The sequence below is a fragment of the Phlebotomus papatasi genome, chromosome 3, assembly GCF_024763615.1.
Source record: "Phlebotomus papatasi isolate M1 chromosome 3, Ppap_2.1, whole genome shotgun sequence".
In the NCBI taxonomy this organism is placed as follows: domain Eukaryota; kingdom Metazoa; phylum Arthropoda; class Insecta; order Diptera; family Psychodidae; genus Phlebotomus; species Phlebotomus papatasi.
In genome coordinates, this window is record NC_077224.1 from 76,554,528 (window position 1) to 76,698,706 (window position 144,179).

Sequence of the window (144,179 nt, forward strand, 5' to 3'; positions counted from 1 at the left end):
ATACACCTCAGGAGTAATTTAATTGAATTTCGTATAAAAATTATTTATCGGTTATGAACAGGTTCATTACCGATTCAAAACCGATTGGAACCGGTTCAGTTTTGTCGAAAATTCCAAGACCTTTCCAACGAGCCCAAACAGGACCCAATTCGCTGGATAAATGCGCTCTCTGGTGTCTTTTTAACCTTTGACCTTGAAAACCCGTTATTAGGAATGATTCAACGGTATTAGGTGAGATTCTTAACAATCTCACCTACTTGGCCAAAATGTGTTTCGCCACTTCCTGATCACGAATATACGGATGGCTAAAAACCGTTCCCGTCCGTCCGTCCGGCCGCTCTTTGGAGCTTAATAGCTCCTAAACTAAAAGAGATATCAACTTGCGGTTTTCGCCAAAGGTTATATATCGGGTGACAATTGCAACTTGGTGCATTGACCCCCCACCCCCCACCCCTCCTTCCGCCACTTTGAAGACCCCCCTTTTTTTGTTTTCTCAATAGCTCCGCCCCTATGGCATCGATCGGGCTGAAATTTTAGTATGTTATAGCTAGATCTTAGGGCTTTCGATCAATACCAAACTTAAGGTCCCCCGACCCCCTTGCCCCGAGCTATAAGTTGCCAAAAAAAATTTCTTAAAATGGCCATAACTCCGGTTCTAATTGTCAGAATTTAAAAAGTGAAGGCTTTTTGGAAAGCTCTCGTGCAATTACACTTCCCCTTCTAACATCGAAAGTTTGTAAAACTACCGCTAGGGGCGCTATTTTTAAAAAGATTTTTCAATTTTCCAAGTTAAATAATTTAAAATTCCTTTATGCAATCGGGCTGAAATGTTAGTATGTTGTAGCCGCTGATTATACCTATCAAACAAAAAAAATACTTAAGTCGATTAATGAAATTTTAGAGTGTTGTAGTCCAGTCTAGGACGTTTCCAAAATGGTGCGTAAGTGCGCTGTGGTTATAATAGAACCGGAGATATGAGGGGTCAAAGTTCACGAAATTCAAAAAATCATATCTCCGGTTCTATTTGACCGATTTTGATTAGTGAGGGCGCAAATGAAAGATCTAGCAAAATTCTACAACTTTCTAGAACACTTGAACTTCGTGGGACCAACACCAGGGGCGTCACAGTCGAAAAACCAATTTTAATATGACATAACCTCAATTATCTCGACACGTGCTTAACCGATTTTGATGATTACTTCGACATAATTGTAGAGGACATTTGTCTCTACATTTCGTTAATACATCATTTTCCACTCAGACTACGCTATCACTCAGATTTTGCCGTTTAAGTGTGAAAAAATTGATTTTTCCCATAATAACGCTTTGAAATCACTCAGATGCCAATTTGACTGCCTCTACTCCACCAAGACACTTAAAATAGGGTTTTAAATGGAAAGTACCACAAAATACAACAATTCTTTGATATAGTTGAAGTTCATCAAATGAACACTTGGGGCGCTCTGGTCGAAAAAACGAGTTCAGAAACAAACAACCTCGCTTATCTCGGCTTCTGATTAATCAATAAGATCAAGTTCTACGGCAAAATTATAGAGAACATTATAGTCTACATGTCAGCCATATATCACTTTTCTGTCAGTCCATCCAAATCCTTGATATTTTGGTTTTAATACAAAATTTGTATAATTTCACGAATTTGATTCAAAATAACTGAATGGCGTACCCCAACTTCAGCTCTAAATCGAATTTGCACGCATTCCGAGTTAGCTCACATTAAGAATCTCACCTACATAAGCCGGTTAGGATTATCTGTCCCTTTTCTTTTCCTGAATATCTGGAGTCTTGAGAAAATTAGCCAAGAATCTTACATCCTTCTATTATGATGTCGTGCACAAACCAATAGATTTCAATTAATGTAAATAGTCAAAAAAAAATTTGTTTTTTCCCCGGGTCATATATGACCCTAATGACGCGAAAGAGATAATCCCGAAGTACATAATGCTGGGACTGAGTGCATTTTGGTTTATGCAACAAGTGATAGAGCTTTTCCAGCGATTTGGTTCTTGAGATTGGTCACCAACGCTAACTGTGTTATCACACTTGCACATTAAAATTTTAATATGATATTCACATTAATTGTCGCTGGTGAGAGTCCAAATGTGTAATTTGTGGGTTTGAATCATTTTATATTCAAAATTTGATCTATTTGTTGATAAAAAGGTAGACTTGGCCCACAAAATTTGATATAAATTGATTTATAGCATTAATGCGAAAAATTAATACGATTTTCTCATTAATTTTTTAAAAATGAAAAATATTTATGCTTTAGGTCAATTTAAACTTATTTTTGCAGGCCAAGTCTACTTCTTTATAAATAGATAGAAAAACCCCTATTAAGTGACCCAAAGACACAAATAACATATTTGGACGCTCACAAGCGACAATTAATGTGAATCACATTAAAATTTTAATGTGCAAGTGTGATAACGCCGTAAGACGGCGATGGCTGCAGGAGATTGGAAGTGTCACAATCAAGAAAAAATAAATACAAAACAATTTATTAAAAAGGGGAAACCCTGAAAATTTATTAAGTTCACAATCAAATTTTTTCAATCACAATAATAAAACAAAAGTGGTGAGATCGAGAGCAAAAATCCAAACAAAGAGTGATGAGAAAAGATTTCACTTGGACGGCGTGAATCGTGGCTGGATGCGATTGTTCTCGGTGAGATGCTTGGGGCCACAGGAGAGTCTCTTGTGAGATGCTTTGTCGGGAAACTTGACGAGTGGCGTGGAGGTCCCCAAGGGCTTAGTAGAGTCAACTTTTGGAGTGCTTGTTGTCACCAGAGAACGCCTCTTGCGGATCGGTCCCCGCTCAGGTGGAGTAACATTCTCATCCACCTGGATCTTGGGCGTTGGACGGAGGGCACGCATAGGCCCCACACTGCCCCGGACCTTCGGTTCGGCTGCACGGATCTTCAGCTGCTGCCCACGGAACTGTGGAGATGGCAAAACTTTGCCCACTGGACACTTCCATTCACGCGGTGTTAGGAGATCGGTCTTTGGGGGCGCTACGGTCACTGAACGACGCCTACGAGCTGTTGGGGAGTCAGTAGGCCGTGGAATTTCACTGCAGAAAGAATTGCGACGCTTGAGCGGGGTGCCAGGTTTGGAAGAGTCCTGATTCACTAACACCACAATCCTTGACTGACTGTCGTTCATCTTGGAGGCATCCTGCACCACACTGACATTGTGCTCACCACACATCATCTTCAGTTTCTCCATGAAAGTGTCTTCTGACGAATCTTCAGCAGCTTTCTTCTGATTTTCCATGGCATCCTTGGGTTTCTTGTCAATTTCGAATGTCTCCTGACGAATCAGACCCTTGACATTTAGGGATTTATCTGTAGTGTTCAGGTCTTCGGAATGGATCCTTTTGTTAAGGACATCCTTCATTCGTCGACGAAGATCCTCAACAATTGCCGAAGTCTCGAAGACGCTACTGGTTACCGAAGGAATTTCAGGAGATGATGATGTATCTTCCTTCTGGCCCGATTGCTTCTCGGCCATGCTTAATTGCTCGAGAATTGGAATCTTGAGATTCTCCAAGCTGTCCTCGTCAGTTTCAGAGAACATTGGAGGTGGCACTTCGGTCGTAAGATCCTCCTTTACATCATCCACAATTGACTGCCACAGAACAATGTCTGGGCTTTGTAATGCCTTTTCCGGAATCATCTCCCCATGCACAGTTTTATTCGGTTTTTCTTTCCCTTCGGACTCTCGGACCACAGGCTCTGACCCAAAACGCTTTCTCGGAATAATTTCATCACTGTTGCTGGCTGTCTTTCCGGACACTACTGAAGACGTTTGAACGAAAGCATTGTTCAGGGCAGATTGATCGCTATTTGAGGAATTGACAATGGGAGAGATGTCACAGAAAACAAAGGCACTATTGGAGTTTGGAGTGATGAGTATCGGAGAGCCCTGGAAAAAATCCTCCAGGTCCCCTATATTGTTGGTCAGGGAAGATACTGACGAGAGTTTACTCCGAGATAAACACTCAAAGGGATCATTGTGAAGCCTTGCCTGGGACAGCATCTTTTCAAATGGATCCCCACCAATGCTTAGGCGACCTTTAGCCAAATTAAAAGCAATTTATCAATCCTTAAAAGTCTATTTTTTCCCCGGAATTCCCAAAAACCGTTACCTTCGAAATTTTCCACAGGCGCCAGAAGCGGAACCGGCATACTCGTTGTGGCTCTCAAAGAGGCTTCCTCGTTAGTCGGGGATAAGTCGATAAAATCCATAGTGGTAAAACATTAACAAACAACTTATTTAACTGAGTAGAAGAAAATTATTAAATCACAAAAGCAGGAAATAGGAATTTTTTCGCAAGAATGGACAGAAGCTGCAAGTGCACCGTTTTTTCGAAACTGACAAAAAATTGACATTTTCAATGAGTACTAAAAATTTTCGAAATTCTTTCGTTCAGTTTTGTTTTGTTTACATTTGGTTTTTGAGGTTATGGAGAATCAGGAAGATTATCGCAGGAAATTCTTGATATCCTTCTAGATTCTCCTTATTGTAATACAGGAACAACCACTACTAATAGAGTGGAGTTTATTCTTGCAGATTTTACTTTAAATTGGGAAAAAAATTTCGAAATTCTTTCGTTCAGTTTTGTTATTACTTACATTTGGTTTTTGAGGTTATGGAGAATCAGGAAGAATCTCTAATATCGCAGGAAATTCTTGATATCCTTCTAGATCCTCTTTATTGTGATACAGGAACAACCACTACTAATAGAGTGGAGTTTATTCTAGCAGATTTTACTTTAAATTGGGAAAAAATAGCGCAACTTAGTGAGCCAAAAGGTAAGCTAATTACTTTCCATTCTGAACAGGTTTCAAGAAGTAATCCTTCTATTCCCATCCAGAATTTTCCTATGAAAACTGCAAGGATGTAATTTCATCTCATAGGAAAGTATGGATAGAAGCCTCATGTGTGTTTTCTCAGAATTTTTCCAATAATATCCAAAAGAAAATCCCAAAAAATCTCTACTATTGGACTCATCGAAATGATTTCCTCGAAAGGATTCTCCATGAGGACTTTGTAAATCCGTCCAGAAGTGTAGAAATCACTCTTATCCTCTCCTCCGTCCTTGAGTATGCTCTGGGCAATGTGTTTTTCACATTGTCTGGAAAATCTCCGCCCCATCTTTTAAGAGATATTCTCGTAACTGAGGAATTGCAGGGAATTTTCAGGAGGAATTCTCTATTCTTCCTACAAATTATCCTAGGGACACCCAATGGGATAAATCTGAGAAATCTCGTCTGGCATGGATTTCCCATTGCTCAAGAAATCCCTTCCTATTATCCATGCATTTTGATTTCTGTGATTTTATCCTTCGGGAAGATGCTCAATCGAGTGAAAATTATTCCCAGGAAACTTTCCTACAATCCCATTGAAATGATAAATAAAAAAATAAACCTCGATACTTCCTGGTGCGATCTGGAAACTGAGGAAATCCTCAATTTTATCAGAAAATCTGAATTTATTTCATCTAAACATTTTATTTTCTGGGAAGAAATCCTTCAGAACTATTCCACAGCGAATTATGCTTCAGGAATTATCGTGCTTCTGCCTCAATTTGAGCTTGTTCTCAGGAAGATTTACGGGAAGCTCAATAATGTTGATATTCGTGCTAAAATTGGTTCATATTACGTGATTCTGGACACATTTATGGACACAGTAATCCCCGGGACAGAAGAAAGCAATAAAATCCACCAAATTCTCAATCCAGGAATACTACATCTCATCCATGATTTATTTGTGGCACCAAAAGGTCCCAGAATTCGAGATAAAATTAGCCATGGGGAATTGTCTTTGGGAGAAATTCACGATAAAAGTCTGTTAAACAAATTAATTGCTTTAACTCTTGAAGTTCTTTCGGAATTTTCAGAAAGACCTTTTGAAAAAATTTCCGGCAATCTAAGAGGCTACAAAAGTCAATTCCATCCCAATGGTTCACTTTTACTGGGTCTCAAAGAAATCCGGAAGAAGCAGATTGAGATTTATTCAATTAAAGTTCCGGAAAACTTTCAAATCGACGTAAATCCCAAAAATTCCCTTCCGGAAATAGAATTTCCTCTATTAAAAATATTCTTTAGGCGTCCAGAAGAGGCTGAAATTGTTGGGATTCTCGATAAAATTCTCCAAAATGCTCTAATCTCTTCCGAAAATGTCCTAAAAGGTCTTCAGGAGCGACTTTTCATGTTCCATGCAAAAACCCTGCGTTCAAAGAGACGAGAAACTCTTCAGAAAACCCTCCAACTTCTCCCTCAAATCCATTCATGGCTCATAAGCCTTTCTGAAGTTGTAGAAAAAATCTTCAATCTCATGCAGAATTCACAAGAATTCTGGGATTGTGTTCCGAAAGACAAATTAAAAAAGTAAGACTAAGTACAGGATAATTTATTACTCAAATTTATACATACTCATAATCCACCCATGTTCTCAGACTCTTACGTAAAATACAGAAATATTCTGAAAATCTCACACAATCCACGCAAATATCATCAAACGATTGGATCAAATCATCCAGCGTCATGGACAAATCCGTGGAGATGTTTGCAAAAGTAATGCAACTTGTCAACTTTTAAACTTTAAAATTGCTGAGGAAATTCAAAAGATGCCCCTGCCTATGATCGTCATTCGGCTTTGAGACGTTTATGAGTCGGCGTGGGATTCTCTTCACTTCCTTGTGAATTGGAATCCTCAGAAAATGGCATGCTGGACACAAACTCCTGCGAATCACTGACCATCGAGAAGCCTAAAACAAACAATTTATGAAGTGTTTCCGTCGCTAAAATAAATGAATAATTTGGAATTTAAGATGGTTATATAAAAATTGAGGTTATGTATCTAACCTCGAAATTAAAATTTATCTTTTATAACCAAAAATTATTAAGTTGAATGTAACAAGTGGTTTTCTCTTTTGATAAACATATTTTGTGATTACGAAAGAGAATTAAACTATATCTAACCTAACCTAAAATATGTTACGTTTATTTCAGGTTATAGGCTTTACATAACCTAATTTTTTCGCATCAATCTATTCAATCCCCCAAGAGAATCCATTGTGTATTAAATTTTAAGGTTACACCTAAGACTGGCAGATATTACTGTGATAAAATCTAACATAATTTGACTCTTTTATTAAAAAAAAAGACTACAACAACCGTTTTTTAAATATGTTTTGAGAAAATATGAGAGGTTATGTCAATAAATGTATGATCCTAAACTAACATTTTTCTAATGAAACAGAATGTTGCCGTTTTTAGATATGATTGTTACATAATCACACCTATTGTAATCAGCAATTTGGTCGACTTCCTCTGATCTGTCTCAAATTCACAGGGTAGATGTTTGGAGCATCCCTGATGACGAAAACGAGGGGTGCTTGTTTGAAATATTTGTAAAAACGTGGATTTTTAGATTATCTCGAAGTCCTACTAAGCTTTCATGACATTTTTTATAATTTTTTGTATATAGTCATTCGAGGAGAGATGGAACACCTTTTTTATATTCAATATTGCGGATACGTTTTGAATGCGAGACAAAGACGAATCTCACTGGTATATCATTTGAAGACTCTAAATTTGAGATATAAATATTAGAAAAACCTAGATGAAAATAGTCACTTCGAAAAATAGGATTTAAAAAAAAGTTGCATTTTGATGCACTCAAAAAAGTGTGGGTGAGATGAAACACCCCTAATTTTAGCAAAATATTTATAGTATATTTTATTAATTTAGAATAGGAGGGAAGTGATTTTAGACATGAACACTATTTCATTGATTTTATTGGAGTTTATTTTATTTTATTTTTTTTTCAGTATAAATAATTTATTTTGTGGAATATGTGGCTCATATACTTCGATGGCAATTTCGCTGAGTGTATCAAGTCAGTCTTACCAGAAATTTAGGGAAAATAATTTCTAAGATTTACTTGAAAAGATTTTGAAGAACATTGACCAAAATTCACATCGGAAGTGTTGTCAAAACTATTGTGTTCCATCTCTCCTCAACCTTCAAACACACGTATTCTTATGGCGAAATAAAAATTTTTGGCCACTTTTCAGACATCCAAAAACTTCAATTTCAATTTTCTCGTACAATTTTAAGGGTAGAAAGCTGTAACTTGAGGGTTTTCATTAGAATGTTGAAGGGTACAAATAGACCAAATGAGGTGAGGATCGTGCATAGGGTGTACGCAGGAGGCGAAGTGGTCCATCTCTCCCACTGTTCCAACTCTCCTCGAATGACTATACATCTCTTTGCGTAGATAAATTTAAAACATAAAAATTCCATAAAGGTGCCTTATTTCTCGAGATATTTTAAGTTGAAGGTGAAAAAATTCACAGGTGTTAATATTACCATAATAAAATAAACCTATATATATCGCATACTCGCGTTTCTTCGTAGAGATCGCGGAATTTTTCGCGGATTCTCTCGAACCGCGGAATTGTACCGTCCTAAATGCCCTAAATGTTAATTATGTAACCTGGACATTAATCAATAAAATCAATTCAATTAAATTCACTGCAAATTTATGCATTTTTTGTGCATTTCTCATCTAATTTTTCTCATTTTTAAGTGAAATTTCGCACATTTCAAACCTAAAAGAGGCTCTAAATGGATGTAAAGTTTGAGACCTCTATTTGGAATTTTGTTATAACAAAATTTCAAACGGGAGCGACATTTTTGCCAATATGGCCGATAATTTTGACATTTGACAGCGCGGGAGATTGCTTTCAGGAAAGTTTTTCCTATTCTTCCTGATTTTGGTGAATTCTGATTGTCCAGGAAGTGTCTTTTATGCTTTTGAGAAAGCTTAATGTGTCTGCAATAACATCGTGTTGAGAGAAATGTATTTTAAAGTGTTTTTGTGTGAAATATTTTGGGGTATCTGTTGGAAAACACGAATTTGGTGTCTTCCTGACCACTTCCTGGACATCCCACAAGATATTGGTCAATAATTCTTCTTGTTTCAGTGATCAACATTGTAAAGGAGTCATTTGACATGCAAAAATAATTCACAAAATTAATATTATTGGCTTTTGGAAAATTGAAGTTTGTATCGTTTGCTTTCTTTAGGGGACGAGAGTACCCATGAGTTTTCCAATTTCCCAGAGGCGGAAAAAATTCTTTCTCTACAAAAGTATCATATTTGACCACTAAGACTTACAATAAAGTGAGTTTTACTGAAATTAGTTCGCTGGATATGTTGTGGTCCGGAAAGAGTTAAAATATGATTATAATTTAGGTGGTGAAAAAGTACTGACTCTACCCTAAATTATTTAGTGTTTTGATCTTGTTCTTGACATTACTGCAGTGGGTCTTGTAGGTGAGAATTCGATCGAAAGTGACTCCAAGGTATTTAGGCGTGAAATTGTCTTTCAGAAAATTCCCCTCCGATCTTACATTTAAGCGAGTCTTGGTTCACCTGTGACACAGATGGACTTCTGTTTCAGAGGGATTTGGCTTTTGATTTTCCTTGTAGAATTTGGAATCTTCCAAAAGGTAGGCCTTAGGCTGGAATTGCACGTAATGAATCGTGTTTGCCTTAACAGCTAGAGCCAAATCATCTGAGTTGTACGGGAAAGTCTTGGATGGAGACGACAGTAGCTGATTATTTGTGTAGATATAAAAAAAAATGGGAGCCAAAACACTAGAGAACCGCTTATTGAGAAAAGGATTCTCTGGTTTACTGTGTCAAAGACTGTCGAGAGATCGACGAGGGCAACACCCTGTGATTTTGCCTTCTTCGGAACTACAGTAGAGTCTCGCTATAGGCCATCGCTCTATAGTCCACAATTTATCGACCGTTGAGTTCAAAACACTGATTTTATGTTAGCCCGGGTGACACATCGTCATGACTAAGGAAACTCATCCTTTTTTCAGGCTGAAAACTCAGCCTTTTCTCAGCTATATTGATATTAAGCCTGAATTCTGATCGTTTTCAACTTTACTCCTAAGAGACATTAGCGCTCCGCGGTGACTAGATGTGTAAATTCTACTAGAAGGAATTTCACAATTCTGCTGTCACTTGAGGAGGAAAGTGCAATTGTAAACATCTTGACTTGTTTTAGTGTTTCACCTGGAAAGTGTAAATGTAATCTTGGTTCAAAAGTGTGTTGTGCATGATCCGGCAGTGAAAGATCACCAAGAAGAAAGAAAAAAATAGTGTTTTGGTAAGTATGCAAAAAATTTTCTTGGTTAGGGTTTTATGCTAACAAAATGGGGCGCTATGCTTCCGAAAATCACTATTAGCTTGTTAAAACAGTGAACAACAACTGGCTAATATGTGGTACAGGTATTTGTGTTGCCAAAAAAGGCGGTTTTTGCTCCCCAGTTTGCCAAAGAAAATTCCAGCAATTTCTTTTGTCAGGAAGGTTGTTTTTTGGCAAAATACTGCCCGGAAATGTATTACACTCTGTGAAAAGTGTTATTGAATGCTAAAATTTATATTTATGTGCTTTTATTTGTTTAATTATCCTCTCGACATTCCTTAAAACCACCTTAGTATTAAGGTTAAATTAAGTCTGAATTCATCTTAAGATTCAGGCTGAAAAAAGTCTGAAACCTAAAGTATCATTCAGGGAAACTTGGTCTGAATCTGAGTATTCAGGCTTATGAAAGCAAAAATAATAAACCTAAATTCAGCCTGATTTCTAAGGTTTTGAAGTTCTGCTATCCGTCACGAAAGTAAGAGCGCAAAACTGTCTCATTTCCATACACCACCTCAAGGTTTTTTACAAGGGCCTCAGGAGATTTTCAGCCTTAGGACCTGAAAGCTCAGGCTGAATTCAGCCTTTTTAAAGGATTTTGTGTCACCCGAGTTATGTTTTTTGTACGCAACAAGCATAATTATTTTAATATTTTTGACAAACTTTATTGAGTAATTGTGATAATTGTGATCCATAATGAAGAGAGCAAGGACAAGTACCACAATCGCAAAGAAAGTGGAAGCCGTCGAGCAATTTCAATACTAAAAGTCGTTGATAATTTTAAAAAATTACATGGACTATAGTGCGAAACAAAAGTGTCAAATCTGAAACCAAATATGGACTATAACGAGACTCTAGTGTATCCTCAATGTATTGAGTGAGGTTCAAAATTTGACCAGAGCTAGATTTTCCAAAAGGTACCCACCTTGCTCTACGATCAGTTTGCCCTATACACCAGGCGCAATTTTAGCTATTTTACAAATAATCTTTGATATCTTGGCCTTGAACACAAAATTAACCGATTTTTATTAAATAATATAAAGAAAATTAAGGCTTTCATTGCTCTTTTCTCTTTTACTTTAACTCTTTTAGCTCATTTGTCGGTTTTTTCCGTTTTTGCGTTTTAAGATAATTAAAAGTCAATTCTTGTTTTATAAATTTTCAAATTAATGTAAAAATCGTTCTGAATTACCAAAGTTCGCATTAAGAATCTGACCTACCACAAGCTAAAACAGGTTTATTTTTGTTCTGAAAATTCTCATTTTATGAATGGAAGCTCGAATTTTTCGGTTATATTGCAAGAAAGTTTTTAGTTTGCGTCCCTACAACCCTAAAGTAAGTAATCATCTAGCCAGTTTTCAGAATATCTGAGAAATCTTAAGAAAATTTCTTCCTTAAATCTAAGGAAGGCAAAATAAAACCCTCTCCCTTCCATACTCACAAGTGTTGGAGTCCTCGCCAAAAGTGCCCCGATCTCGATGTTCTATTGCCTTGAGGTTCTCCTTGTTTTCCCCCTTGGAGATCTTCTTTTTCTGCTCACTGCTGGAAATGGGCACCCATTTGAAGATCTTCATGGTGGTTTCACCAATTGTGACCCATTTTTTCTCCCTGCAAAAAACAGCAGAAAAAAAGGGGATGAAAAATTCGCCATTGCTTTGGTCCAGGTAAAAAAAAATCAAATTTACCAGTGTCTGACTTTATCCACGGCGTGCATTACACGTTTAACATCATCTTTGGCTCTACTTCTCGTCTCTGCACGCACCGATCGAGACATTTTCGCGGTGGATATTAATAAATTGGCAATTTTGTTTATAGTGGATATAAATGCACTTCACAATCCAATTCGGTAATTTTGTACTAAAAAAAAAATGAATATCAGTTCGAAAAGAAACGCCATGTTGTTTTCGAAGATGAAATGTTGGTAGCCCTGTGTCCATTTGACAACTCATATCTTCCAGTATGGCGGATTCTGTGTAAAAATGTGTGTTTCACGGAAAGTGTGAGGAAAAAAGTGAAAAATCATAGTGAATTTCACTCTATTGTGCAGATAATTTAGTCTATTTGCGGTGTTTTACAATATCCTAGTGAGCGGTGGTGCAAGTGAAAACAAATTGGAGCACAATGCCGAAATGCGATCTCAAGACAAAATACATCCCGGCCGTGCTAGCTTGGCTTGTTTTATTGAGCACTACTTTCGTGTTTTTCTACTATCCGTAAGTTTCCCAATCACTCAATTTCCCTTCATTTCAATAATTTCATTCACAATCTTCGCGATTATCCACTCTGCGGACGCACTAAGCGTAACATTGATTCTCTTGTGTGCAAGAAAATATCTAATTGGTGCAATCTTGTTCAGCAAACGTTACCTCTTGTTCAGCCTCTTTCTCCAAAAGTCGCACACTTTTCACTCCATCTCTGCCTCTGGGAAATTTACTTGGTGGAAAAGTGCCTTTCCCCTCCCGAACACTATCCAGAGAGTCACATGGTATGAACATTTCCCACGAAAAATACCCAAGAAATGGGGTCAAAAAGCAAACATTTTTTGCACTTTGACAACTCTCTCTCTTCGGCTGGATGGCACTTGACGGATTCCCAATGACCTTGTGACACCCCAAAAAAGGGGCTACTCATGCACGAAAGCATTCCAGACAACCACCTAAATCAATAGCCATAAAAAATTCTCATTAGAGAGATAAAAAAAAGCTTCATCAGTTTCCCACGACAAAAAATTGCATGTTTTCGGAGAATTTTCCCAGGAAAATCTCTAAATGAATTCAACTGGTCAGATGGGATGATTGTCTTCCTTCTCGGGAGCTTTGAATCCAATTTATTCAGATTTTTTCTCATGAAGCAGAGATTGATTTATGCTTTTTTCGCAATGACCACACAACCCACTCGTCTCATTGAAATTCCAGGAATTGGGGTGTGTGACACAGGGAGGGAGTCTTGTTAAATCCATGAATTTGTGATAAGATTCTAGGAAAAACTCGTCTAAAACAACTACAAAAATTTTCTTTTATCCTCTCTCTAGTGAGATAATCTTTAGAATGTACCCAGAGATTTATGCCCTAGACACACTTACGACTTAAGCCGAGAGACGACTTATTGGAAAATGATGGAAATGTAGTTTAACCATTATTTCTAATATAATTACGCTAAGCTGTCTCTCGGCTAATCCTCAGGTCTGTCAAGGCCCTGGCCTCTACACATTGGGAGCAATTTTTGTCAAAAATTGCTTTTTTGAAGGAAATTCTCTGCAGCGTTGTAGGGAGAAACGTCTAATTTCTGTCAAAAACGCAATTTTTGACGAAAATTGCTCCCAATGTGTAGACGCCTTTAGATTTTTTGATAGGGTTTAGTAGAATCTGTATACTTGTGTTTAAGGCCTCTACACACTAAGATCAATTTCTTTAAAAAATGCCTTTTTAAAGAAAATTTCCCCTATCCTTGTAGGCAGGAACATCAGAATTAAAAAAAAAACATTTTTTGACGAAAATTGCTTCTAGTGTGTAGACACCATTAAAGAAAACAAAGAAAGAGAATATAACGATAGTAACAAGAAGATAATGTCCGACAATTTAAGTTTTGCCGTAAAATTGTTTTATATCACACCCCCTCAGATATAACAGATCCTTTAATACACATCAAGAAGTGAATCACTTCCATTATTGAAATCGTGGGTGGAGCCAAAACAAATTTATCGTAATATAATATTTGCTATTATATTTTGCAATGCTTTAATCATAAGTTTTGAAAATAATTTTCCTTTGTGAATTAGATGTAGTGGATGTAGTATTTTGCATAAGCTCATCGCAGCTTTAATATTAAGGACCTATTGGGAGCAATTTTCGTCATGCTTCTTTTTCGAGAGGAATTGCCAGCAGTGCTGTAGCTTGAAACGTCAAAATTTTGTCAAAAATGCGATTTTTGACGAAAATTGTTTCCAATTGTGTATAGGGGTCTTTACGTCAAACAATCTTAAAGCGGTCTTCAGAGCTTCAGACCGGAGGTTTAGTCCAGTTTCCAAAAGTCGCAGAATCCTAAATCACAACCGATTTTATTGCTCGTTCAGAATCTAAAATAGGTCTTTTGCCCTTAATAATCCAATTCAATGTTAGATTTTCCAAAATATCTTGACTGATAAAAAATTATAACAGTTAAGCCATATGGCTAAGTCTTAGGTCTAAAGCCGGTATAACATTTACAGCCAATTGAAAATTAGATTTTCGATGTCGAAAAAATCTGCAAAATGGACACATATCCCTTCCAAGGCTTCCAAGTATTTGAGTAATGAGTAGAATCCGAAGACTTCTTGGTTGAAAACCATAGAAAATATAAAATTTAAGATTTAAGAAAATCAATGCACAGCCAAATAGAACCTAATGAATAGGGGAAACTGGGGTACCACCAAACACTGTGATTTTTTAGGTATTACATCTCAGAGGACAAGACCTATATGAAATCATAGATACTATAGGGATGCTTGTCCAGCAAAAAAATTTTCAACATAGTTCACGTACTTTAAAAATAAAAATAATTTTTCGTAAAATTGTGAGATTTTCATAATTTTAGTCATTTAGGGTAGAGTCAGTACTTTTTCGCCACCTAAATTAAAATTACATTTTAAGACAATTATTGAGTTCATGGAACTACGAAATGAGTGTTATTTCGTGACCTCTAGCCTAACGAATAAGAAAACCATATCTGGTGCTTCCCCGACTAGATTATTTGCAAGTTAATTAAAGAAATTATCGAGAAGGTAAACAGTCACTAAAAAAAATACACTCGACTCTTCGTTATCCGGCTGACACTGGGGGACAAAATAACATTTAGGTTTTTTGAATGATCAACGGTTTTTCTATTTTGTGTAGTGTGAATTTATTTTCTGTCTGACAAAGAACAAGAGAATTTTCTTCATGGTATGCTTATGCTTCATTTTTTATCACAATTATGTATTAAAAACTTCGATACAATGATAATAATACTTTAATTCACTCTGGAGAAACTTCATGTTTAGTAAAAATAATTTTGAATACATCAACTGCCAGTGTTTGGCAGCTGTCACCCGGATAACGAAGTGCCGGATAACGAAGAGCCGTGTGTATGGAGTTCTTGAGAAACTTGTAAACGCTCAGAGAAATTGTCTCGCATAATTTTATGTTTTTGCTGTGCAGCATTTGCTATTTTTTCACTGAAAGTCAATCTGTTATTAACTAAACTTTGTTCTAATATCATTTTTCCTAATGTTTTCCAAAAACAAAAAAAAATAAAGAAATTCGGATGTAGTGAAATAGGGCTTACTTTTTTCGGCTGTGTAAGTACTTTTCGCCACTCATTTTTCCAAGCATTTTACAAGTGGCGCACCTTGCGGAATTTAGTTGAAAACAAGCATAATTTTCAATTGATTTTTATCGCAAATAAAAATGTACAAAAAATCATTCAAAATACTTTTATAATTGTCTGGTATCGGTGTTAAATAAGAAAAGTACTGAGCCGTGTACTTTTGGGAGTTTTCGAAATCTGCTTTTTCTTAAAATTCAATTAAAAACAAGTGGCGGAAAAGTGCTTACAGAATGGCGAAAAAGTATTTACAAGGTGGCGAAAAGTACTAAAACATGCATTGTTGCAGGAAATGTATTTTTTCAAATAGATGCTCAAAAATTCCCGTAAAGTCTCCTGGTTCAATCACTGAGAGAAATCCGAAAAAGTTAAAATAACATTCCGGAAATGTTTATTTTACCCTGCAATATTGATCCGAAATCGGTGTAAATATTATGCTTTTTAGGTGTATTAGGGGTTAAAGTTACCCTTTTTCATGTTAAATCTACCCTAGAAAAGGTGTAAGATTAACAATAAAAAATGTTGATATATTTTTACACCTAAAAATGTTAAGGTTATGAGGGAAAAAGTTAATCGCACCCTCTTTTTTTTTCTCAGTGATAGAGAGACAATGTTTCAAAGCACCTGCACACAAAATTTCATTTTATTTTGACAAAAAGTATAAGAATTATAAAGGTGTCAACCCTTAAGGTCGCGAAAAGTACTTACTCTACCCTATATATCTACCTGGAAAATGAAAATAAAACAAGTTAAGTAAAATTTCACTACACCAGTAGTTTTCTACATGTTTTGGGATAATATTTATGTATTTACTAAAGAAATTAATGTTCACATTTTTTTAAAAAAATATATAATCCATCACAAAACAGAGTTTGGGGCACCAACAAACAGGCAAATTTCTCACAATTGCAGATGTCGCGAGCGTAGCTTGAATGGCAAAATTTTTCCTTTTATCTTTCCTACTCTTCATCTCCCTCTTTATTCGATTTCTGAAATGTATATCCATTCATGGGATTTTCCAAGGGGGTATGATTTTCATTCAACACTCAAGAGAAATATAGTTTCAAGGACCCAATTTTGCATTAAATGATTCATAATGATTCTTAAATGATTTTAATCGAGGACTAACGAATGATTTTTCGATTTTATCACAAATAATCAGAAGAGCGCACAAAATTTGAACTTTAGGAAAACTGTTTGCCACGATTGTAGTGGCGCTGCTTTCCAGTCAGAAGTCGAATTAAGTGAGTCCCGTTTTAAGATACTGGTCCCTTTGGAGGAATAAATATACTAAATTTCTGTCGAAATACTTTTTGCCTACAAACTGTGATCTGGGACTGGGATCATGAGAGCCGTCCGAGTAATCTCCCGCCTTATAGCAAGAAACTCTGTTGAGGCAACGCTTTATTTAAAGCGCGATGTCTCCTTTCTTAAGGCTTCCTATACATTGTCTATTTTGGAAATTTCAGATTTTCTCAATGTTTCAGATGGTCAAAGAGAAAAAAAGAACCACGAAGGAGTACAGAACTATAAATGCGAGAGTACTTCTTCGTTGTTTATTTTTCTTTTGCCATCTAAAAGTGTTAGGAAATCTCAAAGTTCCAAATTAGATATGATTCTAAATTACACCATTTTACCCTAGATGGAAACTTCACAATTCTGTCAAAAATTCAATTTTTGATGAAAATTGCTCCCAATGTGTAGAGGCCTTAAACAGCGCCTCTGCTGATGGCCGGAACGACTGTATCAGTTTAGTCGATCGTACGATCTCAGTAATTACGGATACGAGAATTCGTCAAAATTTGTCCAAGTGGTAGGACGTAGTATGGAGAACGGTATTGTACCTCGAATACATATCACACTATCTAAACACACCATTACGATTAATTTGGAGGGTAAAATGTCATACTTTTTATTCTATTGTCTTTTTTAAATACTCTATTACAAAAATCTTCCTCATTTATCGAAAACCATAAATTTGACGTTATGAAATTTTGAAATCTTAGAAATATTGAAATCAACGCGGTTTGTGTCTTGGATTTCAAGATTGTAAGATATTTGATATTGGAATTTTCTTGATCTTGATCGCAGAATTAAGGCCAATAATTAAATATTCGTTCTATGGAATAAATTTTCATAAAATTAATTTTTAGTAGGTATGCTTCCAAAGTAGGGGAAAGCTTTGATCGTTCGCACATACGCTGCCTTCGAACACTTCGTATTTCTTCCGTATTCATTTATGAATCTTACCTATGGCTATATATTTCAATAGCTAGTCTTAAATCATACCTTTTCTGAAAAAATTGGGAGTCTAGTTTTCCTAGTTTCAGGAAGCATAAATTAAAAACAGGTTCAAAATTGTAATTTTGATGTGTAATACTTCATACGATTTTGCACAAATTATATCACTTTTCTGAAAAACGACTCTCACAGGAGGTAGAGGGGTTATTAGGGTTTATATTTATGTAAAAACCTTTTGGGCTGAAGAAGGTCGCTTTTGTGAGTGGAAGAAATTTCACAAACTTGACTCACATTGATCGTTCGCACATAGAAGACGTTGCTTCTTCGCACATTTTCCCACATCTTAAAGTTGATAAACAAGAAGTAATTTTAATCAAATAGGCCGCAGTTTAATAATTTTTAAGCAATTTTTCATTTCTTTGATGTAAAAATATTTTTCAAGCTTGCACAAACTGAATGTACAATGAAAGAATCACATCTACAATAAGCTCACACAGTTTACAATTGGTTTTTGAAAATCTTTGACATAACCTCACTTTTGTGTTGTTTTACACATCAAAGAAAAAAAAATTGTCCGTGAGAGACTGTTTTGTGAAAATTTTGGCCTGTTCACCCTCTGAAGTTTAATCTCTGTGCTAAATCCCGATTCCTAGTTATAGGGACATAGAAATCTTCAATGAAGCGCATTCAAACGTTTTGATTATGTCCGGCTCCGAAGAGAAATGGTGGAATCTTCTGCGGTCTTCTCGCCTGCAAAGAGTTCTAGACAATACTTAGCTTAAAAAACTTATTGATTAGTGTAAATTTCGTGATATTTGGACTTTTCATGAAAGCATTTACCAGATTTAGCGTTTCCAGAGTAAAATTCCCATGGAATCAAGCAAAAGAGTGGTTTTTAGTGTCATGAAAACATCTCTTAGAAAAGTTCCAAAAAAGTGATATTAAAGCGTTTTATTCCATATAAAAACGGTTTAATCAAGTAGATTAGAGTTCCCTTCAAACAATGATGTGCAACTTTTAGTGTCCGGTGCAAAATTTAACTTGAAACTTGATTGAACTTTCGCACAAATCGCCGTTAAATTTTCATTTTCCTTTTGAAGAAAATCTGAGGATTTCCTGGAATTTTCTGAGGCGGGATTATGAACCCTATAATTAAGAGATTTTTTTTTTGGTATAGTTGGAGAATCGATACGGTTTGCATGGTAGTCAGAACAAATCACTGAACTTGAACATCATTTTTGTGTGCGAAAGTTCAAAGCCTCCCCCTAAACCCACTTTAAGATAGGCTCAATACAGTGTGTCTCACGATTAGCAAGACAACGAGATTGACTAAGACTTTCCTACTACTCGGGGGAACCAATTTACCAATTTTTAAAGTCGTTCTTAAATAAGCCTCAGTGGATCCCATTTTTGACGCAGTAAATTTGAAAACTCCTCACATACCTTTATTATAAAAAATTTAGGCATTTCTAAAAACTGTGTAGGTTTAAAGAGATCCATGAAGGTTACTCTTGTTAAAAAATTCTGATCTTGGTCCCTTTTCCCTGAAAATATCAAATTTTGATATTTTCACCTTGTCACATTTTGCCCCTGGTTTCCCTATGATTTATAATAATAATCTAATCGTAATAATCTAAGGGCAAAATATTCAATTCAATTTGTTCAATTCTTTACTTACCCCTGTCATTTCGTAATTGTATTATAGGGATAATTAAAATGACAAATTTTCATCTAAAATCTTTAAAAAAAATTGAAACAATATATTTTTAAAATGTTATTTTAAATTACTTATGAAAGAATTATTGGAAAACTTAATTTTTTAAATCTAACTGGAAAAATTTGTTGAACAATTAGGACTGGGTTGTGCAAGAACCGTTTGAAACCGAATAAAAGTCAAAATAAATTTGTTCAGGTACCGTCTTGATGATAGACGTACAAGTTTTAATTAAAAAGAATAGTTTTAGTTTAAAAAATTAATATATCAATTATAATGTGAGAAATTGCATGTACTTCTGATAAATCTAAAGCTATTATGTTTTGTAAATTAAATACAAGAAATTCTGCTTTTTTTAAAGTAAGTACACTCCATAAAATTCATGAAAGTTTAGTGACTTTGACATGGGGCTTGCAAAAAGTGAAACCGCAAATTCACGAAAAAGAGACATGACTACACAACTTGAGTTTTTCTGCTTCTGCAATCCCTAATTTTTATGTATTAATATTATCATAATAATACTTTTGTCAGCGGTATTTTTCAAACATCATCTTCAACCAGTCATTGACATTTTATTTTTATATTAAATATTTTTCTCGCACAATTTATGATTGAGAAATATCGCGTAATTTGAGCATTAAAACAGAATCACAATTTTGTAACATTCTCTTTGAATTTTTTCTTCCTCTCTTAAATACTTTCGCTGATGTTTCTATTGTTGTCTCAAATTCACAGGTGTTGTGAAAGATTTTTTTTAACTGCATCTTTTATTGCACAAAAGTAATAATAAATGCATGAATGTAAAGGGAAATAGTATCAGAGCTCAATATCACAATGTGAGACACATTTGATATGAAATATCAATTGACAAGTAGTGCTCAAAGGGATCGGAAGTTGGAGTGTTGCATGTAACACGAAAAAAAAAGTCCAGAATGAAGAGATAGAGGAATAGCAAACACTTTCTCGCAATTTCACCATGATTTTTCATTAAATTGTTAAATTCTCATATTGTGCTTATAGCTTAAGGCTTTCGTTTTTTTTTAAACAATTTTTAATTGAACAGGTGGGTTAAGTTCAATTTTTTACAGATACCTTATGCTCTAGATCTACTTCGACTTTTCTGGAAATTCTAATAGTTTTCTCAAAAGAGAATATCACAAATTATTTATAGTGTCATGTTTAATGAACGATAGAACGCTGAAATCATAATAAAAAAATCCATGTGATAAAACCATATAAAGGTTCTTTTCTTTTATGACTGTTGAGAAGATACTTATCCATGATCATTGTGTATTTTTATTTTTGGGCTATTTCTTTCACTTCAACTTTTAGTTTTGTCTAAATATAGACAAAAAAAAATCACCAAAAACACTTTGGAAGAAGACATTCTTTTATTTCACCAAGAAAGTTTAGTTGTTACAACTTGTAGGGAAAACAACACAAGAGAGAGTTCATGATATTTTTCATGAGTAGTGAAAACAATAAGGATAAGTTTTCTGCCATGGTCTAAAGAAATGGAGATATAGATGTTTTGTTTATTGTTGCTGTAAAAGTGAAGGTTCTACAAATCAATTATTTACACTCAAACATTTTTCAGTTGCAATAGATATTGATGAAACTTGTTTCAGATTGTAAAAAAAAATATTGTACAGAATTTTGTACGATTTATTATTTTAACATAATATAAATAGGGAATAGAGGGTTCATAGTTGAAGTTTTAAGGGAACCTCACCACAACAAAGTTTATCGGTGAAAATACCAATAATCGTTGGGTAGTAATATGGAGCATACATAAACCACAATAAGCTTATAGTCTCAAACTATTTGTGGCTAGTTGTACGGTTTACAAAGACGTTTACTGTTTTAGTATATTTAGGAGTGAGTAAGGCACTAGGGCAGCGTGGGGTACTTTAACGCAGCTAAACTTTTTTCAGGACTGATTTGTTAAATAAATATGTACAAAGCATATTGAAACAATTCTAACAACACAAACACAATTCATAGATAATTATTTATTGTCCCAAAAATCTGTATTTTTGGAAGTAATGCGTTCGTGAAACTACCCCACCCTCTCCTACTATTGTTGGAGGCTGTTCTTGTAAAATATTTTCGAAGGTTATTATTATAAGTTTTATAGCCTGTCCCCTTTTCGCGAACACAAGATTTAATTTTTATTGTTGATTTTCGGTCCGTAAAAAGTGTCTTGTCTTTAAAGGGATAATGGTGCTATTCCAAAACTGAGAGCAATGCGAAAAAGTTAAAATAACATTCCGGAAATGTTAATTTAACCCTGCAGTATTGATCCAAAAACGGTGTAAATATTACCCTTTTTAGGTGTATTATGTGTTAAAGTTACCCTTCTTTCATGTTGATTTCACCCTTAAAAGGTGTAAAATTAACATTAAAAAATGTTGATATATTTTTACATACAAAAAATGTTAAAGTTATGACAAAAAAAAGTTAATGGCAGCCTCTTTTTTTCTCAGTGTACTATTGTTGGAGGCTCTTCTTGTACAATATTTTTGAAAGTTATTATTTAAAAGTTTTATTGCCTGTCCCCTTTTCGCGAGCACAAGATTTAATTTTTATTGTTGATTTTCGGTCCGTAAAAAGTGTCTTGTCTTTAAAGGGATAATGGTGTTATTCCAATGAAAAATGAACTTGATGTTTTAGTACTTTACTATTCTCAGATGCTTCTGCATTATCGACTTTTCTTTTGTGTTGGTTCTTGTCACGACTATTTTTCCCAGTATTCTATAACCATCAAACAGTTGTGACAGGAACCAACGCAAAGAAAAATTGATTTTGTAAAAGCCCTTAAGAACAGTAAAGTGCCTAAAAACATGTTCATTGTCCATAGCAATATAGCACCATAATTAGTTATCCCAGGACCAGGACTACACTATTATCTACACTGAGAAAAAAAAGAGGGTGCGATTAACTTTTTTTCCTCATAACTTTAACACTTTTTAGGTGTAAAAATATATCAACATTTTTTAATATTAATTTTACACCTTTTGAGGGTAAAATCAACATGAAAAAAGGGTAACTTTAACCCCCAATACACCTAAAAAGGGTAATATTTACACCGATTTTGGATCAATACTGCAGGGTAAAATTAACATTTCCGGAATGTTATTTTAACTTTTTCGGATTTCTCTCAGTGTAACTCTGTTACTCTATTTCTATTTGACCCCTTTTAATTTCCACTTACATCCGGCAATTCATATTTTTGCATTTCTTCAAGAATTTTATGATTATTGAGAAATGATGTTACACTGTTTGTAAATCTAGCAGTGAGTTAACGTTTACTGCATTTATTCACATTTATTTTTAAAAGAAATATTAATAATACTATTGGGCTCTAATCACTAGAGGAGTTTATGTCCATAATCAACAACATTACCTATGCATGTGTAGGGAAAACTTTTCAATATATATATACAGTAAAAAATGTATAAAATTTGACTACTAATAGTGCAAAATCGACCTTTTTAGTTGTTTAATTTAAAAATGTTTAAGAAATGCACAATATTTTGGTAATTTATTGTTACGTGATTAAAAATTACCACTATTATAGTTGAAAAAAATTCAACAACGTTGTTTAATTTGAAAATTTGTAAAATTTTAGCACTACAGGGTGGCTGAAAAAAATGCAACAAACTAAAGCACTATATTATCTTCATTTTTTTTCAACTTTTTTGAAATAGAGAAAAAATGGTAGTAAATACTTCAACATTTTAGAATATTATCGGTTTTGTTCAAAAAGATTTTATTTTGACTTAACTATGGCCTTAAGTCTGTCGGAAGTGCATCCCAGTTTGCACGAATGTCAGCCTTCTGAATGTCCTAGTATTCACGAGGAAGGGCTGCCTTCAGCTCATCGACACTTTGCTACTTTTTAGTCCTAACTTTGGCCAACGAAATGCCTCTTTTAGAGAAGTCAAACGATTTTGCATCCAAGAATTGTGGAGGTCGTTGTTTTCCAAAAATAAAATGCGAAACATTTTTTTAGCCAAATCTTGTTCGAATCGTGATTTCTGCGACGTTGTCGAGTCTTGATAGAACTTCCATTACTTCTTACTAAATTTTTTGTTTGTCCACGACTTCAACACTCCTTCCAGGACAATTTCCAGAAACACATTGGCATTTCATTTTGACGGTACAGCCTAAAAACCCCCGCGGATAGCGATAATTTGTCTTCAAGGAAGTCCAGACCTTCAAATAAGGTGGTCCTTGACTCCCGGTGATCATTCGAACGTCTAAATTATCGTATGATCTTTCCTTCAGATAGACACAATCATTTTGTTTGCACATCAATTGCTCAATTAAAAATTTTTCTTATCAGAAAAATGACATTCTGGAACTGACCATGAACGTGCAAGCGAATTTACTTCTTTGTCGATCGAGCATAACTTTTTTTGAGGATCGATGAATTCTCGTCTTTTTCAGGACTTTTAAGGCTTCATATAGAGGTCCTTTAACAATATTTATTTCATGGTTATTTGCGATCTGTGCGTCTCAGAGATCGTTTGTTTGCAGATGTGACGCAGATTTTGTTCAATTTGCTCCTTCACTTTAAGAACGATGACCAGCGATAAAGCAATTTTTTTAGACCTCCACCAAAGCATTTTAAAATGCTACTAGTATCCCTGTACCAAGTTATGTTTTGAAAATCAAAAAGTTTAATTACATTCAGGGTTTTGAAGAGCCCTAACGATAGCTGCTTCCGCATTTCCTGCAAAATATAGCGACATTAAATTGTCACGTTTGTGTTCCATTACGATTTAAAAAAGTTTTACAAAATATCGAAAATGCTTTTGTACACAGTAAAAAAATTTACAACCACTATCGTTGGTAATTTTTGTACGAGCGCTATGGTTGTGAAGTTTGTGTATTGGCAAAGTTTTGTATTGTCAATTTTATAAAATGGCTTCCTGGTCTATAATTTTGATTGTAGAGCAATTTTTTTCGGTTTATGTGTATTATCTGTGAAAAGTCTCTGTATTAAACAAAGAAAAAAAGAGAAAAAAGCAACAAAAAAAAAAGAAAAATATGAAGAGAGGGGTCTGAGACTTGAACCCATAACATTTGCGTTGATGGTCTCGCGTTTTCCGGCTGCGCCACGAACTTGCTTATTTCTCTTAAGCAAATGGCCAAGAGTTGCATCGTCAATTTTTCTAATTACATGATGCTTCCTCTGATTTCTGTTACTACATAATTATTCCTCATTTTTTACAACTGAGGCATATTTTACGAATCCAATGAATGATTCTAGAAGACAATTAGACAGTTAGAAATGCGAAAAATGACTAAAATCTTAGAAAAATTGCAATAGTGAACAATGAAATTTTGACAGTTCTCACACAAATTTTCTCATACACAAATTTCATTACACAAACTTAAATTTACTAGCATTATGTTAGTATCGTACTATAAATATGATAGTAATTTTACAATTTACAACCAAAATGCTTGTGACATTACACAACTTTTCTCATACACAACCTTATTTCTCACACAATTTTTTACTGTGTAGGCTTTTAACCAATAAAATGAACTAACACTATGCAAAATATGAAACCTCTGTCACCAGCGGTTTGACAGTTATGCGCTCTGAAAGTTGTTGCATTTTTTTTCAGCCACCCTTGTATAATAGTGTGAAATCGGATAAATTAATTATTTGATGCAATCCTAGTTGCATCCGCGACTTCCCTATCAAGCGGCTTTATGGCGCAGCTACCGGCCATGTCCAAGCGCTCTCGACAGGGTTTCGCCAGAGACTGACTTAACCCTCCCCTTACGAACTCGAGGCAACCATAGGCGCACACCCATAGCCTCCCCTTATGACCCGGTAGCTCGCTCCTAATCCGCTATATAGACGTAGGAGGAGAGAGATGATGCAACATTCGGCCATACTGATGCAGTGACGTCCCTGGCACTGGCAGAGAGTTCGAACGCGCCACGATCAGTACACCTACTTGTTCAACATCCCTTTGCACACGAACCCATTTCGACAATTCCTAGTTGGCCAAACAAGGAAAATAAAGGTTAAGTTAGTACTCAAGCCTTTAAGGGTTCCACACCATAACCTTACTACTCCAACTTTCCCATTTTCTGGCAGTGTGCGTGAAACACCCCTTCCGGTCAAGGATAAGTCAAGATAGTACGTTATGCCAAGTCGTACCATGACTCCATCAACCTGCGTGACACTCAAGGCCGCACATGCCATGGATCATCACTCGGGTACCAAGTTCATTCGCAGAATCACTACCATTTTCATGCATGGCGCGGAACACCAAGCTTGTCAAGTCGTGATCTCGAATCTGTATTAGGGATTAAGACACAACTTAGTCCTAATACCTAATCATCCAGTGGTTTCCATACAACAGACCCTTCACTATATTTTGGGGACCAACCAAAGGAGAAACCACCAAACCATCTGTCAGACCAAGTTGTCAATTCAGAGTACTTCAAATATATTGAATACTAACAAGGGAATAATTCATATTTCATTTCGAATTCAAACTTGTGACAGATCAGCAGACTATTTCAATCTTCGGACGAAGAATCCACATCGAAGTCAACGAGTTCCAGGTCTGCTCGATTAGCCCATAGCTTCATCTTGTCGGCCGCATAAACCGACTTAAACGGCTTGTTTGTCAGCTGTGTGGCTGCGGTATCCACAACCAGATACCGATCATTTCCCATGACCTTTTCAACAGAATAAGGTCCTCGGTATCTCTGATGCATCTTCCTGCTAGACCCACTGGCAGGAGCATCCCATCGCAGCAACACTAAGTCACCCTCTTCATAACGATGAGGTTTCGGGTGATTCTCGTTGTGTTTTTGAGCTTTGTGCTTCTCTGCTTCAAAAACCTTTTTTGCTGTCAATTCCCTCAGCTCCGACAAATTCATCACTGAGTCACTCCCGACATCTTCCATGACAGCGTTTGCCACAACATTGCCCAAAATGTTCCGTGGTCGGTACCCAAACAGAAGTTCTTGGGGAGAATGCCCCGTGATCCGGTTACGAGCTGAGTTCATGTTCCATTGCACAGATGGTAGATGTTTGTACCAATCCGTACCACTTTCATTTTCATTCATAGCCTTCAGAGACTCTCCCAATATACGGAAACGTCTTTCCACAAGACCATTGGCTCGTGGGGTCTCCGCAGCGACCAATGCGATCTTAATGTCTCTCTCACGGCAATACTCTTCGAAAGTATTAGAGGTGAAGGCAGTCCCTCTGTCACAGACTATCACAGCAGGATAACCAAAGAATTGACAAACCTCTTCCAAGACTCGAATAACTCCAGCCGTATTGGTTGTCTTTACTGGACGGAGGACAATATACTTGGTGAATGAGTCAATTACAGCCAACACATGTTCACATCCACCTTTTGCTCGAGGGTAGGGACCACAATGGTCCAAGTGGATGACTCGGAACGGCACGGGGGGTTTCTTGAATGCATGCAATTCAATGTGTGACTCATCCGCACCTCTCTTAGCTTGCATGCAATTGATGCATGAGTCTACATATTTCTTCACGGTCTTCCTCATCCTAGGCCAGTAGAAATCCTTAGAAATGTGCTCAGCTGTTCCGTTGAACGCCGGATGACCATTCCGATCATGAGCCAAATGCAGGAGGTGTAGGCGCATGCCCAAAGGAACGTAGAACTTAAGACCATTTGGAGACTTAAAATACACGCGTTTCCCCTTCAACTCATAAGACTGCAAAATCTGTGCTGCATTTTCATGACCTTTATATTCTCCGTTGAGAACCTTTTTGATTTGTACAAGGTCACCATCACGGGTCTGAGCAGCAGCGAGCCAATCCATTTCACTTATAATCTTCAAAACTTGAGCGTTCTTCGGTGGATTGCGACTAAAGAAATCAGCATGTCTCATGTGACATCCATTCCTGAATCTCAACTCAAAATCAAACTCCTGGATATCACACCACCACCTGGCCAATTTTGCAGACAAATCTCTCTTTTCATGGGCCTGTCTAAGGGAATTGCAGTCAGTGTATATAACAAACGACCTACCCAAGAGATAATATCGGAAACGCCGAAGACTTTCGAGAACTGCCAGAGTCTCAAGCTCAAAACTCGAATACTTCGCTTCCACAGTCGTTGTCACTCGACTAAAATAAGCCACGGGTCGTGACGTTCCCTCATCATCTATCTGCATGAGGACACCTCCGAGACCAAAGCTCGAGCCATCACAATGAAGCTCATGCTTCATCTTTGGGTCAAATAACGTCAAGATGGGTTTCTCAGCTAATGCCTTCTTCAGAATTTGAAACGCTTCTTCATGATGCTCCAACCAAACAAACTTTGTGGCATCCTTTTTCAGAAGATCATAGAGAGGTTTGGCAATCTTGGAATATGCAGGGACAAATCGGCGGAAATATCCCGTGAGTCCCAAGAACTCACGAACACTCTTGAAAGTTTCAGGTTTCTCAAACTTCTCAATAGTTTCCGTTTTGTGATCCCCTGGTGTGATGCCATCTTGACTCACGTTATATCCAAGATACTTCACCTTTGTTTGTAGAAACTGACACTTCTCAACATTGAGAGTGAGTCCTGCCTTCCTTAGTTCTTTCAATACGCGTTGCAATAATTCCAAGTTTTCATCAATAGTAGTTGTTGGAAGCATTATGTCATCGACATAATATGAAATTCCAGCATCCTTCACAGGCTGCAATACTCGGTTTATTACACGAACGAAAACCGAAGGCGAATTTGTGAGGCCATATGGCACTCTTTTGAACTGATATTGTCCATCGGGAACAACAAACGCTGTGTACTGACGTGATTCCGGTTCCACCTCAATTTGATGATAACCAGCTCGGAGATCTAGGGAAGTGAACCATGTTTTACCAGCCAACTTATCGAGCTCTTCTTCAATCCGTGGGAGTGGAAAGTTTTCATGCTGACAAATCTTATTCAACTTCCTATAGTCCACGCACATACGTGGGCTTCCAGAGGCTTTAGTTACGAGGACAACAGGACTCGAGAATTCGCTATGACTTTCTTCAATGATGTCGTTTTCCAAGAGTTCACTGATTATTCCTCGCAAAATCTCTCTTTGCGCATTAGACACGCTGTACGGGCGATATCGGATAACCTCTGTTGACTTCATGATGAGCTTCATTGGCCCCAAAGTGGTATGACCAAGTTCCTTTTGATTCATTGCAAAGCAATCACGATAATCATTTATGAGCCTCATCAAACGCGCCCTATCAGCCTCTGACACATCTTCTCCAATTGTCACGTCAGACAATTCAATGGCCCTCTTCTCCTTTGACAACGTGACTGTAAAGACAGGATTAGTTGGAACCCAATGACCATCTTCCTTAGACACCTTGATTATCAAATCGTTGTGTGTCTTGACTAATGTAACTCCTGGTGTCGAGAAAAGATCAATTCCGCAAAGTAGAGGAACTTCTAACAAACCATCGGAGACCACGAAGACCTCCAATTTATGCTTAAACTTCTCAATCTGAATGTCCACCTTGAAACTTCCCAAAGACTCAACTGTGCCACCGCCAAAACCAACAAACACCTTTCTTTCACCTAGGCCAGACCATCCAATTTTCTCAGCTAGTGACTTGGCAATTAGGGTTGCCACGCTTCCCAGGTCAATTAACGCTTCACATGTCTCTCGATTGACCTGGCACTTCTTGATAAGACCTTTATTTGTTAGGGTGGTGGGCCTTGTCACCACCCCGACGGGAAAATCCGACCCTTTCTTTGGACAGTCCCTGACAAGATGTTCTTCGGACCCACAAGCGTAGCACCTTCTTTTCTTTACTTTATCAGGTGCCTTAGAGTTTGATTGCGGCTTCCCCTTTAGAACACTCTCGTCTTTATTCTCTCTTTCGGTCTCATCCTTTGACTTGGAAGCCTGGTCTTTTGTACGGGAATAGAATTTGCGACCAAACTTCTTCGAAGATCCACTGGAAGTGGCCTTATCATTAGAACTGGTACTCGTGCCTGGTTGGTTCTCTGGCTGTCCTTCTTGATTGGACTCACGTTTTGGATTCTTGGTGGTTTGCTCGACCTTTTTCATGTACGACAAAAAGTCGGTGAGAGATCCACGTGGAGCAGCTGACAAGAGACCACGCATCATAAGATTCGGAACACCATCAATCAAATACTGCCGGATGGAGTCGTCATCTAGGTTAATCCTCCTGGCCTGCTTCACCACTGAATGGAAATATGACTCAATTGGCTCATCGCTCTTCCTCTTCCTACCGGCAAGAACCTTGTGGACATCAGCTGATGACAACTGTTCAGGGAAATTCTTCAAAATCTCTTGCTTGAAGTGAGCATAATCCACTATCATTGTCTGCATCCCCTCAAACCATTCACGTGCTGGACCCTTGAGACGGATGACAGCTGTTAGCATGGCACGCTGAGGGTTCATGTCGTACAAAGCCACGACATTGTCCACTTTCTGAAGCCATTCACTAGCCATAGGACTCTTCTCATTTCCCGGTTCAAATGCAGGAATCAAGGCTTCAATCTCTCGAAGGGTTAAGACTGTGGACTGAGAAGCCGACAAATCTTGTGAGGAAAGGCTAACTTGAGAGCGATTTCGACTTGGGCGAGGCATTTCGGACTGTTTGGGAAAAACAACACCAATACCCAAGATTAGTACCAGAAACCCAAAAGATTCACAACCGCTTTCTTAGGGACAAGAAAAATCATCAGGAAATACTTGTTTTATTTTTCAAAGGTACCTGGAATAAACATTACCCCCAGATCATGGTAATTTAGGGACAAAATACCCAATTTGGTATCAGGATGGAATAAGAAAATTGCAATGGGCAATAATTCTTCAATAAAAATGCCATATCAAGGGCAAATGTAGAGTAAAATATAGCAATTTCACTTGAAAAATCAATAATTGTTACTGTAAATGATATCGTTGCCATTACTTTCTATTTTTGTGAACAAGAAATCACAAAGAACTGTAATTTATCTGATAAAAATTACCACAATTATTCAGTGTAGCTTAATTTTTTGGAAATTCACTTGCTTTGTCTTTTAAAATGACGAGATTCTTCACAATTTAAAGAAATAAATTGTACTTACAACCTCCCAGCACCTGCAAGACTTATCAATAATTTTCCTCCCTCCTCGATGATAATAATCTCTAAGAAAGGATGAAAATATTATCAGTAAAATAAACATTTCAAATTGCTGCACCAAAACTTTTGCCATGTACTGTAAAATGTACCTCAAAGAAGCGTTAAAATTTAGCACAAATAAATTTGGTGGAACACAGCAAATTTGCAAATCACTTCCTGCCAAATAATAAGAATTATTAATTTTCACTTTCAACTGCACACAGCTTCACGTCTGGATTCTTAAAAATACCTGCCAAAATTATCAAAAAACAATTTAAACGAATTAATTCTGCAGCGCAATAAATCACCAGACACTTGGAATGCGAATGAGGCTAAAATAACTGAAAGGCAATTGTCTCCCAAAATTAACAAAGAACAATGCATAAAATATCATTAGATAGAAGGGGATGAGAGATCTCTCCATGCCACGCACACAAACATTCTCACACAAGAGGGGTAAAAACTCTCTCTCGAGCGATCACGCCACCGCTCGCTTATACTTATCCTTCTCCCTCGCTGGGTGGAATTCTCGCACTCTCTCCACTCGAAGCTCTCCGCGTGCATTTTTTCCCTCTCTAGAGGATCGCTTGTGCTCCCTCTCTGCGCTTTACTCTTGGTGATGGGGTTCTGGAATTTTCCACTGTCTGAACATGTCACAGACAAGTTTTTGCTCCAGAAATGGTCAGGGAAAAGCACTGTGCAGCTTTCCCATCCCCAATGAAACATCCACAGGTGCTTCTTTCACCATTTTATGCACCTGAGAGGGCCTCCAAAGCGATTTTTGTCGCCCCAAGAGACACGATCAACCATCACGGTGATCTTGTGCCATTTCCTTGGGATTTTCGGGAGCTGATGCACTTTTCACACACTTCACTACTTTCACTTCACTTGGGGCTTCTTGAGCCCTTATCCCACTTCTGAAATGATGCAATCCTAGTTGCATCCGCGACTTCCCTATCAAGCGGCTTTATGGCGCAGCTACCGGCCATGTCCAAGCGCTCTCGACAGGGTTTCGCCAGAGACTGACTTAACCCTCCCCTTACGAACTCGAGGCAACCATAGGCGCACACCCATAGCCTCCCCTTATGACCCGGTAGCTCGCTCCTAATCCGCTATATAGACGTAGGAGGAGAGAGATGATGCAACATATTTAATTGCGATCTGTGTAAAATTTCGCAATATTATAGTCATAAAAATTTTTCAACAATGTTTTGTGATTTAAAACTGTTGAAAAATTCAAAAAATTGTCACTATTATAGTATGATTATAGTTTTTCACATACTACAGTGTGAAAAAATACACAACTTTATAGTATTTTGTTTTGTTACATGATCAAAAATTAACACTATAATTTGATCATAATTTTTCACACTATTATAGTGTGAATCCTTGTGCATTTCAACCAAAGTTGTTGAATTTTTGAGCAAAAGTCGTTGAATTTAAAGACAAAAGTTGTGTAAAAATTGTGGAATTTCCATTTAAAACATATACTTCAGTCGAGATGCTTTTTTCATTGTGCAAAAGTCATATAGAACATCAAATATTTATATGCATAATAAGTATATCGTGAAAATCTGTGCATCAGATGTAATCATCTCGCATTAGGGGGGATCCCCAAGTACAGGAAAAAATATTACAAATGTGTAAAAAGGCAAAAAAAAATTAAAATCTTCAAAATGAAATGAAAATTCAACAATTTTTAAATTCAACAACTTTAAACAATTTTAAATTAAAGACTTTTTTCAAATTTAACACTACAATAGTGATATGAAAGATTACACACTAAATAGTGTTATTTTTTATTGTGCAAATAAATTTAAGACGCTCAGAGCAAGAGTCTAAAATATCTATTTTGCTGCTTATCAAATAAAATTAATCTTCAAATTCTAATAAGTTTTATGAATGAATTTAATTATTTTATTGTGTTTAAACTCATATTGTTCATCGGAATTTTATTTTTTTAAACTGACAATGACATCTTATCTGTAGTTTTCTATCTAAAAACGAAACCTGAAGATATTTGCATGAAAATCTACTTTAAAAATTCATGCAGAAAGTTTCAATTGTCTGTGTAAGTGTCTCATAAATTTAAACTTGACCTTACTTGGTTCTTCTTAGTCAACAACACAACTTTTCTGTGTTTTTTTTTTTAAATTATTTATTGTACATTTTTCCACAAAAAAAAAATGGTCTCGGGGGAGAGTTGTTGAAAATGAAAGCACAACGAAAAGATGAAAAATGATGGCTATATACAGTAAAAATATAAGTAAATGTATCGAGAAGAGTAATCTCCCAATTAATTCCACTTCAACTCCAAATCTGAGAATTTCTTCATCACTTTCTCAAGCAAATACTACTGCTGTTTTTGTTTTCTTTTTTTACCTTCTGTCGATGCTCTGAAGAAAGACATGCTCTTAATATTTTGTTGTCTATTTTTGGATATCTTTCTTCACATGCACAACACAAAAATCGTAATGTTGAATCAAATAGTTGCCAGTACTATGTGTCCCGTTTTCCGTGGGTGCCAGCTTATCAGGGAGTCATCACATTCTTCGTGATCGCCAACTTCACTCTGGCATCATTTATGGATCCGGGTGTGATACCAAAAGGTGAGTGACCTGTCTTGGTTTAAAGCATAAGAACGATAAAATTGTAAATAACAGCAAAAAAAAAAAAAAACAAGACAAAGTAAAAAGAAAAGAAATTGCATCTTCATCATTAGGTATATAATAGGAAGTTTAAATTCTAAATTTAAAATGACTCTCTCGGGTTCAGAACTTAATTTGGATGTTTGTGTCTCCTATAAAATTCAATCTCTGACTTTTCCAGCTCTACCCGATGAAGACAGAGAAGATGAATTTCGGGCTCCGCTGTACAAGAATGCCGATATCAATGGAATCACCGTCCGGATGAAATGGTGTGTCACCTGCAAATTCTACCGACCACCCAGATGTTCTCATTGTTCTGTGTGCAATCAGTGTATAGAGGTGAGAATATTTTCTGTATTTACCTTTACAGATTTTCTATTAATATCATTCTCATTAGGTTAATCATTAAATGTTCTCGAATCACGCCAGAAAATCTTTTCCTATTTCACGATCTCTAGGTTTCTTACTAAAACATGTATTTATGATGACAATCAATTTTATCATTATGACACAATGAAAAATTTATGGCATGTAAATGTCATAATTGGGAATAATATTAAAGTTATATTGGGACTCAATTGGAAATTGTCGTTTCAATTAGTCGGGGTTCAGTATTGGTACAAGAGTCAATTTTGATTGGATTTGCTACTGAATTATATAGAATTATTCTCATAAATGATTTTATCAATTGACTTGTCATTTTGAGAGATAGTCCTGAAAATGACTTGAAATGCTATTGGATTGTTGAATATGTTTATTTATTAATTTGTGCAACATTTATTATTGATATATTTTTAAATTAGTTGATGAAACTTTTAAATGAATAAATTATGTACAAATATTTGCAGAATATCTTCTCTGAACATTTTGATGGTTTGGTATTAAAATTAGATTAGTAAAGAATAAAATATTAATCACCTTTGGGTTCCAGAAAAGCTACGATTTCTATGTTGATAGTAGTAGGGGAAGGTTTTGAAGGTTCGTATTAAAAAAAGGAGTCGAAGATTTAAGATTTTTTACTGAATGCCACACACGCCGAATCAATTATATCACTATATCAAAGAAATCTCTTAAGGTGCCCTAATCTCGAAGGTGCCCTGGTTAACTCAGCTTCGTATCACTTTTTTCCACCTCTGTAGGCCTCATTTTCCCCGAAAACATTACACTGGACACAAAAATTTGGGCATCACTACTTAGATGGAACTTTCATCTACTTGTTTTCACCATTTGTAGGAGGTATCACGCAATAAAAATCAGTTATAAGCTATTTTTCTAACACATGTTTTTTAACACTCGGAAAACCATTTTTTCCCTGCATTCTGACAGTCAGTTAAGAGCTTGGTTAGGTGTGATTCTCTCATAATCACACCTGATGTAATCCTCAGATTTTCTCTAACACCTCCAATGGGTCTTACAGAACATATTTTGGACGTAACTGATTTCAAAAATGACGAGCTACCAATTTAAAGTGAAATGTGGGAAGTTCCACTTTAAAACAAAGAAAATTGAATGAGAAATACTCAAAATACATGGAAGTGGCAATTAAAGAATCACATCTACCATAAGCAGTCTAGTAGTTTCATCACTGTACAAATCAGAAAGAAGTTATCACACCTATTGTAATCCTTGTTTTTTCTCTAACGTCTCAAATCTGCCTTACAGAAATTTTTTTGAACATCAGTGATTATTAGAATTATTGTGATTAATTTAAAGTAAAATGTGAAAAATTCCGCTTGAAAACAAAGCAAATTAGATGAAAAATTCTCAAAACGCACCGCATGGGCAATGAAAGAATCACACCTACCATAAGCAGATTCAGGCTTAATGTATCATTTGACAGTAGTGAAATAAAATCATCTGATGAAGTCTCATTTTGACGGAGAAGTGCGTGTTTTCCTTCGAGATTTTAGTGAAAATTGTTTAATATCCCAATTTTCTTGTGAACTTATTCAGCGGAATCTCTGATGAGTCAAATATCCCGAGCGGCGTGCACAGTGTGACCCAAAACAGTGAGATATTCTCAAATTCGGTGGGCGGTAATTTTGACAGATGTTTTTACGAAGCTGCAAAATTAAATTTTCTTGAGCTGCAGGGGTGGTAATTTTTATGAATTTTCCTCCACCCACAAAAACGACCTCCTTCAAGCAAAAGATTTTTACAGTAAATATTAACCCTAATAAACCCTCCATAACTTGGAATAGTTGCTTTTTCAAAAAGACACTTGCAGTGTGCAAAAATGCATAAAATATTACATATAAGAATTACGATTTTAGGCCCATTTTTTATTTTTGCCTTTTGGACCCAGGAAAAAAGGCCTAGGCTTTCAAGTTTGTCAGGAAATGTGAGATGTAGGACTAGCTTTTAGATTATATGTCAATGGATGAAATTCATTTAGTAACTTGGAAAAAAATCAACTTTTACGAAGCTGCAAGCTGCAACATTACAAAGGTACAAAACCTTCCCCTACCTGTGGCATTTGTAAGATTTTTTTATAATGGCGAAATTAAGGGATTACTACTCGGGAAGATTTTAACATTTTCGTTTTGAAACTCTGCGTACTTAAAAAGAGAGCATTTTTTTTGAACTTTCTACACTTATTAGTACTTGTAAATAACTACAAAGCAGAATGATGTTCAAATCTTTAGACTAATTTTTCAACATTCAGCAAAGCATAGACTGAGAGAAATCCCAAAAAGTTAAAATAACATTCCGGAAATGTTAATTTTATCCTGCAGTATTGATCCGAAATCGGTGTAAATATTATGCTTTTTATGTGTATTAGGGGTTGAAGTTATCCTTTTTCATGTTAATTTTACCCTTAAAAAGGTGTAAAATTAACATTAAAAAATGTTGATATATTTTTACACCTAAAAAGTGTTGAAGTTATCAGGAAAAAAAGTTATTCGCACCCTCTTTTTTTCTCAGTGTAACGATACTCTTTAAAGGACCAGTGATAAGCTCAGATAAGCTTATAGTAGTTGAGATTCTCTACAGACGACGTCGAAGTGCATGCAATTTGGAGTGTTTGCAACTCGAAATACTTGATAATTCGATTGTAAGGTAAATTTTGGAGGTGAAGAATCGCTTCTCGGAGGCAGATACGGATAAAATTGCCTCGACGCGATTCTTTACCCGTAAAATTCAACTCACAGCCGAAATTTCACACATTCTGAGTTGCAAGAATCTCGTGTATTATGCATTTCCAGGTCGCCTATAAAGAATCTCAGACCATAAGCTTATTTGGGGTCATTTTCTATTTCCAATTAGTTTTATTTTCTAATAGTTTGAGTATAAAGTCCATAAAAGAAAAAAAGTTCATTAACATCGGTTAAGCTTCACAGTGCTACTTACAAGAGCCATTTGTAGATGCTCACTGGGTTTTAACTCTTTAAGGACGATTGGAACACCGGTGTCCCATAAAGAAAATTATTTTTCCTGACTACCTAAAGTTATTTTTTTCTTGTACACAATTGTAAAGTAGAAGGTTAAAGGAATCTAGAATATTTTTTGCAAGTCTGTATCTATTTGTATAGTAAATATTTAAGCTCAAAAATGGCGAATTTTTAAATTCTTATATTTATAATTGATTTTATTTATTTTTTATACGTCCATTTTTTTTTAAGCAAAACCCTTTTGGCAATAAAAACTACAATAGGGTAGATGGTCGAAAGCGAGACACTTAAGAAAAAATTCAATTTCAAATCCATTTTTAAACTGAATGAATAATTATTTTTTACCATTTTTTTGTATCATGGGATTCTTTGACAAATATTTTAACAGAATCTTAACAGTTGTTATTAAATATTGCAACCGAATAATCGAAAAATTCACGGAAATTAAAAAAATAACAAATTTTGAAAAGATGGACAAAATTTTGGAAAGTTGGACAAAAACTTTTGGAAAGTTGGACATAGTGATATTAATGACAAAATATCATACAAAATATGTAGATAATCAAATGTTGAGGGTTTTCTCTGTAGGGGGAGGCTTTGAACTTTCGCATACAAAAATGATGTTCAAGTTCAGTGATTTTTTCTAACTACCATGCAAACTGTATGGATTCTCCAACTATGCCAAAAAAATGTCTTACTTATAAGGTTTATAATCCCACCAAACAAAATTCCAGGAAATCCTTAGATTTTCCTCCAGAGGAAAATGAAAATTTAATGGCGATTTATCCGATAGATGAATCAAGTTTCTATTATCGCACACGATTCACGCCATCATTGAACACCCCATTTTCACCGTAAATTTTGCACCGGACACTAAAAGTTGCACATCATTGTTTAAAGGGAACTCTAATCTACTTGATTAAACCATTTTTATATAGAATAAAACATTTTAATATCACTTTTCTGGAACTTTTCTGAGAGATGTTTTATTGACATTAAAAACCATTTTTTTGATTGGTTCTACGAGAATTTCACTCCCGAAACGGTTAAATCTGATGAATACTTTCTTAAAAAGTCCAAATATCACCAAATTTACACGAATCAATAAGTTTTTAAAGCTAAAAATTGACTAAAACTCTGCAAGCGAGAAGACCACACAAGATTCCACCATTCCTCCACGGAGCCGGATATGCACAAAAACGTTTGAATGCGCATCATTGAAGATTTCTCTGTTCCTGCAGCTGCAGGAATCGGGATTTAGCACAGATATTGAGCTTCAGCAGGTGAACAAGCTAAAATTTTCACAAAACAGCTTCTCACGGACAATTTCTTTTCTTTGTCATGCAAAACAACACAATAGTGAGGTTATGTCAAAGATTGTCAAAAAACCAGTTGTAAACTGAATGAGCTTATTGCAGATGTGATTCTTTCATTGCACATTCAGTTTGTGCAAGCTTGAAAAATATTTTTATATCAAAGAAATGCAAAATTGCTTAATAATTACTCAACTGCAGCCTATTTGAGTCAAATTACTTCTTGTTTATCAACTTTACGATTTTTAAGTTTTCCTTTTTAGTGGTGGATCAAATCGGTAGATTACAATAGATGTGAATATGAGGGATCGTATCTAAAATGAAGTTTCCTGGAAAATATCTGAAAGAAGCAGTCTTCTATGTGCGATCGATGAATCTGAGTCAAGTTTGTGAATTTTGTTCCACCCACAAAAAGTGCCTGTTCAGCCTAAAAGATTTTTACATAAATCTGATTCCTAATAACCCTTCTACCCTTTGTGATAGTAGTTTTTCAGAAAAGTGATATTAATTCTGCACAATCGTATGAAATATTGCACAGCAAAATTACAGTTTTGGACCTGTTTTTATTTTTTGTTTCCTGAAACTAGGAAAAAAGGATTAGACTCTCAATTTTTTCAGGAAAGATGGGATTTAAGGTTAGCTATTACAATATATAGCCATATGTGAGATTCATAAAGGAATATGGGAGAAATATGAAGTGTCTGAAGGTAGCGTATGTGCGAACGATCAAAGCCTCCCCCTATACTTGCACATTTGATGGTTATGCTAATCCCTCCTTTATGTCCGGGTAACAGTTGAGGAACGCTAATTACCAAGAACTTCTTGGACGCCCAACCAACAAGAGGTTCTGTAAATTTCACAGACGTCTCGCGTTGTCCAGAAGTTATAACTTTAAAGCGGATGCAATTTTTAACACTTTTCAATTCCCCATCCGTCCAAATCCTTTTCCACTTGCTTTGGGAGTTCTGTAGAGGCTCCTATTTGTCTTTCTCCAGGAGTTTTTGCGACTTTTACTATACATTCTGTCAGAAAAAGTGGTCTTCGGAATCTGGAAATCTTTGCAGCCTTTTCCAGGAGATTTTCTCCTTATCAGCTGCTAACTGCTGTTGCAACTATTTCTCCGGATCCGGATACTTTAGGATCTTTGTCGTTCTTGTTAACATGATTTCACTGCAAAAAAAAACCACCAAATTCATTCACAAAATCAACTTGTCCAAGATTTCATAAAACTTGTTTTGAAAGCAACGCGAAATTAAATCACTTTTCTATCTTTTTTAAATGTAATATTTCACAAATATTTTTTATTCACCTTTTAAATGGATGTATGTCCTTCGATTTTCACTGCGGACTTAACAATATTTCACAAAATATGACGAAAAATCAAACAAAACACTTTGATATTTTCCTAGCAACTTTCCTAAGAAACAGAGAAAATGACAACTACAGTGTCAAGGTTAAGAATATCACGCATGCAATACATTTTTTAAATTCTTCTTGCAAGTCACCCTTTGATTGTTTTATAACGATTTTTGCATTTTTAACTTCTCGAATAATCATAAAATTAGGTTTCATAATCTTTTTATCGAAAATTGAAATATTTAATTGATTTATTATCAAGTTTTTAAGGAGGTGTCTCACATTCCACACTGCTTTGTCCAACTTTCCAAACTGTCTCGCTTTAGGCCAATTACCCTACTCATACGTCATATTTTTCATTAAAGCGAAAAATATTATTAATTGGTATTGTCAGAAAAATTACTTAAATTTTTTGGCTATTTTTGTCCCTATCGTTCATAGAAGCACAAAATACACCGAATCAGACTCAGTTGAACTTTCCAAGGTTAGATGTAAGCCTTATCATTGATTATGTTTCACAGTTTAATTTTTATTGTTGATTTTCAGTCCATAAAAAGAGTCTCGTCGTTAAAGGGTTAATGTTGTCCTACATTAGAATTATTTTTTATGGAAATTTGTCATATGACATTATCATACAGTTACAGAATTCCCCTACAGGAAATGAGTTTTAGTTTTTTTTTCTTAAATTTTCAAGGTTCATAAATTAAATTCATATTGAAAAACAAATAAAAAAGAAATTTTTAGAATTATCAAAGTTAATTAAATATTTACAGATAAATCCTCTAAGATATTAAACTCCAGAGCAAGACAAATTAGGGCTTTAGGGTTGCAAAACTCATATCATTAATACATAGAATTGAATATCTAGAATTATACTTGCCGAATTTCATTCAATATATCTCTCTAGACTGATATCCTCGTGTTGAAAGGGCTCTCTTCAAAGATTCTGTATTTTCTTTCAGAAAATGGATCATCACTGTCCATGGGTCAATTCATGCATAGGTAAGTTCAATCAATAAAACTATATTATTAGGGAGAATGAGAAGGTTTCAAAATCAATTGGAGAAATGGAATGATTGTGAGTCAAGGTTGATGGTTGGGGTCGATGAATATTCTATATGGAAATATGAATATGACAGAGAGAGATATTGACGAGATGAATTGATAAGAGAGAGGGACCCTGTTCGACATTATTTGAATCTATTTGATCTCTGACCAGTGGATGTTCTTTCTTTTGATTGGGGTTTTATTTTTTGTGAAATAGGTCGTAGGAACTATCGGTTCTTCTTCTTCTTCCTGATATCCCTCTCCATTCACATGTTGAGCATCTTTACGCTGTGTCTCATATTTGTGCTGCACAACAAGGAGAAATTGGCACAGGTGGATGTGATTGTGGCTCTTGTGCTTATTGCCATCATTATTGTACTGGCAATTCCTGTATTTGGTCTCACGGGATTTCACATGGTGCTCGTGTCACGAGGGCGAACGACAAATGAGCAGGTGACGGGAAAGTTTAAGGGTGGCTACAATCCCTTCTCACAGGGATGCTGGCACAATTGCTGCTATACTCTCTGCGGACCTCAATATCCCAGGTAAAACTATATTAATTTTTACCTTAGTTTTTTTTCCCTTTGTGCTTCAAATTCACTTGAGAAATTCTCAAGAAAAATTTATTAAAAGAAAATGAATCCGGATGAACTGTTCATATTTTTGAAGTTGCTGAAAGGAATAATATCTCAAAGGAATATGATACTGTGATTTTTTTAACGAGTGTCCTCTACAAAAATTATCTTTTGTGATAATCTTAATTTAAAAAAAAAATGTTGAAATGTAAGTGAAAAGTTTAGTACATGATTGTAGTACTAGAATTGACAGAAACCAACGAAGACCTAAAGTTCATATCTTTAACTGTTTGGCCACTAGGAAAATATTTAGTAGGTAGGGTAAATGTCCTAATTAAAAAACCATTTCCAGACGCTTTAACTTTGATAGAAGATTCAACACATTAAGTTCATATTTTTTTCTGAAGAGAATTAAATAAATTTGCTCCTTGAGTCTTCTAGAATGTTACTGTTTAGTGAAAATTCTTTAAATCTAATTTGAAAACTTGTTAAATACAAGAAAAATACGCGAGTGTAAAATGCTTATATTGGAAACAAATTAATCCAAATGGAGACAGGGAAAATGTTCTAATTGGAGACAAACAGTGTAAGTGAAACCTCGGCGAAAGGCTTCCAAAACCTTGCTGAGTTGCTCTTGAGTGCAGGATTTGTTCTAATTATTGCTGGTCTTTTCTCCTTTTCCATCTAAAACAATAAGAAAAATCATATTTCCGGGGTTTCCTATTGAAGCATTTAGATTAACACTTAATTTCACATAATTCTGTCAAAAATATTACACAAATGTAAGAAAAAACGAATGAAGAACAATGAGCCTAATTGTGTTTTTCATTAGAAAGCATGGTTGATAGATGCAAAATTCGAGAAGTTTTTTCTGAGAAATTAACAAATTAAAATTTGTGAATTTAAATGGATTTTCGCTTTATTTGAAGCAAAATTAACTAAATAATGAAACTGTGGTATAGAAAATATATAAATATAATAATTTAGTACTGTATTTATCATGAAAACAATGACGTTTCCATTTGGAATAGAGAAAAATTTCCATTTGGAACAGGTTTTAAATTAGCTTAATTTACCCTTGATGAATAAATAGATGATAAACGTTAAAGTTCTCTGACACTTAAATTTACAGAAGATCGTTTAAAATTATGTGATGCGAATTTGTCCTAAATATAAAAGTGTCTACACAGAAAAAGAATATTTCGTAAAATTATTTGTAAATGTTTGTGAATTCCTACTGGGGACTTACGAAATGCTCCTAGATTGTATAATGCACTAAAAAGTTTGTAAAAGTTTGTGCTTTTTTCACAAATATTGTTTATAACATGAACACTTAACGAACATTTCTTGTTCTTTTACAAACATTTGTTAGTAAATGTTCGCAAACCCACAGAAAATGTTCGTAAAATTTTGTCATTTGTTTGTATATTATTGTCTGGCAAGCAAAAATGTACGAACAAATGTTCTTAAAAGGGGAAAAAATGTTTGTCAAATGATTATGTTGCGAACAATGTTTGTGAAAAGAATACAAACTTTTACGAACTTTTTAGTGGATTTATACAAAATTTAGGAGCATTTCGTAAGTCACCAGTAAAAAATCAACAAATATTTACAATTTTACGAAATATTTTTTCCTGTGTAAGTAATTACGGAAATTGGGTCTTGCACGAACTAAATAGGTGGTTGTCCATGGTTAAATTACAAGATATAGCTCGACAATATTAAATGCAAATTTAATTATTAATTCAATTCTTCATAAAATATCTTTCATTTATTCTCTTTCACATTTTCTTCCTATTTTCCATTTCTTCTGTTCATATAGAAATTTTATGACAAATATACATATAAATCTCTCAATTCGCACTATTCATATTTCTATTTCCTTGTGGAAATGGAATTTTATCAATGAAATGTATTTAATATTGGATGCATTTCGAGAAATAAAATACGAATAAATTTCCTTTTGACTGATTGTAGAGTATTTTCCAAATGAATCACTGTAGTTTTCCTGAGAAATTTCACACGTGGATGATGAGGGAGGAAATAGCACGACAGAAAATACGTTTTTTTTGTGTGACACTGTCTACACGACAATATGATGCTCTTCTTCCTTCTGTTTTGAATGCTGCGAACTGTAAAAATTTGAAAGCAAATATGAAAATTGATTTGTGGATGTTCTTCACTCAACATTTGAGTATGGTTGAATTTCCATGGAATTGCTGATGTTGAAGGAGGAAAACAGCGAAATGGATAATGAATTTTTTAATATCCTCGTATTTGTTTTTCTTTTCAATGCGATTTTCATTTGAAACGTGCCTTTTATTTCATTCTGCCGGTTAATGATTATTTAGTTTACATTCTTTGTGAATTAGGATACAGTACGGGATAAAAAAAAATAATTAACAGAGATTTTTCTGCTTTATTATTTTTTAAAGACAAATAAAATGAAAACTTAATTTAGAACTTTTTAAAATTAATTACAAGTGTTAGACTTATTGAAAAACAACTCACTGTTTTTCTATATTTTAATATTTGAATAGATTATGGTTATTTGCCGCTAAATGTAAAAAAGCGTGATAACAACAATTGATTTTTGGGTTTTTTAATATTGATTTTTATCTCTGGAACAAATTGACTGAAAGGGCCCTTCGTGAACATTTATCTGTATTTCTTTTTTTTCAAAATTTCAAGTATTCAATTCCAATTTCCATTTTTTTTAAAAATTAAATAAAAATAAAAAGCCCAATTCTAATAAGTTGAAAAAGTAATGTAGCTATAAGCACAACTCCGGTAACAAAAAAAAAACCAAAAATTTCAAATTTCACTTTAAAAGAATTATAAAAATTGTAAAGTAAATGCTGAATTTTAAAATTAGGGTAAATTAAGCTAATTCAAAACCTGCTCCAAATGGAAATTTTTCGCTACTCCAAATGGAAACGTCATTCTTTTCATGATAAATACAGTACTAAATTTTTATATTTATATATTTTCTATACCACAGTTTCATTGTTTAGTTAATTTTGCTCCAAATAAAGCGAAAATCCATTCATATTTACAAATTTCAATTTGTTAATTTCTCAGAAAAATTAAAAGTGTACCTTTTCACCATAAAATTTTTCATCGATCGACCATGTTTTCCAATAAAAAACACAATGAGGTAACTGTTGTTTATTCGTTTTGTTTAACATTTATGTCATATTTCTGGCTAATTTTAGTTAAATTAAGGGCTAATCTTTATTGTTAACGGTACGTGAAGTTTTCAAACGAAATAATGACCTATTTCGTAAACAAAAAGGGTTTTTCTGAAGTGTCTGCAAATGCTTCAATAGGAAACCGCGGAAATATGATTTTTTTGGAAAGATTTTCTTATTGTTTTAGATGAGAAAGAAGAAAAGACCAGGAATAAGAACAAATCCTGCACTCAAGAGCAACTCAGCAAGGTTTTGGAAGCCTTTCGTCGCGGTTTCACTTATACTGTTTGTCTCCAATTAGAAAATTTTTCCGTGTCTCCATTTCGATTAATATGTTTCCAATAGCAGCATTTTACGCTGGCGTATTTTTTTTTTGTATTTAAAATGTTTTCAAATTATATAAAAAGAATTTTCACTAAACAGTAACATTCTTGAAGAGTCAATGAGCGAATTTATGTAATTCCCTTCAGAAAAAAAAAAAATGAACTTAATGCGTTAAATCCTCTGTCAAAGTTAAAGCGTGTGGAAATGGTTTCGAATTAGGACATTTACCCTATATAATTTTTTTGCATTTTTAACGGAAAAATAGTCATAATTAATAAATTTAAAGGGGATTTTAAGGATAAAAAATATTAAATGTCTTCTTCGGGTTACTTTTTCAAGAAATACAGCAATTAAGCCATTTCGCTAAGATTAAAAATGTTACTTTAACTCGATAAACCTTATACGCTGTTCCAAGGCCTTTTAATGTAACGCAATCTTGAAAAAATCTATCCGGAAATACTTTCTCTAGAGTCTTCTTCATTTTTGACTTTGAAAAGTCAGTTAAAAGACTTATTCAAGGTTTCTGTTATGGACGAAAAATCGGTTTAGAAGCTTTAAAACAGATCTGAAAAAGCAAAACATTGCACAGCGTTTTTGAAGTAGGTGGAGTTGAGGCTACATTGAGCTGAAGCGGCATTGAAAACACTATTTTTTCGCATATTTCTAAAAGAAACTGGGATTTAGAAACTTAAAAAAAATGTTGATGTGAATTAAATTATGGCTAGGTCAGGTTTCCTTTAGAAATACGTGAAAAAATAGGGTTTTCAATGTAGCTCTACACTGACAAAAAAAGGAGGTGCGATTAACTTTTTTTCCTCGTAACTTTAACACTTTTTAGATGTAAAAATACACAGTAAAAAAATGTGTAAAATTTTACTACTATAATAGTGCAAAATCGACCATTTTAGTTGTTTAATATAAAAATGTTTAAAAAATGCACAATAATTTGGTAATTTATTGTCACGTGATTGAAAATTACCACTATTATAGTTGAAAAATTTTCAAGAACGTTGTTTAATTTGAGAATGTGTAAAATTTTAACACTATAATAGTGTGAAATCGGATAAATTAATTATTTAATTGCGATCTATATAAAATTTCTCACTATTATAGTCATAAAAGATTTTCAACAATATTTTGTAATTTAAAACTGTTGAAAAATTCTAAAAAATGATCACTATTATTGTATAGTTTTTTCACATTATTATAGTGTGAAAAAATACACCACTTTATGGTATTTTTGTCACATAATCAAAAATTAACAATATTATAGTTTGATCATAATCACAGCGAACAGACTAGGCTTTTCTACATGATCACTGCTTTTTTACGCCTTCATTGCTTTTTTACACGTGGAAAATACATTCAAAAAAATTGCGGCACCAAACCAATTTTTGCACCAATTTGATGTTTTTTCCATTCTCTGAGACAATATTCTTTAAAAAGAAAATGATTTATTAGTAAAATTTGCCAAATCTAAAAACCTCGAATTAAGAACAAAAAGCAATTGACCGGTCAATTGCTGTTTGCTCTTTTCTCAAGGTACTTATAAACGGACAATTTTACTAATACATCACTTTCTTTTTAAAGAATATTGTCTCATGAGGCGTAAAAAATATCAAATTAGTGCAAAAATTTGTTTGGTGCCGCAATTTTTTGATTATTTTTTCCACGTGTAAAAAAGCAATGAAGGCGTAAAAAAGCAATGACCATGTAGAAAGGCCCAGTCTGTTAGGTGTGAATATTTCACAGTATTATAGTGTGAAGCCTTGTGTATTTCAACCAAAGTTGTTGAATTTTTAAACAAAAGTTGTGTAAAAATTGTTGAATTTCCATTTAAGACTTATACTTCAGTAGAGATGCTTTTCATTGGGCAAAAGTCATATTGAACATCAAATATTTATATGCATAATAAGTATATCGTGAAGATCTGAGCATCAGATGTAATTATCTCGCATTAGGGAGGATCCCAAGTACAGGAAAAAATATTACAAATGTCCAAAAAGGCAAAAAAAATCTGAAATAAACGAAATTTAAAAAAAAATTCACCAATTTTTGAGTTTACACACAAAAATTCAACAATTTTTAAATTCAACAACTCCAAATTCAATAACTTTAAATTAAATAATTTTAAATTAAACATTTTTTCAAAATTTTACACTATAATAGTGGTGTGAAAGATTACACACTATAATAGTGTTAATTTTTTTTACTGTGATATCAACATTTTTTAGCGTTAATTTTACACTTTTTAAGTGTATAAGTACACACTTTTTACAAATGTTAATGTGTTAATTTTATACTTTTTAAGTGTAAAATTAACATAAAAAGGGTAACTTTAACCCATAATACACCTAAAAAGGGTAATATTTACACTGGTTTTGGATCAATAATGCAGGGTAAAATTAAAATTTCCGGAATGTTATTTTAACTTTTTCGGATTTCTCTCACTCAGTGTACCTCCCCCTAGCCTAAAAAAAAATTATAAGGGAAAAGTGAAGCTCATGGCTACACTGAGAGAAATCCAAAAAAGTCAAAATAACATTCCGGAAATATTAATTTTACCCTGCAGTATTGATCCGAAATTATTGTAAATATTACCCTTTTTAGGTGTATTATGGGTTAAAGTTACCCTTTTTCATGTTGATTTTACCCTCAAAAGACTCAAAAGGTTTAAAATTAACATTAAAAAATGTTGATATATTTTTACACCCGAAAAGTGTTAAAGTTATGACGGAAAAAAGTTAATCGTAGCCTCTTTTTTTCTCAATGATGATGTAAACATCAATTTGTTTATACTTCTCTTGATTCATTTCTACGAACCAGTAGTGTTGGGGGATGAATCATTAGATGGAGATAAACAAAAGGAGCCTCATCCACTTGTGTTTTAGATGTAAACAGTAGAAATTCTTGACTATATTGAGTGTGATGAATTGAATAAAAATTACAAGTCAATCAATATCTTCACCTTTGTCTTGTGACCTGATAACTTGAAAAATATATTTGTTGATATTCTATTGTCAGCATCTGTATGGATACAAAGAAGAGAAAAAAATGGTAGATTAAAGTTTGTGGAGGACAAACTCGTGCATGGATTAATGTTTTTGTCACTTGTCGCGTCCCAATAATTCAATTAACATGACATTTTTTCTTGTGTACGATGAACAACAAGTGATGGGAAACTCACGTGTTTCTGTTTTTTTTTTCTTTTTCTTCTCCCCAACATTTTTCATGGACACTTTCTGGGGCGGGATGATGTTGGATTCTATGAAATTCAAAAAAAAAAAAATAGTTTGCTGAAGCCACACAAATATGCGGCAAGACGATCGAATAAGGAGAATCAGATGATCAGCACAATAACGAGCGATGGTCAGGCGAGGGGAGGCGGAGGAGGTGGTGGTGGTGGTCAAGGAGGCGCAGGATCGCTTCAGCAACAGCAGCAGCATCTCTATGAGAGGGACAATCGACATACACAGGTAAAAACCTATACGGACCATGGAAATGGGCATGGGATGCGTTCTGGTGGAACTACACAGTACAGCAAGGTGCGTAATTAGCTAGACTTTTCTCGCTTTTGCGCGAATTTTCTCTCTTTCACTCTTTTATTTGTGTTTGGTTCTGTTTTCTTCCCTCTTTCTCTCTCACTTCAATTGTGCTTCATTCATTTTTTTCTCTATTTTTTTTTTTTGTGATTTCCTTTGGTCGCTTTTGATGCCCTATGTTGCGTGATAGTGTTTCATTATATTGTGACTAATGCAGATTAATATTTGATAGCTTAGGCTTTGATTAGCTTCCCTGTTTTTCCCATGTTGGCTTCCCTTGCAGTTCTATCCAGTTTTTCCTGCAGAATATTAGACTGCAGTTAATTGTATTCTTAAAGGGCTGATTCTTCAAAATTGATTACTTTTTGCGATTATAGGGAAATCCAGAAACTTGCATTTAGAATTCCATATTTTTCGAATTCTGTATCTTGCAAATAGTGTTCAACGTAAAAAAAAGTTTAAATGATTTTGGTAAAACCCCTTTAACTCTTTCGCGTCTTTAGGGTCATATATGACCCGGGGAAAAAAAGTTTCTTTTTGGCTATTTACATTAATTGAAATCTAACTGGAGTCTTGAGAAAATGAGCCAAGAATCTTACATCATTCTATTATGATGTCGTGCACGAACAGATAGATTTCAATTAATGTAAATACCCAAAAAAAACTTTTTTCCCCGAGTCATGACATTACCCTAAAGACGCGAAAGAGTTAAAAGATTATTTACTCTTTTAATAGGGCAAACTTGCAAAATAAGATAATTTATTTAGAGATATTTCACTTTAAAACAAATGATTTTTTTACTTGAACTAAGGTACAATGCAATGGGGTAATTTTGGACAGAATATAATTTTGAATTTTGAGATTTCCTCATTGTTTCAGATGACCAAGGAGAAAAAGAAAAACACTTGTTTATGGTGTTTTTCTTTTACACTTTTGAAACAGTGAGGAAATTTCACAATTCAAAAATGGATTGTGTTTAGAATTACCCCATTGTAGGGTTAAATGGGGTAATTTGGAACCATTTCCATTTTGGAACATTTGAAATTTCCTCACTGTTTCAGATGAGCAAAGAGAAAAAGAATACCACGAAGTAGAAGAAAAGTTACAACTCTTTCCTTCGTGTTTTTTTTTTTTGCTTTGCACATCTAAAACTGTGAGGAAATCTCAAAGTTCTAAATTCCAAATTGTTCCAAATTACCCCATTTTCCCCTACTCTAGTTTATTGTAAAATTTAATCCATCTGTTTGTTTTTTTCTACAACATAATCGTCAATGTTGCTATTGTTGTTGTTTGTAGCAACAAAGAATCCTGTTATAAAATCCTTACTTTGCAAAATATATTGAAAATAGAGAATTTTATGGATTTACCTAAGGTAAAGTGCCCTCGCTCGACCGGTTAAGATTTTCAAAACATTCTTTTGTTTAGAATTTATGAAAATTTCGCCAGTTTAGATTAAAAAATCATTTTTTTTTAAATGGGGTTTTAATCTAAAACAAAAATAATCTGGAGAAAAAACTTGGAAAAAATGGAACACCTATTGGCAAAAATAATCAACATAATTGGGAGGAGCTTCATTAACAAAGTGTGAAGGAAACTGGTAGTGCTGTTCTTTTTTAATTTGCTCACTACTTTTAATAATTTTGAGCAAAATCTATCGAATTAAAAATAGCTTATTTTAAACAGGACACTGTATACAAACTTCTGTGTAGGGCGTGGCTTAGAAGTGGGCGTATCTTATTTAATTTATCTCTTAAAAACCATGAGTTTGAGAAACTAATGCCCTAGACACACTTACGACTTAAGCCGAGAAGCGTCTTAGTGGTAAATGATGGAAATGTAGTTTAACCAGTATTTCTAATATAATTACGCTAAACCGTCTCTCGGCTAATCCTCATGTCTGTCAAGGCCCTAACCCTTTCCAAAACGCTTTACAATGATCGTCTCTGATCATTTTTTGTTGCTTATTTTACTAGTCCCACTCATCACCATGGTCGGGTGTCAATAATTTCTTTCCATTTGACTTCTAGACCTGTAACAAAAAGTTAAAATTATAAATTGTAAAATATTGGAGGGTAAAATCGAAACTATTTAAACTTTGAACTTATTTATATTAACTATGAACTTAAAACTACTTTTGATGAGTTTATTGGATAATTACAATAAATCCAGACGTGGAAATTTTAAGAAAAGTGCTCAGAAAAAAATCTCTCGTAAAAATCTAGTAAAATCTTGTTGCTCCACATAGAAAAATAGCAAAATGCTTGACAACCCCTATCGACGTAGGGATTCTTGTAAAATCTTGTTTTTGTATGAGAACACCTCCGGTGATCACCAGTGAAAATTTTGTTTCACCTCAAGAAGAAAAACAAATTTTCTGTCTCGTCCTGAGCTTTCGGTTCGAATGTAAACATAAAAGGACGGACCAAATTTCAAACTTTGAATAAACATTTATCACGATGGAACATGTTTTATTGTAAATTTATTACTCACAACATATTTCTCTCATCTGAACGATTACCAAAGATATTTTTTCTTCTCGAATGATCCACGGTGATCCATTTATTTTTACCCAGTGAGTTGCCGAAAGCTCTGGGCAAGACAGGAAATTTGTTTTTCTACTGAAGGAGAAACATAATTTTCACTGGCGATTGCTAGATATGTCCTAATACGCGTCATACAATATCCATTACGCCAGTTCAATATCCAACAATTTTGGTTTTACTCAGAGGTAGTCAATGGGTTAAATATGGTAGAGCCCTCGCTCTGTGATGCAAGAGTCCCAACTTTGAATCCCCTTTAGGTCACCAGAAATTTTTCTAGCATTAAAAGCGTTTGGATGGCATCCAGTAAGCTTCATTGCAGTTGATTCCACAGGGCATGGGACTAACAATCCCATTCCTTTATAAGACAAAAAATAGTAATTGATGTCCTGAAAATCTTTTTAACGAGAAGGCCTAGTTCTTCTTCTTATTATTATTATTGCTAGAATTCACCAAGAAATGCTGATTTATAGACAGAGAATTGACTAAGTTTCTGACGAGAGTTTTACAATAATGTTTTGTAATAATCTAAGTGGATTCGTTTCTAACAAGATATCTTGTTAAAAATAACAAGATTTCACAAGAATTGCTATGTCAGCACGGGTTTCTACGCATCTTGTTATTTTTCACTATGAATCAAGATATATTCTTCAGATTAAATGTTGAACGCGTTTACACCATTCTTGTTTAACTATGATTCAATAAAATCACATTCATTTAGCTATTGGGGTGTGACCTAAAATTATTTTAAGGGGTTACATGGGCGTCTCAGGTCAAAAAATAGGCCTTTTTTCTGATAATAATTTATTGTGTCGAAAATATTTTAGAAATTCCAACTTTTAGGATATGAAAGAGTAACTTTAGAACAAAATTAAGAATAAAAAGAAATTTAGAAAAAAATTGAAAATTCGACCGTTGGTAGCCGATTTTCGGAACCATTCCTCAAAAAACAGACCTTGCGGTAGGCAGGATTTCTCACAATAGGTTCATCTGAAATCAAAAAACTAAATATACTCTGTTAGGGGATTAGTTGGACACCTGGATGAACAAAATTTGGATATTTGGCAAAAGTTTTTGTAAAAAAGTATCTATTTTTCAACATATTTTTTTTTAATTGAAAAAATGGTTCTGATTAAAGGACGTGCAAATCCTTTGTTCAAACCAGGGGCTTATCGACATTTCATTTTTTCATACGTTTTTGCATAGAGGCACTGAAGACTGTTGGCAAGTTTCTTCCTAAAGAGAATTGACTTATCAGTCTGATATATTTCGAAATCATGCATTAAAAGCTATTTAAAAATAAATATTTCATAATGTTCGCCGAAATAATACAAGAACTACGAGCAAATTTGTTTAAGTCGCGGTGCAATAGCTGCAAAATTTTTACAAGGGAAAAGTGAAAAATAGCTTCACTTTTTATAAGGCTTGATGGGCCCCTGGTTCAAACAGTAGATATTACTTCTCAAAACAAGTATGCAAAATTTCAGAAAAATCGGTTCAGTAGACTCTGAGTAATCTTGACTACAGCATTGTAAAACGGTGTTTTGAGAAAAACGCATTTAAAGTTTTACAATAATATGAGCGCGCGAGCGGAATGCATAACTAAAACTGCTCTACCTTCGAGAGTTTTACTTCGATTGACTTGAAATTTTCAGAAAATATTTTTCAAATGTTATACTATAAAATAAAAAATTAAGAAATGATTTTTTTGATTTGAGAGACCCATATAACCCCTTAATCTAAAACCAACAAATTATGAATTTGGTATCATAACAAGACATATTTATTTTTTCCGGTTTAAAAAAAAGCTAAAAAAATAAATTTTTAAAAAAAAACAGGAAGTATAGTAAGATAAAAAGCTTTGACTTTAGGAACTTGTAGGAACGAGTAAACTTGTTTAAAAGAAATGATTTTATTGACCTGAGAGACCCATGTAACCCCTTAAGGCGGAGCTTATTCAGAAAGTTTTTTTTGAAAATAGGATAAAATATATATATTTTTTTAAGTTATTGCTTTCCTTAGAAATTCAAATATATTATTGCTATAGTGTCTGCCTGCAAGATACAGAATGAGAAATGTTACGAAACTGTTAAGAAATCCCCCATAAACCAACATAAATTTCATTTGCTCTCATCCAAATTTAGAGACTTTTCGCACATTAAATTGGTTTTCCATGGCAAGTGGTTGATTTATTTAGTAAATACCTGGTTGATTAACAGCTTCTTTCGTGTTTCTTGGCTGTTTAAAAGTTTTTACGCAGAGCTTTCCATTGAGAGGTTTTTTTTGCACTCTCAAATGCTTGACACTATTTTTAATTGCGGATGAAAGTGTGAATGAGAGGAAAAACTACTCACAGGAACTTATTATGCTTTCCTTGCCTGTCTTCGACACATTTTTTTTTGAAACTTTTTTTTTTTGCTTTGAGGCGCTATAAATGAGTTCACACTTACAAAATCAAAATAATAAAACTCAGTTAAAAGAGAGAAATGCTGTATAGAGCTATAATAATTATTGTTAACTATCTCACACTATAAAAATCTCACCAGTGTAAGGTAATTTTCACAAAATTTTATTGTTTAAAATAGCTTATTTTAATCTTATATAAAGGTAGATTTTTATATATAAAAAAAGGGATTAGATGACAAATCTCCTGTACAGACAAAAAATGATCAATAACTACAATTTCTTTTTGTTTTATAAATACTTTTTAGTTATCTTTCTGTCTTTAGTTTATTTTTCTGATATGTGTGTTTCTTTTCTGGAGGAGGTTTTCATTTTGTACCTTTATTTCTCTAAATTTTGTTTAGTGTATAATTTCTTGTAAATAAGTTTTTTTTTTATTATTTAATTCATTTTATGTTGCACTGTGATTGAAAAAAAAGTTTGTTTAGAGGTAAAAATGGTGATACTTTGCAATTAAGTGAATAATTCTCTCGAATGCAGTTGTCCCCTGGAAGGGAATGTTCAGATACTGATATGGAACCACAGGCATCTCAGAGTCAAGACTGTGAGCCGACACCACCATTGCAGAGACATGGTTCTAAAAGCAATTTCTTCCTGCCACCCATGGATGGTGGTGAATCACCCAGACACATCAGGATGTATCATCCACGGCACAGTCCTCATCCCAGACAAAGGCAAGTACTTCAGTGATTTTTTTTCTATTTTTTTTTACTACCCTCAACTTTCCCTCAAAAAGGTTTTCAGTGAGGTTTATTTTGCGTGGAGTGCAGTGATTTCTGGGTGGATTTTTTATGTTGAGGTTTCCCAATGGTTTTTTGTTCTATTTTTAGTGCGAATTGTGAGACAGTTTTTTTGTGTGTGTCATCTGACTTCATGGTGGGAAAAATCTGTGTGAACTCTTTTTTTTTTATTTGTTGTTCGCTTAAATTTCTGGTAACCTGAACATGGAGTTGAATTACCATATAGATTAGAGAATATTTAGATACTTTATTAGCTTTCTAAGCTGAGTATATAAAATGTTTGGTAAATCTACATGCGACTTAGACGCATTTAAAAATTAGATAAACTAATATAGATTTAACCCTTTAAGGACGAGAAGCTTTCCGCTCAGCGAAATAAGAGATTTATGGTTAAAAAGAAATTTTCCCATCCCTAGGAGTCCTGGAAAACTATGGGTCATATATGACCCAATCGTCCATAAATTTAAAAAAGCACAAACTTTTTCAGACGACTAGTTCACTCGTTTACTCTGTTATTTTTGAAGGATAAATAACTTAAATATATTTTTAATAATAAAAAAAATTTAGAGTACGAGTAATAATTAAAACGATAAAAAATTAATTTTAAAAAATCTCATTCAATTTTTGGCCTCAAAGACTCTTGAAGACTGGTACACAAAAACAATAATTTTTATGGAAAAATGTATTATTGTTTACTTCATTTTTAATTTGTATGATATTCATCGAAACAAATTTCGCATTATTGGTAAGGTAACACAGAAATAAATGTCGCATGCCTCACAAATACAATCGGTCTTATAATCCTTTTTTCTGATAGCACCATGTGCACCTCAGTTTTCTTCGAAACATGTTTGATGATAATGGGTAGATGCAATGTTGCTTGTCTCTGGGAATTTCAAACGTACAGTTGCAAATTTCTGTGTATCCGGGAGTTCTTCCGGAGTTGATGCGTTTTCGATGAAGACTTCAAAGTCCACTTCATCCACGTCTTGTTCCAAATATATTATGTCGCTTTCGTTCAGGACAAGATTGTCGGCATCATCGCTATCTTCCGGGCATAATATGTGGATGATTTCGGGTTCATTGATCATGATTTTTTTTTTCCATTTTTGAAGTCATCTACAAGAGTAAAAAGTTATGAATTTAAAACATATACGCTGAAGTATCTTATAAATTATCAAAATATTAATTTTTTCAGTCAGTATTGCACTGGGAAATCTCAGATAATTGATATATCACACAATATTACACGAATAATTAACTATTTTGCGCACACATAAACAAAAACATGAAACAGTCTAACCTCAAATCTTCGAAAATCCACTAGAGACAAATTCGGGTTTTTTTACCTTTATGGACGATTGGGTCATATATGACCCATGAAAATTATGAAGCTTTCCTGAAAATACCAATAAAATATAATTTTTACTTTGTTGAGAAATATTATGTATAGTTATTATAGTTTCTATTCCCAAGAGGTTTTTGCTTAAAAAAAATTAGAAATATTAAAATTCAAGCACCATCGTGAAAATTTGAAAATTCGTTATTTTTGAGCTCATATATTTTTTATATAGCAAATAGCTGGAGATTTTCAAAAAATATCCTAGATTCCCACATCTTTCTACTTTGTGATTTGGTAAAAACATTAGAAAGAAATAACTTCAGGTAGTCAGGAAAAATTATTTTCTCTATGAATCACGGGTGACCCAATCGTCCTTAAAGGGTTAAAATATCTATTCGGCATTGTTTGAAATTGCTGACTTATTCACATCTAAAATCCTCAATGACTTGCTCTATTTTTTTTTGTTGAGAGAAATACGCAAAGTCCTTGAACTCTGCATAGGGTGGAGTGGAAGCTTATGTCGACAGTGTTTGAATGTATACCTCTATCTACTAAATTCAATTTAGTTAGATAGAGACGATTAAATTTAGAAGTTAATTTTAAAATTGAACTTCCACAAGAATTTAACATTGAAAAAATTAAAAAATAAACAAATCTATTAGCATAACTCCTAAAAGAGGCGTGGCTTAAAATATTTATGGGTGGATCTAACTCGGAAGATCAAATACTAATACTCCTGATAAAAATTTTTTTTTTTTTTTAATTCTAAAAGTGAAAAAGGTTAAAGTAAAATATTTTCCAAATTTCCAATGATATAAAATTTTAACTGCAGTGGGAGTTCGGTCAATATAATGCTTTCACGTATTTTAAAAACAGATTGTAAAGAATCTCATTTCTAATACCTCCGACATATTTTTTAGATCAGGAAAATTTCATCAAATCAAAATTCGTATCTCTTCACCAAATATTTTACATAATTTAATAATGATCTAATTTACGTTTTGTCTAAATCTTTTTTTTTTCTTGGAGAAATCTATTATAAAGATACAAATTGTGACTTATTAGGATTTTTAGGAAAAGGACTAATATTTTTGTAGAGCCTTTTAAGGAAAGGATACATTGGTACAATTTTGTCACTTGCCCCAAACGCTACTTTTTGTTCTAAAATTTTATTTTATTAACTAGGGGAAGAGATCATAATTTTGGACAGTTTCTAAATTTGGACACTGAGGATAAAATTGGACACTAAAAACAAATTGATTAAAATTATGGATTGTTATTCAAATATTTGATGAATAATGAATTTTGTTTAAATATTTGTTCTTTTTGGAAGATTTTAACACTAAATACGTTAAATTTTGAATATGATCTGAGTTAAAATTGCTTTGTTGAAAATTCAGTGTGAGCAATTGCTTACGAGGAATATTACAGGACTTCCTGTTTACTTCAGTCTTATTTAGCTGTGGTGAAGTAGTAACAATTTTTCCTTGATATTTTTAAGTGATATTATTACATATTCATTGAATTTTGTGTTGATTCACGGATGTGAATTAGATTTTTCGTGTGAAAAATAGGAAATTTTCTAAGAGATTCACCAGTGAGGTGATACTTCTTATTTTGGACAGATATTTTTTACAACCAAAGTGTCCAAAATTTGAGTCAAATTCACCTCTTCATATCAATTCATTTTTAAACGTATTAAGACTAATTTTAGTAAAAACAAAGACGATAAACAGCTTACCAAACTTCTAAACAAACCTTTTGAAAAGAGAATAATAAAAAATCAATTAGTATTAAAAATATCGCACAAACTTGGAACATTGATATTTAAAGCACCCTGTCCATAATTATGGGCCTTTCTCCTATTTACGTAAATAGGAACTCAATATAATGACTTCATGAGCATGTCACATAAGATTAATATTAAGATTAATACTTTCTGAACTGCAAGAATGCCAAAAAAGCTAGCAAGTATTTTATCATGCCTCTTCTCTCGCATTTCCCCACTATGTACAAAGTTTGCAGCCATACAATCGCCCAAAACCGACCGAATAACAGTTGGCACGCATGGAAAATTGCTCGAATTGCCTGTAATACGATTCAGAAAACAATTAATACGAACAGTAATATCTTACTCATTGTATTACTCCACTAGAGTGCACTCTTTCTTACACACGTGATTTTCCATTTGAAATTTTGCATACTATACATATCTCTTTCCGTTATTTCTTACTCTTATTAGTATTACGGCGTTATCACACGTGCACATTAAAATTTTAATGTGATTCACATTAATTGTCGCTTGTGAGCGTCCAAATATGTTATTTGTGTCTTTGAGTCACTCAATATTTCGGGGTTTTCTATTTATTGATAAAGAAGTGGACTTGGCCTGCAAAAATAAGTTTAAATTTACCTAAAGCATAAATATTTTTCACATTAAAAAATTAAAGAGAAAATCGCATTAATTTTTCGCATTAATGCTATAAATCAATTTATATCAAATTTTGCGGGCCAAGTCTACCTTTTTATCAACAAATAGATCAAATTTTGAATATAAAATGATTCAAACACACAAATTACACATTTGGACTCTCACCAGCGACAATTAATGTGAATATCATATTAAAATTTTAATTTACAAGTGTGATAACACAGTTAATCTTACATGTGACACCACGATCAGGCTGTTATTAATGTATTTTACATGATCACTTGCGGGATTTGTTCACTTACAACCTAAGTAATGGTATATTTGAGTAAAATACGCTCTCATGTGTAAAAGTGTAACAACGGATTTTGGTCCAACAAAATGGATGCAAAACATGACGTAGGCCATATCACAGAGATCAGACTACGTATCTAGGCGTGATACAGCGGTAAGATTATCAAATCCGAACTCCAATCAAAGTTTATTACCATTTATTGTAGTATTTCGGCGAAAAAATCGTTTTCAGCGAGATCTAAACTATTGGATAGTCTTTTAATAAACTAATCAAAATCGATATTCTTGGCAATATCAGCTTTAGAACATGATAACTACTGACCTATTTTGAGGGATCTTTTTAGGTGATTTTTAAATTGGTTCAAATTGGTTGTGAATAGGTAAACGGTGTAAATAATACGACAGTAATGAGACGCATGAGACATTTTACCGTGCCTTTTAGAAATGGTTTCAGGTTTTCTTTTACAATGAAAATATTTTCTTGTAAATTGGGGTATCGCAATTCGGTGAAAAAATATGAATCATCAATCATCTTTTAAGTAATATTGGAAAATCAGCTAATTAAACTGGTAGGGGAATTCATTAACACTCTGGCAATGCCATATGACAAATCGCGTTCGAGAATCTCAGGAGAACTTTTTCGAAAATGTGATTCTATATCCGTGACTTTGCCATTTAAGCTCACGTGGCATTGTCAGAAGTCACATATTTGAGATTTCTGGCAATTCAAATAACAGTGAATTTTATTAAATCAACCAAGACGAACCGTATCTGCATAATATCATTAAAAAAAAATCAATGAATCGCATTTTCGAACTCATGCAATATGAGAGAAAAATCTCGTTTGGCATTGTTAGATTTCGAACACACGTGTGAGTATGCCACAAAAAATTACAGAATTCTCCTCAGGACATTCTAATTGAAATATCTCAGCAATATTTCATTCTTTTGATTTTATTCAGTGATACTCATATTAGCAAAAAAAATAAGGGTGAGTATTTGTTTACTCCATTCACTATTTTCAGTATTTTCTGCTTTCGAGGGATTCGAATAGTTTCATTTTCCTGGAAATATAAGTCCACTACCAAATGCAATCAAACAATTTACCAGGAAACTCAACATCAAAAACAATTTTAGTATCAAAACTGCTTTTTGCAGTTTCAGTTTAAAGTGCAAACTTTGAGCTCATATTTTATTGGTTTTACTTTCTGACTGTATTGCGCTTCATTTTAAATACCCCAAGTTGACAATATTTCATTGGAAGTGTCAGGTAGTAAATTTGCTGTAGTTTTCCTCCCACAAATATGGTAAAAACTTTCAATGTCCTTCAAGCGAAAGTTCTCAATTTATCGGAAATGGTCTTTCGTTGAGTCTCCCAACTCGATGACTGATGTAAAGTTTCCCTGGGAAAGCCACAAGAGATTTTCATTATAGCAATATTTCTAAGTTAAATATTTCACTTCTTGTTAATTATCTCAAGACTGAATTGACACCTGCCATCACTTTTGAAATTTGATTTCCTTCTCAATTAATTTCGCACACACAATTCAATCGATTTTGAAAACAAGGTGGGGGTTGAAGTTGAGTAGGATAATGTTCAAAATTGCTTCAAATGGTCAATAAATTATACTCCTATCATTTTAAATGCTTAATTTAGATATAACACGAAGTCCCTCAGAAAGTTCTTTGTGTACTTTTGTGTGGAGAATATTTTTTTCATTACTTTGAAGTGGTCTCATGAGGCGTGTGACTTTTCCAAAGGACTCATCTGCGAAATTTTATTAATTTTGGAACGAAAAACTTTTCATGCCAAGAAACTTTTGCTAATGCTTTTAAGCTTTTACACATTTCTTTTTTAACACAATATCAGTGTGACTGAACACACAAAGTTTCAATGTGTGAATAAAGCATGAAGAGATCAAATTATTCTTGTTTCCTCTCCATTTGACTTTGTCCTTTGAATTTCAATTCAATGGTACTCTTTCTCATGCCACTAAAATTCGCATGTTGAAAATGATTGATTTCCTTCCTGAAATTGGTGTCTTTCCTACCCTTTTTAACATTGAAGTAAGATTTGGAATTTTCAGTTTTCCATTTCAAAAGAATTTTATTGACGCCAAAGATGTAATTCTGATTGCAATTTTTTTTCACATTTTATTGTACATTGGAAAGGTTAAAATTAAAATGTGCATAGGTATATAAGGGAAGGCTTTCAGGCTTCGTACACACTTTGGCTTCGAATACTTCAGAATTGTGTGATTTAAGACTAGCTAATTAAAGATATTGCCATTATATCAGATTAATTAAAGTAATATGGGAAAATACGAGTGTTCGAAGCCTGAAAGCCTTCCCCTATGTAAATTTACTATGCTTTATTTTTAAATAAATAAATTCTGCAAATTTGTTTAATGTGAAAGTTTTTATGAAATACACTCACTCAGTGACGCAAAATCAATTAAAGCAAAATCTGCAAAGTTTAATTACACTTGTTTTATTTTTTGAATGGGTAGGGGAGACTGGGGCAAAAAGTTACAAATCGAAAATTTTAAAATACAATATCTTCCAAGATAAATAACATAGGGGCTTAAATTTTTCCATTCTTCTTCAATGCCGTAAGTTTGTTAGAATTTGAATAAGGAATTTAGAAAATAAAAAATACCGAAATTTTTAGCCTTATTTTAAAAATTTTTTTCCGTGCAGAAGATATCAATTATTAGCTATTTATATTAAATTCTATGCACTGGTGAATATTTCCCAAATTATCTGGATATTCTTTGAATACGAATCCGCTATCTATTAGGTGAGATTCTTAACAATCTCACCTACTATAATCCTAACAAAATTTCATGTCGTCCGATCGACCTCAAATTTGGCCAAAATGCGTTTCAGCACTTCCTGATCACGAATATATATGTGGCTAATTTACGTTCCCGGCCGGCCGGCCGGCCGGCCGGCCGCTCTTTGGAGCTTAATAGCTCCTAAACTAAAAAAGATATCGACTTGCGGTTTTCGGCAAAGGTTATATATCGGGTGAAAATTGCAACTTGGTGCATAGACCCCCCACCCCCCACCCCTCCTTCCGCCATTTTGAAGACCCCCCTTTTTTTGTTTTCTCAATAGCTCCGCCCCTATGGCATTCAGCGAACTCAAATTTTAGTATGTTATAGCTGGGCCTTAGAGCTTTCCATCAATACCAAACTTAAGGTCCCCCGACCCCCCTGACCCGAGCTATAAGGGTCCAAAAAAAAATTCTTAAAATGGCCATAACTCCGGTTCTAATTGTCAGAATTTAAAAAGTGAGGGCTTTTTGGAAAGCTCTCGTGAAATGCCACTTCCCCTTCTAACATCGCAAGTTCATAAAACCACCGCTAGGGGCGCTTTTTTTAAAAAGGAAATTTTTAAATCTTAAAAGTTAAATAACTCAAAAATTCCATTGTGCATCGGGCTGAAAATTTAGTATGTTGTAGCCGTTGATTATACCTATCAAACAAAAAAAACCTTAAGTCGATCCATAACCCCTGACCCGAGCTATAAGGGGTCAAAGTTCGAACATTGACCGGCCTCTATCTCCGGTTCTAATTAACATAGCGACCTAAATTTTACCTTTTTGGTTTCGTCTCGATGAGCACTTTCAGATGGAAGTTCAAAAAGTCACCACAGGTGGCGCTGTGATAGCGTCAAAATTCATCGAAATTCAAAGTCACTTTTCTCAAAAACGGCATTGTGCAAGTTAATGAAATTTTAGTATGTTGTAGTCCAGTCTAGGACGTTTCCAAAATGGTGCGTATGCGCGCTGTGGTTTCAATAGAACCGGAGATATGAGGGGTCAAAGTTCACGAAATTCAAAAAATCATATCTCCGGTTCTATTTGACCGATTTTGATGAATGAGGGCTTAAACGAAAGATCTCACCAAATGCTACAACTTTCTAGAATATTTGAACTTCGTGGGACCAACACCAGGGGCGCCACAGTCGAAAAACCAATTTCAATATCACATAACCTCAATTATCTCGACTGTCGCTGAACCGATTTTGATGATTACTTCAACATAATTGTAGAGCACATTTGTCTCTACATTTCGTCCATACATCATTTTCCGCTCAGACTACGCTATCACTCCGATTTTGCCGTTTAAGTGTGAAAAAATTGATTTTTCCCATAATAACGCTTTGAAATCACTCAGATGCCAATTTGACTGCCTCTACTCCACCAAGACACTTAAAATAGGGTTTTAAATGGAAAGTCCCACAAAAGACAACAATTCTTTGATATAGTTGAAGTTCAACAAATGACTACTTGGGGCACTCTGGATGAAAAAACGAGTTAAGAAACAAAAAACCTCGCTTATCTTGGCTTCTGAGTAATCGATGAGATCATGTTCTATGGGAAAATTATAGAGAACATTCTGGTCTACATTTCACCCATATAACACTTTTCTGTCAGTTCATCCAAATCCTTGACATTTTGGTTCAAATACAAAACTTGTATAATTTCACGAATTTGGTTCAAGATAACTGAATGGCGTCTCCCTACTTCAGCATCAAATCGAATTTGCATGCACTCCGAGTTAGCTCACGTTAAGAATCTCACCTACATAAGCCGGTTAGGATTATCTGTCCCTTTTAGAATTTAACAAAGATTCTTTTCTCTAGAAATCCTTTTATTAAAAACGACCACTTGGGGTAAAAAGTAACAAAGGCTATGGAGCAAAAAGTGTCAAAAATCGAAACAATTTCTGATGTCCCACGGTGAAAAGAAACGTCAATGCTATGTGTCGCCGCTTATTCTTTGCATTGGTCAAACGATTTGCAGTCTTTTGTGTGTTTTTTGTAAAATAGCTTAAAATGCGATTTTCTCGCTCAGATATGGCGTCTATACACTATTAGATATTTCTTTAAAAAATGCCTTTTTAAAGAAAATTTCCCCTATCCTTTGTAGGCAGAAACGTCAGAATTTTTTAAAAAATGCAATTTTTGGCGAAAATTGCTTCTGGTGTGTAGACACCAATAGAGAAAACGGTATTTTACAAAGATGTAGAACAATAAATTTCCTAGAAAATATCTAATTAAGGTATTTTACTTAATTTTACGGAATCCCGTACTAAAGCGAATCAAAATGTGATAGTATCTTATGCCTGATACTATTTGCCCCAGCATTTTTGAGAATGATCACAAAATTACCTTTTGGAAAATGGCTCGATAAATATATTTCCTTAAAAAATAGAGGAAATGGCTTTCACAGAATTATAGAGCGGTAAATTACCTATAAAACTGTGCTAATTAGAAATTTTGGAGGTGCTCGGGTAGCTTATAAAAAAAATAAAATATCCGTTTTGTGACTTTTTGCCCCAGTCTCCCCTATAAATTTTATCAGTGTGTCTATTCAACTTTAACAATAATGTGCTTTTAATATTGAATATTTTTTTATTCGTAAAATTTTATTAAAATATTTTGAATAAAAAAATCATTAAATTTGCCACGTTTTCTTTTGTATTTAGATCGATATTAATGAGTATTCAATTTTATCTCTTTCTTTGTATTATAATATACCATTCATTTTTTTTTTGTTATCATTCAGAATGCTAGTTGCAAAGTTTTCTTTTGCATTGTTTTTTTTATAGATCAGATTGTTAATACAATATAAAACTCGATTTTTTTTTCATTTTTCGAATTTTTATACGGAATGCATTCATTTTTGGGAGAATTACATTACTTTTTCGTAATTAGAGATGTGAGGCACTTTTGAAATAGGAGAAGGCTTTCAGGCTTCACACAAACGCCAGATTCGTAAACTTAAGATTTTTAAAATATTCTTTTAATAAATCTGACCTTGCGGCAATATGTTTTTTGGATATATGCGTTTTGACATTCATAGATCACGAATATCATATACGGCAAAAATCGATTTCCGTCATATAAGCACTTCTGGAGAGAGAACGGCGAGAGATATCGACAAGTGGTGTTCGGCAAAGGTTAAATGTCGAAGAATGTCTAGAAAATTTGCCAATATCAAATCCACTTCCCTACCCCCGTCCTCCCTTCCGCCATTTTGGAATACTCCCCCAAATTTTAATTGCTCAATAACTCAGTCGTTATGGCATTGATCGATCTTAAATTATACTATGTTATAGCTGGGCCTAAGAGTTTACGATTAAACAAAAAGTTTGGCCCCAGTCTCATATCTCCCGAATCTAATTGTCAGAATTCGAAAAGATTGGTATTTTGGAAAGCTCTCGTTAAACCCTTATGATGTCCTAATCTTACCTGATCGAAGGTTCGATTAATCGAAATATCGATTTTCGTAATTTCGATCTCGAATATTTCGAAAACTATACTCTGAAAAAATGTTTTGTCAAATTATCAAGACAAGTTTGTAAAAAGAATGTTCTTTTATACAGAATATTGAAAAGTTTTGTCAAATCGTCAGACAACTGAATCTTTTTAAAAAATTGTCAAAAGGGTGTATTTCCATATAAAGGCCTCTACACATTGGGAGCAATTTTCGTCAAAAATTGCTTTTTTGACAGAATTTTGACGTTTCCGGCTACAGCACTGTATGCAATTTCCTTCAAAAAAGCAATTTTTGATAAAAATTGTTCCCAATGTGTAGAGGCCTTAAAATGCAAGAAAAAGTTTTGTCAAATTGGTAAATATCAATAAAATCCATTTATTCATTTAACAAGACATTTTTTTCAGAGTAGGAATGCTTTTTCTCTAAATTTTAGTATATCTTAACTGAGGTCGAGACCTTTCCAACGGTGAGTCCTACTACTCCCTCGATGTGCCTCTCTCGATGAGCTATAATCAAAAATGTCTTTACCGGGCTGCATTTTTGGTGTTTACGAAACGATAAGCTGAAGTTAAAGTGTGAAATGCGGTCTGATCTTTTGTTCTTTAATTTGACTTTATTTTGCCAACGTTTCGATCCTAGATGGGATCTTCCAGATCTATTACATACAAATTCAATTTTACTGTAATACTTTTTAAACAATTTTTAACAACTTCTTTGGGACTTTACCTCACATCAAAGTACTTGAGAGAACTAGCTTTAGGGAAAAGACACAAAATGCACTAATTTTTACTCTCACAGGAAGCTGCGACAAATCTCTCATCACCAGATGGACCTTTCTATGAGAGTAAAAAGTATTGCATTTTGTGTCTTTTCCCTGAAGTTAGTTCTCTCAAGGACTTTGATGTGAGTTAAAGTCCCAAAGAAATTGTTAAAAATTGTTTTAAAAGTATTTTAGTAAAATTGAATTTGTATGTAATAGGCCCTGAAGAAGATACGATGAAGGATCGAAACGTTGGCAAAATAAAGTCAAATTGAAGAACAAAAGATCAGTCCGAATTTCCCACTTTAACTTCAGCTATACGGTCGAAATACAGCACTGAATTTACGAAAAGATTTCGATGAAATTTTAGTATGTTGGAACTGAGATCGATACCTTTCCCATACGTCCCAACTGCACCTCGGTGTACACCGCCCATTATACGGGCTTCAGACCTGACACTTAGCCATATGGCTTAACTGCTCTAATTTTTAAATAATCAAGATTTTTTGAAAAAAATACATTAGGATTGCATTATTAAGGACAAAGGGCCTATTAAATTCAGAAAAAGCAATAAAATTGAATGCTGTTTGGGATTTTGAGGTCTTCGGGAACTGGGCTAAACCTCTAGTCTGAAGACCACTTTACTATATCGAAATTAACCGGACTCTATCTCTTATGTTTATTAATCGATATTAATAAACATATAATCGATATTGTTTATTAATCGATCAATTTATTTAAAATAGTAAATGAACAGCCCAGATAAGCTTAAGGTAGCTGAGATTCTTTACAGGCGACCTCGGAGTGCGTACAACTCGGAATGCATGAAAATTCGTTTTTGAGTTGAATTTTAGGGGTAAAGAATCGCGTGCAGCTAATGTTAACCGTTTCTGCCTTTGAGAACAGTTCACTCAACGCGATTCTGTACCCCTAAAATTTAACTCAAAATCACATTTTTCGCATTCCAAGTTGTACGCACTCCGTGATCGTCTGTATTGCATCTCAGCTACCATATGCTTATCTCGGCTTATCACTGGTTTGAGTTAAATTCAGAATTTTACGTACATATTTATCAAGGAGTAATTTTAATGATAGGGAACCGGTGCGCGTCCGGGGATGGGGTAGCTTAGAAAAAGACATTTTTTTTCCAAAGCTTTCGGCTCGGATTCCAAGCTTTCTTCCTCAATGAACAAATCCAGAATCTTCTTGCTTTGATTGGAATGGGAATTCACACGACTTTGTAAGTCTCACAAAGAAATTTAAACCAAAAGAAAGCAAGAAAAATCATTAAGAAAACTAAAATTAAGAAAAATACTAGTAATTTAATGTGCAAAGCCCCAAATCCTATGCCTTGGGAAGCCCTAGACCAATTGAAAAAGCAAGAAGAGAAGACTTGGTGTCCTAGCCGAAAGCTTTGGGAAAAATCGTCCTTTTTAAGCAATCCCATCTTCCAACTGAATTACTGTTCCATCTGTGAATAACTTAATAATTAGCTTATAACTTCTGTTAATGAAGGATACCTATATTCACTCAAATTTAAACATGTCAAATGAGTCATCATGCTAATAGATTTTTACAAAAACTCCACAAAATTCACTTACAATATTAGTAAAAGTTTGGTACTTCAGTAAAATTTGTATTTTCAAAAGATACATCAACTTTTCGATATATATCATAAAAAAATAACAGTTTATTTGCATAATAGATGTCTTTCCAAGGAGATAGTAATAAAAGTGAAGCATACAGTGAATCTTCTAACAAAATGATCACTTTGAGAGATGTTTTGTGTGAGAAATTCTCTCATATAGGGGAAATGCTTCTAATTTTGTCCAGTTTCTTATTTTGGACACTTTGAGGATAACATTGGACACTAAAAATAAATTGATTAAAATGATGGATTTTTATTCCAATATTTGATGAATAATGAATTCTATCTAAATATTTGTTCTTTTTGGAATATTTTAACACTAAATACGTTAAAATTTGAATATGATTTGAGTTGAAATTGCTTTGTTGAAAATTCAGTGTGAGCAATTGCTTACGAGAAATATGACAGAACTTCGTGGCTTACTTCAGTCTTATTTAGTTTTGGTGAAGTACTAACAAAGTTTGTTCGCTGTTATTGAGTGATATTATTGAATATTCATTGAATATTGTGTTGATTCACGTTACTGATGATTTGTACATTTGACCTGAAGTGAGATTTGCCTTGTGAATTATATTTTTCGTGTGAAAAATGGGAAATTTTTTAAGACATTCACCAGTGAGGTGATGATTCTTATTTTGGACAGGTGTTTTTCTCACGAAATTTCGTGAAGTTTTAGCTTTTGTGATGACTAGGTTGGACAAATGCCTGGAGAAATGAAGGAGCATCATCTCTACGAAAGAGATGCAGTGAGAAATGCCTTGAAAGGCTCCCGGAAAGGGCAGGGAATGAGCGAATCCGCACGTACTTGGAGTACCGAAGTCAACTCACTTTAATGAATGATATGGAAAGTTTCTGGGCTTCTTGTGACATTCCACGTTTCCCTTACATGAACAGGAAGAGGACTTGGTAAGATTGGTTCATGAAATGAAGAACAATGGGCATCCTATTGAGGCGGATTATCTGTCCAAATTTACAGACAAGTTGTAAAAATTAATAACCAAGTTGTCCAAAATAAGAGTCAAATTCACCTCTACATATCAATTCATTTTTAAACGTATTAAAACTAATTTTAGTAAAAATGAGATGATAAATAGCTTGCCAAGTTTCTAAACAATCCTTCTGAAAAGAGAGTAACAAGAAAAGTCAATTAGTATTGAAAATATGGCACTTCAAACTTAGGATATCGATGCTTATATGCAGACTGTCCAAAATTATAAGCACTTCCCCTAGGGGAAAAAATAAAAGAATGAGTTTGGGAAGGTGAATGAAAAGAAATGAGATGAAAGTGAAAGGAAGTCTGGAAAGATGATGAAGTCTAATGAATTATGCATAAGTTCTCTGCTCTTTTTTTTCTTTTCTTTCTTCCAAGTTACGTAAAAGCTATATTGGAATTTGGTTGGTTTTTGTGTATTTTTTTGTTGCAGAGGACTTGATCCCTCACGAGGATATACGCCGGATTCTCTGTCGCCGGAACAGCAGCCGGGACAGATGATGGCTGGTATGCAGATGCAGCCAGTCAGTCAGCAACAACAACAAATGGGGCCACGAGGCACTTCGGCAACCCCAACGATGCAACAACGAATCAAGGCACTCGGAGTTGCCACTCCGCTAGCCATGTCCAGTCCAGTGAGAAGGTCAGTCCTTTAATAATATGATCTTAAAATTACATTCAATGCCAAACAAAATATTAATAATGTTTAAAAGACAAATTTTGCCTTTCACCTGAATCTAAAATTCTCAAAGGTGGACGTAAACTTATGCCTCGGGACTTATATTTCAAAAATAGTTTCCTGAACTTTTAATTTCTTGGTAATTAAATATTTGATTAAATCATTCTTTTGGGATTTCTATCCACCCGGGATATTTTCACAATATTGCTAATTGTTGTAGGTGTTGGGATATTTTGCCTCCTTGCTAATTTTCATTCTATACTCAGAATTATTCCCTGTAGAATTTTATTCTCTCAAGAGAGAACTAAAATTGTGCTTTCCCAGGAGATTGTTTCAAGCATTCCTTGGTTCATTGTGGAAAATTGGATGAGCGTGAGAATTAAAATGGTTTGTTGAATGCTACAACAATGAGAGAAATTAATTTTATATTTGGGATAATTGAAGTGCTTGAGTTTAATTTGCTAAAGTTGCCTATAATTTGAAAATGATATTCACGTGATGTCAGAAAATGATTGTAATTGAGTAGAAATTTTCTGATAAATGTACATATCGTGAGAATTTTATAAATTGATTTCTGCAATCGGATTTTTTTTTTATAAAAATTAAAATAAGGCTTTAGAAATTACCAATGAGAATGACTGAGACAAATATACATCTATTTCTGTTACTCAACACGAAATTTATTAAAATGTTTTGCCAAACATTTTATAAATTCATAAAACGGTTCGGATTTTGTTGGGAAAAAATAAATAAACATTGAAGTAATAGAATTTTGCAGTAATGGCTCCGGTATGCCATTTTTATCAAGAAAATTTCATGAAATCAGAATTCACATTTCTTTCTTTATGGCTCGGGTACATCATTTAGATCGGTAAAATTTCATGTGATTAAAATTCACATCCCTTCCTTTCTTAAATAATTTGCATATAGATGTTTCATTCTTTCGAACTCAAAATTCGATTGAACTAAATTTAATTTGGTGTGAATTTCAAAAGAAGAAGAAGAGTGCAAAAGAGTAGGATAGACATATGCTAAACTTTTAAAAAAGAAAGGGATGTGAATTTTGATTGTATGAAATTTTCCTGATCTAAAAGGTGTGCCGGAGCCATTATTATATGATTTGCATTTGGTTCACTATTTCCCACTCTTCCTTTTCTTTTGAACGTCACCATATTCATTTTAGCTCAATCTAATTTTGAGTTCTAGCTCTGGCACACTTCTTAGATCAGGAAAATGTCATAAAATCAAAATTCAGACCCCTTTCATTCCCAAACTTTTTGCATAAGTCCATCCCACTTTTTCGCACTCTTCTTCTTTTAGGCATCAAACCAAATTGAATTTAGTTCAATCTAATTTGGAGAACGAGTGAGAAAAACATTCAAAACGTTTGAGAATGAAAGGGATGGTGAATTTTGATTTCATGAATTTATCTTTATCTAAATGTTGTGCAGGAGCCATAAAGGATAATATGCAAAATGTTTAGAAAAGAAAACGCTGTGAATTTTTATTTCGTGAAATTTTCCTGATTTAAAATATGTATTGGAAGCATCTAAGTAAGACAATTCCAAGTAAAAATAAAATATTTTTTCTTTCCAAAAAACGTCCATAAAATAATTTCACTACTTTATTAATTTTGTTCATTAGCTCTGGGACACCTTTTAGATAAAAAAAAATACATTAATCGAAATTCACATCCCTTTCTTTCTCAAACGATTTCATTTGTCTGTCTCAATCTTTAGTTTTCTTCTTCTTCTTCTTCTTTTGAACATCACACCAAATTCAATTTAGTTCAATCAAATTTTAAGTGCGAAGGAATAAGTTAGCCATAATGCAAAACATTTGAGAAAGAAGACGATGCTAATTTTGATTTCATGAAATTTTCCCGATCTGAAAAGTGTGCCGGAGACTTCACTGAACAAATTTAACTTTCTACTGCTCATTTGAACAGTGATATTTAATATTCTAAAATTAATAATAATAATAAAGTACCATTAATCTATTTACCAGTTATCTGGTGATTATCCAAATAATAAATACAGTGTTAATAATATTGCTCTAACTATATTAAATAATACTGTGGAATGCAATAAATCATTTTATCCATAAAAATAATTCCACATTTTATTTATTTTATTACATCTTTTTGCTTATTTTCATGAATATTAAAGACTAATATAACCGCTGTATTCACTACGTTGAATCATTCATTTTTATTAGTTGTACATACAACATTTATTATAAGTATAACATCTGTAAAGCTTCTTTATTTGCTTTTATTTAATATGAAAAGTATCAATTTAAAAGTAATTTTTCATCTTCTAATGTTCATTTTTATGATTCCAATCTAATTGGACATTGGACACGTAAGAAGAGTCCTCCAACTCGAAATCGAATTACTTAATGAAATAAACAAATAAACTTAGATCAGAGTATTGTAGATGAGATACTTAGCGTTAACAAACTTGAATTGCATGTAAATTCGATTTGAAGATAAAGTTGGGAGTTGGGAGATGTTATTCAGCAAGTTTCATTTTCTTTTGTCAAAAATATTATACAGAATGATGATCTAGGGTTGAAATGTAAATCATAATGTCCTCTGTAATCTTTCTGAAAAACTTGATCGTATCGTTTACTCTGTAGCCGAGATAATTCTATTTAATTGTTTTTGAAATCGGACAATTGACATAATCTGAGCAAAAAAAATGATATATTGACGAAATATTACATATAAATGTCCTCTACAATTATTCCGAAGTAGGGGAGACTGGGGCAAAATTGGTCAAAACGAAAATTTCAATATGCACTATTTTCTAAAATAAAAGAGAGAAAAAGACAGGGGCTTGAACTTCTAATTATATTTAGATAGCCTTAATGAACCTTCTTAAACCTACAAAGTTTCAAGGGATTCGAGGAAGGATTATGTAACATAAAAAATAATGAAATTTTAAGCCCTATTTTTGGAATATTTGGCTTACAGAAAATATCAATACTGATTAGCTCAATTTAAGCATATTTCTCGTTAAGATAGAGAAAAATTATCTTCGGCAAAGTTGTAAAGGAATAAATTTCCTATAAAAATATGTGTATTTGATATTTTTAACGTTTGCAAGAGTAAAACGTCACAAATTATCCGAAGACTGACAAAATTTGTCCCAGCAATTTTGAGAATCTCTACAAAATCGACTTTTAGAAAATGATTCGAAAATCACATTTCTTTCGAGATAGAGGAAAATAGTCATCTGCAATGTTGTAGAGCAGTAAATTTCCTATAAGAATATGCTCATTATAAAACGTTTAAGTTTTCTCAGAGCTCGTGAAAGAATTAAATATGCGTTTTGACAAGTTTTGCCCCGCAGTCTCCCCTAATCATCAAAATCGGTTAAAAGAGAGTCGAGATAATTAAGGTTATGTATTATGGAAATTGAGTTTTCGACTCATCATATTCGGCCTAATAGAACCGTAGATATGGCGTTTTGGATTTCGTAAATTTTGGCACCCCATATTTCCGGTTCTATTGTAACCATACGGAACTTTCGCTGGCCGGACTGCAACTGCAATACGCTAAGATTTGATCAAAATTTATAATGGTGTTTTTGGGATAATTGAGTTTGAATTTTTACGCTATCGCAGCGCCACCATTGGTGGACTTTTGAACTATCATCTGCAAGTCCTCATCGAGACGGACAAAGAAAAATTCAGGTCAAAATATTAATTAAAAATTAAAAATTAAATTAAAAATTATTTAATGATTCACTTAAGTTTTTTTTTAATTATAGTAAGGTGGGGTAACTGGATCGTTTTCCGAAGAGTGCTACTTAAACACTTCTTTTTGGACTGATGAAATTCTTTTTTAATTCTTCCAAATCCATAGAATTATTCACTGTTTCATTCAGAAACATAATATAAAAAAAAATTATCAAAAATATTAAAGAAAATTTATAAAATAATGATAATGCTGAATTAAGTCAGCATGCACTAACTGGGTCGCCTTTTCGCTAATTCACTTTTAATTAAACCTTTGGATTTAAAATACTTTTTTCACAAGGAAACAAACAATAAATGTTTGAACAAAAAACAATAAATGAAGAACCCAGCTGGCACAAGATTGAAATAAGTCGATTAAACTCACTTATTTAATGGATAAAAATATTATTTTTGCTTTTTCTCAAACTTGAATAGTTATATTATGCTATTGTAGTGACTACATTACGGAAATAAAAATAAAAATATTATTTTAAGTGGATTAGTCATAAACGATCCAGATAGCGAAGCGCCCGGATTAACACACTTGACTATATAGATAAGAATTGCAGCTATAAGATACTAAAATTTTAATCCGATGCATTCCATAGGGCCGGAATTATTTAACTTTATTAGAAAATTTTCTTTTTGATAAATGCGCTCCTAGCAGTGGTTTTACGAACTTCCGATCCGATGTTACAAAGATAAATGGCATTTTGAAATTTTCTAGCAAAATTTTGATCCATTCTAACTCGAATCAGAGGGTTGACTTGAGTTTTCCTTTTAATTGAAAGCTTTAATCTAAAGTCCAACAATAACATACGAAGGTTTGAGCCCGATCGGTGCCATAGGGATTGATCTATCGAGAAAACAAAAATGGGGGGTTTTCAAAATGGTGGAAGGAATGTTGGGGGCTGGAAGATCAATGCACCAATTTTTATTCGAAATTTTTACTTTTGCCGAAAACCGCAAATAGATTTTTTTTTTTTTTGATTGGGAGTTATTAAACTCGAAAAAGTCACTGCACGGACAGGAAAGATTTCTAACCACCCATAATTCGTGTTCAGGAAGTGATGAAACACATTTTGACAAACTTTGGAGCCGATCTGAGGACAATGAGACTTTGTGATTTATGTGTAATTTTAATGAATTAGAGTCGACTTATGGAAGTGGGGTTCCCTAACCGTTTGGGCTCTAAGTCCGCTTACTAACGGACAGACAGACAGACACACGTATTACTCAAAAATATCAAAAATATGGTCGATATGTAATCAAATTTTATCTCAAAAGCAATAATGAAAAAAAAACAACATTTTTTGGGATTGCTCGAAAACGCGTCGTGCGATTTTTTGCATTTTTGGATATGTTTTAGAGATTACCTAGGCGAACATTGACATCATTCCTAATAACGGTTTTTCAAGGTGAAAGGTTAAAAAGACACTAGAGAGCGCATTTATCAAGCGAATGGGGTCATGTTTAGGCTCGTTGGAAAGGTCTTGGAATTTCCTATAAAACTGAACCGGTTGCAAACGGTTCTGAACCGGTAATGAATAAGTTCATAACCGATAAATAATTTTTATCCGAAAATGAATTCTATTACTTTTAAAACAATTTTGGAGGATCTTTTGAATGATTTATGAATCGGTTCAAATCGGTTGAGAACCCGTAAATGGTAAATGATGCAAAAGTTCAAGCATTTCGCAAAGCCTGGGACGCTTTGCCACTCCTTTTAGTCCTTTATTCTAAAAAATGAGAAACCTTGCTCCTCAATCTCCCCCCTAAAAGAGTGAAACTTATGGCAACTTCATGGAAATTGAACTCAAAGTAACTGAAAGAAATTTTTTTTAGTGCAAAAATACACTCAGTCCCGGGATTATGCACATTTTCGGGACCGAAAAAATCGCGCGAAATGGCATTATGCATCGAGAAAATTTGCATAACCGCAGGGGCTTTCTTTTGAATAAATCGTCCGTTAGAACGAATTTCGTGCGGAGTAAAAGTAGTTCAAACAAAAAGATTGAACTGTTTAAAAGAAATTCATCAACAAACAGTACTTTTTGGGCAGAGTTCTTCAATAAATGGTTAGAATATTTAAAAAATTTACCTTAATAAAAGAAATTAAAGTTTTATTCTGAAAAAGTAGCAAAATGTTTTCAAATGTCCCGCGTCGCAACATAGTATACATTCAGGCGTATTTCAAAAATAAGTTCATAAATTGACTCCTAAGGGTAGGCAAACTTGCATAATTGTGTGTGCATAATTCCGTCAGGTGCATAATCCCGAACGACTTAATGCCGGGACTGAGTGTATAGGAAAAAAATTCTATAACATTCATTAAATTTTGATTCATTTTATTTTATCCTGTAAAAGTGTAAATTTTGTATATTAAAAAAAAAATGTTTCAGGATTCCAAGTAAAGGTACATATTTTTTTTGCTCTCGTTATCAAATCCAACTCACAGATCGAATCCCGGTACTCCAACTCAACCACGTCGTCCGGACTTTATCAGTGTGAATCCCTCGATGTCCAATCAGGTGGGTGCCACGTACTATGACTTCCCGATGCAGCAGCAACCGCCGCACCATCAGAGTCTTCCACCGCCACCGACGCAACAGCAACAATCCTATCAGATGACCCAGCAGCATCACAATGGTGCTGTTCGTGCCCAGCCTGTCTACGGAAGCCCTCAGAGACGCTTCCTGTCTGAGGGTGAGTTGGTGCGTCAGGGAGCTGAGTTGTCCTATGCACGGACAAATAATACCGTGGATAATATCAGAGAATTGGCTGGAAGTCCACAGAGGGGGGTTTATATGTGGAAGGACACGAGTCCTGGGTATGGGAATTCAGGGAATCCACCGGGATTTCCTGGTGTTCAAGCTACACAGATGAATATGCTGCGACAGCAGCAGAATAATCAGCAAATGATGCAAATGGAGCATCATCGATCGAATCCCACGAGTCCAACGCAGCAGCAGCAGCAGCAGCAGCAGCAGCAGCAGCAGATGCAATATGCTGGAGCTCAGCAGAGGTATCCACAAACTATGCCAAATAACATCCAACCCACCTCAGGTGGCTACCATCCGGCTCTGAGGGGTGGTGTACCTGTATTTCCGCCCCAGCCGTCACCACAGGTGAAACGAAAAGCCACCCCAACGCGTCCCATGTCTTTTGTGCGAGCCCTAGAGATGACGGATGCCATGGAGATGGCCCAGAATGCGAGTGATATTCAGCAGCAGCAACAGCAACAGCAGCAACCAAATCAAAATTCAAGTAGGAACAACGGACCCATGCCGCACAATCAGCAGAGATCCACAACACCAACGCCGGATAGAGCAAGTGTCTATGATATGAATTATGAGATTTCTGTATAACACAACGCGCCAGGGCGATCTTATCACGGCACCACCACTTCCGCCAATATGCCAACCTGTGAATTCACCACCTTTGGCTATACCAAGAAGAAGTACTAGGAAAATGGGGAAGAGGGAAGGGACATTCTGAATGTTTTCTTCTCAAAAATATCAAACATCAAAGCACTTTAGGTCCTGCATGGTGAGTCATTTTTGTTACTATTTTTTTTGTTTTTAAATAAATTTACGAGAACGTTTTTTTTTTGTCAAGATATATTTGTTGCTTATAAATTGATGGTGGGTGTTCTCAAAAAAAAAAATGCAGAAGTAAAAATATGTTTTAAAGAATTGATTGTTCAAAGTAATTTTCTACTGTGATTCTAAACAAAATAACGGTGAAAATTAGTTTGAACTTGTTTAAAATTTCAAAGTTATGTCAAAAACATTTTCGAAGTCGAAAAAAAATTCGCGGACTCACTTCAGTGACAGAAAAACTGAGTACTTGCAAGAGATATCTTTGGAGTAAGTTACATAAATGCCGTTATCTTACCATCAGGGTTTGAAAAATTGATTTGAAAAAAAAAGCCAAAAAAATGTATTTCTCTTTTTATATAATTATTATCCCGCAAGGTGGCTGAAGTGCATCTTGTTCGAATTTCGAAAAGTCTCAAAAGTGTCAAAATGGGTCAGTTTTCATTTTGTTGTAAGAAAAAAATCAACAACGGCAACGCTTACTATTCTTGCTCCATTATTGGAATGTCTTCATAATCACTGGGTAACTTTTCTCCTAGTTTTTTAACGTAATATTTTATAAAATTTCCACATTTTGTACGAACGTTTCAGTTTGAAAATTCTAAACTGCATTCGAATTTTCGAACATCAATGACATTTTGTGGATCAATTGGTTTTTACCAGATATTCAGTACTAAAGGTTCGTAATAAATCTATTACGAATGACCCTTGTGAAAAATTTGCATACATTAGGGGTATTCCAAAAGTGATTCAATAAATTAGCTCCCAATTGTAGACAATTTCGAAAGTAATTCAATACGTTGTTACTCAATCCTCGTGTTCAGTTATAATCTGCTTGATTTGAGAGTTATCTCCGGTTGAGATTTACACTGTACCTGTTCGAAGATATGTCATATAGAACTTATCACAAAAACGGTTAGAAGTTCGAAAATGTAAAACAACGAATTGCCGAAACGTGAAAAAGTTCATGAAAAAGACGTTTATTTTAATAAAATAGAAATTCAAACGTTTTGCCATATCCTGAATTTCCAAGATATAACATTTCCGAAAATTCTAAATAGAAAGACAGACAGAGCTAAAACGGCGAATAGGGTTAATTAAGCTAATTCAAAACCTGTTCCAAATGGAAACTTTTCGCTACTCCAAATGGAAACATCATTTTTTCCCATGATAAATGCTGTATTAAATTTTTATTCATATGTTTTCTATAGCTCAGTTTCATTATTTAGTTAATTTTGCTCCAAATGAAGCGAAAATCTCTTCATATTCACAAATTTTAATTTGTTAATTTCTCAGAAAAATTAAAAGTGTACCTTTTCACCATAAAATTTTTTATCTATCAGCCATGTTTTCTAAAGAAAAACACAATTAGGCTGATTCTTCTTTATTCGTTTTTTTCTTACATTTGTGTAATATAATATTTTTGACAGAATTATGTGAAATTAAGTGTTAATCTATATTGTTAACGGTACGTGAAGTTCTCAAATGAAATAATAACCTATTTCGTGATCATAAAGGGTTATTCTGAAGTGTCTGCAAATGCTTCAATAGGAAACTCCGGAAATATAATTTTTTTGGAGAGATTTACTAATTGTTTTAGATGGGAAAGGAGAAAAGACCAGGAATAAGTACAAATCCTGCACTCAAGAGCAACTCAGCAAGGTTTTGGAAGCCTTTCGTCGCGGTTTCACTTATACTGTTTGACTCCAATTAGAAAATTTTCCTTGTCTCCATTTGGATGAATTTGTTTCCAATAGAAGCATTTTACACTCGTGTATTTTTTTGTTTTTAAGAAGTTTTCAAATTGTATTAAAAGAATTTTCACTAAACAATAATATTTTATAAGAGTCAAGGAGCAAATTTATGTAATTCTCTTCAGAAAAAAATTGAACTTAAAGTGTTAATTCTTCTGTCAAAGCTAAAGCGTCTGGAAATGGTTTTGAATTAGGACAGTTACCCTATGTGAACTTACATTTTAGACTTCCTTGGGCTTTATCTTTCCAAGAGATTATTAGTGAGTCAATGCGGAACTCCCTTTAAAATGTTGTTAATGCTTAACTTTTGAAAAATAGTAAAAGAAAGTCTTCAAGAAAATGTTCTAAGTTTACTGAAAAAGAGTGAGGTTACAAAGTTCTTTATGAATTTTGTTTAAGGGCGACAATAAAATGCTCGCCGTAGCCTCACTATATTTCGTTAATTTTCGTATTTTCATTGCAATTCTTACGCAAATTCTCAGTTACCGTATTACCTTATCTCATACTCTGTGGCACTAAGTGAAAATAATAAAAGAATATTGAAGAAATAAAACGAAAATTCGATAAACGGTGAGTAAAAAAACTGTAAGAGAAATTATTCGTATAGTTTTTTGCTCACCGTTTATCGAATTTTCATTTTATTTCTTCAATTTTCTTATGTTATTTTCACCTAGTGCCACTGAGTATGAGATAAGGTAATATGGTAATCGAGAATTTACGTAATAATTGCAATGAAAATGCATAAATTAACGAAATACGGTGAGCATTTTACTGTCAATGTGATTCTCCCCCTAAAAGAAATTTTCCCCCCTAAAATCGGAGGCAGCCAAAATACCAAAAGCCAAAATCCCGAAAGCCAAATCCCGAACGTCAAAATCCCAAAAACGGCCAAAATCCCGAATATTCAAAATCCTGAAAGGGATGAAATTATATGGGAGATAATGTGTAGAATAATTTCCATTTGCCTCCAGCAAGCACGGTACAATCGTGGGAGTAGATATGACATTTTTAAGAATTCGGGATTTTAGCTTCCGGGATTTATAACCGGGACCCCCCTAAAATATGTCAAACATGAGCTTTTCAAATTTTTCTCAAAATTGGTCCTGGTTATTTCGTTTATTTTCGGTTATGTTTTGGAAGTAGTCCAGCGGAACATTTCAACGTCGACACCTTTTACCGGAAAAATCACCATCTTGAAATATGAAAGGTTTAAGGACCTTACTTTAACCGATTTTAGTCAATTAACTAATTAAAATATTCATGATATTTTAAGTACCTTCGTCTTAGTCAATTTTTAACTTCAAGATAGTTTTATGATGATTCATAGACTTAAGTTTGTCGACATTAATCTTACATGCATGTTACACCTTAAATAAAAATCAAAGTCTGAAGGAATTTTCTCAGAAGTCATTTTTTGTGATTCGAAATATGAAATTTTTACATTATGGCAGAGGTAAGAACTTTTTAAAACCGACTAAACGTCAAAAAATTTGTATTTTAGTCAATGATCAAAACGCTACCAGCACTAACTTATTTTAACGTTTATTCGGTTTTAAACGGTTCTTGTTTATCCTCAGAGTAAATAGGGAGAGGACGCCCGAACAAAAATTTTGTGCCAGTTTTCATATAAAATGATTTTTCCCTCACTCAGTGTAAACTGAGTGAGCACGCCACTGGTTATTTGGGAGATGCTCGATCTCCTAAAATCGCCTTGGGGCTAATATTGTATTTAACGTGAAACACAAAATAGACGATTTTTCATGTCTTACGTTTTCTTAGCAAACTTTTTTTTCGAATCCATGGGTTGTTTTTTACGATAATCGGAATTAATTACAGTATTAATTGATATTAATTTCTAAATTCTAAATTTCCCGATAAGTCAAATTCTGAAATAATTTAATATTAATTCTTTCTAGTTTTTTCGTCCGAATCATAATGAGGTGACTGTAAAATTTAAAATGTCGATAAAAAAACAATTGATAATCCTAAGCCTAAATCAGCTTATTGGTTGGTGGTGAAATTTTGATGATGAAATAATGTACACCAACTCGGCATAATTTAGTTAGATAATATTTATTTAGTTATAAAAAATAGCGAATTTTCGTTGTAATAGATTTTATTGCAAATAGTAATTGATGTTAAGTTTTTTCACATAATTTCAAAATGCAAATTTATGATAAATTTAACTTATGATTACCTTATGATTTAATTTATGATAACAACTCTTGTGAAGTTTCTAAAATTATCGACGTTTTTAATAAAATCCATAATTTGATATTTTTCCCTTATATAATGTAGAACACTCTTAACAGTTTCGTCGAGGTTCCTGAGCGTTGTTGAAATACACAATTTCTCATTCCTCCCCAAAAACTGGTCCATCCATTTCTTCTTCAGCGTCTGAATCCGCCGAAAAAAATTGATCTTTGATTGACCTAAAATATATTCAAAATTTTGCAAATTAAATTTCTTTAAAAGGTTTTAAAAGCCAAAATTGACGGTTTTTATGTGTTTTTGTGTGACTTTTCTAATAAATTGATTTACTTGAAATTTTTAGGGGTTATTACATATGGCTTGAGGAACACAAAAATATTTTTTATTTCAATTTTGAATGCAAGATGGCGGCGCGGCAATGTTCGCATTGAAGGTAGAATTTTTTACGTTTTCCGCGACAAACAGTAGAACTGTAGTAAGTAGTCATTTTCATCCAATTGACTAGAAATTGTTGGGGTACCTACCTAGATATATAGCCTAGTACATTGAATAATTAAGTCATTTTTTTAGATGAAAAACTATGAGTTTTTTTTCAAGGTTCTGCCAAAACTGCAAAAAACAGTATTTCTGAATTATTCTATGTACTTCACTAGAGAATCTGTCTAAGCAGTTACAGATCTGTATAAGCAGATTTATTTAAAAATCACTAAAATCACAAAACACACGCTTCTTTTAAGCGTTCTCCTAGATATAACGCGTTAATTTATAATTTATTATTTATTTATTTAATAAAATTATTAATATGAAATATTGTAGCAAAGGATTAAGATTAAGATTTGTCTATGGGTCGGTTATATTCCTTTCGGAACCGCTGCACCCAGGCCACTTATTTGGTCCCATTATGCACTCCCCATTCTCCTGTTCTATCTTAAATCCCCAAGGCGAGTACACCTGCTCTAATATCGCGGTACTCTGTGTGCGTTCTGATACACACAGTACCGCTTTACATCACGGTAAACCAACCTTGGTTTGTGGATCTGGGCAGTGAATGAGTATTTGTATTCGACTGAACTCTGCATGTCGAAACTTATTTCCTATACCAACCTCTCTTTTTAGGCGGTTCATTGTCAATGTATTGACATTACTTTTCCATTCATTCACTGGACGAATTCGAGACTATTACAGCAGCTGAAAAATCTGCAGCTGCCTAGTCTCGAACCCTCGACCTCACAGTCACAGAGCCACTGCTCTATCCACTGATCCACTGAGGCCCCAGAATTGTAGCAAAGGATAAAAACAATAATATTATTTATTATTCCCTCCATTATTCTGAATAGTTTCAGATAATGTTTTTGTTACTGGTAAATATCTTATGTATGAACTGTCCTCCATGTTCAGGGATAATATGTTCCCACGATGGTAAGTTGAGGAGTCGATGTGTTGAAGATATCCTTTTCCGCTTTTTTATGATCTACGGTAGATAGTTCATTACTAAAAATGGACTGTGATTAGCATTACAGGCTAAAATTTGTTCTAAATTTTTGGAAAACGCAAATAGAACTCAACTGTTATTACCGATATTATATTTTTATTGCTCAAATTTTGCAGAATGAGCAATAAAAAGAATATTCTTTTTTATATGTTTGAATATGTGGGTGCTAAATCATTAAAGATAAGAACTTGGGACCTTCGGCGGACCCTCCCATAAGTTGACCCTGGGACCAGTAATATGTTCCTTATTTTCCCCCACCACCGATGTTTTTTTTGGGATTGCTCGAAAACTTGTCGTGCGATTTTTTTTCAATTTTGGATTACTTTTAGAGATTACCCAGGCGGACATTCTACCATATACCGTTGAATTATTCCTAATATCTATTTTTCAAGGTCAAAAGTTAAAAAGAGTCAAAAGAGCGCATTTATCAACCGAATGGGGTCATGTTTAGACTCTTTGGAAAGGTCTTGAACCTTCTGAGAAGACTTAATCGGTTCCAACCGGTTATGAACCGGGTTATATACCGATAATTAATTTTTATGAGAAAATCAATTGTATTAATCCTAAAATATTTTGCGCAATCTTATGGATGATTTAAATTGTAAGTATGGCTCAATGAAAAATAAATTTTGAAATGCTTAAATTTATGAGCATGACATTTTCCTTCATAAATTGGATCTTTGAAAAACTAATTTATGCGATTTTTTTAGGGAATAGAATTTCATTTCAAACAGATTTCTTTTGTTATATGTAAGATAAAAAAGCTTAATTCAAAACTATAATTGAGTTGTTTGCTTAAAAAAAGAACTTTTTGTCTCGTTGTAGTCTTTGCTTTAAAGTGTTTTGAAGATTTTTAAACATTTCAAGTTTTTGCTTAAAAAAAACTTTTTGTACCGTAAAAGTTTGCACTACACATAATTTTTTTCTTAAAATTGAAAAAAAAATCTGTTTAAAATGTGTAAATGAAGTTCTTCACCCTAAAATAGTTTTGCTTCATTTATCTGTAATTAATAAAGTAATTCAAATATCCAAGTTATGGAGAACATTTTCATGCCTATAAATTTCAGGATTTCACAACGTTTTTTTTATTTGATCCATATTTGAAATCTCACAACCGATTTAAATCACACAAGATCGCCCAAAATAACTCAGGAGTAATACAATTGATTTTATAATATAAATTAGTTATGGTTTATAAACCGGTTCCTAACCGGACCAGTTCAGTCTTGTCAGAAATTCCAAGACCTTTCCAACAAGCTCAAACATGACAACATTATGTTCATAAATACGCTCTCTAAAGCTTGATCCTGCAAATTCGTTATTAGGAATTATTCAACTGTATTTTCGTACATGGTCAAATTTCCGCCCGGGTTAATATCTAATATATCCAAAATTAAAAAAAATCACACGTTGTGTTTTCGAGCAATCCCAAAAAGAAGGGGGAGAGGAGTGGGGGAAATGAAGAGCGTATTAATGGTCCCAGGGTCAATTTACAGGGGTCCCTCGAAGGTCCCAAGTCTCTATCTTTCACCATTTACCATCTAATTTCGATTGACAATAAAACGCGAAAAATAAGAATTTTTTAAGACATGCGTTCCTCAACTTATCAAAGACTAGACCTCAATTTTAGTTCTGAACATTAACAAGAAGTCTTTACAAGAAATAATTGTGGTACATAAAACATTTGCCAATAAACTTTCTCTTAATTCCATTTTTTTTCCCAAACGACTTCATTCGGAACGGAGTATTATTTTTGGTTTTATTATTGTTTACTATTCTTCTTGTCATTTTTATTGTTAACTAAAAAAAATCATCTGAACTGAAATGTTCTGAAGAAATTTCAGAATTAGTTATAAGAAATCAGAAAACTTTGCTAAAGAAATAAATTAAAATCTATAAATAATCTACTGAATGCTCATTCAAAGACTATAGTGTTATTTTTCTGTTTGCAGACAAAAGAAACAATTAAAAAATGCATCTACCAATGGGATTGTGCCTTTTCTGTAGGTAGTATCTTTTTCTGCCTTTTCTGGATTTTGCAAAAATTAAATCTTTTATATCGAAGTGCATGTTGCAGATTTGGTTTTTACTTTTACCTATGCCTTTCGAAAAAGCCAATTTGAGAATGGTAATTCACAATTTTTTTTTTCTTTAAATTTTTGGGTAGCTGAAAAATCAAAAAACTTTCCGCAATCATTTAAAAAAAAATTAATATTTAAAATCAAATAAACAATATTATTCAAATTAATAAAGCCAATATTATTACTGGAATTAAGATTCTAATACCAATAATACATAACTAGAAAGAATCTTCACAGAGAAAAATTTTGAGTTAGAAAAAATTAAGAAACGTGGTTTTGAATCAAGAGTACAAGAATTTCAAACTATTTTCCCCTATAATTGAGATATTTTGCGCTTGAATTTCTCTAAAAGAGTATGATAGTTTAAAAAATAGAATAAATTGTGCTTAATAATAGGAGAACAGTGGGTTTGAATTTAGCGAATCGCAGTTTTGAACACTGATAGAGCATACAGAAGTTTCAAAGTTAGAAGGTCATTGTTTTGATTTTAGAGTATAGAGGATTCGAGTTAAGACTATTGTGGTTTTGATTTTAGCGAAATCATGGTTTCAAAATAAGAGTATAGTAGTTTTGAATTCTATTAGACTATTATGGTCTTGATTTTAGAGTATCATGGCTTTGATTTTAGAGTATCATGGCTTTGATTTTAGAGTATTGTGGTTTTGATTTTAGAGTATTGTGGTCTTAATTTTAGAGTATTGTTGTTTTGATTTTAGGAACTTATGGTTTTGATTTTAGAAACTTATGGGTTTGATTTTAGAAACTTATGGGTTTGATTTTAGAAACTTATGGGTTTGATTTTAGAAACTCATGGTTTTGATTTTAGAGTATTGTGGTTCTAATTTTAGAGTATTGTGGTTTTGATTTTAGAAACTTATGGGTTTGATTTTACAAACTTATGGTTTTGATTTTAGAAACTTATGGTTTTGATTTTAGAAACTTATGGGTTTGATTTTAGAAACTCATGGTTTTGATTTTAGAGTATTGTGGTTTTAATTTTAGAGTATTGTGGTTTTGATTTTAGAGTATTGTGGTTTTGATTTTAGAGTATCATGGTTTTGATTTTAGAAACTTATGGGTTTGATTTTAGAGTATCATGGTTTTGATTTTAGAAACTTATGGGTTTGATTTTAGAAACTCATGGTTTTGATTTTAGAGTATTGTGGTTTTAATTTTAGAGTATTGTGGTTTTGATTTTAGAGTATTGTGGTTTTGATTTTAGAGTATCATGGTTTTGATTTTAGAAACTTATGGGTTTGATTTTAGAGTATCATGGTTTTGATTTTAGAAACTTATGGGTTTGATTTTAGAAACTTATGGTTTTGATTTTAGAGTATCATGGTTTTGATTTTAGAAACTTATGGGTTTGATTTTAGAAACTTATGGTTTTGATTTTAGAGTATCATGGTTTTGATTTTAGAAACTTATGGGTTTGATTTTAGAAACTTATGGTTTTGATTTTAGAGTATTGTGGTTTTGATTTTAGAAACTTATGGGTTTGATTTTAGAGTATTGTGGTTTTGATTTTAGAAACTTATGGGTTTGATTTTAGAAACTTATGGGTTTGATTTTAGAAACTTATGGTTTTGATTTTAGAGTATCATGGTTTTGATTTTAGAGTATTGTGGTTTTAATTTTAGAAACTTATGGGTTTGATTTTAGAAACATATGAGTTTGATTTTAGAAACTTATGGTTTTGATTTTAGAAACTTATGGGTTTGATTTTAGAAACATATGAGTTTGATTTTAGAAACTTATGGTTTTGATTTTAGAAACTTATGGGTTTGATTTTAGAAACATATGAGTTTGATTTTAGAAACTTATGGTTTTGATTTTAGAGTATCATGGTTTTGATTTTAGAAACTTATGGGTTTGATTTTAGAAACTTATGGTTTTGATTTTAGAGTATCATGGTTTTGATTTTAGAAACCTATGGGTTTGATTTTAGAAACTTATGGTTTTGACTTTAGAGTATTGTGGTTTTGATTTTAGAAACTTATGGGTTTGATTTTAGAGTATTGTGGTTTTGATTTTAGAAACTTATGGGTTTGATTTTAGAAACATATGGGTTTGATTTTAGAAACTTATGGGTTTGATTTTAGAAACTTATGGTTTTGATTTTAGAGTATTATGGTTTTGATTTTAGAGTATTGTGGTTTTAATTTTAGAGTATTGTGGTTTTGATTTTAGAAACTTATGGGTTTCATTTTAGAAACATATGGGTTTGATTTTAGAAACTTATGGTTTTGATTTTAGAGTATTGTGGTTTTGATTTTAGAGTATTGTGGTTTTAATTTTAGAGTATTGTGGTTTTGATTTTAGAGTACCGTGGTTTTGATTTTAGAGTATTGTGGTTTTGATTTTAGAAACTTATGGGTTTGATTTTAGAAACTTATGGGTTTGATTTTAGAGTATTGTGGTTTTGATTTTAGAGTATTGTGGTTTTGATTTTAGAAACTTATGGTTTTGATTTTAGAGTATCATGGTTTTGATTTTAGAGTATTGAGGATTTGATTTTAGAGTTTCATGGTTTTGACTTTAAACTCTAAAATCAAAATCATGATACTCTAAAATCAAAACCATGGCACTCTAAAATCAAAACCACAATACTCTAAAATCAAAACCATGATACTCTAAAATCAAAACCATAAGTTTCTAAAATCAAAACCATGACACTCTAAAATCAAAACCGCGATACTCTAAAATCAAAACCATAAGTTTCTAAAATCAAAACCATAAGTTCCTAAAATCAAAACCACAATACTCTAAAATCAAAACCATAAGTTTCTAAAATCAAACCCATAAGTTTCTAAAATCAAAACCACGATACTCTAAAATCAAAACCACAATACTCTAAAATCAAAACCATAAGTTTCTAAAATCAAAACCACAATACTCTAAAATCAAAACCACGATACTCTAAAATCAAAACCACAATACTCTAAAATCAAAACCATAAGTTTCTAAAATCAAACCCATAAGTTTCTAAAATTAAAACCATAAGTTTCTAAAAGCAAAACCATGATACTCTAAAATCAAAACCATGATACTCTAAAATCAAAACCATGGTACTCTAAAATCAAAACCATGGTACTCTAAAATCAAAACCACAATGCTCTAAAATCAAAACCACGATACTCTAAAATCAAAACCACAATGCTGTAGAATCATCACCACAATAGTCTAAAATCAAATCCCCAATACTCTAAAAGAATTCAAAACCACAATAGACCAACATCAAAACCAAAGTACTCTAAAAGCAAGACAATAATACTCTAAAATCAAAACCATATTAGTCTTAAATATTTCAGATTAAGCAACATACTTCAGTGGAGATGAATTCCGATTGGAAAAGTTTATATAAAATATCGAAATAAGACAGACTATGAGAGGTTCTAAGCCTTGATACTCTAAAATCAAAACCATTATACTCTTAAATATTTCAGATTAAGCAACATACTTCAGTGGAGGTAAATTCCGATTGGCAAAGTTCATATAGAAAATTGAAATGAAAGATGCATATGAGAGTTTCATGGAAGTGAATACGCGCGCATCATATGCATCACGTGGAAAAAGGTAAAGAATGAAATATATAACATTCACAAAAAAAACCTCTAATTGCCTTGATTCAAAACCTCAGAATACTCTACTTTCAGAACCAGCAAAACTCGACAATCAACACAGCAAACACTCCAAAATCAAAACCATGGTACTCTAAAATCAAAACCATGGTACTCTAAAATCAAAACCATGGTACTCTAAAATCAAAACCATGGTACTCTAAAATCAAAACCATGGTACTCTAAAATCAAAACCATGATACTCTAAAATCAAAACCATAAGTTTCTAAAATCAAACCCATAAGTTTCTAAAATCAAACCCATAAGTTTCTAAAATCAAAACCATAAGTTTCTAAAATCAAACCCATAAGTTTCTAAAATCAAAACCACAATACTCTAAAATCAAAACCATAAGTTTCTAAAATCAAACCCATAAGTTTCTAAAATCAAAACCACAATACTCTAAAATCAAAACCACAATACTCTAAAATTAAAACCACAATACTCTAAAATCAAACCCATAAGTTTCTAAAATCAAACCCATAAGTTTCTAAAATCAAACCCATAAGTTTCTAAAATCAAACCCATAAGTTTCTAAAATCAAAACCATGATACTCTAAAATCAAAACCATAAGTTTCTAAAATCAAAACCATGATACTCTAAAATCAAACCCATAATTTTCTAAAATCAAAACCACAATACTCTAAAGTCAAAACCACAATACTCTAAAATCAAAACCATGATACTCTAAAATCAAAACCATTTTTGCTACAAATTCAAAACTATTTTTCTCTAAATTTAAGAGTAAAAGAGTCTAGATTCAAAGATACTGAATTTCAAAACCATCGTACTCTAAAATTTAAGAAAATGCTCTTATAGAAATTTTTTCTTAATTTAAGCAAAATTTAAGCAAAAAATTGCTTGGAGCAAAATCGAAGCCTTATTTAGAGTATTTTTTTCTTGAATCTAGAGGGTAATTTTTCTCTGTGTTGTGAAGCACACTGTTGAATCACACAAAAGTTATGTTGCTCAGGTATCACCAAAAATTGAAAATTTTCGTGACTACGTTACTGGATCACTTCATGGTTTTTTTCACCGATAACTCGTTAAAAAATAGAATTCCGGTCCTGAGAGCCTACCATTTAATAGAGGATTATATCCTCTTCTTATTGTGGAAGAACTTTTTTTTTATGGCGGCCTTTGGTGGGCGGACAATTAAAAAGAATCTTCTTGAGGTACTCACCTGGGAACACTCTCATATATCCCAACACACGAGCTATTTTCACAATTTTTCACACAGCACTTCATTCTAGACTATAGAACAAGAATTCTAACTCTTGTTCTATGGTTCTAGGAGAATTATTCACTGATATTAAACCACACACCAACACGACAAGAAAAAGAAAAACAATTAAAAATTCATTGCTTCAGAACACTTGATTTCATTTCAGTTTTTGAGGTCGCTTCACTGGCTCCTTAGGAAAATGCTCAACTTGTCCCATCCGTAGTATTATATCTATGTGTTTATCCCTGCACTATGACTGACAAACCTATTATAGATTAGGAAAATTTCATAAAATGAAAATTTCCATTAAATTCTTTCTCAAAATCCTGTTACATTCTGGACTGCAGCAGTTTTCCTCTTCTCATTAGAATCACAAAAAGTAACTTTGGATTTAAGTGAAAAGAGCTTTTACTGTTCACTCAAAATTTTGTTTTAATTTTTTACTAAGACGGCGGTGGACGTCATTTGCTTCTCTTCACATCCCTATACTCTGCTTCACTGAGAAAAAAAGAGGGTGCGATTAACTTTTTTTCCTCATAATTTTAACACTTTTTTGGTGTAAAAATATATCAACATTTTTTAATGTTAATTTTACACCTTTTTAAGGGTAAAATTAACATAAAAAGGGTGATTTTAACCCCCTATACACCTAAAAAGGGTAATATTTACACCGATTTCGGTTCAATACTGCAGGGTAAAATTAACATTTCAGGAAAGTTTTTTTTTACTTTTTCGGATTTCTCTCAGTGTTATAAACATGTTGTCTCAAAAGTTAATTTTTGAGGTTAGGACCAACATAAACCCATATTCTATTAAACAGATAAATACTGTGCTTAGGTTTCGCTCAATAATTTTACATAAAAGAATAATGTCAAAAGACTTGTAACATATTTCTTTCTCTTTTTTGACCTCTACACACTAGAGAAATTTATGTCCATATTGAAGCAAATTCCCTTGTGTAGGAAAAACTAAAGTATGGACATAAATTTCTCTAGTGTGTAGAAGCCATTATTGAATGTTTCTCTGCATATTTTTAAAAAGAAGTCTTAAAACAGCTTGAATTTTCCTATTATTGTGTATCTTCAAACTTTTGAATGTTTTGGCTTGAGAACACCAATCAACAATTTATTTAACGAGAAGGAAATATATTTTTGATCAGTCAATGGTCAGTAAAATGTTTAATTTTGGTTAGCAAAAAACTTAAAAGTGATCATAAATCTCTGTAAATCAGATCAAAAATGCCAAGATGGTTTATAATTTCTTCATCTTCCCTTTGCCAGGAATATTTCACAATTTTTTACCCAGGGGCTTCTCGACATTTCATTTTTCCATACGTTTTTACATAGATGCACTGAAGACTATTGGCAAGTTTTTTCCTAAAGAGAATTGAGTTATCAGTCTGATATGTTTCGAAATCGTGCATTAAAAGCTATTTAAAAATACATATTTCATAATGTTCGCCAAAATTATACAAGAACTACGAGCAAATTTGTTTTAGTCACGGTGCAATAGATGCAAAATTTTTACAAGGAAAAATGAAAAACAGCTTCACTTTTTGTTAGGCTTGATGGACCCCTGTTTTTACCATTTATAAATTATGATTTCCTTTTTATTTTTACTGACCATTTATAACAAAATATTCCTCGATCAGCAGCAGCTTGGTTAAAAACGTAATTTATCGTTTTTTTTTTTTAAATTTGTTTTGGAAAGACAAGAACTTTCTCCGTGAACTATTAAGAAAAAAATCAAGAATAAATTCAGACCTCATGCCAAAAATGTTTAAAAAAAAACAATTTAATATAAGAAAATGTATTGAACTTCGAATTTAAATTAAGCAACAATTTTGCTCTTCAATAAACAAAAAGAAAAACTCACACAATTTCATGACAATCTCTTGTGCTCAAGATCAAGACTTGATTATCAATTAAAATTAAATATTGTTGGATGAAAAATTGCCAAAAATAAAAACTCAAAGTGCGACAATCATTGCTTTAAAACTTTGATGTAGCATTTTAGCATGAGGCCGAATGGTTGTAAAATGAATTCTTTTTGAGAATTTTGCGCAGTTTTTTTAGAAGATTTTTCCAACATTATATTTTTTCAATACATTCCGAGTAAGGAAACCCACTAGATTTTTTTAAATAAAAAATATAACCAATAGAAATTTAAAAAAAAAATGCATTTCTCATTTATTTATTAACATTTAGTAGGTCAATTGTGCGGAATTGAGATAAATTTAAAAAAAAAAACTTTCTTCTAGATTGTATTTGTTTTGTGACTCAACGGAGGATTTTCTTGAGTAGATAAAAGTGTTTTTTTTTTAATTTGACTTTTCAATAAAAGTGCATTTGAGAAGAAAAAGCAGAATGTACGAAGGAAAAAGTGAAAAGATTGCTCCTGTTGATGAAAAGCTATAAAAATCAACTTGTTTCTTACAGTTATCTAGTTTTTATTTAAAAAAAGAAAACAAGAAATTGATGGTGAAAAATATGTTTTTTCTTTTAGATAGAACGTTTAGGCAATACATGTATAATTTTTTTAAATTAAAATAATTTATAAAAGAATGAAAATGCTATTATAAATATCTGATTGTCACTAATAATTTTATATTTGCGGAGAAAAAGTTAAAAAAAAAGACCGAAGAGAAAAAAACAAGTAAAAAAATATTTGAAAAATGGTTTTGAAAATAAAGAAAATAAAAAAAATATAGATTTTAACAATTAGGTCTGCATTTAAATGTGAAGAATGGACAAAAAAAAATAAACTTACGATATATATATTGTATACAAAAAAAATTAAAGATTGGGGAAAATAGAGAAAAAATGTAGGTAGGAAAAAAAACGGCGCGAAGAAGAATTTGTAAAAGAGAAAAAGAGAGTAAAGATAAATGTAGCATTTTCGTGTTTGTTAACACTGATTGTTTTATATGGATCGTGACTACTTAATTAACACAAATGTGAAGGAAAAATAAAAAGGGTGAAACGAACATGTTTTTTAGTGATTATAATTTTTTGTAATGTAAAGAGAAAAAAGGTGGGGAGTTAAGAAAAAAAAATGTGTAAAATTTTTAATAATAATAATATATTTTAAATAATCAAATGACTGACATCACAATTTAGTGTGAGGAGAAAAAAAAGAGAGTGAGGTTTTTTTTTGTTTTTGATAAGAGGAAGATACAAGATGATGAAAGATTTACTAGGAGGGAATATATTTAGAATTCATACACTGTAGGCAAGAAATCATGATTTCTTTCACATTGCAAAAAAAAAGTGAAACAGTTTTTAGAAAATAGAAAAAAATTGCAAAATCATCAAAGTCATTTTTAAAATAGGATATTCCAACAAAAAAAGAAATATGAATCGCAATAAATAGAATATTTTCATCATTCCGAATGTTGAAAGGGTTAAAATGAAGTAATAAAAGGGGTAAAAGAGAAAAAAAACACACAAAATAGAAAATTAAGCGCTGCGCACGGAGAATTTTTGCGTAAAAGCAATTTTTTTTTGGGAATAAGGGTAGTGATTGGTTTTCTAAATAAGCCCCGCCTACAATATCTTCTAGCCACGCCCCTTCATATCGACCGCTCAGAATAAGAAACGAATAACTCGCAGTAGGCAAATTTTACAGGAGAGCGATTTGTAGCTCAGACTTTACATGCAGAGTGTAGGACCTTTAAGATTAAAAAGCTCTATAATTTTGAAAATAATTGTCTTTTTTAAGTATAATATTCACAGGGAAGGTAGAGGATATAAGGAAGTATCCAAAAAGCGAATAAAAGATTTTTGTAAAAAATCGAGATGTTCGACTTAGATTCTGACAAGTCGATATGATATCGATTTCCAATTTTACAATTTTGAAAATTTTCTTTCTTTTCTGGAAAAAAAATTAGGCCCCGCCCAAAATAAAATTTGTGGTTAGATTTATGCTCCTGAAGTTCAAACCGATTTGGATAACGATATCGGATATTGAATTGCGAATTGAGAATTAATTATCATTTTATCCATTTTGTCCAATATCCGAGCATCAGCAAAACATTCTCAAGAAAACCTTCATAGAACAATTTTCACAAAAATTTTTTTTCATGGAATTTTGCTTATAAAAGTGATTTACAAATCAATAAATAGTGAGATGCTACAAATCTAATTTTTCCCACTACAAATATCTAATTTGAATCACTGAGAAAAAAACGGGGGTGCGATTAACTTTTTTTCTTCATAACTTTAATATTTTTAGGTGTAAAAATATATCAACATTTTTTAATGTTAATTTTACACCTTTTTAAGGGTAAAATTAACATGAAAAAGGGTAACTTTAAACCCTAATACACCTAAAAAGCATAATATTTACACCGATTTCGGATCAAAACTGCAGGGTAAAATAAACATTTCCGAAATGTTATTTTAACATATGAGTCAGATGTTGGAATTTCGGTCTAAAAACTTTCTTGTTTTTAGACCAAACTGACACTATGTATTCACTATGGAGCAATACGTAGTGTCAGTGAAAGTTGATGGTGTTGTTTTAATATTTACAATTGTTCTCCCAGTTTTTGATGTAAGTTGTAAAAAAATCTATTTAAAATGAGTTTCCTGAACTGTCAGATTCATGTTTAAAATTGTATGTAGGCCCTGAAGAAGGTCCCAACCAAGGATCGAAACGTCGGCCAATAAAAACATAAAGAAGAACAAGAAAGTTTTTAGACAGAAATTCCAACATCTGACTCATATCATCCTAACGGTCGACCCTCAACATTGAAGTTATTTTAACTTTTTCGGATTTCTCTCAGTGATAGCATCAGGAGAGTTTTTATGTAGTACAAAAATATTCCTTCCATTGTTGAACACTGTCAAAAGATTTATACTAAAATGGTGCATTAATAAATTTAATAAAATAATAATGGCACAACGTTACATAGAACGTTCCCGCAAGGGAAGTTTGGAACATCCATTATTATTTTTTCTTACACAGGGATGGGATTATCAGTTCCATGCCCTGTGGAATCAAGAAAAATTCCTGGTGACCTAAAGGGGATTCGAACCCGGGACACTTGCATCATGGAGCGAGTACTCTACCACTTGACCCATTTAGTGCCCTCAATGGTGCATTAATATTCCTAAATTGTTAAGGCTTGTGTTTTTCCGTTCGATAGCATCTCACGGACCGATTAGTAAACTATTTCTGAAGACAGAGTCTAATATCTTACGCAGGATTAACCAATATGAATATTTTTAGTATTTCTAGATTTTTAACAATAAGGTAAATTTTAGAAGAAAATGTTTCCAATTTTTGAATTGAATCATTACAATCCTTCATATTCACAATGTTCAGTGGCGAAATGCCCAAAAACCCTAAACACTAAACCACTCATTTAACACTTTAAAACCCGAACCAAAAATCACGTAAAGGACCAAACTGGCATAAAATGCCAGTCCAAATATTCTCAACAAAAAAGCAATTTTTCAATAGTTTTTTATTCCGTAAGACTTCTACAGCAGTTCCAGGACTCATAAATTCATTTTGCAATAAATATTTTCCCATTTTCTTGTAATTTTAATATATATATTTTTTTGAAAATTGACAAAAAATGCCAAAGTGAATTTTTACAGATTTTCGTAGCAAAAAGCCAATTTCCATTGAATTCCCTTTTACCTAGCAATTTGGCAAGGATTTTAGGACTCATATCAATATATTTTCCTGTAAAATTTTCAAATCCTCATATATAGTTTGTGCTTTTTTAAAAGAAAATTTTATGAGAAATTCTAACAGGGAATTCGGAAAAGAAAAGCAAGACGTTAAAGTGAATTTTTACCTTATTTTTCTCTACAGTACCACTTAACAATAATCCTAGATCTTATATTATTTAATTTTTAATCATTTTTTTTTACATTTTCAAGTATTTATCCAATTTTTTTTAAATCGTGACACAATTCAAAAAATGTTATCATTTTTTAGGTTCAAATGTCCATTTATGATACCAACTACATATAAAAAGGTGGCATTTTACGCCAACTTGGTAGTCTACGCTCATTTTTTAGTTTATTCCCTATTTTTTAAATAATAGAAAAGCTATCAACTATTTTTTCCGCTAAAAGAAAGCTAATTAAATTCTCTATACATTCGTGTTATCACTTTAGCATAATATTGACTAGAATTCTTACTGTGAATCTCTAAACTTAAAATTGGAGTAAAGTGCCACTTTGGGTTTTAAAGTGAAATATTCAAAACTGTCTTCTACGTGTTTTACCCAGGCGGTGAATAAGTCTGCCATTCACTGTATACTTTGATTGCGATCAGCGCGATCTTGGAGACAGATTGCTATAATCAGTGCGATCAGCGCAATCCTGGTGACTGATTGCCGCGATCAGTGTAATCAGCGCGATCTGGGAGATTGATTGCTGCAATCAGTGCGATCAGCGCAATCCTGGATACTGATCGCGCGATCAGTGTGATCTCGTTGACTGATCGCACGATCTGCCACTCACGGTACACTCTCTGACCATACTTATTTAGGGGAAACTGGGGCACCACCAAACACGGGGTACCACCAAACAGTAATTTTTATCTCTAAACTACTTGGACTATCTCGATCATTCCTTCAGTGGACAAGCATCCCTATAGTGCCTATAAATCCCTATCGGTCTTATCCTCTGATATCTAATATCCGATTAAAAAATCGCAGTGTTTGGTGGTACCCCGTGTTTGGTGGTGCCCCAGTTTCCCCTACCTCCTGGGTTTACCTTTCTTTTTAATTATTTGCCATGATTGAAGTCACCCAAAATTATAATTACTTCCCAAGACCTTGTAATTCCGAGAGTCGCATAAATCCCGAAACCCTGAATATATCGGGATCCCGAAAGTCCTGGGATCTTGAAAATCCCCAGACCTTGAAAATACCGAGCCCTATAAATCCTGAAATAGGGTAGAGTCATCAGTTATGGACGTTATACACTTATGAATAGCTTACAAAATTCCTAATTAAAATAGATTTCAAAAAATCACAAAGTTGTTAAAATTGAATTTAAAATTTTAAAATTTAAGATTATTGCAAGCTGGCCATAAGTGTATCATATCCATACGTGAAGACTCTACCCTACCGAATGTTCTCGGGATCCCAAATATTCCATGCCACGAAAATCCCAGTACCTCAAAGATTCCGGATCCCTAAAAATTCTGTGATCCAGAAAACTTCAAAATGCCTCATGATTTGGTGTCAGGATCTTGAAAAGCAGAATTTCGGTACCCCAAAAATCCTGGGGCACTGAAAACTCGGGAACTCTGTAAATTCTGGGATCCCGAAAACGCCAAAATCCCACATGAGTTGTGTCGGGATTCTAAAATAGCCAAGTTTCAGGATCCCAGAATTCTTAAATTCAGCTTAAGGATCCCAAGTATGCAAAGACCCCCGAAATTTCGAAACGAAATTTTCGAAAAACGTCTAGAATACTTACTGAATAATAAGTCTTAAAATTATGGAAGTAAAAAAAGTAAAAGGACAAGATCAATGGTGACACGACCATTTGCGTGCGTTATCTTTGCAACGAATTTTTAAGCGCTATCCTGTAATATGAAGTTTAAGATACAAGACAAGATTATGTAATGTAATCATGCTCCCTGAATCCTTCTTTTTTGTTTCTATAATCTTAAGATTATTAGAATTATTGAAAAAAATGAAATTGTTTTTTTTCGCAATTTTTCTACGAGATAATCAGCTTTTAATGTTTGATCTTGGAGAGCAATAAATGTAATTCATCGATTTCGTCTAACAAATGGTCAAACGATGAAATGTATCAATTTCCTGTCTTAAGATTATTTTTTTTATCCCCTTCTATTTTTCAATTTACAGATGTTTTGGATATAATCCAAGTGAAGATTTCGTCTAAATATGCCTAGGGTCGAATGACCACCTCTTCGACAGGGAACCCCTATTGACACTTTTGTCAAAATATTGAAATTTATTTAATGTATCTAATAAAATGTAAGTAATATGGCGTTTTTTCATTAATCTACGTTTTTCGATAAGGATAAGTGTTCAAATTTCGTATCCTAAATGGTACAGAGTAGGTCCTGATACGACAGTTCCTGACATCGTAGAAAGTTCGCTCTTTTTATAATTTTTCAAAAAGATTAAAATATAAAAATTTTAAATTGGACTTTACCCAATCCCATCCGGTAAAGAATTGATAAAATATCGCTTTTAGATGATTTTATTAACCTGTTTAAAACCTGGGCTGGGACTGGGGCACTATTTTTTCAGTGAGTAAAACAAGATCCCGTCCAAAACTGAATTTTGATTATGGTTTTGGCGGTGTTACAGTGGTTACAGCTCCTCAAAGAATACCTATCCTGAAAATTAATGGGCGGGGCAGCGGCCTCTCGAAATTTAATTTTTCCATACTTTTTTGCATAGAGGCCCTGAAGACTATTGGCAAGTTTTTTCCTAAAGAGAATTGACTTATCAGTCTGATATATTTCGAAATCGTGCACTAAAAGCTATCTAAAAATACATATTTCATAATGTTCGCCGAAATAATACAAGAACTACGAGCAAATTTGTTTAAGTCGCGGTGCAATAGCTGCAAAATTTTTACAAGGGAAAAGTGAAAAATAGCTTCACTTTTTATTAGGCTTGATGGGCCTCTGGGGCGGGGATTATTTATAAAATATTTTTAGCACATGCATCCTAATTCATTCACTCCAATGATTTTTTCATTAGGTTGAATGCAACAAAGGATTTTTACGCAAAAAATATCTCCGAGCGCAACTGATTTTTTGTTGAACGAATATCAATATTACAAACACATTTTCCTCATTATTTTATTAAGTTTATTTTTCCTGTGTAAAAAAAAGAAATACTTCTAGTCCTATTATTCTTTGAGATGTGTTAAGTATTTGTGAATTAAGTTGATCATTTTTTTTTTCTAATAAAAGTAATTTTAATTTTATTTTTCATATTTCTCTAATCCGCCCGGTAAAAAATCACTATTTAGTCTTTTTTGTTAATTGGTCCATCACAGAACTTTTCTTTTTAATTCTGTTGTAAGTTTTTATTGTAAAGAAAACAACTCAAAAGCACTAAGTAGAATCTACGTGGAAATAACACTAGAAATAGTTAAATTTTCTCGTATATTTTTAATTTGTTGTTTGTTGTGCTTCAAAAGATTGACAAAGAAAAAAGTGGAATAAAATTGTTGAAAAAAGAGATCAAGGGAAAAATTCACTGCCAATTTGTGTGTTTGAATGGAGGAAAGAAAAGAAAACAGAGAGACAGAAGGTTGAGAAAAATGAAGATGGAAATCATTGCGCCCAAGAAAATTCTCCCAATTTCTGCCAACACACAAAAAAAATTTAAAAAGAAAAATCACTATTTAGCAAAGAAAAAAGGAAAATCATGCAAGTAAATGTACAAGTTGAAATCATAGTGAATCATTAATTTTTTCCATCCCAGACAAAGTACACGATTTTAATGATAAAGAAGATACATCCATTTAGCGGATTTTATTCATTCATCCTCCTCCTCTTGTACATAACTTTTCCCACTTAATGTTATTTTCCACTAAGTCTCCTTTTTGTATAAAAAAAAGAAGAAACAAAAATAGAATATTTACAGAGGAAAAAAAATAGAGAAAATATTGAACTGAGTAGATAATTTTGAATTTTTTGTAATTGAAATTCAAAAATATTCAAAGTTCTTTACTCGACAGAATAAAATATTAAACGGAGTGGAAAGATATTGATAAAAAGAACACAACCCCAATTTTAAAGAATTTTCACAAAAGAAGATCATTAACTAAGTGTAAATTAACATTTCAATAAATCATTGATTAAAAGAGAACATGAGAGTTTAAATTTTTTATGATATTCATTTTCCAGGAATTTTAAGTTTACTAAAAGATTGGGTTTTTTGGGTTGAAGGATCGCACATACAATGGATCATTTTACATTTTTGGGTAAGTCTTAAAATATTTATTTTTCCGTTTACTTTCGCAAAATTTACTAAACTAGCTTAATTTTTCTCACAGGAAAGGAACTTCGAAATTAAGCGAAGATTGAGTTTAAAATGATCAGAATAACTTAGATGAGTTTATTATATGTGAGTTTCTTAACCTGAACAAACTAGGATTGCATGAAAATTCAATTCGGAACTAAAGATGAGAGATATTATACAGCAATTGGGAATCAAATGTTTGAAAAATCACAAACTTTTTATTTAAATCAGAAGGTACCGGTCAAAGTCCCGAACGCCAAAATCACGAAAGCCAAAATCCCGAAAACTAAAATCTTGAAAAGCCAATATCCTGAATAGGTCAAAAACTCGAAGAGCCAAAATTTCGGGACGTCAAAGTCCCGAACCAAAAAGACAAAATATCAAAAGGTAAAGTCCTAAAAGCCAAACTCCCAAAACACAAAAAGCCAAAATCCCGAATAAGTCAAAATCCCGACAACTCAAGATCCCGGAACCTCAAAGTCCCGAAAAGCCAAAATCTCAAAAACTAAAATCCCGAAAGTCAAAAACCCTAACGCCGAAATCCTGAATGGGTCGAAATCCCGAAAAGCAAAATCTCGGAACCCCAAAGTCCTGAAAAACCCAAATCTCGAAAGCCAAAACATCCGAAAAAACAAAATTCAGGGATCAAAATCCCAAAAAGCCAAAAAATCGAATATTCTGAAAAGATAATCATCCCACAGATTTTTCTCTCCTGGATCTCACCTGCTTCTTCCTTTACATTCCTCCAGGACTGATCAGATCCTGACTCCTCCATGAGATGGCTGTCTCAAAAAGATGAATTTTATGAAACTTTCAAGAAATTTTGATTTTTCTGATCTTCCTCATCTAATCTTAAAACCGATATAGATCATAAAATCGACTTTCAGTTCCACGAACACTGTCATGATAATTTTATGAAATTTTCCAAAATAACATATCTTTTTTGAAATCAAATCAAAATATCTAGGATGTAAATAAACTGACAGAAAGATGATAGTGGAATAGAACAGAAATCTCCTCTACAATTTTGCCCCAAAATTTAATCTTATCGGTTGCTCGGTAGTCTAGATAATTCAATTTATTTGTTTAAAAAAAAAAGTTTTTTGCTCACAGCGGGCCTTTTGTCCATGCGACGAACTACAGCAATATTAAAGAATGATTACATTTAATAAGAATTTCTTTTAAACACAATTTTAAATAACATAGTGGTGTAAAAATATTGAGAAATACCTTTTTGTTCACAAATATTGGATGATTGCATGAGTTCATAGGACTCCCATGTAAATTTCACCAGACATTTTCTTTTAGAAATATTACATGTACAATCAAGTATATAAGTCTTGAAAATGAAAATGAAATGAAAAAAATAGTCTTCGTTGATCTTAATACTTGTCCTCGAAAGATGTACGTACAGTAGACTCTCGCTAATTCGGCTCTTTTAAGATCGGGCTACTTTTTAATTCTGGCGTCGAAGAAAGTTTTATGACGTTTTCAAGTTTGATTATGATTATCAAATGAAGCAAATATGCTCAAATTTGCCATGGTTTGTCTTAGTTTTGATGTGATTTTGCATTATTAAGGGATTTGCACGAAATTTACAGTATGTAAAATCTAGAGATCTCAGAGTCTACTGTATAAACTTATCAATCCCATTTTTTTTAAGAAAGAGCCTGTTTTTTCTTGAAGAAAGTTCTTAAAGTCGTTTTTGACAGCTTGAGCAGATATTTTTGCACATCAAATTATTTTGCACAGATTAGAACAAATGATATTTTGAAGGGTCAATATAAGAATATTCCAAGTTCTGGTTAATTTCTTATTACAACTTTCCTGTAATTTTGACAGCATCTGTTATATTAGTCGCACGATTTAGTGTTGTCATTTTGGAAGATCATATCTTTTCTTTTGGCAAAAATCGGAAATTTTATTAAGTAAGCTCATTGAATCTAAGAGCCTCGACAGACCTGAGAGACAGCTTAGCGAAATTTTATTCGAAATAATGATTAAACTACATTTTCATAAATTTCTACTAAGTCCGTCTCTCGGCTTAAGTCGTAAGTGTGTCTAGAGAATAACGAATTAGGCACAGTGCTTATCTTCTATGACTGTTTCATCGAGTTATAGTAACTCAAAGTGATTAATTTCCCTGGAATCCTATCAAATTTACAATTTATGCAAATTAGCTTTTGCAAGAAGGTTGGCTGTCTTTTCAAAGACTTTTTCCGCAGCATGTTCTAGATCTATTTCTCATCACCTGTCACCAATCGATCCAGAAAAAATTCTTCATCGCAGCATATCAGTAGCAAAATGGCCACATTTCCTAAATTCATACGGTTCCCTTTATTCTTTTCAGTGATAAGATGTGGCACCCATGTCACGAGCTTTTAAACATGTCGAAGCTTTTCTAAATAGCAAGATATGATGAAATTATTGTTGTCCAACATCTTAACAATCTTTTCTAATGTTATCCAGAAGCTTTCTTTTATTAGGATACTTACAATATCGTCATCAATGTTTCGAAGGATAAATCCTTATTTTAGAATTTTCCAAGACTAATCATTCTAAGAGCAAGAACATAATCTAAATAAACGCCCAAAATGCTTTTCCATGGTAATCCATCACTTAAACCTTTCTAAAATTCGCCTAACATTAAATGCTGCAAATACATCTTTTTGTTTCACATTTTTGAAATGTCCTCCAAAGGACATATCGACCTACTTGAAGGATACTTCACTGAGAAAAAAAAGAGGCTGCGATTAACTTTTTTTCGTCGTAACTTTAACACTTTTTGGATGTAAAAATATATCAACATTTTTTAATGTTAATTTTACACCTTTTAAGGATAAAATCAACATGAAAGAAGGGTAACTTTAACACATAATACGCCTAAAAAGGGTAATATTTACACCGTTTTCGGATCAATACTGCAGGGTAAAATAAACATTACCGAAATGTTATTTTAACTTTTTCGGATTTCTCTCAGTGTTGGCATTAGAGGAATGTAAGACACTATAGTCTTTCCAGTACAAGCAAAAAAATAAACATGAATGGTGGAGGGAAGCTACGGAATACCCCTTAATGACCTGCGTGAAAAAGTCCCACGAACTTATGCAATCATCCAATAATTTTATTTAAAGAAAAAATTTGTTTGCTAGCTACTGCCCCGGTCTTCCCTAAAATTCTTTATTTAGTAATTGTAAAATGATTTGGTGTTTTCTTTTGGATATTGAGCTTAAATTCTGAAGTATTCTTACCTTAAAATGTAATCTTTTAGGCTCCCTTTGCTCGACAAAAACTTAACTATTTAAATTGTACGACATTTCTCTTTATGAAATCCCTTTTGTCACACTGAAACTCCACGAATATGCCCTAAAGCACTTTAAATATTTTAACTCATTTAAATAAATCTTCTGGCTTTATTCTAAGCTCCTTCAAGCGCATTGTGTATAGAAACAAAGAATTCTAATGGAATACTTTTCTTATGTTTCCCGCTGCTTTAGAAGAGAAATTGAATGAATAAAAAAGTTGATTCTACAGGAATCTGGTTTCAAAGGTTTCCATTGTTCTGTATATCTTCCTTTTTTGTCCTTTGGAGGAAATACTGCAAATTGTGCTGAAAATAACTCGTGTTAGTTTTTTTTTTGATTATCGACCAAGAAGACTTTGAACAAAGAAAAAATGCATTCGCTCTTAAAAATTCTACTCTGCCTTTATTTTCTTTCTTATTTTCTTCTTTTTTTTAATATTCTAATGCTTCTGTATGACAAGAATTAAATCTTATAGAAAGGAAATGATTTGCAAGATATTCATGAAAATTAGCAATTACATGATTTTTGAATGATCCTTTTTTCTGTTTCCCTTTTTTTTTTGCTTTTTTTTTAACTTTCAATTATAAGTCTAATCAATGAAAGGAATATCTTACTATGTAAGGAAGTGTGAAAGGAGGTAGAAGTAGCCTAATTAAATGGGAAGAATGACAATAAATTACACTGCTTATCTTGACAATTTAGAATGATTTCTTATCGATTTTTACCATTTACTCTCTCAATAACATCTGTTTTTTTTATGCGTAATTTTCTATTTTATTGAATTAAAAAAAAAACCATATTCTATGATTTTGCTTAGTTTCCTCGGGAATCTATTTAGTGGAGAATGAAAGTCTAAGAAAAATTCTCTAACTTAACACTTACTCAATAAATTATGTTTTTGTTTTCTTCTTTCATTATTTTTTTTTTGTTCCTTCTACATTAAAATGTATTTCGAAATATTATTCGTAAAAAATTCTGTTTGTCTCCATTTTTTCGCTTTTTATCTTCTTTTTTTTTCTTCCAGTTCCTCCTGCCTTTTCTCTATCTTTGTCTCTCATCCTTCTCTGCAATTTCTTCTTCGTTTTTTTGCAACATTTGTTAATTTGGGGGGAAAAAATAATGAACAAGAAATGCAAACGCGAACACAAATTTTCACTCGTCAAATTTTTCTCTCCTGCAAAAGTAATAAATTACAACAGAGAGAATTGTGAGTTAAGTCCTTTCTTTTTTTTCCCTCTATCTCATTCACTAAACTCTTGGTAGTGGAGAGTAGTGTATACCAAGAATTTTACCAATACCTCACGTTATCTCTATTGTATAGGATTTTCTGTAAATTCTATGAAAAAAAAGACCTCTATGTAGGTTTTCTTTAATTATCCAAATCAAAACTATCTCCAGAATTTTTGGAGAATTGATACTTGAGTTAGACCCGAAGAATTTCGCAGGCTTTGTTGTAGCAAATTGCAATCCAGTCTGGTTGCGTAGCGCCCCATTGAATTTGATTCACTTCTCCCTCGGCAGCTGTGTACGCTAAAATGGGATCTTCAATGGCTCGTGGCATCTGCTGAATGTCCCAAATCAGAGCCTGATGATCATCGCCGGCTGTGCAAATGTGGCAGGAGCTGCGAGAGATTTTTTTAAATTACATTTTTGTGCATCAAACAACAAGAAATCTGGCGAATAATTTAAAGAAAACGCTCCTTTTCTATCATTTAGGGGAAGTGTGCCAAATTTCGGCCAGCTTCTAATTTCGGCCACTTTGAGTGTAATTTCGGCCATGCAAATAAATTAATTAAAATTATGTATATAATCTTCGAATAGTCAATGAATTCATTTTGCTTTTAAATATTTATTCATTTTAGGATGTATTAACACAAAGACCGTTAAATTTTAGATATAATTTTAATTTAAATTGCGTTGTAAAACTCAGTGTAAAACAGTCTTACAAAAATGTGACAGATCGATTGTGTTTCTAGTAGTCTTATGCCAAAAGTCCGAAAAAGAGCGCGACGATAAGTCCATATTAAATTCAGAGCATAAAGAAAATTATGATATTGATAAAAATTAGTGCTATATCATATAAAATGAGTGCCCAAATTAAAGTTAAAAGCACAATGATTAAATTTGAGTAGAAAATTTTATAAGGAAATTAGATTCAGAGTGAAATCAGTAAGAGAAATAAAATTTGAGGTTAAATCCGACGGCGCCCCCAATGAATTCATGCAAAAGCAAGCAGAAAAACCTCCACCGGCGAGAAGTGTTGCAAATTTTTCAATGTGGGGACAACCAGATGATATTGGAAAAGAACTAGATACTAGAGGAAGCAATAAACTGGGAGCACAAAGTTATTTAGACCGGAAGGAAAATCTTGGTGACCAAGACCAGAGAAAGCCTTCAAACATTAAATAGGAGAACTCAAGAAGATCACAAAATAGGGAATATGACGGTGAAAATAGATTAACGTGGAGCTTGGAATCAGTGCAAAGGGTGCAAAGTATTAGTCAGAGACGAGTAAATGATATAATGGATAAAAAAAAGAAAAAGTGAGCATAAAAACTTCATGGAAAAGTAAATCAAAAGACAAAGAAGACATATTTTAATTCATTAAATAAAGAAAAAGTGAGCATATAATAATTAAAAAAAAACAGTGAACGTTAAAAAATAAAATAGTGATAAATGAAAAAAAATATTAAAATTTAAAGTGAGCAACGAAATGGTTATATGGACCTAATTGAGTCCGACAGCCAAAACGTAAAACAAAAGAAGAAGAAGAAATTTGTGGTGAAGTGCAAAAGGTTTTCCTTCGGTGTTTTTCATGAAAATTGATTAGTTTTCATTAAAAATTGTTTCTGTTTATGTAAATAGTGAATCAAACTTTAAATTTCGTTTGAAATTTCCCAGCTGGATCCTGTATTTCACGTAAAAAAGTATATCCCTTGTGAGCGGCTCTCCGGTGAGGCAGTGTTGCCTATTCCGGCAACATATTTTTCTTTCCTAAATTTCTTATTCATTTTATGTTTTTTTTTCATTTTTGAGTTCTACAATGTCCAGAGAAAAAAACCATTGCTTCTATGAAAAAAGATGATGTGGAAAAGGCATTAGAAGAGTTCAGGAAGGGTAAATTGCTACGGGAATCTGCGCGTTCATTTGAGATGCTACTCTTCAGGTCTTCAGGACAAATTACACGGAAGATCTCAGGGCTTGTGGGTCATATAAACGTATTAAACTAAATATTAAACTCGTTCCGTTTGACGTTTTGAAATTTTCTATCCGTTGCGTCACAAAAGGTGGTCAGAAAAAAGGTGGCCGGTATTTCACTCAAAGTGGCCGGAATACTACCCAAAGCAATGTCCATATTTTTGTTAACTTTTCAATATTTTAGGAAAAATTTAAGTAATTTTTCTGACGATACCAGTGACTGTTAATTTTCACTCTAATGATAAATATTATGTTAGAGTATTGTAGTTTCTTTTTACAAAACGGTTTGACTTAAAAAAAATTGAAAGTATAAAAAATAATTAAAATAAAATTTCAATATGAGAATTTAAAAATTCGTATTTTTTGAGCTTAAAAATTTACTATATAGCAAATCGCTGGAGCCTTGCAAAAAATATCTTAGATTCCTTCAATCTTCTACTTTACGATTACGTACTAACATAAGGAAGAAATAACTTTAGGTAGTCAGGAAAAATTATTTTCTTTATGGGACACCGGTATTCCAATCGTCCTTAAAGGGTTAAAATATGAGTGCGATGAGTCACATTTATTGAAAAAACATAGGAAAAAATTACTCATTATGAAGCTTGGGACCGTGCAAAGCATGGGCACTATCCATTGGAGTTATTTGCTAGAGTTTCTTAGTTTTGTGCAGGATCATAAGAAAAATTTCTGTATGAACAGTAATTAACAATTTTAATTTATAAGAATTTCAAAGACTTCAAATGTTAATTGAAAAGGTTTCACTAAACGATGTTATAGTTTAAGTTTGATTTTTTAAAAATATATTTCCAAAAGCTATATGAAAAACAAAATAAAAAAATATTAATTTATGAGTGGTTTAAAACTATCAAATTCATTGTAATAATAATTTTTCAGGGTATTAATTTTTTTTTTTGCGTTAAGGGGCAAAAGTACCCTACACTCCTCTACTTATTTTTATGAAACAGTTTAATTTTATAGAAAAATTTCTCATCAACATCTGGTGTTGGTCAAAATAGGTCTAAAGACCGAAGTGATAAGGGATGTTGGGTAAAGGGAAAAATTACAATTCATTGAAGCTTTTCCGGATATTTACGAGACGAAAAGGAAAAATTTATTGCCGCCCACAAAAAAGGCTCCCACGCATACGTCTCATGATAATGCGAAAATCAAATTGTGATAATTTCGATTTGTATCCCACGCTTCAACAATGTGGCTGCTCTCCGACAAATTCCAAAATAAAAACTCACCCACATAATTCCTTGCATATATCAAAAGCAAAATGTTACCATCTGACAGCCACCCTCAAATAGACACAAGTTTAACATTTCCGCGACACCAAATTATTCAAAGTATTCAACTGGCTATTTTTATCACATGAAATGACGAATTTCTTTTTTTTCCCCAGCTAATTTATCGCTGACCCCATTTTACATTTCTATACCAGAGAAATTTCTTAAGACATCGCGACGCTTGCAATGAGCCAACAAAGAAGAAAAAAAAACAAAAAGGAAAAATGACCCACCTGTGGGGCGCCCAAGCGATGCCATTGACACACGCTCGGTGATTGCTGAGCCGGGCGACGGGAGTGCAAGGAACACGAACGTCCAGGATTATCACTTCGCACGAATCCATTGCAACTGTGGCCAAATAGTTGGGGTCCTGTTTGTTCCAGGCTAGTCTCAGAAGTGGCGTATGTGCTGGATCCTGCAGAGGAAACACATTGCATACATTTCAAATCTGTGATACTTTTTGTAATAAAATTTAATTTTTTTTCACAATTACGCCTATTTTTCCTTCGGAATAACATTCCGGAAATGTTAATTTTATACTTTTTAGGTGTATTATGGGTTAAAGTTACCTTTTTTCATGTGAATTTTTCACTTAAAATGGTGTAAAATTAACATTAAAAAATGTTGATATATTTTTACACCTAAAAAGTGTTAAAGTTAGATGGAAATAAAAGTTAATCGCACCCTCTTTTACTCGGTGTTATTACCTACACTAAAAGAAAAAGTTAAAACAACTTTATGGCAGAGTTGAATTAACTTGAAGAATATCGATGTAATTGTTACTCTTTTTCGTTGTAAAATTTAGCAAATAGAGTTGAAACAACTCTTCGTGCGAGTTGAATTAATTCGTCGGACATCGATGAAATTATTACTCTTTTTCGATCTAAAATTTGATATCGACTGAAGTATATGCTTAAGTGTTTTCGTTTTAAGAATATACTTCAGTCAAGAAAAGTTTCGTGTGACAAAGTTCATATGGAACATCAACTAGAAATATGACTAACAATGTTTCATGAAGACATGTGCGTGCATCATACGTGATAGTTCGCTCGGAACATAGGGAACATGAGGCCAAGAGAATATTAACAAAGAAAATGATAAAATAAAAAAAGCATAAAATTGCAAAATCCTATCCATTTTGGGATTTGAAAGAGTTATTTTAACTCCAAAAAATATTTTTTTTTTACTTTTGGAAAGAGTTAGGGGAAAGGCTCATAATTTTGTCGAGTTTCTTATTTTGGACACTTTGAGGATAAAATTGGACACTAAAAATAAATTGATTAAAATGATGGATTTTTATTCCAATATTTGATGAATAATGAATTCTATCTAAATATTTGTTCTTTTTGGAAGATTTTGACACTAAATACGTTAAATTTTGAATATGATTTTAGTTGAAATTGCTTTGTTGAAAATTCAGTGTGAGCAATTGCTTACGAGAAATATGACAGAACTTCGTGTTTTACTTATGACTTATTAGCTGTGGTGAAGTACTAACAATGTTTCTTCGCTTTTCTTGAGTATATTATTGAATTGTTGATTATTATTGATATTATTGAATATTCATTGAATATTGTGTTGATTCACGTTAGTGGTGATTTGTACATTTGACCTAAAGTGAGATTTGCCTTGTGAATTAGATTTTTCGTGTGAAAAATGGGAAATTTTCTAAGACATTCACCAGTGAGGTGATACTCCTTATTTTGGACAGGTGTGTTTCTCACGAAATTTCGTGAAGTTTTAGCTTTTGTGATGACTATGTTGAACAAATGCCTGGAGAAACAAAGGAGCATCATCTCTACGAAAGAGATGTAGCGAGAAATGCCTTGAAAGGCTCCCGGAAAGGTCAGGGAATGAGCGAATCCGCACGTACTTGGAGTATCGAAGTCAACTCACTTTAATGAATGATATGGAAAGTTTCCGGGCTTCTGTGACATTCTACGTTTCCCTTACATGAACAGGAAGAGGACTTGGTAAGATTGGTTCATCAAATGAAGAACAATGGGCATCCTATTGAGGCGGATTAGCTGTCCAAATTTACAGCCAAGTTGGCCAAATTAATAAACAAGTTGTCCAAAATAAGAGCCAAAGTCACCTCTACATATCAATTCATTTTTAAACGTATTAAAACTAATTTTAATAAAAATAAGACGATAAATAGCTTGCTAAGTTTCTAAACAACCCTTCTGAAAAGAGAGTAACAAGAAATGTCAATTAGTATTGAAAATATCGCAGTTCAAACTTGGAACTTCGATGCTTATAAGCAGACTGTCCAAAATTATGAGCCCTTACCCTATTTTAACTCTTAAAACAAGTTATTTTCAGTCTTAAAAAGGTTTATTTACACTCTTTTGTCATGTAAATTTTAGGGAAAAAATAGTTAAAACAACTCTTCCGAATATTACACCTAAATAGAAGTAAAATCAACTCTAAAATATAGTTAATCGAAAATCACAATGAAAAAGAGTCAATTCAACATCGATTCGAGTAAGTTTTACTCGATTATTTTTCTGAGTGTATAGAAGCACATATTCTCCATATGAATTCTTGAATTGGATCAATATTCTTGCTTAATGGTTATTTATTTATTATTATAAATTTATTAATTAGTTATTTTTACTGCTGGACCTCAGAGAGAGCAGTTTATAATCAACTTTTTTCAATTTGTCCACTTTCCTAGAGCTTAAACGGTAAAAGATATCAACTTCCGGTCTTCGGTGACCACCAATAAAAAAACGATATCTCTAGACGATTTTTTCTCCATCCCCTCCAAAACCATGTCTTTTTAAGTTTTTCTCGAAAATTTCTTTTATTTTTGGATTGGTTTTAAAGGTGATCCTGGCGAACATTTCACCCAAACATACCTAAACCTAAAAAAATCGCCATCTTGAATTTTTTAAGGAAAAATTTTTTACTACTTTGAAAGTGTATTTTTCAACCGATTTGGTTAAATTTCGATTTTTTGGAAAGGCTTTGAAATTTCCAACCCGATTGCATCGGTCGCAATCGGTCATCAATCGGTTAAGTACCTGTAAATGACCAATTCTTTTTAAATATCCTTTTTTCTGTTCGTAAACTTGTTGCTTATCTAAGAGTGAAACGGTAAGAGATACGAACTTCGGATCTTCGGAGGACCCCCACCCCCATAAGTCGATCAAAGGAACATTATTATGATTTTTATTTTGCCCTCATCCCCCTCCAAACCCTCCAAAACCATGTTTTTTTTCTCGAAAACGACTCCTACGATTTCTTTTATTTTTGGATATATTTTAGAGGTGGTTCAGGGGAACATTTCGTCCAAACATATCTATAACTTAAAAAATCGCCATCCTGAATTTTCGAAAGTCAAACATTAACTGGTCTTGAAATCAATAGAGTTAAAAAAATGTTTAAAGTTAAAATAGATCTTTCAAATCCCAAAATGGATAACTTTTGCTATTTTATGTTTTTTTTTCTTTAATTTTATATTTCATATAAATTTTTATATGAAAATTTTAGAAAATATAATTTAAATGTTGTACTTTGCATGCCTAAAAATTTAATTAAATAATTTTCTATTATGCTGAAAAAAATCAGATATTATGTTTTTTTTATCTTCCTGACCATGCATAATCCCCTAAGAACATTTGTTTGAATTTTTCACTATTTTAATTAAAATTTTTAAAAGGTTTTCATGGTCAGTTTGAAAATTAGAAGTTTGATATATTTGTTTCAGTTTATTTTTGTGAAATGTTATTCATCTGAAATTAGGGACTTTTATCCAAGAATGCAAATCCGATTTAAAATTTTAAATCTTAGGGAAAGTGTTCCAAATTTCGGCCTGCTCTTTATTTCGGCCACTTTGAGTGGAATGTCGGCCATGGATATAAATTAATTAAAATTATGTATGTTATCTTCGAATAGTCAATGAATTCATTTTCATTAAAGATTGTCTACGGTTATGTTAATAGTAAATCAATTTTTAAATTTCGGGTGAAATTTTCCAGCTGGATCCTGTATTTCGCGTAAAAAAATTATATACTTTGTAAGCGTCTCTCCGTAAGATGTTGCCTCCGGCAACATCTTTTGCTTTCCTAAATTTCTTATTTATTTTGTGTTTTTATTTCAATTTCTGAGTTCTACAATGTCCAGAGAGAAAAACCATCGCTTCTATGAAAAAGATGATGTGGAAAAGGCCTTGGAAGAGTTCAGGAAGGGCAAATTGCTACGGGAATCTGTGCGTTAATTTGAGATGCTACTCTTCAGGTCTTCAGGACAAATTACACGGAAGATCTCAGGGCTTGTGGGTCATATAAACGTATTAAACCAAATATTAAACTTGTTCCGTTTGACGTTTTGAAATTTTCTATCCGTTGCGTCATAAAAGGTGGTCAGAAAAAAGGTGGCCGGTATTTCACTCAAAGTGGCCGGAATACTACCCAAAGCAATATCCATATTATTATTAATTTTTCGATATTTTAGGAAGTGATTTAAAGAAAATAAAGATAATAAACTTCCCGAAAAGGAAATAACAAAAAATATCAAAATGAATTAAAAATATTGCATTTCAAACTTGGGACTTCGATGCTTATAATGCAAATATGCCGAAATTTGGCACAATTACCCTATATACTTTTCTTAGATTTTGGCGATTATCGTGAAAACAAGTTCATATTTTTTCTTAAGTTTTCTTACCCTCTAAAACCAAGTACCACAAGTACCTTTATATGACTAATTCCTGAATCTATCTTGGTCCAGTTTGAATTAGTTCGAAAAATCTTGAATTGGCTTTAACTCCTTCCGGATCGTAAGGGCCCAAATGACCCAAATAGACTCAGGCTGACCCTTGAGAACATTTGGCTTTTAAAATTTGGCAGTAAGGGAAATTTATGCAAAGGTAATCTAATTGATAAATCTTCAGTGCCAAATTTTACAGGCTAAATATTCTCTAGGATCACCCTGAGTCTATTTGGGCCCTAAAACATCGAGCGAACCAATTTCATGATTCTTTTCAGGGGCATGACATTTCCTATGTTTCCCATATGTTTTGCCGAAAAAACTTTTGAGTTTATTAGCTGTTTTCTATCATTGTAGAATGAATTAGTAAAAAACACTAATACAACATAAAAGCTAATTTAATAACGAAAAGGCAACCGAAAACCCAAAATTGGCAACCTACGTAGTTTCGGAGATATCTCATGAAATATGTACGGAAACAGGAAAAAATTTACACTAAATCTGGTCGCATTTTTCAGAGCTAATGTCACTCCTCTGATTCTTTTTATCATAAATATCTTAGCTCAGGGCTTAATAGGGCTACTGCAAAAAATATCCTAGATTGGCACTTCTTTATAATTTTTAATAATCCACAAGAATCGCTTTTTATTGATTTTAAATAGTGGAAAATTTTTTTTTCCAGAGTAGCGATATTTTTCTTTAGGGGTATACTTTGGGAATCCCAAAAGATACAAAAGAGTTGACCGAAAAGAAATTCTATCCATTACCTAATTATTTTATCACTATAAATCAAAAATAAACCTACTTATGACCAAAGAAAACTCGTGAGAGGTGCTCCTTATTCAGAATCAACACGCGTGTAAAAATCCCACCATGTACTGTAGACAAGAGAAATCTTAAGACATCCCATTCAATCAATATCAATTGGTCACTTAGCAGAAAACGACAAAGAATTATTTTTAGAGAGAAATTCAGAAGCACTTACCTCATAAATGATAGTGGAGTGTTCCAGGTGCCTGAGATCGAACATCCTGACAGATCCATCGGCTCCAACAGACGCAAACATGTCCCTTCCGCCTCCTGCTCGTGAGAATGCAATGTCATAGACTTCCTTGTCGTGGGCAATCAGTTGCGTCTTCACGTGCCCCGTGACCATATTCACCCTGCCGATGGGTTGTCCGGTCTCCAGGCCCCAGATGGTGCAAGTGGTGTCAATGGAGGAGGTGCCAACGAGATTGGGATCAACTTCGTTCCAGTCAAACGACGTCAGAGGAGCACAAAAATCGCTATTTTTGTTGTTATTGAGGACACATTCGAGCCGGGAATCGGGTTCACCGGCTCGCCAGACTCTCAGGTAATCACCACTTGTGGCCAAGAGGTCCGGATAGATGCCCTTTGAGTCTGGAATCCACATGATCTTAGTGGTTGGATAGGGATGATCAAAGATACTTTTGGCCGTAAATTCACTGGTATCCTCATCGAGACTGATTATTTGCACTTTATTGTTGTACTCCTCCACAAAACTCCCGAGCGCCAGCCGGAAACGCTTGTCCGGCCTGACGCTCCAGTTCATCGAGTACAGAGGCCATGGGGCAACATATTTATAGATCTCTTTTCGCTTTCCCGACGTCGATGTCATCCTGTTGAGTCCCTAAACGGCCCCGCACAGACAGCGTCACAAAATTGAGGAAGAAAAATTAATTGCTGGGTTTTTCTTTAAGCTTTTCCAGCAGGCAAAAAAGAACTTTGTCTGGGGAAAATTTCTTTGGTTAGATTCTCACAATCATGGTGAAGAGTTGTGGGTTTTCTTGACAAAAAGCACCATTCAGCGTGAAGGATTAATTACCTTATGCACTAGACAACACAGAATTTATCTATTTTTATCGGTATTTTCCTTGAGAAATAGCGCTGTAAGATCAATTTTCACGCTGTCATTTGTTTTGTTGCCATCTCGTGTTAACACTAAAAACACGGGACTTTTCCCACTTTCACCCCTCAATTTCACCCAAAGTGCACACACAAATCCACAAACTGGACACCGAGGGGGACATTAATGAGGAAAAATTGCACTTTAGCACACAATTCACCTGCTATTTTTCGTTCAGAAAAATAACAAACACACAATAATACCTCTCATGGAGATCCAATGAGGAAAATCTGAGGTAAGCCAGAGAAACTTGCAAAGGCTGTGATTCTCTTGATAACCATTTCACTTATTGTTTGCAGCCGTCGCAGCAGATTGGACTATTTCAAAAAATGATATCAAAATAAAATAAATTGCTAGAAAATATTAAAAACAAAAACCCTGAATTAATAATGCTCAGCACACAATAACTTTTGTTTGTAAACATGTTTTCAAAATTTCCCATGAGAATGAGCGAGATGACTAGATTGAGATCTCTTTCACTCTCATCGAAATGTCAAAAACATGTTTAAAAAACAAAGGTTATTGTGCGTTAGGTATAATACTCAAATATATTTAAATATTTTTGGTGTGAAAAAAATAAGACGTTATTTATTTTATTTTACATTGCTCGCTTCGTTATCCGGATGATTGGGAGCCAACGGAGCCAATATGACAGATGTCTGCTTCGTAATTCGAATGGATTTTTTGAATTTGTTCAACGTCTCGAAAATATAATACAAGTTTTTTTGTAGAATTAGAATAAACGTTTTAAAGAAGCTTAAAAAGACATATTTAGAGAATTCTATGATTTCATTTATTAAAAAAAAATATCACAGGATAATTCATTTGCATTGTTGAACATACATGCATACATGACCTCAAAATTATTTTAAATGCAACCGTCGATAACTCGTCCGGATTACGCCGATTCGGATTAGAGAGCGGGCACTGTACTTAATTTTATTTTATATAAAAAAGGAACTGCCTTTGCAACTGTGCGTTTCTTTTACGATACGAACTTCAGACCTAAGGCTTAGCCATATGGCTTAACTTTTCTAATTTCTTATTAATCAAGATTTTTTGTAAAATTATCACTTAAGATTGGACAACATGGTCAAATAATCCATCAAATTGTTGAATAAGCAATAAAATTGGTTGCTGTTTTGAATTTCGATATCATCGGGAAGCGGGTTAAACCTTAGGTCTGAAGCCGATCTTGAGACAAAATAAGAGGCAAGACGTTTATGCGTCCATCGCCGTCTCAATGTTGGTGCCCAACTTACTTCAGAGCTAGGAATGAGATAGTACAATATAATAAAAGAACAAAAGAAAAAGAAAAGTAAAGGCAAGAAAGGCAGCCAAAGCTTTACAAAAGCTCGAATCAATTGCTGTTTTCTCTCTCTATGAATTCCAGAGAGATACTCATAATACGTTAAGGGAGTTATGGAGTGGAGAATGCGGCTGGATATCTCGGCAATCATGGGACAAGAAACCCTGACTGTTGACCTTGGCATGAACAATTCGACTAAATATATAGATTGCTTAGTGATTAAAATGCGAGAAATTAATTCACTTGTACATGACTCTAGAAAATGTGGTAAGGATTGTCCTAAAATAGAGCTAGTGAAAGGGGAAATGTGCTCATAAAGTTATAAACTAATTTTTGAACTCAGATAAGTTTCAGTGTTTCTGATGGGAAACAATATATTTTATTGGTAAGTAGAAACCCTAGATAGAAACCCAAAAACTAAATCCTAAAACTCAAGAAACCCAAAATTGCATCGCGAAAACCGGGAAACCCAAAAATTGCACCGCGAAACATGAGAAACTCAAAAATTTGGAAGTGATCCATCTATCAAATTAGTTGTCTTATGGAAACAAGGTTTTGAAATAATCTTATGTGCTATTGATAAGGGAAATTAGCGAATGAAATTATAAAAGTCACATAAAAAGCGTTATGTACGTATATGATGAACCCACTTAATAAGAAAACATTTCTTAGAAAATAAATGTTATAGTGGAAATTTTCGGAGGGAAGCTCCGTCCGGACGCGGTAACACAAGCTGTGGAGTCTTCAACCCAAAAAGATTAAAAAATTCACTCTTTTCCAGAGCTTTCGACACGCTCCGTGTCTTCCTCAGTGGTCGAGTGATGTTAAAGATCACTGGGTTTCGTTATTTAGAGGATCTTACAAACTTGGCGGGAGGGTTCCAGGGTGCTCATACAAATATCTCGGAGACATATAGCAGCAAGCACTTTTTAATCATCAGGAGACAACTGAAAACTTCAGCTTGTGTTGCCGCGTCCGGATGGAGCTTCCCTCCGAAAATTTCCACTGAAGCTGAACGGCAATTTTCCCCACGATAAATGCTATAATTCAATTATCACAAGTATTGTTGGGAACTAGGGGAGGTCCTCCCGCACCTCTAGTCGGGACCACCGACCAAATAAATACGACACGGATTTTACTTACTTAAAACCCACAAAAGGGACTTTTAATCTCACAAACTTCATCGCTGACGTCTGGGGATTCAGAAGACAAAATTGGGATGCGGTGCCATCCATTGGGATTCATTTTCCATTGGGATTGACGTGCCAATGCCAAAGGCACATGCTTCTCTCTCCCTCTCTCCTGTCGCTCTGTCCTTCTCTTCCTCGACAAATGGGAACTTTCCAGCGTGGTTGGAGACAGAGATGGCATGATTTATCATCAGCCTTGTGGCGATAATCACGAAAAACGTGGTCATGAGTGGACCCTTGGAGCAGATTCCCTCCGGAAACTGCTCTTCAGACTTTGTCCTTATGATATCATATCCCCGAAGTGCGTGCTAATCTTTCCAAGGATCCATATGGACCCAAGAAATCCAGAAAACATATATATGTTTTCAGGAAATCCATGGGGAATCCATAAAGAACCCACAATTTTTTCGGGGAACCCGTGCAACCCATACAATTTTCAGACAATTTGAGGAATCCGTGTATTTCTTTCAGGGAACCCGAGGATCCCATATAATTTTTCGATTCACCTAAGCAAGTCCATTTTTTATATATATCTCAGAGAAACTCATAGTTTTTAAAGAAATTGCTAAGGAACTTGAGGGTGAACCTGTAGGGTGGAATCACCACTTCTCGCCAGTGCCCCACTTCTCGCCACTTATATTGAAATCGCTATGTTTCACGATTTATGAAATAAATGAGCCGCAAAGTTACTTGTATTTTTATTGCTACTACGTATAGAGTCGAAAAACACTTCTGCAATAGTCTAATAATTTGATTTCTCAAATAAAAGTGAAGAAAAATCATTCAATGTGAGTAATAATAAGGTTATTATGAGGAAAAAGAAATGCTGAATGTATTATTTGCATAATATTGCTCAAAATAATCGAGTTTGAACCTTTCCAAGTGGGTGGCGAGCAGTGGTTACAGAACTGGCGAAAAATGGTAAAAAGTGGCGACGAAGTGGTTATTTTTGCATTGTAAATAAAAATCAATTTTTTATGTACTCCCGCGTTAAATTGTGAGACAATTGTTTTGAAGAATCTAGAGCCGATATATCTAAGTAGCTTTTTGTCAAATTTGAGTTATCTGATATTAAGGGGTCAAAAGTTATAATACAATTAATTTCAATTTGCTGAAAGTGGCGATAAGTGGTTACTCCACCCTATATATTTTCTGGAAATAAAATATATACATACAAAGAAAATATATTCTGGAAAGATCTTGAGCCACTCTTATTCCTTATGAGTTACGGCCTCTACACATTAGGAGAAATTTTTGTCAAAAGTTGCTTTTTTGAAGGAAATTCCCTGCAGCGTTGTAGGGGGAAACGTCAAATTTCTGTCAAAAACGCAATTTTTGACGAAAATTGCTCCCAATGTGTAGACACCTTTACCCATTTTTTCAAATTTCACAAAAATATTATTGAATTACAAGAAAAAAATTTATAAGAAAAGCAATCTTTTCAAATATGGAAAATAATATTGTTTTAATCAAATATTTTCCAGTTCAATTGCAATATCTGTTCCCGTTCATTAAGGTAATGCACCGTGAAATGTTTGGTATAGTTAGCGCCATCTAGTGATAATTTCAGTGCCGCCAGTTGAGCAACTCCTAGCACGTTTTTGCTCAATTTGACATTTCGTGCACATATTTCGGGTAAATTTCGGGTAGCCCGAAGTAGCCAATCGCGACGTGACCCACTGAACTTGGCCATTTTCCTTCAGCCATATTGGCATTTGAATCGTCGAGCAGATCGCCTCATTCAGTGCAAAAATAGTGATTTCATTGTGAGCAAGGAGAAGATAAAAGTGTGATTTTTAAGTGGTATCCTTAGTGAAGAGTTTCTGCATCCAGATACTGTGTATTTTTGTGGTGTAGCAGCACCAAAAATCAACAATTAATTTCTTGCGTATGGCGAAGGCGATTGTGGTGGTGAGTTCTTTTGAAAATTCTCTTTCTTCCCAATTTGCACCCATTTTGTCGCAAATTTCGTGAATTTTCCACTCAATTAGAATCTATGGGAACTTGGGAATACGTCTGAGATATAATTTTGCGGGATTTGTGTGAATTTGTGGGTAAAATTCCATGATAAAAGTGAAGGTTTCCGTAGTGTCCGGGAGTTTTAGGGCTTGGCTTCTTAACCCATTTCAACGGGGGGAATCTCCTTCTGTTGCTGGGGTCCGCGTGTGCGGAGGTTTTTAATGCAATGGGTTTCGCTGAATTGAACTTTGACCGGACGCTCAAACGTGTCTCTGTGGTCTCCACCTGATAAAATGCCTTTGGTCTGACGTCAATCGTAGCCAATCCAATTACTAGCACTCCCTTGCAATTGAGAGGCTTGTTAAATGCCTCCGGAAATTCCGGAGGGGCTTTTTATTGGTGAGAATGGAAGAGGGACATATTGGGGGACTACTCTAGACAGAAATTGCGAAAAGAAATTGAGTGAAAGAGGCTTCCGGGAGTCTAAAATTAAAGGCAATTGGCCTCCATGGAGTGGCTAAAAATGGAAGAAAGACAGCAGACGCAGACAAAAATTGGCAAAAGACGCCGCTCGTGCAGAGAGAAGGTGGCCAAAAAGTGTCTCGAGGAGACAGCAAGACGATGGAATCCATTGGTGGTCAGAGGATGGAAGACTCTCCAAAGAGAAAGAGTAGAAAAAAAGGCGTACGTGGAAAGTTGTTTCGTCGCCACAAATCGATTTTGAACTCTTCTTCTCTGTCTCTCCCTCTCTTTTGTTCTCTCTGTCTCCGTTTTCGGGGGGAAAAATCGAGGAAAATCCCAATGACTTGGTCAATATTGTGAAATTCTTTAGGAAAATCCGCGGTATTTCAACACGATGATAATTGTGGATGAAATATATATGAAAAAAAGGGAGAAAAAGTGCCAGACGTACTTGGTGCAAAGAGAGAAGAACTCATGCGAGGGATCAAAAGAATGTGTCGCGGTATACGGAGATGAAGAAAACCCGTTCATGAGACCAGACGGTGAATAACCCTCTCAATGTTCTCTCACTCTCAAAACCATCATCCCAAGAAGAAGAACAAGAAAATTCACCAACAAAAGGTTCGTCCAGTCACTAAACTCTTTTTGGTTTGCCTCTCAACAAACCCATAAATTATTCTTCTCTGTGTCTTTTGCACTGATTTGGGGCCCTTCACCTCTTCCATGGCTACCAATATCAAACTATTACCCAAATAAGACGTTCCCACCAGGCCCACACTCTGTTGATTCATCCCCGGGAGGTTTGTTACCACAGAGTTCCACTTAGAAAATCCTCTGGAGACCATCCTCAGGACTGTTTGCTTATATTATTACTAACCCTTTCGAAGGTTCTATATTCTCCGGGAATTAATACTCCGCAATAGCGTCAATATCATTTCATAATCTTCTCTCTGCGTTGAAATCAAAATTGGCGTCTCGATGAAAGATAACACATAATCAGGACTCAGTAGCGATACCATGAAAATGCGCACACTATCTATATCAATCTAACATCAATATTTCCACAAACTAAAAAGCAATTTTTCAGAAATTGCTACTTTTGGAAGTCCTTTTAGGAAAAGAATTCCCTTTGGAACTGGGAGAAAAAAGTTTCAATTCATTTTTAGACAAGATTTATTCTAGATAGAGCTTTCTATTATAGTAGACTTATCTTGTCAAAGATGGTATTAGAGAGATCTCTCTTCATATCTTCTGAAAAATTATGGTTAACCTTAGTCGTGAAAGTCCGTTAGTAAGAGATGAAGGGTAGTAGGGTAAGTGTGCCAAATTCCGGCCAGCTTGTAATTTCGGCCACCTTTTTTGTTCCTCGAACTTCCATGAACTTTTAGATTTTACTTACTCTAGAGATTATACAATGCAAAAGAATAACAAAAAATTTAGATTCGACAAACGAGATGACGTGAAAAAGATATTGGAAGAATTCCCGAAGGGCAAGGAACTATGAGAATGAAGGTGGCCGAAACAGGGCACCAAAGCTATGTCTATATTTTTATTCATTTTAAAATGTATTAAGAATGATTTTAGAGTAAATAAAGAGGGTAAACTCTTTACGAGGTTCCAAGCAACACTCTTTCAGAAGAAAGAATAGAAAAACTCAATTTGTATTTAAAATATTACATTTCAAACTTGAGACTTTGACGCTTGCATGCAACTATGCCGAAATTTGGCACACTTACCCTAGCACAATAATAATAATGCACCACATGATAGAACTAATAGCCTCTAAACATTAGAGAAATTTATGTTCATATTGAAGAATTTTTCCTACACAAGCGTAGAAAATTGGCTTCAATATGGACATAAATATCTAGTGTGTAGAGGCCATAAGTCTTTAGAATCCCACATCAAATTAAACTAAGGGGATCTCGTGACGCAATTGACAAGAATGTAAACACTTGGGCGGTGAGATCTCTGACTCAACTCTTGCAGTTGTTAGTTCAAGTCCCGCGTCCCGCCAGGTGTAAACAACTGAATGTCCAGAAAAAGACATTTTTACATGTAATAAAACGCACTGCCTTTGCCTAAAAAATCGAGTAAGGGAATTCTGAAACGGTATGACAATGCCCTATGACATATTTAATTTCTTCAATGTGGTATATTCCACCGAGAAAAATGTGGATGGTAAAATTTACCATCCTCCATACAAAATTCTAATGACCGGATAGTAAGAAAGTCACCCAGCAAACGCGATATTAAATCGGACTGTCAAAAAATGTAGAATCTATTGTATGGATAGTAAATTCTAATATCCCGGATATTAGATTTTACTAGCCGGATGGTAAATTTTACTGGCAGGATAGTAAATTTTACTAGCCGGATATTAGAATGAAAAATGTCGGAAAAATTTATTTTTCCCTATTTTCATTAATTTTTGCTCATTGTTTGAGGGCTTGGGGCCCTTCCTGGATGATATTCTCTGTATTTCAAGCCATTTTGATACGTGAAAATCTTTTTCCAACATTGACGATTGCGCCGAGATTTGAACACGCGACCATTTTAATGACAGTCGAGCATCTTCCAGCTGCACCACGAACTCCTATAATGTATTCAAAGCATATCGGGAATCGTTGCATCAGCATCCACGATATTCCAAAATGACATTCTAACAGCAGGATGGCAAATTTTACTGGCTTGGAGAGTAATTTCAATCCAAATTACTATCCTCCGTTAAAATTTACTGTCTTCCAGTTAAATTCTAACATCTAATATGGGGCCAGTAAAATTTACTTGAATTGAATTGAATTGTTTTATTTTTTCATGCCCATATACACAAGGTACATCGTAGGACTATACATATTTGTCCCGGGTATTAGAATCTAAGAGAGGTCAAGGTAAAATCTAAAGGAGGATAGTAGATTTTACCATCCGGCTATTAGAATTTACTATCCAATTAACTAAGAAATTGACCATCATTCGACCGGTTTGACTGATTGTCAATTTCTATAAAATTGTCACTAATTCATATTATTTATGGAATAATTAACCTATTAGGGGATAGTACTCTCCCTTCGAACGTTCATGCCTTCGAATAATGTGAATTTTCTTTTAGTTTTCCTGAGAGACTTACACATAATTATTACGATGGTAGAGTACTTTCCCCTATGGGACTGTGACCTAAAAGAGATTCAATCCCAAGACACTTGCATCATAAAGTTATGCACTAGACAAACTTATGATTTAAGTTGAGAGACGGATTAACGTAATTATAATCAACTTAATGATCAGATTACATTTCCTTCAGTTTCTGGCTAATCTGTCTCTTATATTTTATTTTTTTTAATTTTTTATTATAATTGTTAAGCAGTCTCTCGGCTTAAGTCGTGTGCCTAGGGCATTAGTTCTCTACTTAACTTACTACGTGCTAGAATTCAAGAAATTGTTTTCCTGCAATTTCAAAAAGCATAGGGAAGGGTTGGGGATAAATAGTGTAATATTAGTAGCAATAATGCACTACAACATCTAATCAAATCGGTAAATTTAGTCAATTACAAATACAAAATTACAATTTAATAAATGTATCAAAAAGGTTTTAGTGAAACAAAATTAGCAAATTTGTTTATATTCATCAAAAAAAAGCAGAACACATGCATTATGCCCAACGCACAATAACTTTTGTTTGAAAATATGTTTTCAAAATTTCCTATGAGAGTGAGCAAGATGACTACATCTATGTCTCACTCACTCTCATAGAAATGTCAAAAACATGTTTACAAAACAAATGTTATTGTGCGCTGGGCATTATTGTTTTATTTATTTGTTTATTTATTTGTTTATTTATTTATTTATTTATTTATTTATTTATTATTATTATTTATTATTTATATACTATGCATGTGTTTTTGGTCATAATTGCTAAGTGCACAATGATGGAAATGTTCCGGTCCTAGATAATCTCTATGAGCTTGATTCTGGGGGTGGAGGAGGGAAAAAAATAAAAAAGCAGTTATTGTTACGAAAAAAAAACATGCATCCGGGAGTGCCTGATTCTCGAGGATTCCTACATTTCGAAATGGCAGGAAAAGAGATGTGACTAGCTAGTGAACGTTGCCCGATTTTATGTAAAGTTGCATTTACTTTTTGTAATGATAACGGATCCGGAACCGGCTCTACGGTCGCTATTTCCTAAACCTATGAAAAAAACTTGACGGGTATCCGACTTAAAAACGTATACTTCAGTCGAGATACTTTTCTTTAGGTAAAATTCATATGGAATATCAAATATTCGTATAAGGGTTTCGTGCGAAGACATGAATATCATATGTCAGCATATCGAATTAGGAAGGATACCGATTTCAATTAAAAACTCTGAAAACATAAGAAATTCAGAAATATACAAAAACACAAAAATTAAAAATCAAAAATTTCCTAATTAAGTCAAAATTAGATATTTAAATATTACTCAAATTAAAATTCAACAGTTTTTGCATTAAATGCCCAACGTACAATAACTTTTGTTTTGTATACATGTTTTCAAAACTGCTTATATAGAGGTCAGTGAGATCTAGATCCCACTCCTTCTCATTAAAAAGTCAAAAACATGTTTATAAACAAAAGTTATTGGCGCTAGGCATAAATATTTTAAATACATGTTCAACAATATTAAATTAAACATGTTTATTAAATTTAACACTACATATTACTACATGACAATACAATGATGATCTCATACAAATTTTCTTATTCATCAGTTAAGAATAATATTGTGAAATTTTTCGCTTACCGAAAATTTCTGAATTTATAAGATCGTAACCATGTGCGAAGTATACCAAATAGTGATATGAAATCTTACTTAAAAAGTCTTTCCATTATCTCCTGTAGTAAAAATAGATAGCAAAAAATTATTTATACAAAAGCTTGTTTACGATGTCTAATAACTCGGCTGTTTTTTTTTTCTTTTTGAGGAAAATAACTATTTGCACACTGTGTGTCAATTGTCACTGAGAAAGAGTTTTCATATCATTCCGCAATGGAATTCTGCGACAGTATATGACGTAAAAAGACATTCTTCTTTATCTTATCTATAGGCGAAAGAAAATACGAAAAAAATTTAAGTTTCTCTCGAAAACCTTCTTGTTGATCATTGCAATTATCACAAACAGTTTGGAGGAAAATTTTTGTTACTTGTTGAAAGACATTTAATATTTTCTTTGAGAACCCATTTCAATTGCTTCTTTTTGCGTGTGAGATGTTTATGAGTGAAATATAAAACTGCCAGAAATTCTCAATGTCAAGCTGTAGAACAAAGATGTGTGATTATGCGTTTCTTCTTCTTTTTTTTCTTCTTAAGTTGTCTAAAGTTGAAACTCTTTTTAAGCGAAGTGGGGATTAGGAAATACCTACTTAAGATTCCTAAACTGGATTTGAATTTCTTGGAAGATATTTTGTGGAAAAAAAAAAAAAGGTTTTCTATTCTTTGCATTCTTTCTGGTTGGCAACAGCCGCAAAAGTAATATTTTAATGTGGGACCGGTTTGGGCGGCCGGGTGATAAAGACGTGTCTTTGTGCGAGTGATTAGTATTTTATGTGAAAATTAAGTGTATCTTGTTGATTTTGCATAGATTTTTGTGCAATAGGCCAACAGTGGATACAGTGAATACACCTGTGTTGTGGAACCTCGGGGAAGGTGCTCTTTTTGAGCGTAAAAAGGGATTTTGTCTGCGTTTTCTCTGTCAATTCGCGAGGAGAATTGTTGTGATAGCGGTAATTGTGGGGCCTCTCACAATTGAACACCACAAGTCACACAATTGTCTAACTTCTGGCGTTTTAGAGATATATGCAAGACAAGGTTCTTTCCTTTCTTTGAGCTTATGTTCATTAAAGTGCTATATCGTATGTCTTTTACATAAGACAACGAAAGACAACGTCGAAATCCGGGCACTGGATTTTGAGGAAAGCAGGAGCACCTCATATGCGGAGGAAGGGAGACTGGACAGCCAGTACATGGACTCTTTGGTAGGCGTATTGCTTCCAGGTAAGAGTCTGTTTGTCCAATTGTCCCTACCGCTGAAGGATGTTTTCACTCACATGAAAGAATCCTTACCGGTTAATAGTGATTTAAAATTTATAAAATTAGTGAATTTACAGAGTGCAGTCGTAGAAAAGTGGTGGAAAAGTCATGTAGTGTCGATGGGTAAAACACAGAAGGGGAAACCTTTCAATTGTTTTTATCGGCACAGTACCGTCCCACACTTTATGGCGCACCAAAAAAGTTTTATGATTTTTGCATGTGTGTTCACAATTTTCCAAGCTGATACGGAGATCAGATACTTTTTCACTCCTAGCGGAAATTTTGGACCACTTCTAAAATCTAATTGTTATACTAATAATCATGATTAATAAAAATAAAAATGATGAAATTCTTTTCCTGCAGGGTAATATGCATCGTTCACGGGATGCCATGGCATGTGTTTGTCAGGAGATATCCACGGTGAAAAATTGCATATTACTCCTGCAGGAACCATGGACTTTTAAGGGACATGTTAGGGGAATTGATATGAAATACGGAAAATTTTTACATGCAGAGGGGGTGGATAAAGTGCGTGCCTGCATTTTTGTTTCCCGAAACATTAATGCAACGTTTTTGCCGCAGTACAGCGGCAAAGACATCACCACAATCGAGATTGTGCAGACGATACAAGGGAAGAAGCTGAATATCATAGTTTCTTCAGTGTATCTGCCATACGATTCCAAAGATCCTCCCCCTTCAGCTGAATTAAAAAAAGTAGTAGAATTCTGCGAAAATAATAATTTTGAGTTGATTATTGGAGCTGATGCTAACTCTCATCACATAGTGTGGGGTAGTTCCGATATTAACAACAGAGGAAGTAATTTATTAAATTATATTTCAAAACATAATCTTGAAATTTGCAACAGAGGTAATAAACCTACCTTTGTCATTAAAAATAGACAGGAAGTTATAGATGTAACACTATGTTCTTTTAACTTACTGCCCTTTATAAACGGATGGCACGTATCCGATAAAGAAACCTTGTCGGATCATCGTTGGTTGATATTTACATTGAAACCTGATGAAATCGTGCAAAAGTCATATAGAAATCCAAAGAAAACAAATTGGGCCATTTTTAATAAACTGTTGGATAAGAAACTTTCAGAGATTGACCAATCATCAGTCAAATGTGCAGATGATGTCGAACTGAAAGTTAATCTTTTAACAGAGGCTTTTAAAAATGCTTTTGAGAACGCATGTCCTTTATCTCATACCAAAGTTGGTAAACCACATTGGTGGAATGAGGAATTGGATATGATCAAAAGCACTATTCGTAGAATGGAAAAATTAGCAAAGAAAATTAACACAGAAGAAGCATTTCATATAGTGCATTCGGCAAGACAGATTTATAAAAGGCAAATAAGAAAATCAAAACGTACTGCAAAACGTCTCTTCTGTGAGAGTATTGAATCTACCATGGAGACGGCAAGGATCAAAAAGGTCTTTGCTGGTAAATCCCAAGGTTTAGATCGTACTCTCAGAAAACCGGATGGGAACTTTTGCAAAAGTAACTCAGAATCGATAAATTTGCTAATTGAGACGCACTTTCCTGATAGCACATTCTCTATTAATTCTGAGAATGTGGTGAAGGAGTATAGTGCGGCTGATCATAATTGGCAAATTGCTAAAGATATCGTTTCTGAGGATAGAATACTTTGGGCTTTTAAAAGTTTTAAGCCGTTTAAATCAGCGGGAATAGATGGCATCTTTCCTGCATTATTTCAAAGAATTACGTATAGTAAAAAACTTTTCCTGGAGCTATTAAGGGATATTTATACAGCTTGTCTTGCTTTAGGTTACATCCCTAGTTTATGGCAAGAAGCCAAAGTTGTGTTCATTCCCAAGCCTGGAAAAGCAGATTATAGTGAAGTTAAATCATATAGACCTATAAGTCTCACCTCCTTTCTGCTTAAAACCTTAGAAAGGATCTGTGAGAGATTTCTTAAGGAAAATATTTTAAAAACTAATCCACTACATCCTAGTCAACACGCGTACAGATCGGGCAGATCCGTAGAAACCGCGTTACATAGTGTAGTGGGTAGAATTGAAAAGGCCTTGTCCTATGGTGAACTATCATTAGGAGCATTCTTAGATATTGAGGGTGCTTTTGACAGAGTAGGCCATGATATTATAAATAAAGCAGCTGAAAGAAAGGGTATACCCGAAACAGTTAGAAGATGGTTATCTGCTCTTCTAACTAACAGGAAAATAAGCGTTACAGTTGGAGATCAAACGGTTAATGCCTCTATTCATAGAGGCTGTCCACAGGGAGGGGTATTATCACCCCTTTTGTGGAGCTTAGCCGTTGAAGATCTCCTTGAAACGCTTAATGATAATTATTTTTTCACAATTGGATACGCTGATGATATCACAATTGTTTTGTGCGGTATCGATTATGAAACAATTTGTGGTAGAATGCAAGCGGCGTTCCGACATGTTGAAGAATGGTGTCAAGGCACTGGTTTAACTGTCAACCCAAAGAAAACCAATTTGGTACTTTTCACGCGTAAAAGGAAAATTAAAATAACTAAAAAACCTATCTTATTTAATAATGAAATCGATCTTAAGGATGAAGTCAAATATTTAGGCTTGATCCTTGACAAGAAGCTTATTTGGAATAAACATTTGGACGAAAAAATTGACAAGGCATTTCGCAGTTTTTGGCAGTGCAGATCAATTATAGGAAAAACCTGGGGTCTATCACCAAGAATGGTGTATTTTATATATACCGTGATGATCAGGCCTATTGTGACGTATGGAGCTGTAATTTGGTGGCCTAGGGTAAATTTGCAATGCGTCAAAGATACTTTAACCAGATTTCAGAGACATATTTGCATCGCAATCACGGGTGCTATAAGATCGACTCCAACAGCTGCTTTAGAGATACTATTAGGTTTACCGCCTCTTCCACTTTTCATTGAAATGGAAGCTGCAAAGGGGGCTTTAAGATTACGCGATCTCGATTTGTGGACACTGAAAGGCAGTGTTGTAGGGCACTGTTTGGCCTTGAAAGAGATATCTAACAAATATCCTTTTCTAGAAATGCCTAGTGACTCTACATCACCAGAGTGTTTTGCTGAGATCCCAAACTGTACTTTACTTTTAAATACAGAAAATTCCTTTCTCTTTAATGCACTGTCATCAGTAGCAGGTGAAGATGACATTAAAATCTTCACTGACGGGTCAGTGCAAGGGGAGAGAGCTGGAGGAGGTTTATTTCGATTAGATACAGGTGATGAATTTTATTTTTCTATGGGAAGGTTCACAACAGTTTTCTTGGCAGAAGTCGGAGCTATTCTGATTGCAACGAATATGTTAGTGGACGAAAATCCCACAGGAAAAAATATTTATTTTATCTCTGATAGCAAAAAGGCACTTTCCTCGCCATATCAGGGTATTATAACATCTAAAATTGTTAAGGAGATCAGGACTAATCTTTGTAGATTAGCAGAGAATAATAATATTATTCTTCTGTGGTGTCCTGGTCATAACGATATTATAGGAAATGAAATAGCAGATAAACTCGCGAAGATTGGTGTATATCAGGACTTTATAGGCCCTGAACCAGTCTTGGGAGTTGAGAAAGAATTACGGAAAGATTACTTCCAATATATTACAGGAATAGAGCATACAGCACTTTGGAATAACGTAAAAGGCTGTAGTTTTGCGAAATCCGTAATAGATGGATTAGATTTAAATAGATCTCAACTCTTGTTAAATCTTAACAGGGGGAACTTGAGGGTTATTATAGGAATTTACACAGGACACTGGCTAAATTCACATCTTGCAAAGTTGGGTGTAGACGTTACCTCAGCTTGCAGGGGTTGTGGAGAGAGTCTGGAAACAGTAGAACACATTTTATGTTATTGTTCCAAATTCTCAAGCCAGAGAATTCAGATCTTTAAGAAAGAAGTGCTGACACTGGAGGATATCAAAAGAGCGGCAGCTCAGGATATTCTGCAGTTCAGCCACGTTTTAAAAGAATTGGAGTAAGGTTTGTTGGGTAGACATAAGGGGCTCAAATAGAGCCTAGGTGTCTGCAGCCCACAGATCGTACCATGCTCCCTATACAATCTATCTATCTATCTATCTAATATTTTAATGTTGTACTATTGCTCGAACTTTATAGAAAAGGACGGTGTATAATAGAGTGTTCCTTGTCTAGACGTCATCAGTGGTATAGGTTAAACGGTGAAAGATAATGACTTATTCAAGTGTTTAGGGTATGCTACTCATAAGTCGACCTTGTAATCATTTACTTAATACTTAGGTGGCTGCACCGTCCTTTTAAGGGACCAGGCCTTTCGCATTAACCTCCTCCAATCCTGGCGACTTTCCGTCAGCTCGCTCCAGAAACGCAGCATAGGTCGTTGTCGAAAAGTCCGTCCTTTCGGAGGCTCCTTACGAGTTTTCGTAACAATAGATAGGGTAAAGGCTCATAATTTTGGACAGTCTGCTTATAAGCATCAATGTCCCAAGTTTAAAGTGTGATATTTTCAATACTAATTGATTTTTTTCGTTACTCTCTTTTCCGAAGGGTTATTTAGAAACTTGGCTAGCTATTTGTCTATTTTTTTTTACTAAAATTAGTTTTAATAGTTTAAAAATGAATAGATATGTAGAGGGGAATTTGACTCTTATTTTGGACAACTTGATTATTAATTTACACAACTTGGTTGTAAATTTGGACAGCTAATCCGCCTCAACAGGATGCCCATTGTTCTTCATTTCATGAACCAATCTTACCAAGTCCTCTTCTTGTTCATGTAAGGGAAACGTAGAATGTCACAAGAAGCCCGGAAATTTTCCATATCATTCATTAAAGTGGGTTGACTTCGGTACCCCAAGTACGTGCGAATTCGCTCATTCCCTGGCCTTTCCGGGAGCCTTTCAAGGCCTTTCTCGCTACATCTCTTTCGTAGAGATGATGCTCCTTTGTTTCTCCAGGCATTTGTCCAACCTAGTCATCACAAAAACTAAAACTTCACGAAATTTCGTGAGAAAAACACCTGTCCAAAATAAGAGCCATCACCTGACTGGTAAATGTCTTAAAACATTTCCCATTTTTCACACGAAAAATCTAACTCACGAGGCAAATCTCACTTCAGGTCAAATGTACAAATCACCACTAACGTGAATCAACACAATATTCAATGAATATTCAATAATATCACTCAAAAAAAGCGAAGAAACATTGTTAGTACTTCACCAAAACTAAATAAGACTGAAGTGAGCCACGAAGTTCTGTCATATTTCTCGTAAGCAATTGCTCACACTGAATTTTCAACAAGGCAATTTCAACTCAAATCATATTCAAAATTTAACGTATTTAGTTTTAAAATCTTCCAAAAAGAACAAATATTAAGATAGAATTCATTTTTCATCAAATATCGGAATAAAAATCCATCATTTTATTCAATTTATTTTTAGTGTCCAATTTTATCTTCAAAGTGTCCACAATAAGAAACTGGACAAAATTATGAGCCTTTCCCCTAGATATGAAAAGTATTAGGATCTCAGACAAATTCGAACCAGTTTCAAGCAGTAATTCAATTTAATTTATTTTGATCTTATTTGTATAATTGCCCTCTCTTCATTGGTTGTATGTTTAATATTGAACCAGTATATTCAGCTTTTATGCGTAATTAGTAAACACAATTAAAAAAAAAAGAAAAACTTAAAGAAATGCTCGAAACTTTGTTTTACGAGTTCACTTTTATTTTTAAATAACGAAAAAGGCAGAATATTTTTGAGTGAATATGTTAGTAACAAACTTCCAAATTTAAGCATTCCACGAAGACTATTTAACTTGGACATCCTTCTGTGGTTCGTGATTGAGAAAAAGAAAAGTAACTGACGAGAGTTAGCTCAGCATTTGAATAATTTAATTAATGAAATGTTCTGAAATTGTGGCAGATTGTGGACAGAAGCTAATAGAGAACCATGAAGAATGATGTGGAAAAAAATTCTCTCGTCTTGTGTTAATAAATAATTTTATTGCATAAGAAATTGTAATTAGATTGACTCAAGCCATATACGGAGAGAGAGAGAGAGAATATTCACATTGAAAGGCAGAAGGGCAACAAAACTAATTAATTCACTTTTATAGATATATTAATGCCATACAGTAATTAATCAAGAAGTATGGTAATAGAATTATGTTTTATAGAAAATTCCATGATGGAACATGATGGAAATTTGGAAAGAATGTGACTTGTGATTAAAAAAAATTAATTGAAGTATATTCATAATATCCATCAATATAGAAAAAATTGTCCATTAATTTTGTGAATTACCTTGAAACAAATTTGATACATCATTTGGTTAGACTTTTTTTTTTCTAGAACAAGGAGAAAATATTTCAATTTATACGAAATAGAGAAGATGGTAGAGTCAAAAAGGTGTATTCATTGTCACGACAATCGATGAATTTCTCAGAAAAAGAAAAAAAAAAACAGTTGTTAATTTTTTCTTTTTTCTCTCCATTTTTTTGTGGTTTTTGAATAGAGGCTTAGAAAAAGAATTATATAAAGAGAATATCAATAAGTTTCCTCGAATTCGCCCACTCGTAAGACATGATATTGATATTGAACATGAATTTTATGTTATATAAATTGTACAATGAAGAAAAAGAATTATTTAAATGTAACTTTGCACGTTGAAGTAATGTGCCCAGAGAGAAAGAGGAAACACATGCCGTGAAATTAATGCTGCTTTTACGCAATTTTCATTGATAAAATCATTATGCATACATATATATGTATTGCTATGGTTGCCTATATCGATAAGAACTGTATAAGAGCGGGTGGAAAAATTATCAGCATGGAAAATGTTTAGTCTATCAATAGACACACTCCATTGATGAAATATAAGGAAAATTACTAGTCACATTTTTCATCCTCCCTTCAAATTGTTTCTGTCGTCTGCATGAATAGCTTTTTACCAACATTAATTTTTGCAGCAGAAAATTGTCACCTTTAATAAGAATATGTTGTTCTCTCTGAGAATTTTTGTGGGACTTCTGCAGACCTTTGCGACAGCAGATGTTTCATGTTGCTTTAATGTTCAATTTCATGAGCATGACTCCTTTTTCGTCTTTTCTTTTGGCACAAAACATTCGCAAAATGCTCTTTTGTCATGAAATTCTTTTTTTTAGGCCGAAAAAGGTAATTTAGAATGCGGTACCATGATCGCAAATTACAGAAAATGGGGGAAGACAACACAGAATATTTTAAAATATATCGGAAAAGGCATAAATAATATTCAAAAATTAATAATGTCGCAGTTTTTTTTTATGTGTGAAAAGTTTGTGGAAAACAAGTTATCAAGAATTCTATTGAAATCTTGAAAAAAAAACATTAAAATAGCGATTTACAGATGATTAGAGCAGATAAGTGTAATGCCAAGTTTTCCTATTATACTTAGTGCGTCATGCTAGAGCAAATGACGCAATTTCATGTTTTCTAATGTATGTAGGTGTGAAGTACAATGCTATAATAAAGATTTAAGAACTTATCACAAATTCTATAACACCACAAACGATGAAATGACATAAGCAAAAAGTAGAATGAGAATATTTATAAACTTTTCAATTGCCTTTTCCATGTAAGTTTAGCTAAACATTAAGGAAGTTTAAAAAGATTTTGTGGTACAGTAGGTAAGAGCTTAAAATCTTTGACAGAAAGAGTCCAGACCAGACTCTACACTTACAGTTGTTTGAATTCCTTCTGGTGCTAAGAACTGAATGTCTAAAAACGTAATAAAGTTAAAACCTATTTCAAATGGCGTAAGAAGCATCTATATTGCGGGAGAGGACGCACTTGTATGGTTTACGATGGACTTTAAAGATTCTGCCAGTACGGCAACATTGCAATATGATTGCGTTGTAATAATTCAAATTTTGCTATACGATCAATAAGGAAAATTTGACCGTGGTGTAACATATAAGATTAATAGTTTCTGAACTGCGAGAATGGCATAAAAGACAGCAAGTATTTTATTTTGCCTCTATCTCGTATTTTACCACCTGTTTACAAAGTTGGCAGCCATTAAATCGCTCCAAAACTGACCGAATCACGGTTGGCACGCATGGAAAATTGCTCAAATTGCATGAAGAAGTATGGTTCAGTGAGCTCAGAAAACAATTATAACGAACAGTAACATCTTTTACTGATCGTATTACTCCATAGAGTGTACTCTTTCTAACACACGTGACTTTCCATTTCAAATTTTGTATACTATACACCTCTCTTTTTGTCTTATTACTCTTAATATTAATCTTATGTGTGACATCATCATGATCATCATATTTAAAGGTTAAACAAAAAGATTCTTTAGGTATTAAATATTACAAAAATACATTAAATAGTTTTATTTATTATCTGGGTCACATCCATCTACATTTCATCATCAGGGAGTTTTTTCAATCCTTTAGTATGCAAGCAAAATAACACTTTAATCTAAGTAACGTTTAAACTATAATTTGAAGAAACATAAAAATAATGAACCTGAATAAGGTTACGGTTTAGTTTTTATGTAACCAAACTTGTATTATTTATGTGTAAATATCCTTATAGTTACCGAAAAGGAACTGAAAGAATCATAACTACCATAAGCATTATCACTGGCTTTTGTTACAACTGGTTTTTCTCTCTTGACAAAGTGTTCTATTCAGTTAATTCTTCATGGCTTTCTCTCCCGAAGTATAAGCTTAGGGGTTAAATTCCTTGAAAGGATCGGACTTTAGACTGTGATTCTTTTGGAAGGATCCCCAGTAAACTTTTTATTATTAAAAGTAGATGGATTAAATCCAGAGTTCAAATCATTATATAGGATTAAAAAATTTTGGCGATAGAGCGGTTCGAATTATATCCACTTCCTCCGTTGATCAAATGACTGTATGATTTAGTCAATTCCTCTTATTCAAAAAAAAATATAAGCAAATTAGTTTTTATACATTTATTAAATATTTTAGTCAGGTTATTATTAGTAATGCGTCCATTTCTGTGGTACCACTCTGTAGTTCTTTCTTTTCTGATGACTATCTTCTTAAACTTCCTTCTACCTGAAAATTGGATATAACTCAGCAGCAAAAAAATGAAGATTACCTTGTATTAGTGTTGGAAGAATGTTGATCTTTTTTAGGTCAAACCAAAAGTGTATATAATATTTACCAAATTCTATCGTGCAAGACCTTCAAATGTACTTTTAAATGAAAAACTTTTGTATATGAGAATTGGATACTTTTCTAATAACACGATTTTATTGTCAATGGGCTAAGTTGGTGGAGACACACGACAAATTAACAATTTTGTAATGGAATTTTAAAGTAACAATTAACACGCATTAGCAAGTTCTGGGTGTTCAGAGAAAACAAGAAAACTTTGAAGGTAGAAATAGGATGTTAAATTTTGTATAATATGTGTTATGTAATAGCACGTATCTGAGAATGACATGATCATCATCTTCAAGTGCATCCTTCCAAATGACACCCAAACACATGCACGGGGCATTAACTGAGACGGAGCAAAAAAAAAATAAGAGATTTTTTTTTCTGTGAAATAATTGATGAAGTTAAACAACGCAAATGGCTAGAATAAAAATAGATGACTGTCTCTATATATAAACAGCTAAAATGTTGTATATGATCTATATTTGTGTGCTACAATAATTACGTATTCCCGTTGTCATGTAATTGCAGACAATGCCATGACAAGGAGGAAATTATTTGAATGAAAACACATACCGCGTATTTTGTCATTTGATGTTATGTTGATGTATAAAATTATAAAACATAAAATGTCTCCCATTGAGAAGTGACGTTACAATATCTAACTGATCTAACCCATATTGTCTGGATAGCTGTTAAATATGTTGACATCGTTGACATAGAAAATCATTCACCGAGAACCTTTCCCAATTCATAAGAATATTTCTTTTTATTTTTATTTATATTGATGTATTGGTATGTTTTTGTTATTTTGTGTATATTATTTAGTTTACAAATTTTTATTCAGATTACAATGTGTATTAGAAATATATGCCTTAAGATGTTTAAGTCATTTGCATAGGGTAGGACTCGAACTTATAACTGACATTCAAGCCAGGGGCGGAATGTCATACCGCCCAAAAGTCGAAAGCTCTTACCGCTCTTACCAATTGCACCACTGATCTTCCATGAATGTAGGGGAAAGCCTGCTACCTTCGAACGATTCAGGCTTCGGACAACTCAATTTTTTCTGTGTTCTTAATGGATTTAGGGCAGAATCACATTGACAATAAAATGCTCGCCGTAGCCTCACCGTATTTCGGTAATTTGCGCATTTTCATTGCAATTCTTATGCAAATTCTCAATTACCGTATTACCTTATCCCATACTCAGTGGCACTAGGTGAAAATAATATAAGAAAATTAAAAAAAAAAGAAAACGAAAATTCGATAAACGGTGAGCAAAAAAAAACTGTAAGAGATATTATTCGTACAGTTTTTTTTGCTCACCGTTTATCGCATTATGGTTTCATTTCTTCAATTTTCTTGTATTATTTTCACCCAGTGCCACCGAGTATGGGATAAGGTAATACGGTAATGGAAAATTTGCGTTAGAATTGTAATGAAAATGCGTAAATTAACATGAGCATTTTGCTGTCAATGTGATTCTGCTCTTAATCGATGGTTCTTTTCGGAAAATTTGAGGCATGTGCGACTAACTATTGAAATATAATATTATAATAGGTTAAATTAATTGAAAAAAATATTATATTGAAAAAAAAATGAATTGTTCTAAGCTTGAGTCAATCTTGAGCTAGAGGTCAATCAGGTAAAGATAGCTACTTAGGGCCTTTAAGAGGTTCGAAATAGGCCTTTACTAACACTTTGAATTATTTCTTCTACTAGTTTTTGAATACCAAAGTTGAAACGATCTAATGAGAATATTGTTTGACCGAATGGGAAAAGTTAGAATTTCTTTGTAAGGTCTTTACCGTTCTAGAAAAGTCTCAATTAGTTTCAAACGGATTATAAGACAGCTATAAATGTAAATGTTTTTTATAATTGAGAATTCAGTTGTACTACTTCTGTTCTATTTAGATCCGTTAAAATCGGTTATGAATCGGTAAACAAAAAATGTGATATCTATTGAGTTGGATCACTAAAAGAACTTTACACATGAAACAAAAAATGCGAAACCAATTAGAGGACATGGTATCGAAATCAAGAAGTCGAACATACAGGAAAGTATAGATGCATTCTTGCTTGTGTGTCTACTCATTTTTTTCAAATCCAATTGCAGTTCTTTTAGTGTCGGGAAATGGTTTGATGTCTGAGTACGGAAATGACTCAATTGAAGAGATATTATACCTTGTTCATGAACTTATCTCATGATGTTTTGCCATTTTTCAGTCAGCCAACATACCAATCATTCTCTGAAAATAGGCACATAGTCAATGCTGTTGGCAATTCAATTGAAATTAGCAGTCCATCAATTGAATGGTGAAGATATATTCCAATTTATTACCATTCCAACCCTCGAACTGAACCATTAGAATGAGGATGGAACGTAATCATCCGATAGATTAATTGAGAGCAAGAGATGTCTTCTCTGGCTGTTTTGTTAATTAAAAAAAAAGCATCAGCGTGTGGTTATGGCTTGAGTTTTTATAGCAAAAAATGGGAGCAACAGATTAAAAATAATAACTATAAAACGTGATAAAATTTCCAAGTGAAAGATTTATCAAGATTTATAAACGAATGCAGTTTTTATTAAATATATTCCATTGATTAATTGGGAGTATTCGAACACCATTTCTCGATAAAATGTTACAAAATGTTATCTCAAAAGCATATTTATTGCTTTTAAATTGATTATCCGTATTGGTGAGACTTATTTAAAAATGTATTGCAGAATCACGAGAGTGTGTGGATTTTTTTTCTCCAATGAGAGTTCTACTTTACGAATGATCCATTATCTTTTTTCTGGACTTTCCAAATCGATAAAGATTTTTTTGTAACTTGACTTGCAACATACTTGACTCAATCAACATTCATGGAACTATACTTGAATTCAACTATACTTCATTTTCTTCAATACTATCAATGTAAAGTTTAATTAAATTACCATCAATACGTTCGATTTGACAGTTGAATTGAGTGTTACTAGAGAATTTTTTAATTGCAATCCATTTGTATAAATATAATGTTTAAAATTCACTCATGCGTAACTTCTCTATTATATGCAAAAAAAAAATATACAATGTATTCTCTGTTCATGTTCATTCAGAAAAAGAGATACGAGAACGATTCGAAAAATTTATACAAATATATAAATATGTTATGAAATGATGAGAATTTTGTTGTATTGCATAATTTCATGCGGATTGCAACTATTGTATTTTTAATTACCAAGAATCATTATCAAGGGTAAATCGATAATCAAAGTTTAATATACAGAAAAGAGTAGTGGCAGTATTTAATGCCTGTACCTGTAGTGGTCCCCTTACATTTAAGAATTCTAATACAAAAATTTGATCAAATACTTTTTTTTTTTAGTATTCTCAACTGCTACATTATTATGGAAAAAATACCAATCTATTCAAGATGATAAAGGGGCCTTGCCTGGCCTTCAGTGTTGCCACTATGCTATTTCGATCATAAAAATCAAGTAAATTTTTCTAATGTTTGGGATGCATTTAGATTCGTATACATTTCGCTTTGATTTTTTAATTGAAGTTATATCTAATGTATCTATTAAATTGTTAAGCTCCCCAAATACAAAATACAATGTATTTTTTGTTTAATTTGTAACTTTTATATTGTTCACGATTTATTCAGGCAAAGTGGAATAGTTAACAGAAAAAATTGCTTTAGATTGATTTTATTAAATGTAGGTAAATTTAATCGCTGATGGTTATCTATTATCTGTCCTTTGACCTAGATTCTTGTTGTTATAAAACCTATTAGGTCATGGATTGGAAAGTTATACTTTTTAATGAACACTAATGTCTGCATTATGTTTATTGATTTTTTGTAACTTTTTGTAAAAGTTATTCTGCGTTCGGCATTAAAGAGGGTTTCAAAAAAACCTTGTTTAGAAAAGTTTTCGGGTGGTGATTATTATTTCCAATGAGTCCATTAGGTCCATCCATTTAAAACTTTTAAAGCCTTTAATAAGGTATATAAGATGAATATTAATTAGGCGCCTCTGAATGCCCTTAAAGGAAAATCCCATTACCCTTTATCAGATGGAATATGTTTACAAATCAAATGTTTTTGTACGCATGCCATTAATCTTCCAATACGGAACACTTAGAAAAAAAGAACAAACAAATAACTCAATGTAAACATAAACATAATTGCAATCGTGTTAACTTCGGACGATTTTTGCGACAGGCAAAAGAAATAACAAGACATTCTATACACTGAAAGATCGTATTGCAAGGTTTGTTTTATTGTATCAAAAGTGTGATAAAGTTCTTTTAGTCACCCTCACATAACCATGGGTAATGGATATACATTAGTTACATCTTAGCTTATTTTTTATCGGTCAATACTTTCTAAACTTCATCCTGCAGCGCCATCATTAATGCATGGCTTATATTATTTTGAGAAACTATAATTAACTTTCATTAAAATTATGCAATTGAACTCTGATTTGAATTTTGAATATTAAAAAAGATTGCTTCTTATTAGCACTTCCTTATTAAATTAGTTTACAAGAAATTTGAGAAGAATCATACTTCAAACTATTAGTAATGCCCAGCACACAATTACTTTTGTTTTGTAAAAATGTTTTTGACATTTCAGTGAGAGTGAATGAAACGTAGACCTAGTCATCTCGCTCTCTCTCATAGTAAATTATGAAAACATGTTTACAAACAAAAGTTATTGTGCGCCTTACCAGTGCACAATAAATTTTGTTTGTAAACATGTGTTCAAAATTTCTCATAAGAGGGAACAAGATGGCTTGATCTAGATCTCACTCGCTCTCATTGAAATGTCAAAAACATGTTTACAAAGCAAAAGTTATTGTGCGCTGGGCATAAAATACGAAGCTTTTTTAGGTAACAAATTAAAGGTACATAACGCGTTGCAACCGATTCTAATATGGCAACGGTTCAAAGATCTTTCAAATACAACCAAAATTATTTCAGTCCGTTCAGAATTAACATTGTCTAAAAAGCTACTAAATCGAAGGAAAATTAAATCTCACCGAAATAAATATAAAATCTTTTTATTCTCTTTTAAAAGGATAAATTTCTAAAACGCAAACTGCATTTCTCGAACTTGCCTTGCAAATACAACGTTTTTATCCAACATTTTTAATTTTTACTGCAGATTTTGTGTCGTTCTGTAGGCGTGTCAAGTAAATGGAAATATATTGCGCAATTGAATTGATGTAAAACTTTGACTTTCTTGCAAAATGTTTAAACTTTCTTTTGTTATTTTTTTTTGTTATTTCTACCTAAACTGTTTATGCTAATGGATTGATTAAAACAATTCAGTCTTTCTTGAATACTATTAACCTTGATAGAGGGTTTATGTTCCTTTGTGTATGGCTTCTTCAACCACAAAATCAACTTGATAGTGGCTATAAGTGTCATAGCGATGAAATAAAACTAGGAGCGTGCACATGTGGATGAATTACTATATAAATGTAATTTATCTCTTACAATTTGCAAGCGCGATCTATGAAATTTGATACATATTTTTTATACATGTACTTATGTATCAAATTATTGCCATGAAACATATAATTGAACGATAAGATTGTCTGGATTTGATAGATAGAAATCACCGGGCATTCTGTCGCATTATGCTGACCCAGTGGTTCATTTTATAAATAACAATAAAAAGGAGATGTGAAAGAAGTGTTTCTGAAGTGTGTCATTCAATCTCTTAGACGATATCGCGAGAGTTAAACATTTGAGACGTCAATATTAAAAGAAGATGAAGCAAAAAAAAAAACAGCAGTAATCATGTGATAATTGTATTTCGTATGGCGCCACGATCTTTCGTTGTATTGGATATTTGATTGTGTAAATGTATACAGAGGGTGAATCATAGAAATTTACTTGGAAAACTGAGAAATGAAAAATTTCCACCAAAAACAACAAACACCTACAATTTAGGATTATTTGTTATCACACAATACTCTATTTCTACTTCTTCGCAAAAATCTATGTCATCAAGGAAAATTGTGGTATGAAAATTCGTGATTTTTTTTATTTGCTTTCTGCACTAGTTTTCCTTTTCCTTCTTTTTGTACATAAATTGATATGTTGCTTGGAGTTTTTTTTTGTTTATGTCTGCCACAACAAAATATTGTTGGTGAAAATTGTCTTCTTCGTGTCTTTAACAATTTTCCTTGGAGAAATGCAACATTTTATTTTGTATGTTGCACGACAAGAATGTCTCATTGCGACAGACACGTTATGCAAAATTGATTTTACAGAGCATTTTTCAAATGACGCAAATTGTTCATGATAACTAATAAAAGAATATAAACTAGAATGGAATTTTAAATGTATTTTTTTTTATTACTATAAGACATCATACATCACTGACAGTCAATGAAAAAGTGCACTGTATAATTAAATGAAAATCAATATGTAGGTGTGTCGGAGACGTACGTACAATGTGATATTTAAGTTGTCGTGTAATTACCAAGAAGTTGAGGATCAGAACAATAAAATAGAAATTGTATTTATAAATCATCATAGGCATAACTCTATGATTAATTGGCCAGTAATTAATGTTATTTCTTCTCGAAATAAAATGAGACACAGCTAAGGATTTGAAAAAGTTAAAGTGCAATAAGAGAGGGTGGAGCAGTTTCACGTAGCCGGTAGCTTACTAATAAGTCCATCTTGTTTCTCTGAGCTATTTGGAAATAGAATCACATTATGCATTACTCAGAACAAGATGCAATAATACAATAGACACCTTTTGCTCTGCGTCTTATAATTTAATTTGTTATTGAAAAAATCTATATTATCGGGTCATACCTGTCTGAAGTGCCCTATAACTGATTAGAATCTTCCTAAAAATAGTAATTTAAAAACAAGTTAGAGGTTGATGATTAAGTGAACAGAGTACTAGCTTTGCGAAACTATACTGAGTTCAAGACTAATAAGCTTCCAGAGTTCTTTGACTAAGCAAGATCTAATGCCATATGACAAATGTCATATGACAAATTTTAAAAATTTTATATGGTAAATTGGGATAAATGAATAGAAAATCATGTTCATACCAATTACTAAAACCTTCATAGAGTTCCTTGCAATGGCCAGTCGATGTTCACTGGCATTTAAAGTTATCTTGCTCCCCAATTTACTAGGAAAATTTGTCATATGACATTGTCATACCATTATAGAATTGCCTTACAGGACAAATTATAAACAGACCCAAAAACAAAAAAAAAACATAATCTAAACAATTTTGGAATACTACAAAATTATTTTTGTTTTATACGATATACTTCAGTCGAGTTAGAATTTTAATATTTCATAACAAATTGGTGGTAGGAAACTACAATATAAGACCTTATACAGTCTTAGCGATAGCCCCACGAGCTTTCATAACTAACTTTCCAGATATTCTATCAATATATTTGAAAAAAAAATTAATCTGGGAATTTTTACAATATCAACATCTGTGGTTACATTTTCTTTTCAATTTATTCGTATAAACTGATAGTTATACTAAAGCGATGGTCGTCACCGTCTTCATCAAAACCTCGTGGGAAATCGGCGGAAATCTCGTTTCATTCGGCCGTAAATATGTATTTTGATAAAATTGATAAATTGTTCACTTTTTGTACAGTTCGAGTAATAAAATCACGAGTTACATAATACTTTACGCTTGAATTACCTTTTAAATTTATACAGTCATCACGTCAAAATTCTAACAATAATTTTATAATAAATAGATAATTATAGTAATTTGAACAATAAGAATAAGATTTAGAACATCCCAAAAAACATGCATCATTGTCTTAAATCAGTCAACCAGAATGATCTAAATTAATCATGAGTGATCATTAATTACTTAACAAGACCAAAAATTGAACTTTTGGCAAAGCTTCTAGTGATTCGTCACTTAAGATCATCATAAAGATACTCAAGAAGCTAGTCGTCAAGTCTGTCGAAAATTGCTGTCTCAAATTTTCTCTTATAGCTAAAATTTTATGCTGATATGTGTAAGTTGATTTAAGGAAAAGAGAAGAGTCCAAACGTGTGTTCAGTCTCACTTGTCAAGTAGCACTGAAAAGTCCTTCCAAGAACACTGTCGGACTTTTATTAGCAAAGAAACAAAAAAAAAACGATAATTAAAGAAAAAATAAATAAAATAGAGATATCTTTTGTCGGAACATTTGTTTATACAAAAAGTTTTTATTTATAACGAGTGTCATTTGGATACAATCAAAGTGGGTACCAATGCAAGATCATTTTCCTGTTTGATTGGTCGTATGTTATTTTGAATGGTAACTGAAGCGTCATTTCGATATTTTGCAATCGAAGGGGCATAAGTCTTTTATTAAATAAATTCTTAGGAGAGATAATTGAACTTTCAACTTACTGTCAGTAAATGATTTCTATTATCATATGGGTGACTGTATTTTGTCGTGGAACTAGTTTGTACCAAAATCATAAATTATCTGTTTTGACAGTTGCTGTTAAAGCTAACATATCGACTCAAAGATCATTAACATCATTTTCTTTTGCCTAACATTTCTTCTTCAGCTTCAAAGCCATGTTTCTGAGAATGTCTTAAAAAACACCTCGTATGATTCTTTTAGGATATACGAAAATCTCTTTGCATCATTTCTCATAACGATTTTTCAAGGTCAAAGGTTTAAAAGGTTCTAGAGAGCATATTTCTAAAGCGAATGGGCACTGGTAAAAATGAAAGGGGCAAGGTGTGGTACTTTGATACGGCTCAAGCTTAAGAGAACCCAAAGTTTTTCTATATATCGACGGGTCAGAATATAAAATGAATAAGTCGCGAATGGCTACTTTACAGGAGAGCGATTTCAAATTGAGATTTTACATGCTGAAGGATTTTTAAGATTTGAAACCCCTATAGCTTTAGGAATAAGTTACTCTCCGGTATAATATATTCACAGGGAAGGTAGAGTGTGTCAAGGAGTACCTGAAAAGCAAAAAAAAAAAAAAACTAATTTAGCAAAAAATCGACTTATATTCTCACAAGTCGATGTGTTCCATGGGTCAGATTCATTAAGGAATATATGATGGAATATATATGGAATATATTGAGTTGTCCGAAGCTTGCGTTATTCCGAGGTACTGCACTTTCCTCTAGTTCGAATTGTCCTGTTGTTTATTTGAAAGTAAAATATCGTACAGTGGGACCTCGATAGAGTCAACCCCCGATAGAGTCAACAGCTATTTTTTTACTCTACGGACTTCAATAGAGTCAACTTGGACCCAAATTGATTCCGATAGAGCCAACCTTTTCATTATTCTTGAACTAATAATATTGTATGACTTTTACGAAATTAAAATCAGTGTTTTGGTGTATCAATGTATCGTCTTTAACACAAGAAAAACAATATAATGATAAAATTCGTATATTAACCGTGTAATCAATTTTCGACAAAATAATTTTCTTTTCGTTATTTTAAGCGTTTTAACCGATTGAAACTTCTCTTGTCTTTTCTCTCTTGCCTTAAGATTTTTTGATTAAGCCCTATGTTCCCGTATGACGTGTTTTCCTGTAATCACAAAAAAAACGATTTTGGCGGTAGAGAGGAGGGATAGGGAGGAAATGAGGGTCGTAATGGTCATAATAATAATCCCCAGGTTGACTTATTAGGGGGTCATCTGAAGACTCTAAATAGATATCTCTAACCATTTAGCGCCTATTTTTCAGAACAAGAAGAAAATGAGAAAAATTGGTTTCATATCTCTTTTTGTGAAGTTTAGAACCATAGTTATGTTATAACGAAAAGAACAACTATCAATCTCTTCTTTCATACAATAAAAGTTTAAAATAAATTCTAATTAATAACGTTAATTGAATAATAATTTTCAACAATTAAATATCTACCGGAGCTCTTCTAAAAAAAGTGAAAAAAGAAATCTTTAAAACACCATTTCCCCATCTTAACATCGTGAATGGACCTCAATTTTATCATATGGATAGTAATTAGATAGATAGATAGATAAATTTATTCATCAACAATGCTTTCGAAGTACAGTTTCGTTTCACTGAGATCCCGTGCAATTTTTAGCGTCCACCGCCGTCTTAGCGTTGGTGACCAACCTTCAGAGCAAAACGGTGGAAAAGCTCTTTCTCAGGTTGTATATGCCAGTCATGTAAAAACATGTTTGAACTTTTTTTCTGAATTCACAAAATTCCAAGGAAAAAGAGAAAAAAAAACATAATTTTCACTTATAATAAAAACATTCTGTAAAATGATTTCTTAATCTCCAACTTTTGCGTAAACATACGACTTTTTGGACCAGATTTTTATGGATGGAGTAGAATTTATGGATTAATTAATTCAAATATTCTACTATCGTGTTAAATTTATCAATTATCTAGTACAAACATAAAATATCAAAATTTCATATTTTAATTGATTTTTTGCGAACTCCGATAGAGTCACCGAATCCAATGGAGTCAACAGGCCTGGAAATAATTAGTTGACTCTATCGAGGTCCCACTGTATTTTAACGAAATTAGCTCTTACAGTGAAACAACACTAACTCGACAAACATTTAAATAAATTCTACAATCGCAAACATAATTTGTTATTCACTTGAATATTGAGAATTGAATAAATTTCTAATTTTAATTTACAAAAAAACAATATAGGGGAAGTGCTCATAATTTTGGACAGTCTGCATATAAGCATCGATATCCCAAGTTTGAAGTGCGATATTTTCAATACTAATTGACTTTTTTTGTTACTCTCTTTTCAGAAGGATTGTTTAGAAACTTGGCAAGCTATTTATCATCTCATTTTTACTAAAATTAGTTTTAATACGTTTAAAAATGAATTGATATGTAGAGGTGAATTTGACTCTTATTTTGGACAACTTGGTTATTAATTTTTACAACTTGTCTGTAAATTTGGACAGCTAATCCGCCTCAACAGGATGCCCATTGTTCTTCATTTCATGAACCAATCTTACCAAGTCCTCTTCCTGGTCATGTAAGGGAAACGTGGAATGTCACAAGAAGCCCAGAAACTTTCCATATCATTCATTAAAGTGAGTTGACTTCGATACTCCAAGTACGTGCGGATTCGCTCATTCCCTGCCCTTTCCGGGAGCCTTTCAAGGCATTTCTCGCTGCATCTCTTTCGTAGAGATGGTGCTCCTTTGTTTCTCTAGGCATTTGTCCAACCTAGTCATCACAAAAGCTAAAACTTCACGAAATTTCGTGAGAAAAACACCTGTCCAAAATAAGAGCCATCACCTCACTGGTAAATGTCTTAAAAAATTTCCCATTTTTCACACGAAAAATATAATTCACAAGGCAAATCTCACTTCAGGTCAAATGTACAAATCATTAGTAACGAGAATCAACACAATATTCAATGAGTATTCAATAATATCACTCAAAAAAACCGAAGAAACATTGTTAGTACTTCACCACGGCTAAATAAGAACTGAAGTAAACACGAAGTTCTGTCATATTTCTCGTAAGCAATTGCTCACACTGAATTTTCAACAAAGCAATTTCAACTCAAGTCATATTCAAAATTTAACGTTTTTAGTGTCAAAATCTTCCAAAAAGAACAAATATTTAGATAGAATTCATTAT

The 144,179-nt window shown here is 33.4% G+C and overlaps 6 protein-coding genes and 1 long non-coding RNA gene across 22 annotated transcripts in view; 3 read left to right on the forward strand and 4 right to left on the reverse strand.

Moving 5' to 3' along the window:
* Positions 1 to 2,517: 2,517 nt before the first annotated feature.
* Positions 2,518 to 4,407, reverse strand: LOC129805813 (uncharacterized). The gene is made up of 2 exons (XM_055853997.1): positions 4,169 to 4,407; positions 2,518 to 4,094 (listed from the first exon to the last, which is right to left on the reverse strand). The coding sequence occupies exons 1-2, from the start codon at positions 4,266 to 4,268 to the stop codon at positions 2,644 to 2,646; spliced, it is 1,551 nt and encodes a 516-aa protein (XP_055709972.1). The 5' UTR covers positions 4,269 to 4,407; the 3' UTR covers positions 2,518 to 2,643.
* Positions 4,408 to 4,659: 252 nt separating this feature from the next.
* Positions 4,660 to 6,876, forward strand: LOC129805808 (endoplasmic reticulum membrane-associated RNA degradation protein-like). Of its 2 annotated transcripts, none has more exons than XM_055853981.1 (3): positions 4,660 to 4,835; positions 4,898 to 6,413; positions 6,482 to 6,876. In XM_055853981.1, the coding sequence occupies exons 1-3, from the start codon at positions 4,673 to 4,675 to the stop codon at positions 6,621 to 6,623; spliced, it is 1,821 nt and encodes a 606-aa protein (XP_055709956.1). In that variant the 5' UTR covers positions 4,660 to 4,672; the 3' UTR covers positions 6,624 to 6,876. The 2 variants fall into 2 exon arrangements, with proteins under 2 accessions (XP_055709956.1, XP_055709957.1); XM_055853982.1 differs by having other exon boundaries at positions 4,666 to 4,835; positions 6,215 to 6,413.
* LOC129805835 (B-cell CLL/lymphoma 7 protein family member B-A) lies at positions 6,420 to 12,123 on the reverse strand. Its single transcript, XM_055854039.1, has 3 exons — positions 11,938 to 12,123; positions 11,694 to 11,860; positions 6,420 to 6,793 (listed from the first exon to the last, which is right to left on the reverse strand). The coding sequence occupies exons 1-3, from the start codon at positions 12,024 to 12,026 to the stop codon at positions 6,672 to 6,674; spliced, it is 378 nt and encodes a 125-aa protein (XP_055710014.1). The 5' UTR covers positions 12,027 to 12,123; the 3' UTR covers positions 6,420 to 6,671.
* Positions 12,124 to 12,177: 54 nt separating this feature from the next.
* On the forward strand, positions 12,178 to 91,424 carry LOC129805805 (palmitoyltransferase ZDHHC8). 4 transcript variants are annotated; one of them, XR_008752129.1, is made up of 10 exons: positions 12,178 to 12,465; positions 33,181 to 33,299; positions 33,520 to 33,677; positions 40,362 to 40,401; positions 40,664 to 40,991; positions 47,829 to 48,081; positions 53,562 to 53,755; positions 68,010 to 68,219; positions 74,458 to 75,548; positions 90,243 to 91,424. XR_008752129.1 is itself a non-coding variant. In XM_055853976.1 (9 exons), exons 1-9 carry the CDS (start codon positions 12,374 to 12,376, stop codon positions 75,365 to 75,367), a joined length of 2,304 nt encoding a protein of 767 aa, XP_055709951.1. In that variant the 5' UTR covers positions 12,183 to 12,373; the 3' UTR covers positions 75,368 to 75,603. The 4 variants fall into 4 exon arrangements, 2 of the variants coding, with proteins under 2 accessions (XP_055709951.1, XP_055709952.1); XR_008752130.1 differs by having other exon boundaries at positions 12,183 to 12,465; positions 47,829 to 48,012; XM_055853976.1 differs by lacking the exon at positions 90,243 to 91,424 and having other exon boundaries at positions 12,183 to 12,465; positions 74,458 to 75,603.
* On the reverse strand, positions 29,916 to 31,105 carry LOC129805840 (uncharacterized). Its single transcript, XR_008752132.1, has 3 exons — positions 30,801 to 31,105; positions 30,656 to 30,716; positions 29,916 to 30,179 (listed from the first exon to the last, which is right to left on the reverse strand). It is a non-coding gene; the product is annotated as an uncharacterized LOC129805840 (long non-coding RNA).
* A 10,228-nt stretch (positions 91,425 to 101,652) lies between the features above and the next one.
* Positions 101,653 to 112,644, reverse strand: LOC129805823 (DDB1- and CUL4-associated factor 7). 3 transcript variants are annotated; one of them, XM_055854013.1, is made up of 4 exons: positions 112,325 to 112,644; positions 111,464 to 112,118; positions 105,996 to 106,177; positions 101,653 to 102,894 (listed from the first exon to the last, which is right to left on the reverse strand). In XM_055854013.1, the coding sequence occupies exons 2-4, from the start codon at positions 112,115 to 112,117 to the stop codon at positions 102,696 to 102,698; spliced, it is 1,035 nt and encodes a 344-aa protein (XP_055709988.1). In that variant the 5' UTR covers position 112,118; positions 112,325 to 112,644; the 3' UTR covers positions 101,653 to 102,695. The 3 variants fall into 3 exon arrangements, with proteins under 3 accessions (XP_055709988.1, XP_055709989.1, XP_055709987.1); XM_055854014.1 differs by having other exon boundaries at positions 111,464 to 112,129; XM_055854012.1 differs by having other exon boundaries at positions 111,464 to 112,129; positions 112,260 to 112,644.
* Positions 112,645 to 116,541: 3,897 nt separating this feature from the next.
* Positions 116,542 to 144,179, forward strand: part of LOC129805831 (PRL-1 phosphatase) — a 50,565-nt gene continuing 22,927 nt past the window's right edge. For 4 of the 10 annotated variants that reach the window (XM_055854024.1, XM_055854026.1, XM_055854025.1 and 1 more), the window contains exon 1: positions 116,589 to 116,815. The gene's annotated coding sequence lies outside the window, so the exon portion shown is untranslated. Of the gene's footprint in view, positions 116,816 to 140,631; positions 140,812 to 144,179 lie in introns of those variants that run through there. The other 6 variants (XM_055854027.1, XM_055854035.1, XM_055854036.1 and 3 more) reach the window with 5 other exon arrangements.

Coding starts and splice junctions, on each gene's coding strand:
- LOC129805823 (XM_055854012.1), bottom strand. Junction 106,178..111,463: donor ACTCCACTATCATTTATGAG/GTAAGTGCTTCT, acceptor TTTCCTCTGCAG/GATCCAGCACATACGCCACT. Junction 102,895..105,995: donor ATCGCTTGGGCGCCCCACAG/GTGGGTCATTTT, acceptor AATCTCTCGCAG/CTCCTGCCACATTTGCACAG.
- LOC129805805 (XM_055853976.1), top strand. CDS start 12,374: ATGCCGAAATGCGATCTCAAGACAAAATACATCCCGGCCGTGCTAGCT. Junction 33,300..33,519: donor TCCGGGTGTGATACCAAAAG/GTGAGTGACCTG, acceptor TGACTTTTCCAG/CTCTACCCGATGAAGACAGA. Junction 40,992..47,828: donor TGCGGACCTCAATATCCCAG/GTAAAACTATAT, acceptor AAAAAAAAATAG/TTTGCTGAAGCCACACAAAT.
- LOC129805835 (XM_055854039.1), bottom strand. CDS start 12,026: ATGTCTCGATCGGTGCGTGCAGAGACGAGAAGTAGAGCCAAAGATGAT. Junction 11,861..11,937: donor GTGGATAAAGTCAGACACTG/GTAAATTTGATT, acceptor TGTTTTTTGCAG/GGAGAAAAAATGGGTCACAA. Junction 6,794..11,693: donor TGGCGAGGACTCCAACACTT/GTGAGTATGGAA, acceptor TGTTTGTTTTAG/GCTTCTCGATGGTCAGTGAT.
- LOC129805808 (XM_055853981.1), top strand. CDS start 4,673: ATGGAGAATCAGGAAGAATCTCTAATATCGCAGGAAATTCTTGATATC. Junction 4,836..4,897: donor GCAACTTAGTGAGCCAAAAG/GTAAGCTAATTA, acceptor ATTCCCATCCAG/AATTTTCCTATGAAAACTGC. Junction 6,414..6,481: donor CCGAAAGACAAATTAAAAAA/GTAAGACTAAGT, acceptor CCATGTTCTCAG/ACTCTTACGTAAAATACAGA.
- LOC129805813 (XM_055853997.1), bottom strand. CDS start 4,268: ATGGATTTTATCGACTTATCCCCGACTAACGAGGAAGCCTCTTTGAGA. Junction 4,095..4,168: donor GCCTGTGGAAAATTTCGAAG/GTAACGGTTTTT, acceptor ATTTGGCTAAAG/GTCGCCTAAGCATTGGTGGG.